The sequence below is a fragment of the Diceros bicornis genome, chromosome 23 (assembly GCF_020826845.1).
Source record: "Diceros bicornis minor isolate mBicDic1 chromosome 23, mDicBic1.mat.cur, whole genome shotgun sequence".
In the NCBI taxonomy this organism is placed as follows: Eukaryota; Metazoa; Chordata; class Mammalia; order Perissodactyla; family Rhinocerotidae; genus Diceros; species Diceros bicornis.
In genome coordinates, this window is record NC_080762.1 from 7,389,983 (window position 1) to 7,534,161 (window position 144,179).

Sequence of the window (144,179 nt, forward strand, 5' to 3'; positions counted from 1 at the left end):
ACTTGCCATCCAATCATATATGTTTAAAAAGAGTTTATCATATATGTGCATATTTGTTTCACATAGTTTTTTTCTGATTGAATATTTGCCCATTTTAGTATTGTGTATCTTAGAGATAAGCGACTAGGATATACAGAGAACATGTGTAGTCAGGTTTAAGGTCAGCACAGCAAACAGGGACCTAAAATTGTTTTAGATGAAGCTTGTTTTGACTAGAATTAAGATCAATGATATACACCTTCTTCCTGGGGTAGGTAAATTGCACAGAGGATTTTATCTACATCCAGGCTGAATTTAAAGACTCTAATTTCCTAAATAGTTCATAATTTGTCATTTGACAAATAGTCTGCATTATTGCTTAGAGTTTTTAAAGCTAATCCCCATATTTGTAAGTCTCAGTACATGCAAACCATCTGTTTTCTCTCCTATTCAAATAAATCTGAAAAAACAAAGTGGCTGTACCATGAAAATAAGACTTTTTTGTCCCACTAGATATATCAAACAGTAGAGTGAAATATATTTGTTTAGACAGTCAGTGATACAATGCCCATGGCAGCAGCTTTAAGGTCGTCTGACCTCAAGGTAACAGTTTGTGGTAAATGGTAACTTATTAAAGTAACTGCTTTTTAAATTGAAATATATATATACAATCCTCTAATTGTACAATTTACCTACCCCAAGAAGAAGTTGTATATCACTGATCATTGAGAAAGGATAATAAGTGAGAAATGAATGGAGTTGGTGTTGGGGCCAAATAGCAGGTACCACCCAAGGGCCAGCCTTCAATGCAAGGCTAACTCGGATGCTGTAGTTTGATAGGCATTGTGATGGTTAGTTTTTTTTTTAATTTTATTTATTTATTTATTTTTCCCTCAAAGCCCCAGTAGATAGTTGTATGTCGTAGTTGCACATCCTTCTAGTTGCTGTACGTGGGATGCGGCCTCAGCATGGCCGGACAAGCGGTGCGTCAGTGCACGCCCGGGATCCAAACCCAGGCCGCCAGCAGCGGAGCGCAAGCACTTAACCGCTAAGCCACGGGGCCAGCCCATGATGGTTAGTTTTATGTGTTAACTTGACTGGGCCACGGGGTGCCCAGATATCTGGTTAAACATTATTTTGGGGAGTGTCTGTGAGAGAGTTTCCGAAGAGATTAGCATTTGAATGGGAGGACTGAGTAAAGCAGATGTGGGTGGGCATCATCAAATTCTCTGAGGGCCTGAATAGAACAAAAATACTGAGGAAGGTCAAATTCACTCTCTACCTTACTAGTTGAGCTGGGACATCCATTTTCTCCTGCCCTTGGCTCTCTTGTCCTCAGACCTTCGGATTCAGAGCCTTCACCATTGGCTCTCTGATTCTTAGGCCTTTGAATTATACCACTGGAGTTCCTGGCTCTCCAGCTTGCAGAAAGAAGGTTGTGGAACTTCTCAACCTCATGATTGTGTGAGCCAATTCCTTGTAATAAATCTCACTCTATAGATCTATCTATCTCTGTTGGTTCTGTTTCTCTGGAGAACTCTGACTAATAGAGGTGGGCTGGACCCTAAGGTCCACCATGGGCTTAGGGCAAAGAGACTAAGTCCAGATCCACCTGCTGGTAGGAATAGAGCTGGCAGATGGAAGCTAGACAGGGCTGACTGTAGGTTAAGGGGGTTCTTCAATACCTGAATGAGATCAAGCAGAGGCTGACACCTGAAGGCATGCCAAGTCTGCCATGACATCTAGGACATCCCAATTTGGGAAACAGAGTACCAATGTCATCTGGAATACTCACAGGCTTTTCTGGCAGCCTGTCAGCCGACAGCATCATTTTTGGGTCAGCAAGTACTAGTTTGTCTAGCCTTTCTTCCTTGTGGAGAAAAAGGAAAGAAAAAGAACATTTATTGCATTTGCTATGGACCCCCTACAAGCACTTTGCTTGTATTTCTTCTTATTCCCACTTATTGTCCACATTTTCATAATAGGAAATCATGAAAGTGAAGCTCAGAAAAATTGTCACTGTAAAGCTTACACATTGTCATTAGAATTAAGAATTAAACTCAGATCTGTCTTCCCCCCAAATCAGTGTTCTTTCCACAACTTTGCAAGGCTAGGAGACCATTTTTGCCAGTACATCAAAAATTGATACGACCTTTATGGACAGATTTATACTAATCAAATTCACAGGATATGGATTCATTAAAAGAGTGCTAATGGATAAATATGCAATGAGAAATAAAACTGACAAGAAAGACTAGAGAGCTTGAATAAAAAGTTTAGTGCATTCTCTCACTAAATTGAAGAGTCACCTGGGAAGAAAAATTATATTCAAAATATTTCTTGGTCAGTATAAATCAGAAACAAAGGCCTGGAATGATCTTTAGTATAAGGTGCCTCCATTAACAAAGTCAGAGGCTGTCTTCCTCACTTGGTTAGAACTTGGGTTGCCATTGGTGGTGTCCCTGGGTCATTGCCCACTCTCCAGTAGGCAGTGCTGAGTCCAGACCGCCACTGCCATATAACATGTACATATCACATGCAAACGCTTCTGTTTCGGGATCATTTGCATCCATTCATTCAATATATATTGTACATCTCTAATGGCCAGACTGTTCTAGGCACCAGACATAATATATTAAATAAAAATAGTTAAAATCCCTGCTTTTGCTGGAGTGTTAAAAAAATTGTTAGAACCAAGGAAATTAAAACATTGACATAGATACAGCTTTAGATATGCAAATGGAGCTGTTTTTATAAATTAATTTTCTATAAAGCATTCTCCACAAATCACTATACTTCAAAAATCTGGGGATAGTTTGCTATCATCCCAGTGTGTACATAAGGTTAATGAATGGTTGAAAAATAAGAATACTTCGTGTAAAAGCCAGTAGTTCTCTGGCAAATTTTGTCTTGTAACATTCTCAAGTGTTCCTGTAGCTCCACTTAGCTCACAGGCTATTGACTTCTTCAAAGATTTACTAAATCTCAGAAGAAGGCCTGTAAGCAGGGAATCACAGTGGCATTTATTATCCTCATCCAACAAATGTCATCCATTTCGAGTGCTGTCTGTTCCTGGGAGACAGCTGGCCTGGTCCTCAACTACCTTTATACTTAGACCTTTCCAAGACACTGACTTCACAGTGGTTAACGTCAATGAAAAGGTTCCATAAATTCATACCGGGTGATCTGGGGATCGCGTGTGGCACTGTTGCCTTCTCGTCATTAAGAGGACTCTGTGACCTTGATTCTTCCTTGTTTACTTTTTATTCTAGGATTGGGTTGCATAAAATACCAAGAGAAATAAGTAGGTGATGGCTGAAAATTGAAACTCTTATGATTAAACAAGAATTTTGATCAAAACACCACTTGTAAAAGAATTTATCTTAAGTATGAAAGCAGCCTTTGCTCTCTGCTCTGCAACCCCTGCCAAAATAAAATTAAAAAAACCAATCTTTAATATAATAGAAAGTCCTTGCTTCTACTAGTGATTAGGTAGATTTCATACAGCAGCTTTAAATGAAACAGTATCTGCCTTAAAGCAGTTTTTATTCCAGGCTGTGTGGCATATCATTTATACACATACAAATCGATGCCTCAGTCTTGTCTTGGGAGGATGGCCCAAATTCTGCCTCTTGCATTAACTACCCGTGTGACAGCTCCATTACTGGAGAGGCAGGAGAGCCTAGGGTTTCGGTGTGCAGCTTCTACAGTCAGATAGCTAACTTTAAACCCCAGCAAGACATTTATTGGCTGAATAATCCTGAGCAAGTCACTTACCTTCTCTATGCCTCAGTTGTCTTATATGTATACAAAGAGGTGTCTTAGTTCGGTCAGGCTGTTGTAACAGAATATCGTAGGCTGAGTGGCTTAAACAACAAACATTTATTTCTCACAGTTCTGGAGGCTGGGAAGTCCAAGATCAAGGTGCTAGCCGACTTGGTGTCTGGTGAGAGCCCACTTCCTGGTTCCTAGAGGATGGCCGTCATCTTGCTTCCCTGGGATCACACTCCCTAATGAAACCTCAAAAGAGACACCATTGCCTGAGGCTTGCTTTCTGGAGGTTGGGCAGGATGACCTGTAAGATTCCTTAACACTAAAAAATCCCATGTTATAGTGCCAAGAGAGTGGATCTGCGGTCAGAAGACCTAGTTTTATGTCCTGGTTTTAACAATGATATCGGTGTGACCTTGGGCTAGCCACTTAACCTCCTCAGACGTTGCTTTTCTTGTTAGTAAATAAGGATCGAATGTAATGTACTTGATTCTATGAAAAGTGACTTTCTTCACAAAATGATTGAAGGATTGACTGGGATATTGATATAAAAACAGTTCGTAGCTGTAGATCTACACAAATCTCTATCTGTTGGAGGGCAGTCCTTATGCCTCCCACCTCACATTTCATAATTACTGTCCCTAGTTAGGGACTACCTAGTTAGGGACCACCTACAAAGAGTGAACACTTGGGAGACTTCTTTTGGCCTCATATTCCTCCCCCTCACAGGAAGCAGAATGGCCCAGGTTTCCAGTGGGTAGGACGCACGGTTCAGTGTGGCAGCCCTTTCACTCTTGGGCATCTCCATGGAACGAGATGAGGTGCATGCTCATTCATTCTAGCCCTCCTCTTCACTTCCTGCAGCCCTGTTACCATAAGCACCTCTATTGCCCCACATGTGTAGCCCTATTATTGGTCACTCTCCCTGTCCTGCCAGTGACTAGGTACATGAGGCCACCCTGCTAATCTTGCAGCAGGTTAGAATAGACAAGAGTACTTGGTGTCTGCCCTAGAGGTTTGGCTGTCTTGAGTCAGTCCATAAGACTCAGGCGGAAGAAGTTCTCATTAGTCTGAGCTACATGGCCACCATAGTTTACAGAAGCCTTGAGGTCTAGGGATGATTAGCAACAGTGAAGCTGATGGTTTGTGAGCCTCTTCTCTATTTGGTTGGAATCTAGAAAGGAAGAGAGATGTTTCCTCATGGCCCACTATATCCCTCAGGCTCTAGCAATATCTATAACGTGGGATCAACACTATCTTCAAGCATTCATCACTTTTATCTTTTTACGGATGCTAAATCTTCAAAAGGGAAAAGTGAATTTGGAAAGGTAAGTTTACAATCACTTTCCCTTTGAAGATAAAATAAGAGAGAAAAAATCTGTTTAGAGAGCTACATGTAAAACCCTTTAACGAGAAACAGATCCTATCTGCATTGAGTTATATTTAGAGGGAAAACTAGCTGGCCACAGGCCAATTGTTCCTCCATGCTCTTTTTAGAACTCAGCATGCTCTGTTCAGCAAGATACACCATGAGCAGTACTAATTGGTTATTTAATATGGGTTTTGACTGCTAGCAACAACAGTTCTAAAAATAATCAGGGTAACTAGTATACTTCACTGAATATCTGTAGGACAGAAAAAGTGCTTAAAACTCTATGACAGAAAAGAAACCAACATACTGCTGCTGTCTCAAACTGATCAGAAAGACTGCTGTCTCACTTAGTGGGGCCGGTTTCAGTTTACCATGTTAGCTACAAAGGCTACATATTCTGGTGAATTTGTATTGCTCCAACTTAACGAAGATGGAACTATATTTTCTAGAATCCCCTCCCCCGAATAGTTCCATGTAAGCATGGGTCGTAAGAGGTATTCTGATTGAGATTTGAAAGGCAGAAGTGAAGCAGCAGCTGGTATTCTGTTATGCTGGGAGATTTGGTGAGCCAAGCTCTTGCATATGACCACTTATCTGCCGGCTCACCTTGTCGGTGTGGGGCGGGCAGCCCTGGGCATGCAGCTACTGCAGCTCTGCCAGATCCTCCTTCAGCTTCTCTGACTTCTGGGCCAGGTACATGTTTAGCTCGAATAGGAAACTCATGTCACCAAAGTGGAGGCTTAGAGCCGGTGAGAGACCAACGCAATTTCTAGTCTATCTTTGTGGGGTCCAACTTTTCTTCTCTCTTCCTTTCTTCACATTCATTTTCCCTTCCCAGCAGCCCTCAAACTCCGGTACCAGATGTAAAGATAACGACCTTATATAGACTATTTAACAAGTTCCCACAAATATGTACGGTCAAATTCTTTTAATAAATCCCAATGCTGTTTCTCTGATTGAAATTAGACTGAGACAGATTTTGGTACTGGAAGTGTTTCCACAGGAACTGAACCTTAAGAGTAGGTTCTCTAAATCGGTTTTGCATTGTCTGGAATTGATTCTCTGATATGATTAGATTTAGAGTCATTAATGACCCAATTCCCAGGGATAACAGCTAATGAAGTACAGCAATGAGCTCAAGCTCACAGAATTTACTGGTATGATTATATTCTTCATCACTCTGAAACAGCTCACCTGAGAGAATGGTAGAATGGCTTTTTGAAGACTCGGTTATAGATGGCAACACCAGGGTTGGGGTAAAATTTCAGGATATGGTATATGCTCTAAATCAGCAACCGATAAGTAATACCATTTCTCCCATGTGAGGACTCAGGTCTAGGAATCAAGGGGTTGGAAATGGGGTAGCTCTTCTCACCACAGATCAACTAGTGGAATTTTTTCTTCCTGTACTCATGACTTGTGGCTCTGGTTAGGCATTTTAGTTTCCAAGTAAGGAATGCTTCCACGGGACAAAACAGCAATGGTTCCACCAAACTGAAAGTTAAGAGTGCCACCTACCTTGTTTGGCAACTTATGCCTGCAAATCACAGGCACAGAATGGAGTTACTGTGTTGGCTGAGATTATTGATCTTGATTATTAGGGGAAATTGGGCTGCTTCTACACAATGGGAGTAAGGAGGATGATGTCTGGAATGTGAGAGATCCCATAGGGCACCTGTTAGTACTCCCAGGTTCTGTGACTGAATCAATGAAAAAGTATATCAACTCAGTTCAGGCAGGACTGCTAATGGCCTGGATCCTTCAGGAATGAAGGTTTGGATTTCCCCACCAGGCAAGGAACCATGACCATGTGAAGTGCTTGCTGAGGTCAAAGGGCACTGGGTAGAGAAAGATGGTAATTTTAGTCACCAACTGTGACCACATGACCAGTTACAGAAACAAAGAATGTAATAGTTTGAGTATTTCTTCCTTATTTTGATATAAAAAATATATATTTGTCTTTCTCTGTCCCATCCTTCTAGCATCTAACATAAGATAGTAGTAGTAGCTAACTTTATATGTCAGTATTTAAGTTACAGAATATCAAGAGAGAATGAAACTCAGCTAGAATGACCATCACCTAAGATAGGTAAATAGACTTGATATCTTCTTTGGAGGAGAGGGTTACCATGTTTTCAGTTAAATGAGGGGATTGCTGCATTATGTTAAATAGAAACATGATCTTGTCTATATTTGTAAGGTAAGTGTGGTTAAAGGAGGTGGATATAGATGACAGGTTGACAGTGGGTGGAATGTAGAGGATTTATACTGTCAACTTAGCTAAGCTGAGACTACATTTCCCAGAATTCCTTTCCTTGCCTGGTACCATATTAGCATGAGTCACAAGAGACATTTCATGCAAGATTAGAAAGCAGAAGAGGCAATCATATTCCTTTAACGCTCAGAACGTAGATGCAGAGGCACCAGGTGCTGATGCAGCTTATACACACTGATGCTTATATGTTGGCTCATCTTATTAGCCTGGGGCAACAATGGGCATGTAGCTGCTCTAGCTCCCTCACCTTCTCTGACTCCTAGGCCAGGAGCTTTGTCATGAAAGAACATGTCACCCTCCATTTGGAGCCTTGAGGGTGGTGAGTAAACAATACCGGTTTCAGTTTATCATGAACTCCAGTTTGTGTTTCTGGGTTCCAGTTTGTCTTCTCTCTCCCCCTCACTTTGCATTTCTTTTCCCTTCCCAACTGCCTGCCCTATTGACTTCAAGCTTTAGCATGGATGCAAGAACAACAGTTTTACTTGGACTGTTTAGCCAGCTCTGATAATTGTGTAAGGTCAAATATACATATATGATCACTAGATGTATGTGTGTGTGTGTATATATGTTCATACATACATATATACACACACACACACAAATAAATGTAAATGTGGCACACACACACATAAATAAAACCACCAATATCTAGCATAACACTCGACAGGTAATAGGCACTCAAAACATGTTTGTTGAACTCAGACAGCAAATTGAATAGAATTAAAAAGACGGTCTGTGTGAACATACTTAACATTTTAAAACAATGCAAGTTTATGATCTCACAGTTCTGTGGGTGAGAAGTCTGATGGGCTTGGCTGGTTTCTCTGCTCCTGGTCTCCCGAGGCTGAAATCAAGGTGTAGCCAGCCTGGGCTGTCATCTGGAGGCCCTGGGGGAGACCTTGCTTCCAGGCTCGTTTGGGTTCAGTTCGCCCTGAGGCCCTTGTTTCCTTGATGACTGTTGGCCAGAGGTTGTTCTCAGCCTGCATTCCCTGGTTCGTGGCCCCCCTTCATCTTCACAGCCTGCACCGATATGTCGAGTCCTCCTCATGCTTCCAATCTTTCGGCCTCATCTCCCCTGCCTCTGGGGAGCAAGTTCTGTGCTTTAAAGGACTGATGTGGTTACATTGGATAATCCAAAAATAATCCACAGGATAATCCAAGATACTCTCCCTATTTTAAGGTCAGCTCATTAGTAACCTTAATTACATCTGCAGAGCCCTCAAAGGGCCTACTTTTTATTTATGGGAGAAATATAAATCAACATGTGAAGATTTTTTTCACATGGCTTTGGGGTAACAGTTTGGAAAGAACAAAGGAGCAGATTCATTGTAGCACTTAAAAACTATAGCTATCTGGAAATAAACAAACAAACAAAAAGCCAATACCTCTAAAATTAGTTTGTACAAATCTCATGGAAACTGTTGGCTGACTGTGACTGATAATGCTTAATCTGTCAGTGAGTTTCAGAGATTTTTGGATGCAAATTTCATCTGCTTATAATATTGAGCTCTGTTCAGATGTGTTCAGCTTTCTGATGTTCTCGGAGAACGTTTACCTGCTCACAACTTACGTACATAGGTAATGGAGGTTAAAGGAGAGAAAAGAAGTTACTCAGCAGATGAAGAAATGGGGCCACTCCCCTCTCTATACGACACAGCCTTCTCAGCTTCAGGACCCTCGTTTTTTCTTTCTCAGCATCCAGGTTACATACAAAGAAAAACAGGAACTCAGCAAGGAGACTTAGAGACAAGCTCCACGGCAGGAGCCACTGGCAGGGATATTAGAAAATTAAAAAGCAGCTGTACCATCCTGCTGCCATTACCCATCGGAGGTTTTCTTGGAAGTAAAATGCTCATGGCCGTGGTCAAATTCAACCTTTTCCAAACCAAAGACTATCGATGTTGATAATTGAGTCTATGAAGTGTGACGTGTTTAATATATTTTTAAGGATTAGAATAGAAAGTGAGAGTAACTTAATTAAAAACATAATTGCAATATGAATTAATCGTGTTGCAGGTACTGGACCTTCCTGCTGTGATAAGCATGGTCAGAAACTTAAATTTTCTTGCTTTGTGCATTTTGATAATTCGAAATCAATTGTGCTATTTCAACAAAGGGAAAATCTTGTAAGAATTATTTCTATATTTTTTTCAGAAAGTTAAATACAGTACAACTCTCTGTTATATATGGCACGCACAGTCACGCACACACACCATATAAAGCCTTTTGTGCCCACAGCATCCATTTAACCTTGGAATTCACATATGGCCCATTCTTTTAAGCCTCAGAGAAATAAACTAAAAATTTCTTTGTATTTTTCTAATTTGAATTCTTATTTTTTTTATTACTTGGAAAAATTTCAATTACTTTCATTAAAAGTCAGCAACAAGAGAGAACTTTACCCTGGACCGAAAATGGGAAGGGATCTGCTGAATTAAACATAAAATCGTGAGGTGATTGTGAGAACATTCTGTTTCATTCACCCATTAATTGAAGGGCTGATGATGTGCAGAGATCAGGGTCTTCAGCCACAGGTGGCCCTACTCTTTCCCAGTTCCTCATTGTCACTGCCACCACCCTAGCTCTGGCCCTTGTTATCTCTCACTGGGACAATGTAATAGCCTTCTAACTAGTTTCCTCCAAGTCAGTCTCCTCCTGAACCTGTGCCTTCAAAACATCCCTGCAAGGTTCCTTTTCCTTAAGTGCTGTGCTGACCATGTCACATCTCTGCTCAGAAGCTTTAATGGACCCCCACTACTTTATCAGATTAAACCCCAGCTCCTCAGTCTGCCGCTGTAGGCCCCTTCACAGCACTGTCCTACCTTCCTCTTCCAGAATCTTCTCTCACTGCTCCTTTACCTTTCCTCTAAATATCAGCTGGACTCTATCTTCTTACTGTTCATTGAGCCCGCATCCATTTCTTGTCTCTGTAATTGTGCTGTTTCTTCCACAGCAATTGACTTCCCTTCTTGACTTATGCCAATTTTTATGCTATTTTTGTCAAAAAAATGCCACCAACCATACAAAGCCTCTCTCAACTGACACCTCCTACATTAAGAATTTTTTCTGACCACTTCCTTCCCCAGATGAGACCTTCTGTCCAGGCATCTTTTGTGGTATTTATCTTCTTCTGCTTTATATTCTAGTTATTTGTTCCTCCAGCATAATCTCTCTTAATTTCTTTAATCCACGCTCTCTTTTAGCAAAAAAAAAAAAAAAAAAAAATCCAATACCCTCATTTTAATGTTTTTGGGATTTCAAAATAAATGAATTATAACGACTAATAAAGAAACCAAAGTAATTACAGTATCAATCTTGCTTTTTAAAATTATCATGGCCTCAACAGAATCTCTCCATCAGTTGATAATTATAAGTCAGTATAATCAGTGGATTATCCTGAACGTGTATATGAAAGCTTAGCTCAGTACCTATCACATGGTAATGCACAACAAATGTTAGCTATTTCTAGGATTACAATTAGCTCCTTGAGAGCAGAACTGCCAACTGCTGGTTATAACGTTCACAACTGGCTAGTCCATTAAATGATATGATTTTTACTTCATGGCAAATTTTAGACCATATCTTCTCAATAATCATAATCAATAGCAACAATCCTTTCCACGTTTTTTATGACACAGCTTATGGGCTTGAAGAATAAAGGAAACAGTGACTGAGAGGGGACAATGTAAGTTAGGGCTGTGTGGATAGCAAAGTACTGGTAATTTGGCTTTGGGCATTTCTGGGCATCACTGTGGGTTCAGAATTGAATTGTTTTCACATTGAAAAAGATGCTCTGATAGCCAGTTCAGCAAATCAGGCAAGTAGCCATTTCAGAACTTTAAATTGTTCAACCATAATCACCAATGTGTCATCTCAGGGCTTGGATAGGGAATATGTCATATGATTCAAATAACTGGTTGAATCCACACAAGAGAAAATATCTCCACGTTTCCAACTCAAGGATCTTAAATGGGGGTTATGTAACAAAAGGACAAATTAATGATGTCAAACACCTACTTTAGTAAAAAGTCATCTATGGTAAAATATTTATGAGGCTAGAATCACCCAAAACGGGATTTTCTGAAGTTTTCGGCTATAATTGTTGGGAAAGAAGGCTCAGCATTGAGCCAACATCAAGAGATAAAGTTGGAGACTAAACTCAATCACCTCTGTTTAAAAAAAGCTATGAGCATTTCTTCATCAGATGGTTTAGAAGGGTATAATCCAGAAATCATGGTCACACCAGAGTATGTCATTAAATGCTGATGAAAATATCATCAAACATTCCAGAAAACATTACATTGTCCCTTAAAATTAATTTTATTATTTGTTATTAAAGAAACAAACAAACTGCATTCTACAAGAAACAAGGCAAACCGTCCACGAGTACGCTTTAAATTAATGAGACAATGGTGTGGTTATGGAGCTAGATAAAGAACTAGGAGTTCAAAGCAACACATTAACTTGGTTTTGAATCTTATCAAAAAATCGAGCCCTCTACATCATTTTTTACTCCCTTATGTTTAAATTGCAAATAGTATAACAAATAATTTTCATTAACCTGATTAAGAATTAAGATTTTAAGCAAATACTCAAGCAGCCTCCCAGGAATTTTACAATGTGTTGTCTGCATTAATGCTCTGCCCACACAACTTCCAGTGGTCAGGGATGCCTTGGTGACAACAGGCTGAGTGTGTAAAAAGAGCCTCTATCCTGTGTGCTGCTAATAGAGGAGACAGTCTGAAGGTCTTTAGTTAGGAAGACCTAGTCTGGGGCCTGCAGGGTCAAGGGAGGCTTCCGATGAGAGGGGGGCTGTGAGCTGAGACCTCAGTGATGAGTAGGTGCTGGGGGAGAGGAGGCAGTGAATGAAGAATGTTCCCTCTGAGGAGAGAGAACAGGGAGCAGGAGAGCCTGAAAGGAGGCTGGTTGGGAGGCTGGGGAGTGACGAAGACTCTGCTCTTGACCAGACTTCAGTTAGGCTCCTCTGAGCCCTCTTCTTGACTAGGTCTTGACCTGCCCCTCTCCCCCTAGTCCTGTCTTTGGCCTGCCTAGGCCAGTTTTAGCAAGAATCTGCTGAGTCACTTTAGAAAGAATCCCCACCTTTGCTATCTGATCACCCTGGCCTGCCTTCAGCAGGAATCCTAAGTCAGTTTAGCAAGGACCCCCTACCCTTGGTGTCTCCTCTTAGTAATTTTCCATCACTGACCCCCTCACTCTGCTCGTTGGCTATAAACTCCCCCTGTCCTTTTATTCAGAGCAGAGCCAGATCTCTTTCCGCTATTGCGATAGCCTTGACACCTATTGCAATAGTCCTGAATACAGACTTCCTTACCATTTTAACAAGTCTCAGACCATCTTTTTCTTTAACAGAAGTGGAGAGCAAGGAGTCAGGGGAGAGGAGCGTGAGGAGGTGTTGAAATAAATTTCTAGGCCCAAGATGGAGCTGCTCCTGCCCGGGTACCACCTCTGCAAACAGAAACCTACATAACTTTCTGTAAATGCTCCTCTTGACCAGAAACACAGTGTTTCCAGTGAGCCAATCCCCAGATGTTAGGCCAACCCTGGACTCTGCGCTTATTTCCTTGTTCCTTATTATTTTCTGTTTTTCTCTTCCTTGTTCCTTATTCTTTATCCTATAAAAGCTTCCTGCCTTTGGGAAGGGAGACTGCCCACTTCATAAAGTGTTAAAGTTTATTTGTGTCACCTAAATTGTCTTCTCTAATCATTTTTAACAGGGGGAAGACGTAGAGGGAAAAGGAGTTAGGGGAGGGAGACAGGGCCAGGTCAGGAGGATGTCCGAGGCCCCTGTTAGGTATTTTGGTTTCTATTAAAAGAGAAAGAGAATGGAAAGGCATTGAAGAGTTTTAAGCCACACAGTGACATGATTAGATTTACATTTTTGAAAGACCATTCTGGCCTTTAAACAAGAGCAATACCAGTTTAAAAATCTTTTACAATATGCATAGGCACATGAAAGAAAAATGAGCTCATCTACACTTGTGCAAATCTATACCTCAAGAGGCCGCATCCCACAGGATTTGAAATCCTCCTCAGCTGACCGGTATTAGCCTCCTCAAGTCCATGTTCCCTGCCTCAGTCCGCCTGCAGCTAGAAGGTCTTAGCAGTGCTTGGCTGTGACCGTCCCCGCTACAAAGCCCTCCCACATGCTGGGGCACGTGCGGTGGTGTCACTCCCCCCGCCTGAGATGGGTGTGGGGCTCCAGGGGGACAGCGCTTGCTCACAGGACAGTTTATACCCTCAGGTTCTCTTTTAAGATATGGGGACATTAAGATATTATTTTGAGAAAGCACCTTTTTAAGTGCAAATTGGGTACCTAATGGTTGAGGGAATAGAGGGACTGGACGTGATGTGAAACCATTAAGGACCATTAACATTTTAGGCAAAATATCTTCGTTGAGATTAGCTAAATAAGAGCATTTGTTGATAAAAATAGAACAGAAGTAAGTTTCGCATGAAAAAAAGTAAGTTTTGGTTCTAATATGTTCCATATTGTGAAACCATGAACAGGTGGGAGATGGGACGAGAGCGCGCAGATATCCGACGTGCAAGCAGATAGCCCTAACGATGGACTCCAGACGGGAGAGGAAGCCGGAGCCCAAAAGAACCGGTGAAAAGTGCAACGTGCCGTCTGTCAACCATGTCTACAGAGTGGCATCTCCCCTGTGACTAATTCATCAGTGACTCTACGGGTCTTAGAGAAGCCTCTGAATTGTCTCACTCCATTCTGGAATATCACCTCACCATTGTTTGCAGGGACAGATAAACTCACTTGCGTGGCTTCCCTTCTGCTTTTCAGAAGAGCACTTTCAAGTAAATTTCTTCTGCTGTTTGGAATTTGCCTCAAAAAACACAAATATGCCATCTCATTACTAAACTTGACTCACTGACAACTTTGTTTTTCTCTGATTAAAAAAAAAAATGTGGCTCCTTACATTACGCTCTGTAAGATTTTCCCACCCTCTGTTGAATTGTGAGATGTTGCTTTTCCATTCTCGGTCAGGTAATTAGCAGAGAAGGTAAAATTTCTAGCATGAAAATTAGGTAAGCATCTGGAGGGAAGCATTTTGCTTTGTGATTTGGCTGCCAGCTCCTTTGAGATCTTAGTTTTTTATGATTTGGTTATGGTATGTTATCTTGCTCCCTAAGTGTTTGAAAATAGGATTGAAATTTGACAGGTGGGAAGGTGAATCATGTCTGACAATGCTCTTCCAATGAGCAGTGGAGGCATTTTAAGAAATGGAGCTGGATGCGCTTACGTGCTCTGTGTGTGACTAACCGTGATAATGACAACAAAAGGACTTGCTGTCCTTTAGGTACAATCCAATATTATACCATAACAGCTAAAAAGCACAGTCGCGTCTAATCCATTACACAAGAACGGGCTGCAATCAAGGCCTCCTGGTGTAGTCATCACACAGACACAGGTATTTTAAAAAGCTGGAAAACTAGGCAAGAGTAACGAACATCACATTAATTTTTTTCCCTCCCACCACTTTTCTGTGGGTGGCAATCAGGGGTGGATATTATGTGGCAATTGACCTTTGTAGAAATGAAGGAGCGTTAGACTAGAGCATCGATTGGTAAGAATTTTGCTTTCATTAAGCAGCAGGAATTGCAGCTTGCTATTTGGGTCAGAAAAGCTTGATGCAATTAAAGTTTTAATTAGAACCATGCTAGCCTTAATGACCTGTTTGTCACTCTTGTTTGATGTCAGCGGAAATGGTCCTACTTTTGATTCACAGTCCCTAGTTCCACCCCAACCTGCCTGCTATGGCCGGTTAAATCGGTTGGACTGAAACCTAGGACATTTAGTACTGGAAAATCACCTTCGTGGTGGAAGAGACCATCACAGGCTAAGAACACAGGTAATTATGTTACGGACTTCAGAAAACCAGCTCCTTTTGTTGGAGATGGTTACTTGAAGCATCTGAGATGTCCTTTTGCGGTCCCACAGCAGATGGGTGATAAAGTTGACTTGTACAAAACAGAGCCAGTTCCGTTCCTGCCATGTAGGCCCCAAATGCAAGAGGTTCCTCCCCAGTAGCCTCACTGCAGCCCAAATTATCATCCTCCCTCCACCTCCATCCCCGCTCTTACAAGTGCTCAACCCCACCCAGGGCACTGGATGATCTATGGAGGTGGGTAGGATGACTCCGGAGGAGGAAGCCCAGATGGCCTGTGACGCAGTGAATGCCTAGAGGGAAGAAACTCTCCTTACTCATCTGGGTACAAACTCCCAGCTATAAGATAAACAAGATTTGAGTATTTAATGCACAGCATGGTGATCATAATGAACAATACTGTGTTATATACTTGAAAGTTGTTGAGAGTGGATCTTAAATGTTATCACCACACACACTCAAATCGTAATCATGTGAGGGGGTAGAAGTGTTAACTAATCTTATTGTGGTGATCACTTTGCAATATATACCTGTATCTAATCATCACAATGTACACCTTAAACTTACGTATGTTATATATCAATAATATCTCAATAAAGCTGGAAAACAAAACTAAACAAAGCTCTACAAAGCTCTACATTAAATGTTTCTCAATCCAAAAAATAGAAAACAGTCTGAGGTTGGTCCTGGATGTAGCTTGGTGTTGCCAGCTTGGCTTGGTCAAGGTAGATTCTTCTGAGGTGAAAAAGTTCTGTTTTAGTTTTTTACCACTACTGTAAGAAATTCCCACAAATTTAGTGGTCTAAAACAACACAAATTTATCATCTTGTACTTCTGGAGGTCAGAAATCCTAAAATCAAGGTGTTGGCAGAGCTCTGTTTCTTCTGGGGTCTCTGGAATCCATTTGCTTGCCTTTTCTAGCTTCTTAAGGACACCTGTGTTCCTTGGCTTGTGGTCCCATCCTTCATCTTCAAAGCCAGCAGTGTAGCATCTTCCAATCTCTGTCTCTGCTTCCATATCACACGGCCTTTTTCTGACTCTGACCTTCTTGCCTCTCTCTTGTAAGGACTCTTGTGGCTACACTGGGCTCACTCAGATAATCTACCTGGGTGGTAATCCATCTGTCTGCATCTCAAGATCTTTAACTTAATTACACCTGCAGAGTTCCTTTTACCAAGTAAAGTAACGTGTTCTCAGGACCTGAGGATTAGGATGTGGACATCTTTGGGGTACCATTATTTAGTCTATCATAGTCAGTAAAAATCTGAGGTGCTATAAATCCAATTTCCTGTTTGACTGGCAAAAATTATAAAGATTGGAAATCATTTGTGTTGTTGATTGTGGAAAAATGAGAATTGTCCCACACGACACGAGTAGTGATGGAGACCGAGGAGTTACTACGATAAAAGTTTTAAAAACTTGTATTTGCTTTTAACCAACAATTTTAAAAGTACACATTCCTCCAACTGTTCTGCTGTTTTTAGTGCAGTCCGCAGGGAAGGGAAGGAAGAGAAGGGACTTACTCTCTCGCTTCTCCCAGGAGGAGCTTCATCATTGTTGCGCCCCACCTCTCTGCATGGCTTTACTACTTGTCCTTCTACGAAGCAGCAGCTTTCTCTCTGCGGTTCTGTATGGAACTGTTCTTGCTCTTATTATGTACACGTAAAATCTGTGGTTTTGAACAGTGGCATTAGGGCCTGGTGGTCTAAATGTATTTTTCCCCTTTTCCCACTTTAAGCTGAGTTACAGCCCCATTTTAACACTGCTCACAGAGTCCATGTGTATCAGCTAGACTGTGTTTGGCTACAAGCAATAGGACATTCAAAGCTTAAACTGAGCAGGACTTTGTCCTCCCCAGCAAGGAATCTGGAGTGTGTTAGCCTGGACAACAGCTCAGAGATGCCATCAGGGCCCGGGTTCCTACTGGCCGTTCTCCCTTCCTTAGCAAGTGGCCTTGACCTCATGGGGGCAGGACGGCTACCTCCTCATCTTTGAGTCCATGTCTCAGGTGGGAGGGAGGTGAACCAAAGACAGAGGAGAATGCCTCCTTCCTGCCTTTTCTACAACGTGTCCCAAAGCTCTTCTCAGTGACTTCTGCCTGAACATCATTGGCCAGAACTCAGTCATATTGTCAGTCCAGATACAAGAAAGCCTGGGGAGGTGAGTGTTGTAGTTTTCTGGATTCTCGTGGTCGAGGAAAAGAAGGAAAGGAGGAGTTGTGAACCCCTGTGTGAAGACAGGCCACAGCATCTGCATCAGCATGCTCCAGAAGTGCTTTAGAGGGAACTTTGGGTTCTTGAGCTGAAAAAATCTTTATTATCTGAGAAGGAGCTAAGTTTACCTTATACCAACAGCTGCTCTGATGGTGAAGTCTGCCTGCATCGCAGTTGCCCCCAAAAGTTAATTTTTTTTCTTTTTGGTGAGGAAGATTGGCCCTGAGCTAACACCTGTTGCCAATCTTCTTCTTTTTGCTTCAGGAAAGTTGTCCCTGACCTAACTTCTGTTCCCACTTTCCTCTATTTTGTATGTGGGATGATGCCACAGCATGGCTTGATGAGTGGTGTAAGTCCATGCTCAGGCTCCAAACCCAGGAACCACAGGCCGCTGAAGCAGAGCACACTGAACTTAACCATTATGCCACTGGACTGGCCCCCAAAAGTTAGTTTTTGATAATGTTCACCATAGTATCTAGAAATTGGTCAGAATTACAATTCTATGAATTGGGAAAAGTAGAGTACATCTATACCAGTACAATATCCTTAACAAAATTTCACCTCTACTGTTATATCTTGGCACTACAAAAAAATGGGATTTAAGAACAGAAAGATGCTTGAGAGATTACCCAGATTTACTCTCTTATTTTATGGATGAAGCAAACCAAAGCTGTGATGACATGATTTTCCCAGGGTTACACAGTTAGTGAGGAACACAATGGGGCTGGTATGCAGAGCACTTTTTCCCACCATGAGCTACCTGATGACCAGCCCGCCAACCAGCATGTAGGACGGCTGGACTCCACATCTTCCCCAGGGGTCCTGCCCAGGAGCTACATAAACAACGGTTTACACAATCCGTCTTTCTTTTCTTTCATATCCATAAAATAATTTCGTGCAACTACTGCTGTTTAAATCAACACATATTCTACTTATATTTTTACAGATGCAAATTTGATTTTCAGGGGGAAAATTTCTAAGCTGAAAGTAAGGAAATTCTAGTGTTTGTGTGTCTGTCTTGACAGCTAAAATATACTTCATAGACTACATATCCACTTGTTAAAAGTATAAATAGGAACATCTTGAGACTAATGTTTATTTTTAAATATTGAAGATGCTAATATCTTCAGTGAACCACAAAATTAATACGTAGAATTTTGCTAAATAATGTTGTCATAGTAACTTTAGATTCAGGATTGACTTTGAGATTCTCACATGCTCATAATTTTTTCATTCTAATAAAATTTATTATTGATCTTTCTTAAAGAAAGTGAAATTCAGTACCTGTGTGATATACTATCTAGCTTCTTGTCAGATATTAAAGAAAATAATCATAACAGTTCTCTATTTTCTAAAATAATGCTTAAGCAGTGTCAAAGTACTAATTATTGTTTTGACACATCCGTTTTTTTCTTTTTTAAGCAAACTGATTTAAAAAATCAGTAATATAAAATATGGCTGTAGTCTTGTTAAATAAAAATTTGAACGGTGCAAGTCAGTAAGCTGGGTCCTATTCCTGTGTGTGCCAGTGTAGCAGTGTGACCTCAATGATTATCTTGACTCAGTGTCTCTGGGTTTCCGTTTGCTCATCTGTAAATGAGATTGGTGGACTAGAGTACCTCCACGGTGCTCACAGCCAATGCTTCAAAGAAGGTGTCTGATTCGCATCGTCTTTTTAGCCCTGAACATTGTTCTCACTGTATCAATCTCGGAAGCCGAACCTCCAAGAATTATGAGACAATAGATTTATTATAGGAATTAGACCTTTCACAATTGTGGGGAGGGGAAGGGTGATGGGAATTAATGGTCTGATAGGGGAGTTGGAGAATCAACAGAGTGCTTGACCAGTCAGTGTGAGAAGTGAAACACATGCAGCCACAGAAGTGGGTGGCAAAGGAGGAGCTAGTGGAGAAGTCTACAGGAAAAGTCGATGGGTCCATAGCCAAGTGTGTGGAGATAGGCTTGGGGCCACTGTTGATCAGCAGGGTCAGAAGTCAGGATGAATGGCTGAAAGAGAAACAGGAAAGTAAGTTGTAACTGGAACCTGCTAGCACCTCTGACCATAAGGCCTTCAGAGAGGGAGGCTGCTGCTTAATTTGCCCCCCAAATCTTGCACAAGGCTCTCTTTTGGCTAATTCTAACCTGGAACCACTCAAAGATGAGCATTCTAGGAAATACGGTTCCAGCTTAATTAATTTGATAATAGAACAATTTAACGCAAACACAACCCAGCAACGTGGAGAGATCTTTGTTCTATTCCCTCTACTATTTATTCAGTCCTTCTATATTCTGTGCATCTTTGTAAATAGTCTCAAATCCTTGATGCAGAAGGTTAGGTAACAAAAACTTTTAAAGAAGTATGACTTTGAAAACATCTGAGAAGTTAGGGACCATGTGGACAGTCTTAAAGTGAAGATTTCATCCAGAATTAACCTGAGGAGTCATACCAGCCCCTCCCTCCTCACAGACGCCAGGGCTGTGGGAGGAAGAGTAGGAGGCTTTTCAGAAATGGGACACAGAGCCAGAAGGGAAGGAGAGGCAGTGGGAGAAGGTGACAGGTGGAGATACTGGATGGAGAAAGACAGAGAGAGGAGCTCAGGAGAAGGGAATAGGAAGTATTAGAGGAACAGGAGTTTGGAAGAAGCAGAGGAACCATGAAATTGGGAGAAACAACACTGAATGTACATCTGGCTAATCATAAGAATTACCTTGGGAACTTTTGTTTTTCTATCTTGATCTTAGAGCCCAGAAATATGAGGTTGCTTTTCAAAAGAATGCAAAGGAGAGTAAATGGTATACACAAAAGGAGAGTAGATTGAATTTCATTGAATAATTTTTCTTTCCCAAGAAAAACGTCGTGAATTTTCCAAGTACTCTGACCATAATCCAGCTTCTCTGGGCTGCAGAGGCCAGCTGGGCGGTCTCTGGGCACACTGATAAGGTCTGAGTGGGCTGGCAGGGGTCATTGTTCGTATTCTGACTCCAGTATGTTACACTTCATCTTTTGAATTTCTGTCCAAGAAAACTCGAGTCCTGTGGCTATTACACCTAAACTAGCAGAGTAACCTCATCTGCAAATGGGGGCTTCTTACAAATTAGAGGCATTAACTGAGATAGCTCTTCTCTCTAGAAATTCAGTGTTTAATAGTCCTATTGGAGGCTGTTACTTTGTAAATGATAAATTAGCAGAACCTTCCTGTAAAGAGGGATATTGTTCTGTTGCCTTTTCTAGGACTTCTAGATTGGTGTCTCTGGGTCCTTTTAGCCCTGTAGGTTCTAAGTAGTCAATAATAGAAGGAAGTCATAAGGCAGGGCTCTTTAGATGGGGGAGGGGGAGCACACAGCAGAGAGAAGAAAGGTGGAGGGAGCTGGTGCTGTGACTCCTTGAGGAAGGGACTGTCTGATCCAGTTTTAAATCCTTCGCTGTGTCTTACAGTTTGCCTGGCACAGAACCATTTGTTGAATTGTTGAGTTGCGATGAGACAGACATAATCGGTCAGCAAAGCCTCCACAGCTTTCTAGTTTAACCATGCTTTCCTATCATCTGCTCTGAGTCCAGCTCCACTGTTTGAGAACTGCAAGTGGAATTGAAATCCGCAGAGAAATCTCTCTTGCGTCAGCATGTCTGCCAAATGCGGTGGTGACTCAGGAGTGGCCACACAGCAGCCAATCGTCCTTCAGGCCTGTGAGGGTAATTGCCTCCAAAGGGTCAGAGATGAGTTAGCATTTTCCATTCTACATCTTTGTACCCAGGTTGTCAAAATGCTCTATACTGAACTCCTGAGACTGAGCCAGCCTGGGTTGGGATAAGTGGTGAGCAGGGACCGTGCACAGACTTGACTCTTGGAGAAACTGCGAACTAAAGGCAGAAGGTTCTGAGTTTTGGGCCCAGGTCTGACTATGTCAGTGTGGCTATAGGGCAGGTTTTCTCAATTTCAGCACCATCATCACTTGGAATCAGATGATTCATTGTTGTGGGGGGTGGTCCTGGGCATGGTACCATGTCTAGCAGCATCTTTCACCTCTGCCCACTAGATACCAGTAGGCAACTCCCTCCGCCCCCCAAGTTGTGACAGTCAAAAATACCTCCAGACATTGTCAAATGTTCCCTGGGGGCAGATTCACCCCCAATTAAGAACTACTGTTATAGAGAATGTGTCTATAGCAGTTTTCCTCAAAACATCATCCTAAACCACATGTATCAGAAACGCCTGGTGTGCTCAATGAAATACAGAGTCCTAGAGGCCATTCTAGAATCCCTGGGATGGTAGCATTCATATGTTTGATGAGCGTCCTAAGAAATTCTTATATATGAAGCTTGCAATCTATGGTCTTCACTGATATTTGAAATAGACATCTTTTTGATAATCCAATAATACATGGTCTGTAAGTAAAACTGTTTTAATGAATTTCCTTTAAATGCAGGATTTTGTTTAAGAGAGCATTTCCATGTCCTGAAGGACAGGACTTGTTGATCACAACCAACTCTTACATAGTCCTTTAACATAATATTTTCCAAAATAGAGTGTTGCCCTCTGCCTGGCACTACCATTTCTTACTACACTAATCAGTGGCCCTTCTACTCGAGTTGGCCAGCACAGCCTGCAAGTCCCGTCACTGGATGTTCCTGTAGGTTTGGGCAAAGAAACCCCTTGTTATTATTCAAACATATTACCTGGTAAAGGAAACCCTTTACAACGTAGTACCACTTCCTTTTAAACTTAGTTCTAGCATAGTGCATGGAGGAATGGGAAATAGACATTTAAATTTAGTTGATGGCTAAGATGTTTTCTGAGTTTTGAATACAAAGTAAGTTTCTGTTTTAACTAGACAACTTCCTACAATACTTCCATGGAGACAACTTCAGTCTTAATATTCTTTGATTCATGGGGGGCTGGGGCTACGTGCGTGCCTGGTTAATTGGGGGAAGGGGCCTAGATGTTATCAGAGTCCTGGTGAGGTGGTTCCAGGGAGTGTGGTACACAGACACTGGAGCTCTGGGCATCGGAGGATTGAAGCTGCCCAACAAGATGTGGAAGAATGGAAAGAAGAACAAAAAGTCTCTAAAAATGAACAGATCCTGCCTTAAAATTTTGCTTAATGCTGACTCTGCCAATAACAACAGCAACCATTTGTAATGCATTTTCTACGCGTTTAATGGGCTTTATCTCATTTAGTCTTCTCAGCAGTCCGAGGGGGAAGGCACTCAGTATTCTCCACTGCAGATGGGAAAACTCAAGTTTGGAGGCAGAACCTGACCCCAGTGCAGGCCTCTCTTCTCTAACCTGCACACTTACCGTTACATGACAGGCCACCTAGAGTCCAAGAACTCCACTGGGAAATGCCCTGCAGGGGACCAAGGCTCACAGACTTCTGCAGGTCTAGCAGTTAATCTACTATATGAGAACAGCTTTTGATTTGGTTCACGATTTGGGCTTCTCTTGTACCAGCATCTTATCTGGGTTGTGGGGTGAGGGGGCAGAGCCGTCCCAAGGGTGAAGTAGGGACTGGGAGGACTGCGGGTGGAGTCAACTGGACCATGTCCCAGGGGCCTGGCAGGAAGGAAAGACCCTAGCCCCCCAGGAAATGGTGTTCCCTCAGCTGCCGCAAATGGAGCCTGGAGCCTTTTGACAGTTCAGAGCCCCTCTGCTGCATGCGCCCTTTCATCTGCACCTTCTTTTCCTCTTGAAGACATTCTTTTTCATCTGAATGCATTCACTTTTAAAAACAAAAGGGAGGCAAGGAGGATGCCTTCCAAGGGAGGTGAGGAGGCAAGGATGATTTTTCCAGCTCTGCATCCCTGCAGGAAGGCCGAGGCTCTAGAGCTTGGCAGAGACCCCAGAGGAAGCCTCTAGAACTCCAGAGACCCCAGAGGAGTCTGCCACTCACCGTCGGAGAGACAGAAGGTCAGGTGGACAGGAAGGTGGCTTCAGAGCTGAGTGTCTGCAGAGAAGAGGTAGGAAGCTTGCTTTATTCAAAGTGGGAGAGAGAGAGAGAGAAACACGTGGTATTCTGATGGGACCACACCATCTTAATGTCCAATCAAGTGTATTAACAGCAGAACTTGTTTGTATCGCTCTGCTCTATGCTTCCGTGATTCTGTCGTCTTTGACGTCTTTTACTTCCTTTGATTTGCTATCCCTTCTCACCTGGTTTGAAAAACACGTTGCCTCTGGAGGCAGGACCTATGGCCGTGACAATGTGACTTTGGGGGTTGCCAGCACACTGTATTACCTGGTATCCTGCTTGCGGTCCCCCCAAATTCATGTTCCCCAAGTCACATAGAAAACATCACTTAGGACATAAAATTGAGCTATAGTGTGTCTTCAAAACACATCATTCCCCTACAACAGGATATGCACCCAAGAGGGCCCGCACAGGGCTTCAGGACTGGCCCCAGACAGAGCTACTGATACCGGCTCAAGACAAGGTTGACATGAGGGAAGCCATATTGTAGAAAAGAAGCCCTATTGTAACTCTGAATGACCTCTGACAAACTAACCCAGCTGGATATGCTCCCTCCAGGAGATCTAACTGCTCTGTAGATTTTACAACCCCTGCTTGTGCATGTACCTCCCAGCGGCAATAAGATGATAACTTTGTTCTTTTGAGTTCCTTAGGAATGTGATGACCCCCGAACAGAGAGTCTATGCTGATAGCCATCATCAAGGAAAACTGAAAGACCTGGTGTGGTGACTCCCAGTCTGAAACACCAGAAGGTCAACATTCCTAACCCCCTTTCCTATAACCCAATGGCCTATGTAACTGCTGTAAGATTTTGTGCCCCTTAAGATGGTTCTTTGAGACATTAGTCAGCCATCTTCCCTCTTGCTAGCAAGCTGTAATAAACCGCCTTTTCTTTTCCACCATCTTGCCTCTGGATGATTGGCTTATGTCTCCTGGTGAGCGGATGGTGCCCTTTGTGCGGTAACACTACCAGAGAGGGAGCCGCCCTGACCCGTGGCTCCTCCTTTCCTTTCGTTCTGTGCAAGGTCAGCCTGTAAGCCATCTGCAAATCCCAAATGCTGTGACTGAGGGCTTTTCTTGTACTTACTTCCTGTTAGTGTGGTGGTGTTCATCCTTGGGGGAGAATCTGGCTCTAAGTGAGCCCCTTCACACCTGCTTTCCCATGCAGGGGGCATGTCAGTGGGGAGGGCGAGGCTTGCATTCCAGGGTTGGGTCCTATACTTTGTAAGCACTCCACCACTCCAACACTGTTCAGTGTCTTTGTGCCCCGGTGTTTGGGACAGAGAAGTACCCATTACACAATAAGAAAAATGCTCAAAGTTGAAGGGAAATAAAGGAAGCAGAGCTTCCCTTTGTTTCCACCCAAAGGGACTCATTTTCCACACACACAAAAAAAGAGAAACAGAACTGGAAGAGCCATGTCAGGAAACCCACATGTCCCTTCACCCGGTTGAGAGCGGCCACTACCGGGAACCCAGACTCTGCAGCCTGCTTTCATACAATAATTTGGTTTTAAAGAATCCCATCAATCTTGCCTATTTTAAAGTCTTCCCTTGGGGAATGTCCACTCTCTGAACAGCCGCCTTAAAGATAAAGGGCTCCCTTTACGAGAACAGAGCTAATTACCTTCATGTCTAATTCAAATGATTCCTTTTATCACGATGACAGTGGACTTTGAAATCAGTCTGAGACTCTATGAGGATTTTCCTCAATAGGAGCATAAAAACATGACAGAGAAGAAGACCTAGTAACTGTGTCCCAAAGCAAGGAGTGTTTTTTTGTCTCCCCTCCCCCCTTTATATTGGAAGCATTGAAAGAAATAAATAGAGCAACTTAATAATAGCTGAGTTTAAAATTTTGGAGGAAGTAGCAGGGACTTGGGATGGGATTCTTTCTGTGTGATCATATTTTCATATTGGAGATATCCACTGTCTCTGAATTAAGGAATATAGTAGAAAAAGTTCAAAAGTTTGGATATGTGCAACATAAAAGATTGCTCTTTGTTTTAAACTGTGCCCTTTGGCTGGAAATATGGTTTTTCTTTCCATCTTCTTGCAGTGTACCCTCTGAGCACGTGGTGTGTCATGACCCCCTTCTGGATACCCAGCTTCCCTAAAGCTTGTCTCCTCTGCAACAACCAGGCCCCAGCTATGAATGCTTCTGAACTTAGCGGGGGCATCTCTCATTAGAGGACAGGATAGGGGTCCCAGGGCCCACAGCTGTGTGACCCTACAAAGTGGCCAGTCTGGCACTGGTGACTTTACTCTCTGTCCTCACACTTCCCCTCCCTGCCCCTGCCACAGCTTTCCCTGCCTCCTGTCCCAGAGATGATAACAGGTTTCTAAGAGTCCATTGTGCCATTCTATGGTACCATTTCAATCCCTGGCGAGAGAAAAAGATGGGGCCAATTTTGTGCACGGGTAGGATGGAAGATGCCTACATGGCATGATTTTTTAAAACACCTAGCAGAGCTATCATTTTACAGTTTATTAGTCTAATGGGTTAATTGGATATTTTAGAAGACACACAGGATGAAAAGAACTTGAAGAAACATGACAGGGACACGAACACTGTTGATTCAAGGGACCAAGCCGTGCAGAGAAGGCTTCCTTCTACCCTTGAATCCACCTAGGTATAAGGCAACCTGCTCCCTTCCATTGTTCCGGAGACTCTTTCTAGGAAAATCATGATATCTGGTACAATATTTATTACTTCTGAGGAAGACAGGAAAGATCAGAGACTTTTCCTCATTTAAAATTCACTCTTGAATTTTATTAATTTTAATGATATTCAGAAACTTTAATTCAATGTCAGTTGGGTTTGATTGATATCCCTGTTTGGAAGAATATATAAACTTAGACTTAATATTTATTTTCTTTTTCCTTGAGGAAGTTATATGTAGACCTCCTTGGTCGATTTCCATATAAATATAATAGTGATACATTTTGTATGTTTTAAGTTATTATGAAAATTTGATGCAAATACCAGGAGCTTCTTTAGTCAGCAAAAACTCTTTGGACCTTAGAGCCTGACAACCAGAACCAAAGGACAGGCTGGCTCAGGACACCTTTGTAATTCTATTGTCTGAATACAGATTAGTAATAGCACATGGACGTGGTGAACTGGTTTTCTAACACTAGCAATGAGAAATTCACGACTGAGCCATAGCACTTCAGGATCATTCTGCCCTCCCAACCATCGGAGACCAGCCAGTGCTGCAGCACAAAAATAAATATTACAGTTGCCACGGAAACTGAGATCACCTTGGAGATGATTAATACCAGCAGGGCTAACAATGGAGGTTGCAATCACATCATTTCTGGCCAAATTAATCATGATCAAACAAAGAGCAGCAAACACTTTTATAAAAGCATTTGAGCCAAAATTTTCTTTTCTAAATCATTTAAGAATGATCAAGTTTTGTTCTTTGTGAGTAAAGAAGTCTCCTAGTAAATAGTTACATTTTCATTTGCTGAACAACTTTTTACTGGCTCAATTGTAGGCGTGTTGAATGACTCTTTCAGGGTGCAGAAAGGAAGGTTTGATGATGAAACTCCACCTCATAAAGGAAAACTTTTGAGAATGTTTTTTTCTATTATTTTTTCCTTTTTCTATAAATCCTCATCTTTTGAGAATCTGGTGACTCTAGACTATTATAATCTTTGAAGTTTTAAATGCTTGTGGCATCTACAGAGATTGCCTTGCTTAAGAGAGCTTTGCCAAACCATCAAACGCATGATGATGTTATGAAGAAAGTCTATTATTGGACAGGAAGAAATTATTTTTGTTTAAACAAAAGACTTCTCACTGGAATGTCAAGACAATAGAAAAAAATCTTTGTTACCTGGCATGGTTGGTTGGAGATTAGGCTGTTGTGGTTTTAAAAGACAATAAACTCATTATCAACAAAAAGACTGTTCTAGTCACATATTTCTCTCAGAAATTTTAGTATCAGAGGGAGAAATAACAATAGAAATAGTTGTGCTTTTCAGGTAAAGAGTGTTACAATATGAAAATATTTTTAAAAATCAATCATGTCAAAGATGATTGTTTTGATGCCTGTAATTTATTTATAATACTTCCTCCTGGACACAGAGATGTTACCATAGATGTATTAATAATGATGAGTAACAGAAAACTCCAGAAATCTCAGAGGTTTAATTCAGTAAAGATTATTTCCCAATTTCAAAATAATCCAATTTTAACATCCCACTTAACAATCTTAACACCATAAAAAGAGACCACAGATCTCATATGCCTCCTATGGAGATCCAATAAGAAGTACATAATACCATCTATAAAATGCTCTTGCCAAAAATCATCACTGATCAGACAACCCATACACAGCACATATGGGCCAGAGAAACTTGTGAAATAACACCAGAAGGACTCAATCAGCTAAATCCAGAATGTGGATCTGGTTTCTTCAACAAAGAAATTGCAAGAAAAAAAAGCAAGAAGAACCTAAAGATTAAAAGAGACTTAAGAGACATATTAACCGATTGTAATGTGTGGACCTTATTTGTATTCTTATATGAAGAAACTAACAGAAAAAAAAAAATGAAACAATTGGGGGAAATTTTAATACCAAGTGAGTATTGGATAATATTAAGGAATTAATGTTATTTTTTTTGGTGTGATAATGGTGTTGTGATTAAATTAAGATGAAAAGAGATTCCTTTAGGGATAAATGTTGAAACATTTACAGATGAAATGGTATGTCTGGGATCTACTCCAAAATAATTCACTGTGTAATGGTAGTGCGGGTGAGACCTTCACCTTTGTGTTTTTTTAATCTCTCATCAACAGCAGAGACTTTGCTGACCAGAATAATGATATTAGAAATGAGTTTCCACTGTTAAAATTATTGGCTTTCTAAAAGCAAAATGGATGTGAGACATAGGCTTCCAACTGGGAAAATCCATGGACTTTAAGACGAGAGGACTGGCTAAAATGTGTTGGAGTTATCCCTGCACTTGTAAGAACAGGTTTAAAAGTCCTGGGATCCCTTTTATTTCCTTCTTCATCTTTCACCCTGAAGGATGGTGCCTGAGGTTTTATTCCTAAATTGTCCTCTATTCAGATATTGGTTCAGAGGATTCTAGTTGCATCTGCTCGTTTTTGAATAACTGCATCCCGACTCTAGACCAGTGATTCTGGAATTACGTTTCTGGGACCTCCAGGGGCCTCAAGACTTGAAAGAAGTCTATGAGTTCAAAATTATTTTCCTAATAATAAGGTTATATTTGCTCGTCTCACTCTCATTCTCGGAAAGGTACAGTGGAATTTTCCAGAGGCTACATGACATGTGAAAACATCATTGCTTTGACAGCTAGCGGGATGTGCGTTTATACATTAAAAAATTCTCAGTTTTATTTTCCAATACAATAAATGCCCACAGGCATAAAACACATAATGAAAATCTCTTTGGAGTCGTCAATAAATTTTAAGAGTATAAAGGGTCCCTGAGCCCAAAAAGTTTGAGAACCTCTACTTGAGATTGTTATCATGTCTGCCTTGACTGAAACTGTCATGCAAGATATCGATGGGGGTCAGAACATGCCACCCCTAAATATGGCACTTTGGCGTATTTAATAGCTGAAGCTGAAGGAGTTTGAGAAAATGGCAGAAGCGGGAGAGACATTCTGACCTCACCCTACTTGCCCTTCTTCCCTGAAAGGAGGAGATAAACCTCCCACGTGAAAGGTACCCCCTGTGCCAGGAGGAAGGGAGACATCCTCATCACCGGAGGAGGGAAATTAGGGCTGAGAAGGCTGTATAAACAAACCTTATTACTTCTTCACCACTTACTACCCCAAGCCCAAACTCCTCTGTCTTGTCAATTCTTCACAAATTTGTGATTTCTTTGTCTAAAAGGTATAAAAGCTTCCTGCTCTGGTTACCTCGAACTTCATTGTCTTGAATGAAGGCTCCCATGTACATGGAAGAATTTAATAAAACTTGTATGCTTTTCCCCTGTTAATCTGTCTTTGGTAGTTTAATTTTCAGACCCAGCCAAGGACTCTAAGAAGGTTGAGGAAAACTTCTTCCTCCCCTATAGGGTAAGAGGAGCATATAAATTTTGGAAGAATTAGAACCTTATCAAGCTTACAGAACAGTTTTTCTCCTACTTGTTAATAAGTGTCTACATTGCCACAGAACTTGGTAGGAGACTTCCCTTCATTAGAACCTGGCAGCAAGGTAAGAGACAAGCTACATCGATCTGTAACTATTGGTAAGTAACATAAACCAAAGTAACTATTGGTAAGTAACATAAATCAACCGAAAAGAACTTAATGATTATTTGTGTCCATGAAAACCATAAAGTATATGCTCAGAAGACTTGAAATAGAGTGTTAGGAAGTTGCAGGAGGAATAAGGCAAAGGGATGAGAAGATAGAATGAAATCCAAATTCAGGCAGAGAATAGAGGAAGAGGAGTTGGGGAGGGGCTGGCATGGAGGGAATGTAGAGGTTCTAGGTCCTAGAGCAAAGCAGGTGATATGGGACGTAGGCTCCTACATTCTCTGGAGTTCCTGAAAATAGTTCTCTGGCAGCTAAGCAAGCCCTGGTTTTCCCTTCTTGAGAAAGGAGTTTCCAGAAGAAGAGTAGGGCCTGCAGAAGTATAATTTCCCCTGCCCCACCCAAGACTGGAGGATTTACTGGAGAACAAAGATGTTCAACTCCACAGTTAGAGATAAAAGGCTTAAAATCAAAGTGTAATCAATTAATCAATTAACAAGTATGAATGATCATCTTAGAGCTTTTCCTCTTGGGAGCTCAGAGGACCGAGGAGGTTGCTTCCAAAGAGCCATATGTAGAGACAGGAAGAGGAGAGTACGAAGGCTGAACTGCAGACAGACATATAGTAAAATTTCCCCAGGGCCTCCTCTGGGCGGGTCAAGGATGTTCTCTCACCTGGGTGCTTTTTCAAGTGTAGCTCAGAATACATGCTGCTCTGCTTCTCAAGGTTTAGAAGACTCAGTTTTAGCCTAAGGGATTTTTTCTTTTTCTTTTTTTTTTAATAATGATTTTAGTTCTCAGAAGATCTGTAACTGAGAAAGCAAGAACTTAGAATATACTCAAATCCATTCAATTATAGGTGACATGACCATAATTTTCAAGTTTCTGGATCATGTCAGAAGTAGTCTTTTCAAAACTGTTTGCCTTTGGTCTTCCTGGCCTCATCCAGCCTCTTGATTCTGAGTCCATTGTTTCCACCTCCTCATCCCTCACGCTGTCAGCAGGGGGTTCTGTGCATCCGCAGGGCTAGAGCAGGCCATAGAGGCAGGAACGTGACCCAGGCCAGAGTGGATGGTTAGTGTCCAGAGCAAGGTGTGAGCTAAAGGTCATAGCCCAGTGGCTATGTCCATGCAGTAGAGGAGGATTTGGTTACCTGTGCTTTTTGTAAGCTCCTTGAAGGACAGGTAATGTCTTAATTGGCTTTGTTTTCCCAGTACCTAACCCAATGCCTGGTACACAATGGGCTCGCAAAAAGTGATTGCTACAGTGGCTATCTGAGGGTGGGATCATGGGGGACATTTCACTGTCTCAGTTATACAGCTCCATTTTGTTGGGATGTGGTTTTTTTTAATAGTGACCACACATTACTTCCATAACCAGTAATACCATGCAAATAATTTTAAATGTATGAATAATAGTTGAAGAAAGTCCTGAAAGCAAAGGTGAGTAGTAGCTTGGGGTGTCAAATCAAAAGGAAAAATCTAGATGTGGTTGAGAAACTAAATAGACAGAGAACAGTTAATGACAGGAGAGCAGGAGAGAGATATGTGAAAGACATAGCTCTGGTAAGAATCAGCATCCTTGTCCAAATGGGGCAGGACACAGATGTAGTTTCAAGTTATGCCATGGGGACCTGGGGGAGGGAGAATGTATGAGAAAAGAGTAAACCATAAATACTGTCTCAGCCTCTGAAATGAAGAAGGCACGCCACTTGATCCAGGGCGGGGTCAGATAGCTGGAGGAATAGCATTTCAGACAAAAAGGCCTACACTGGAGAAAGCCTTAAGGCAGGTAAATGCCTGTTGTGTTCAACGCATGGGAAGAAAAGCGAATGGTTGGAGGTGAGTGAGAGGGAGAGTAGTAGATAAGGTCAGAGGAATAAGGGAAAGACTATGTAGGGTCCTGCCAGGAAGACATCGTAGGGCTTGAGGAAACAAGTGACATGATTAGTCTGGCTGCCATGTTGAGAATAGACTATGCAGAAGCAAGGATGGAGGTAGGGAGACTAGTCAGATGGGTATTTCAGAATTCCAGGTGAGATGTGATGAAGGACTGAATTGGTGGAAGTGATAAGAAATGTTAGGCTTGTGGATGTATTTTGAAGGCAGAGTCAACAATAGTTGCTGAAATATTGGATGCGGAGTGTGAAATAAAGACTACAGTCAACGATGACACAAAGGTTTTCAGGCTGAGCAATTGGAATGATGGACATCAATGGAGAAGGGGAAGACTACAGATGGACCAGGTTTAGAGGGAAAGATTGGAGTTCAGTTGTTGATATGTTAAATTTCATTTGTCTATTAGACATCCAAGTAGAAAAGACAAGAGTCTGGAATAAAGGGGGGAGTTTGGGAGTCATGGGCATTATTAGATGGTTTTAAAAGCCATTAGATCACCAAGTGAGTGATGGTAGATACAGAAGGGAGGAGAACCAAGGACTGGGCCCTAGAGCACTCCAATATTCAGTGAAGAAAGGGAAAACCAGCCAGGGAGACTGAGAAAGGCATTAGTGAAGTAGGAAAAGAAACAGGAGAATGTGTTGCCCTAGAAGCCAAGGATGAGGGAGAGAGAGTACCACTGTGTTAATTCTTCCTTTACCTTCCTGCAGTGGTCTATAGGTCAGTTGATGCCCTATATCCCAGTAAAACTTGAAATTTTATAACCAGTCACATATGTTTTCTCTTTCTTATCATAGAGTCTTTTGCAAACTGACCCATAAGTATAGGACAATGAAATATAGCCTATATTTTTCACCACCAACTAAAAAGTAAATTAATTCTACCAATATCTATTGGGAGCCAATATATGCTAGCATTGTGCAAGATTCTGAGGCATCTTGATGAATAAGGTCTGAAGTCTAGAAAAATAGAAATATCTAGATGAGAGTCTACAAAGAATATGCTAATATCAATATCGGAATTCCCTGGACTTTCCAATATACAAATAACTCAGTGACATACCTGAATTGACAAGAACCTCCATTCCGACCAAGAGTCAACTGTTGGTTGACTGTGGCAACAAGAGTGAAAGAACAAAAATAACACATATAAAGTGTATGCTTAGAAATACCCTGCATCACACTTTCTCAGGTGTTCTTCCTTTTCTTCTGTTGTAAGTCCATGGCAGTGGCATCATTATGTTGCAGAATGGTCAATACTCAATTTTACCTCTCCTTTAACCTATCACCCAGAGAACACAGCCATAAAATTGTGTTTAAGAAGTAAATAATGAGGGCCAGCCCCGTGGCTTAGCTGTTAAGCGCGCACTCTGCTGCTGGTGGCCCGGGTTTGATCCCGGGCACGCACTGACGCACCGCTTCTCTGGCCATGCTGAGGCCGCGTCCCACATACAGCAACTAGAAGAATGTGCAGCTATGACCTACAACTATCTGCTGGGGCTTTGGGGGGAAATAAATAAATACAATTATAAAAAAAAAAGAAGTAAATAATGAAATATATAAATAAAAAAAGTTGAAAGAGAAGAGTCTGAATGATCCACAGATTAAACACAAAATATTTAAATATTTGAGAGCAGGCTATCCTTTTAGGACTAGACCCTTTTGGTGTAATTTTATAAACATATGATAATTTTGTATCAAAATTTCTTAGTGTATATATATCATTGCCAGAACTGTAGAGTAAGAAAACAATGGCTTATATTAAATTTACTTTGTAAATTGCTAAACATGTTGCTAGCCAATATAAAACACAATGCAGCGTTCACATGAAAAAGAGAATATATTCCACTTAGATTACTTCATAAGAGAATTTTGTCCTGTCTGTTAAATGACAATGGGCATGCTACACTCTTAGGGATAATTATAGCCTATGTTGAATGTAATCTAGGCTCTCAATGTCCTTCATATTTTTTGCTTATATATATTTTATTTGACTCTCTTAAGACCCTAAATCAGTAATAGACTATAAAAACAAGCTCATAAAATGCAAGAGCCTTTGAAAGATATTCACCTAACTCTTCAACTAACTGGCTGGAAAGTTAATTTGACTTCTCAGGTTCTAAACATTGTAAATGACAACACAAGGTAACACATTTGGAATTTGGAAATGCTTTGGGGAAAAATATACACCTAATGAACACAGAAAATATCTAAATGTAGAAAGAAAGAGTAATTTCACTTTTTAAAATAATGATTTCTGAACAGCTTTGAGCTATTGATGACTCATTAATTGACAACTTCAAATTAATGATTAATTCATTAACCCTTAGGGTGACTGACTCAAAGGAGTTGGATCATAAACACTATCAATGTCTACTAAAACATATTTTAAAATCAACTAAGAATATTTTCTCACCACTTCAGTGATCAAAAATTATGAGCTTGGTTTTATTCCAAATAAAGTATAAATGGAAGGCCTTTTGCTGTACATGGGTTCTCAATAAGCAGGAAAAACATATGGCGTTCTCTCCTCTCTCTGTTCCCCAAATCCCACACTGCTTCCTTCCCTCCTCCTTGTCTTTCTTCCTTCCTTCTAGTTCATGGGGTTTATTGAATATGGATGCAAATGACTCATTTTACTTCCATAGGTCTTGTTCAAAGACAACATAATGGCTCAGAAGGGCATAATGGCATAATTTTCACAGCAGAGCTACATAGTTAATATATCAAAGCACAGGAAATCAGTGTTAAAATAAATACTAAAAATTCCCATTCCAAACTCTGGAACTTCTCTGATGTCAGTTCCTAGTATGTCACCCCCCAACCCCTCTCACCCGACACACACTTCTAAGATATTATGAAATTTCAAACTATATTTTCTGCCTGAAATTTTACATACTTTCCTCTTTACCAGTCCTAATAAACCCCAAATCTATTCATCAGATTTTAAATATATGTTTTTAAAAACCTGGTTTGATTTTAATTGACGTCGATATTGGCAATCAACAGCCCGGATTCAGGTCCTGATTCCGAAACTAATTTGTGTGTTCCACTGAGTGTCAGCTCTAACGTCCTTATTGCTTCTGAATTCCAGGTTTTTATGTTTCTATTAGCAAGTATTTTATATTTTGTACCACAAATATTGTGGCCTTGTCTAGATTATAAACAATTGCACTGCAAACAAAATCTCTAAATTTAATTTGTAGAGTACACGTACTCCTGGAGACACAATCTGTACTATTTGATGATGAGAAAGAACCAGAGAATTATTAGAAACCTCAAACTATTAAATGGTGAATTAATAGGAGAGGAGACAAAAATAAAAGGAAGTTTCTCAACCATTTCTGTAATAAAATAACTATTGAACCAACTGGTAGTAAAGGAAAGCAATAAGACGAGAACACACTAAGTTTAAGATTATAGTGAAAAATGACTTGATGTGGTGAGAACGGTGAGATCCTATGTGTAGGTTTCTTGTATCCTCTTTATTACTTATTTTCTCTTTTTTTACACTGTTAGCAAAAGAAGAAATATAAATGTAAGTAAGTTTACTAACGATGTGTTTCAAGAACAGGAATTGATCTGCCAACACATAAAGGTTGAGTGACCAAATTCTGTGACTTTAATGAGCCATGTTCTTGGGCAGGCTTGATTTTTAAATTACTATCTCAAGATGACATCAATTATTGAGCAAAGGCACTTCGGTGGAGTGGGCCTCTTTTCTCTTGTGCCATCATCCTGGGAGAAGCAGCATATGGAGAGAAACCAACTGAATTATTTCAGTTTGAATTCAGATTGCAGAGGACTTAGTCGTCAAATGGGGATCTGATCCAACATCAAGTTTATATACCCTATTATTGATAGAAGTCCAAAAACAGGATGTTTTTAATTTTGATGATGTCCAATTTATCTATTTTTTCTTTGCTTGTGCTTTTGGTGTCATATCTAAGAAAAAATTGCTTAATGCAAGGTCATGAAGACTTATGTCTATGTTTTCTTCTAAGAGTTTTATAGTTTTAGTCTTACATTTAGGTCTTTGGTCCATTTTAAATTAATTTTAGTACATGCTGTGAGATAGTGAGTGGCAGCATATCTTCATCCCAGGGCACCAAGAACCCTGGGCCTTTGGAGTTAGAAAGGACATTACATTTTACATTCTTACTCATCTCACTTCACAGTTGAGGAACCTAAGGTATGAAATCAAGAACTTAACTGAAGTTGAATTAATTGAAATTGAGAGGTTAAGTGATTTACTCAAGGCTACAGAGCTGGGGTGGCAAAGCCATGGGGGCACACTGTGGTCACACCTACTCAGCTAAGAACACTCACTCGGCTTTCCCACTTCTCAAGGGTACACCCTATGATATGGGCTGAATTGTGTCCCCCCATTCATATGTTTAAATTCTAACCCCCTATAATCTCAGAATGTAACCATATTTGGAGATAGGGCCTTTAAAAAGGTGGTTAAGGTGAAATGAGACCTATAGGGTGGGGCCCTAATCCCATATGATGGTGTCCTTAGAAGAAGAGAAAGAGATACCAGAGATGCACAGGCACAGAGGAAAGGCCATGTGAGGACACAGCGAGAAGGTGGCCTTCTGCAAGCCAAGGAGACAGGCCTCAGGAGAAACCAAACACCTTCATCTTGGACTTCTAGCCTCCAGATCTGCGAGAAAATAAATTCCTATTAAGCCATTCAGTCTGCGGTATTTTGTTATGGCAGCCCCACCAAACTAATACTCAGGCCCCACGCCTTAGAAACTGTGGGCTGGAGGCAGCTAGGCCATGGTCCAGATTCCTGGGCCTTCCCAGAGGAAGAAATGGAGTTTCTAAATAATTTTCAATATTCATAAAGGCCCAAGGGAAGTGTACAAAATACAGTCTAACGAATTCCACATGTGAAACCTGCTTTTGGGTGGAATTATATCAAGTCGATATGGTAACATCAGCTCTTTTATGTTCATCTGAAGCTTTAATTAGCAACACGTGTCTGATTAATTTAAAGTGAGAAAGTTTTTTATCATTTGATAAAGTTGATTTGTTTGGTAAATAAAAACCTCAGGCTTTTTGATAGAGAGAAGCTTGAACAGGAATCACTGCTTTGAGCCCTCGATTCCCTTTTTGGATCCTTCCAGACCCATGCTGTTTAGTCCTCTTCAGATTGCTAGACCTCTTTCAGGGGTAAACTGAGCAAATTATACGGCTTGAGTCACTTGTCACATCAGAGGTGTTGAGAGCCATTGTTTTCAAATCTGGGAGCATCACTGACATTTGCCAGATGCTATCTACCTGGTTATTTTCCTAAGAGTCAATGAAATTTTAAGTGAAAATGATCCTAAGTGTATTAGTCAGGGTTCTCCAGAGAAACTGAACCAACAGGATATATATAGACATATAGAGAGAGATTTATTATGAGGGATTGGCTCAGTGATTGTGGAGGCCGAGAAGTCCTACAATCTCCCATCTGTCTGTAAGCTAGAGAGGCCCAGGAAAGCCGGTGGTGTGGATCCAGCACAAAGTCAAGTCGCAGTCCGAGTCTGAAGGCCCCAGAACCAGGAGCACTGATGTCCAAAGGCAGGAGAAGATGGATGTCTCAGCTAAAGCAGGGAGGAAATTTGCCTTTCCTCTGCCTTTTCATTCTATTCAGGCCCTCAGTGGATTAGATGATGTCCACCTGCATTGGTGAGGGCAATTTTCTCTACTCAGTCTACAGATTCAAGCTAATCTCTTCCGGAGAAACTCTAACAGACACATCAGGAAATGTGGGCACCCCTTAGCCCAGTCAAGTTGACACTTAAAATTAACCATCACGCCAAGATAACAGAATATGTAAATAGCCTAATTTAGTAGGTGGATGGACCTAGCTCTTTAACTTAATAGAACCAAAATAAAAACACTCCACAGCACCCAGGACCTATACCAGGGCATCAAGAACTTTCAGTAGAACGTATCTGAAAGTTTGAAAAACAGAACTTTAAGCAGAAATGTACATTTTATTTAAAAAATAACAGCAAATGTATGAAGAACGCAAACTTCTATTGTGAACAGAAGTTTATTAAATGCTTTGTAGTAAAATATCTAGCCCACTGTATTACAATACACAGGCCTGATGTTGTAACAAGTAACATTGTGCCCCAACTCAGGGAAGCTCATGATGCTAACACAAGGAGAAATGTGGGGAGCTACAAACACAAACATATCTTCCTTCTCTTCCACAATACCTGCCACACCGATGTTCAGAATGTTCAGACATTGGGAAAAAACCTGTAAAATTTCCTGAGTATTCCATGAAACGATTCTTAAAATTATGTTACTGTAACGGAAAACATGAAAATTTTCCGATGGAAAACCCATTTTAATATTTACCATTTTCTGTAACTGAGAACCACCATCCTAAATATTTATTACACCATAAGAAAGTCTATGGAGTTTATAAGGCCTTCCACCACAAGGTAAATTTCAAGGCAATTTATCAAGGACCAAATTCTCTTGAACCACCAAGTTAGCGATATGCAAAGATAAAAAGAAATGTCAAGGTTAGCTGATTATTTTCCAAATAACAGGATCTAAAAAATATTGGGGGAAAATAAGAATGTGGGAATGAGTGGATACTGGATAATAGACATGGGTTGGAAAAGGTACTGAGACTATTAGCATTAACTAGCATATATGTATTTTAATTCATTAGTCAACATTTTCTTCATGGATATAATTATTTCAAGATAGCACTTCTAAAAACTATATTGGTTCATTCATTTTTCAAGTCAGCTGCAAAGAAATTTTGATTCTGTTTATCTAAAATCTTAGCTAATAGCATTTTGATATTTACCCCTAAGAACATCTGGCATTCTCAGCCATGGCTCTTGAATACATGGTTTCTTGATAAAATATGACTCAAATAGAATTGATGTTGAAAAAATTACTACCTATCTAGAGCTCAGGGTAGGAGTCACAACCAACTTAATCAATTCATATCAATTAGTTTACAAAGAGCTAAACCAATTTAACCAACTCATTATGTAGCTCACACAAAAGCTAGATCTTTTTTCTTTTAAATAATTTAATCAATCCTATATAAAAGCAATTATTCAGAAAATCACATCAAGATTTGCACTTACACTCATTTATAAATACACATTGAATCTTAGGCCAGAATTTGGTACTTCTAGTCCACATCTGGTACCCTACCTTTTCCAAACTGGACATTTCATCCAATGAATATGACCATCAATGAAAGAACTTAAAAGTAGAGAAAAGGAACTTTAATTCAGAGTGAAGTATTTTGAATTCATATTAGTAAAAAATGTCATGAGTGGAAAGAGATCATGAGCTTTCAAATGAGTGGAAAAAATAAAATCGTATGTGATAATATAGAATACTGCAATCCTAAGTAACCGGAACATACAACCATCTCCATTAGAGAATTAAGCAGCCAGGTCTAATACACTACAAACCATTTGATTAAAAAGGCTTACAACCAATGTTTAACAAGGAAACACTGGTGAAAACAGTTTTAAAATATATAGCCTCGTAAAACGATATATTTTTCTAACATTAAAACTTTGTTTCAGAGGTTCCCCGCTTTAGGTTGTTACTCAAAAACTCATCATGTTCAAAACTCAAATTATTGTGAGATCTTGAAATCATAAGAAGCTTCTCCTTATTGGTAAAGTCTTTTTTGATTGCAGCTTGGGGCACAAGCAACCTCTCCATCGGGTCCTCTTTGTTCTCTAGTTTCGTATACCCTTTGCTGTTGCTTCGATCCAGCCGAGGCCAACTTGGATGTTTCCGTTGTTCTGCCTGAACAGTTAGGGTGGAGGGACCCCGGTCTAAGTCTAAGGATTTTGAATGTGACGAGAGCAAATGCAAGGATGTGTTGGACCCAAACTGTCTTCTAGCAGCCCCAGGAGATAAGAGCTGCCCAGCTCCAGGTCCAAGGGCCACAGAGGACTTGTACTGACTTGACAATGACTCCCCAACGGAATTATTCCGCGGGAGCATCGTGCTGACGGGCTGGAAGGACTCACTGGTGTTGGGCAAAGGGACCACAAGGGAATCCATCGACAAATTCCTTGACCTACTTTTGAGGTGCTCAGCATCCTCGGTGATGTTATCTATGCTGGGCTCATCAATAACACAGTTATTAAGTTTGATGACAGGCAATGTGAATGCACTGATGGATGATGACACAATTGACTTGGTTTCACATTTCTTAGGGCCGCTGGTCTTATCATCGGTTGTCTTGGAAGGAGGTGGATAGAGGCCAAAGACAGAGATGGAGCTGTCAGAGGGCAAAGGTGGCATAAGATGCCCCAAACTCTTACTTTCATTCAGCACAAGCTCATCCTCCTCGACAGAGCTGTCTATACGAAAACTGCTCCTAAAACCCGAGAAAGAGGCGATGGTATTTGCTGCCAGTCTTGAGGCACAGGAGCTCCCATTCTGTTTTACTTCTGTTTCTCCCATCAAACCAGTGTAGATGCCATTCATATGCTTTTGCTCCTTGATCCTTAGTGTGTGGATGTCAATGACCGTGGAATAGATATCCCTCATGTGTATGATTTTGGTTTCTTTGTCACGGTTCTCATGAAGAATGGCATTAGCACAAATGAAAATGAAGATGCCAATCCCCATTGTGAAAGGGCCGAGCATTTTCATCTTATCAGAATGTAAATGCTGCTCAAAGAAGTGAACCACTACACCGCCTTGGTTCCGAATGACCTGAGTTTCGTTTGTTGACAATGCTGTCTCAGCATCGATAAAATGTTCTTTTTGGGGCCAATATCCAAGGACTGCCATTGCAATTCCTACAATGGAGATAAGCACTCCTAAAATGAGGAAAAAACCAGATGGGGAATAAAGCCGGATTTTGCCTCGAACAACCACGACATCAGCCCGAGGCCGACGCCTGACTGGTTTCTTCTCTTGGGCAGCAGGCGATGGGCTGAGGTTGACATGATGCTGTGATCTGGCAGAGTCTTGCCTTTTCAAGGCAGCCAGGCCAGTTATTACTCCACCAGTTGCTATCATAGCTTGGTCTTTTATTCTGAAAAGAAGGGAAAAAGATAATGCAAGTATGTTCTGGGGTATGCTCAATTCAACAATTGTTTATATGTTTTTGTTTTTGTTATTGTTTCATATAATGAAATGGGACACACGAATATCTTTTTTTTTTTTTGGTTGAAGAAGATTGGCCCTGAGCTAATATCTGTTGCTAATCTTCATCTTTGTGCTTGAGGAAGAGTGGCCCTGAGCTAACATTTGTGCCAATCTTCCTCTATTTTGTATGAGGGATCCCACCACAACATGGCTTGATGAGCAGTGCCTAGGTCCATGCCCGGGATCCGAACCTGTGAACCCTGGGCCGCGAAAGTGGAGCGCATGGATATAACCACTATGCTACCGGGCCAGTCCCAAGAATATCTTTTTAATCGACACAGTTTGGGTAGAAGTTTTGTTAATTGACTAATGTAAAATTCTGGAGATTTCCTTTTTTGGCTGAATTAGTGTTTCTATTATTAATGAGACACGAGCTCAAGGTATATGTTACTTAAATAATTTTATCGCTTATTATATAAAACAGTCCCCTGGTCACAAGACACATTCTCTCTGTCACACACATATGCATGTGCACGCACACACACATATGCCATCCTTCATTATTTGTGTTATTTTAAAGAAATGGAAAAATCCAGAACACTTAATAGGCACAAAACAAACAAACCCTAGACTTACAAAGAGAATACATTCCAGCAACTCACGATTCTAAGACCACTCTTATGAAAGTCACCACTGAACTCTTAACCATCACACTTAATCTCTCCCTCTCAATTCTCATCTTCCTTACTTCACTGTTTCCATGGACATTACTGACCTCTCCTTTCTTGAAACTCTCTCTTGTCCAGTCTTTTATGATACTAAGTCTTCCGGGCTCTTCCCTGATCTTGCTATTTCAATTTTGGTTCATCTTCCCTCACCTCAAAGTAGACCACCTTCTCCTGCGAGTCCAGTCCTTGGCCATCTTCTCTTCATACTCCCTCTCGGCATTCATATCCACTCCTACACCTTCCACCATTTCCTGTGTGCTAAGTCCCAAGTCTATAGTTCAAATCACAGCCTGAGTTTCGATTTCACATTCCAACTCTCCATTGGGGAACATACGTGTATACATTTGTGCACCGCTAGCAAAGCTGAACTCTCCTTCCGCCAGCACTACTTGACTTGCCTGACTTTTCTAACGGCGTCAATTCTCAGGCTCGAGTCTTCACACTTATCTTTAAGTCCTCCCTTTCTTCTTCCTCTCGTCTTCCAATCAGGTTCTAAATCCTAGAAATTCTCACCACCCGTCAATTCCACCCCTCTGTTCCAGCCATCCTCTTCCCGGCCTAGTGCAGCTCTTATTAACTCTTACTAGACCATTATAATAACCTCTCAACCAGTCTTCCAAACTCCAATTTCTCTTCCTCCACAAGCAAACTTACATGCTGGCTGAAGGCAGATTATTATCCCAAAACACAACTCTGAAGTTGTTTAAAGAGTGGAATAATGGACGAAATAATCCCCACTACCTACCAAAGCTTAATCTGGGATTTCAGACCCATGGAATTTAGCTTTATCTCTACTGCTCCTTTTCATTTACATAAAACTAAAACCAACAATATTCCCTGTATTCCATACATACATCCATTCCTGTTTCTGAAACTTTGTTAATAATGTTTCACCTGTCTAGATCCCCCTCACCCCCTCCTCCTAAATTTCACATATCAACATCTGGCTAGTCATCAAAGCTCATACTCCACTTCCTTTGTGAAGCCTTCTCTGGCTGACTCAGCCAGTCCCACGGGAGTTCTCATTCCTCAGAGCATTTTAGCAACTTTTCTATGGCTGTCACCATATTATAACATCTTAGTTCTTTCACTTCTTGTGGTCAAACATCAAGTTTAATTCATATTTTTATTACCAGAAACACTCAATATAGTACCTTGCACATAGCCAGTGTTGCTGAGTAAGGAAGTAATTCTTGTCCTGAGATTTGCTGGATGACCATCATATTACTATATCAACTTCCTTAGTTAAAAATATGAACAAACAAAATTAATACCAAAACAAAAAGCAACATTTTGTGGTTGGTAAAATATTTGTCATTATTTGTCATGAATAGCTTTCAAGCTGCCCAATCTGCCTGGTAGGAAACGGAGGATATTTTAAGACTCACAAGGTCTCTGGCAAATTTCTGAGAAGGTTTCTTTATGGCATCAAATCTTGTCTTGCAAAATCAACCTCTCCTTTTGAATTGCTATTTATGATTTCTGAAGTGTGTTTAAAGAACAGGGTTGTGGCTGGCATCTACGGTTTTAGCTAGCTGAACAAGCTGGTGAGTAAACCCAGTCTCCAGTGGAATTATAACTAGGATTAAAATATTTAATGTTGGAAGAACAAATGATATCATAACCCATGGCTCCAGTCTACATGCTTCATCACAGTATACATACTACAGCTCGGGACTTCTCCCGAACCTTGGCTAAAACAAAGCTTAGTGTCAACCTATGGATTCTAGAACCCAAAACAGTTTCAAATGTTTGAATAAAATGCTTAGATTGGACAGCAGCCACCTAACTCAGTTACTTCCATATGGCAGGATAGGGATTTAGTCTGAAATCCTTCTGAATAGAATGAAAACAAGGGCAAAAAGCTTTCGTCTGGTTTAAAAGCAACCGCTGTGAATTATCATTCCATCCGGATTCCTAGTCCTCCCCCGCTTGTTAAAACATTTTCAGCTGGCACCGCCATTTTCCATTCCTGAGGCTGATAGAGCAAAGGAGGCTGGAAGAGAGACAATTATTCTGACAAAGATAGACGAGGACAGGAAGGTGGGAAAGAGCGATGAGTGACTGGACTCCTCCGTGAGCAGGCAAAGCAGGTTAGACCAGACAGGAAGAAAAAGCAAGGTCAATTCAAGAGCGTGAAAATGTACAGAAAATGAGAGGAGAAAAGCCTCCTGGAGGAGTTTAGAAATGAGGAAAAGAATGGGGGGCAATGGAAGGAACACACAGCTTCTTCGTCTGGGCCTGGCCAGGGCAGACGGCACACCAAGACTCCCAAGGATTGGCAAGCTCAGGTTGGGGGCCAGTGTCCTCCTTGAATGCGATGTAGGGCAATTCAACAACAAGTGAGCCTTTGTTCTGACTCAGAGACCCAAACTGACCCCGAGGGGAAAGCAAGAGGCGCAAACTCAGTCCTGGCTTCAGAGAGCTTGAAACCTTATGAAGGAGCTAATCTGTCTAAATACAATGGACTGAGAGAACCCCTAGAATGAGTCTCAACTAGGGAGGGCCTTTACAGCAGGCTTCATGCATTCTGATATTCATCTCAGTAAAAAACGTCAAGTGAATAGCATTTCAGGGAAGGTCAAGAGAAAGAAAGGCTGGAGGTCAGAGCTCTGGCCTGCCCTCAGCACACAGCTCAGCCCTGAGGGCGGAAACCAGGAAAGGCTGGAGAGGAAAGGGGCCAGGTCTCAAATGGTGCCAAGTGTCATCCCTAAACGCTTGAATTTTACACTCATACACAGTGGAGCTGGAGTGAGACACAAATACTGTTGTCCTCATCTTAGGAAAATTAATCTCAACTTGTAGATGAATGCAGTAAGGAGAGGCTCCTATTAGGAAATAGCGTGAGGATGCTAAAGGCAGTTTTGCAGTAAGAAGCCTAATGAGACTATAAAATCTAGAGAGCAAATTGACAGGCCTTTGCATCTTCAAACTGCAATGTCAACTTGGTCCAGTGTTCAGTATAAGCAAAAACAGCGTACATCTATTCTTTTCATTTGTGCTGCAAAGCCACATACCCTCCATCCTCACTTTTATCACTTTTTTTTTTTGGTGGCGGGGGGGCATGAGCAATAGAGACCCTGTTAACTACAGTCTCCTTATCGTAACAAATGACAGCATTTTCCTAAGTTTTAATAATAACAGTGATAGTATAAGAGCTAACACAGACTGCCTATGGTCAAGCACTGTTCTAAGTGCTTTAGGTATAAGAACATATGTATTCTCACAATTCTGGAAGTGGAGATAATACGATCTCGGTTTTGCAGATGAGAACACTGAGGCTCAGAGAATTTAGGTAACTTGCCTAAGGTCACACAGCTCGGGGGTGTGGTCTTACAGAATCTGAGAGGAGGATGGGCCTCCAAATTTGCTCTCACTTGAGGTTTTCTTTCCTTGTCAGTTTTTCTTATTTTGCTTCCTGTTTGCATCAGAAAACCAGACCCTCAAGAATGCTGCTTTGCCTTTAAAACTGTGACTACAAACCAACCGACTTCCATGTCTCAGATCACACTGACCCCCTGGGAAGAGCCATGGGGAGTGGATGAGGTTGAAAGCCTGTCCTTGGGCGAGCATCAGGCCCTCACACTGTCCGGATCTCCTCCAGAACAAGAAGGTGCACACTCGGAGCAGACCGCTCCCCACTCCTCCTCTTTGCTCTCTACCATCCCGGGACTTACGTCCTCAAAGATCCAAGAGAAGAATTTTACTACACTGAACTTCCTTTTGTTAACTTAGGCATAGAGTTTTTGCTTATCAATTTCTCTGGATCCAAAGCTTCACCCCAACTTTTGGAACTTAAAGAAAGTATAGAGCCTAGAGCCCTGTGGTATCTCACTAGAGACCTCCTCTTAGGTAGACATTGTTAATTTGTGTAGATATTCATTCATGTAATTAGTAAAAACTGATACCTGGCTTTGCAGTCGTATAGGGCTCAAAATAATGTTTCTTGGCCTGAAGAATACAATGATCAGCAACTATCTTTTTGTGTGTGTGTGTGTGTGAAGAAGATTAGCCCTGAGCTAACATCTGTGGCCAATTCTTCTCTGTTTTGCTGGGGAAGATTGGCTCTGGGCTAACATCTGTCCCCATCATCCTCTATTTTATATGGGACGCTGGCTCAGCATGGCTTGACAAGTGGTGCACAGGTCCACACCCAGGATCTGAACTAACAAATTCCGGGCTGCCGAAGCGGAGCAAGCGAACTTAACTGCTATGCCACAGGGCCAGCCCCAGCAACTATGTTTTTTTTGTGTGTGTGTGTGAGGAAGATTGGCCCTGAGCTAACATCTGCCAATTCTCCTCTTTTTGCCGAGGAAGACTGGCTCTGGGCTAACATCCATGCCCATCTTCCTCCACTTTATATGGGATGCTGCCACAGCATGGCTTGACAAGCGGTGCCTAGGTGCATGCCCGGGATCCGAACCAGCGAACCCCGGGCCGCCCGCCGCAGCGGAGCGCGCGCACTTAACTGCTTGCGCCACCAGGCCGGTCCCCCAGCAACTATCTTTTTGATGAGGCCATCCAACTAGTCATAAATAAACCTAACTAGAGGGTCAGTCACACTCAATATTTCCATATTCTCTAAAAAGATATCATGATTTTGTCAAATGCCAAGCTAAAAGACAGATAGACTTATACTCTTCGGTTGACAACCCAAAATAAAAATTAGTTTGGGTTAACTTTTGGCTACACATTGATCATCCTATTTTCTAACACATTGATCATCCTATTTTCTATTCCCAGTGTTTCTTGATCAGCCACAATTATGCCAGCAACACATATCAAGATTACCAGCTTAAAATTTGCACAACACACCTTCTTCACTGTGCAAACCACGATCCTGTTGGGCGCTCTCCAGGCCTCTGCCATCTTACCCAGTCGTCGCAGGACTTGGAAATCACCACTAGGAATTCAGTCTCATTTCTCCCTTTCTCACTGCAGATGTAGACTCCTGCCTCATTCAAACACTCCATTCCTGTCTGCTCACCTGCCTTGGGCTCATCTTCCCTCTGGACCATGTTTATTCTACGTCTTTCAGCAGAAAGCTCTTTCTCCTTGACTCAGAAGATTTCTCCTCTGTGTATCATGTTAACACGAGACCATCTCGTCTAATCTGCAGGCTTATCCTCTTCTATTCTTGCTCCGATAATAATTTTAAAAGCCTTACTGTTGTTGTCTTTTACCCTTTTTACAAGCTTAAACATGTTCTGGAATTTGCCTTTCATAGCACTAGTCCATACCAGTTTTTAGTATTTAAACTTTCAAGGAAGTTTATTCCTGTACCCTTAGGTCCTCTTCTGATCGCACTGACCTACTTTTCTGACCACATTCCGAGCCCACTATACATCAGACATGGTCTAGATGCATTCACACACTTATAGGATATAATGATAAGTAAACGTGCCTGCAGAATTGAGAGACTTTAGAAGTCTTTTAATCCAGACATTCCTTTTAGCCAACAAAGGACCAGGAATGTTGTCTGAGATCCAACAATGAATTGGCAGAAAGAATAAGATTGGAATTCAGGTTTTCAGACTCCCTGTCCAATGTTCATTCTTGGTTAGATGTTCCTCTTTCTATTGTTTTTCATGTTATCCCAATGCTTTGCAGAGTGCCTGGAATGTAATGAATACTTAAGTCTATCTGTTGTCAGTGAACCGACTTGATAAATGCTTGAATAGGACTGCAAGGTGCTAGGCATTAGGGACACAGAATTAATACCACCCAGTTCCTGCTTGCATGGAATATGGAGTTCAGCGGGAGAGCAGTCAAAGTACACGTTTAAAATGAACCAATTGAAATGAACTAATTGCTGTGATGGAGTTATACTGGACAATGCTCTTGCACACTATCTGGAGGAATCAGGGGAGGCTTCCAGGAAGCGGCAGCAGCTCACGGAGGCTTGGCGCATCAGCAGGAGTTGGCCCTGCAGACAGATTCTAACTCATCCTGTTCCTCACTGTTTCACAAGGGTCCTGGCCCTACGGTTTTTCTTCATCTTCTCTGCTGAAGTGTGCCTATTATGTTAAATATATTTGATATTGTCTTACATGTTTGAATTTTTATTCTTATCTTGAGGTTTAAAAAATTCACCAGAATGCGAGGCTATCTGCCAAAAGGAAGTGAAAATTAATCTATGCCTTCAGGACCAAACAAAAACATTATACAAAAACCCCATGTGGTATCCACAAATGCGACAGATGGAAACGTTTTCTGTTCAAGCTAGAAGAGTTTTAGAACTTTCTTCCCAGTAGAGACATTTTAAACTTTGAGAACAGGATTTTTAATCTACATCTTCCCCAGAGTTGAAAGAGAAAATGCATATGGGTGACTAACAGTTCAACTATATTAACCTTTGAAAAATAAGAACAGACTAGAAATCATTTTTTAAGGTGTAGCATTATGGTTTTGCACGTGAACATTGGAATCAGAGAGACTTGTTAGAAGGCAAGCTTTGACAAGTTGTTTTAAGCTCTTCTCATCTCAGTTCCTCCATCTGTAAGACAGCAAAAACCTCCTTTAATACACAGTATACAATGCTCTGGAGGCAGAAGCCCTGGGCGGGGGCTTGAATCCCTACACACCAATTAATAGCCACACTTGAACAACTGACTCAACCTCTTGGACCCTCAGTTTCCTCATCTGTAAAATGGGGATAGTAACAGTACCTGCAAGGTTGTTGTAAAGCAAAGGACATAATGAATGCAAAGCCCAGCTCAGTGTCTGGGAACTAAGGTCTACATTAGTGACGTCAGCTGTGTCCAATTATAAGGTCATTTTAAGGATAAAATGAAGTAATATAGATAAAATGTTTACTACAGTGTTGATTGTAGTAAGTTCTCAATAAATAATAGCTATTATTATTAACTCTTCATTGCTCAGTAATATGAACTCTCATTGCTCAGCTAGGCCAACGAAAATATATTTTAATATATTAAGTTAAATAATTAATGATAGCTCACTGCATATGGAGACAAAATTATGACTGTGAATTGCTACTGGGACTTAGAGTAAAAAACTGTCTGAATGGAGACTGTGTATTTTAGTGGCAGAAGCATTACTAATTCGGTAGTTGCCAAGAGTGGAGTTTATATAAGAGAGAGGCAGTTGGGAGATGACAGAAAGAATAAAGTATGCCTTTCTTTATAATTCATCTTATTTCTTCAGATTTGGAGACCTGTCTTGTGACAAAAAGTAACAGCAATAATAAAAACAAGGTTGAAAACCCAAACCAGTTCATCTGATGTTTTCACCTATCTTAATGATGCAATTGAATCAAATGCATGAGTAGTCTGACCAATTCTACGAGCACCATTCTGTTTCCATTGGGACACTTGGGCATAAAGCAGTCTGAAAACGAAGAGGAACATGGGGCTTGGGGACATGGGGACTAGAGAAGATGCCATAAGGGTGAAAAAAAGTGAAAAATCTCCACAATGCTAATTTTGTGACAAGAAGTTTAAGCTCTGGTTTTATGTACATTGTGAAGATCTTTGCTGGTCTGCCTTGAGAGAATGGTTTCTTAATATTCAGTATAGTTCTATATTCACATGAGTGCTGGAACTAAAGGCAAATACAGAATTTTTTTATAATTGTCAGAATGATACTCAAGTCATTAAATATAAAATATCACCTTTTGGTCAAGCACATTCTAAGCATGCAGAAAAATGCTAGGAATAAAGAATGCACTTGGAAATCTACACATGTTGTTTTTTACTGATGCCTTCAAAATCTGCCAGCCTAAAAACCTGTAAAATACTGGCCCAAACCAATTCCGAGCTGTGTAACAATGAAACGGAACAACTGCTCACCAAGGACGAAAAGCCACGAAGCCCAGAGAACACAAAAGTCTCCAGGAGGCCAAATAACAGATCCATAATGAGCTGTTAGAAAAAACCCTGCTGAGACCCTGTGGGAGACATTTTCCGCAGGAACAGAAGAAATTAGAAACCTATTTACCCCAAAGTAGAAATATGCTTCCCGCCCTGTACCCCAATTCTTCAGATCTGAACAAGCTCTTACCATGAGGGTCACACTCCCTGTTCTCCGCATTTCCTGGCAGGAAGTCGACTTGAAATTGGTATAAAGAAGCTATTGGTAAAGAACTCACAAATTTACTATAATGCAGGAAATTAGCTGAGATATTCCTGAATCAAGAGGTGAAATATTTAAAATCACAAATTAGATTTTTTATACAGATCCCTCCTCTGCAGAAGAACATATATGGTAGTGTATAGATATGGTGACCATGTTTTTGGAGACAACATTGGAAAATAAGACTCTAATAAGTATTAATATCTTTTCCAGTCATTTTAAGTGCCTGGAGAATCCTGAACACACTGTTGACATTCCTATAGGATAAGGGGAAAAGCTAGACCACAGTAGAAAGTGTCAATTCTAGTTGTTTCACTCTCTATCAAACACCTCAGATAAGTCTACCAGCTTTGTATGTAACACAGCTGTGCCAATACTGTTGAAAGATGCAAGAGGTCTTACTTTCCTTTCTACTGCAAATAAGGAGCCATCTCTCATCAGAGCAAAAACACTATCTAAATTAGCAGTGAGCTGCGTCTTCTTTCAATTCACAGTAACATACTGTACATCAAATTCCTTACTAAGTTTTCCAACTGATGGTAGCTCAAACCTACATTAGCATTTTTAAAACCTTAGAAAAGCATTAGAAAATAGTTCAAACTATACCATTTCTACTGGAGAATTTTACCTTTTTTTTTTTATTGTTCCATAACTAAAATCTGAGGAGGACCGCCCTAAAAGAAAGGCAGAAAGAGGTGAAGGGAGGCCTCAGGAAGAATGGCAAGACCAAACTCCTCACCACTCACAAAAAGAAGGAATCTATTCAGCTTAGAAATACAAAAGTCCTTTAGCATTTAAGGGATGTATTCTACAGGTCCTTTAGAGAAACCCCACTAATGGTAAACGTATTGAAAAAAAAATAATAAAAATAAAGGAGGCAGGGGCCAGCCCGGTGGCGTAGCGGTTAAGTGCGCACGCTCCGCTGCGGCGGCCCGGGGTTCGCTGGTTCGGATCCCAGGTGCGCACCGATGCACTGCTTGTCAAGCCCTGCTGTGGCGGCGTCCCATATAAAGTAGAGGAAGATGGGCATGGATGTTAGCCCAGGGCCAGTCTTCCTCACAAAAAGTAAATAAATAAATAAATAAAGGGAGGCAGTGGGGATGCATGTGACCTCTTCTATTTTCATTGTCTTCTTCCCTCTCTTCTCCTGCTTGTACACGTAGTGGCAGCAAGGGGAAACTGAGGAAAACACAGATTTTTAGACTTCCAATTAGAGAAAGTATCTGTTGGTCAGCCTGTTTCTCTCATCTCTATCTATTTGGAAACTACTTGCGCTCAAGGTAAAAACCCAACAGTACAAAGTGAAGACTAAGTCCCTCCTGTCCACGGTTTCCTGGCTCCCCCTCCCAGAGGGAAGCAAAGTGTTGCATTTCTCATAGCTATTTCTGGAGAAGGGAGGAGAATGTTTTCTCATTTGGTTTTTAGGATTGATTTATACAAGCTCTTTATATAGTGAAGAAATCAGCTCTCCAGTTGTGATATGCCTGGCAAACATTTATATTTTTACTTTTTTTGATTGTATCTCTTTTTAAGCAGAAAATTTCACTCGTATGTGGTTAACCTTATCTGTATATTGATTGACGGTTTCATGTAATCATCAGAAAGACCTTCTACAATACAAGATTATATAAAAAAATTTCCATGTTTTCTTTCAATCATTTTATGGTCTAATTCTCTTACATTTTAATTTTTTGATGTATCTGGAATGTCTTTTTGTGTAAGATTCGAGATAGGGATCTAACTTGTTTATAGGTCATCAATCTCTCCTCCCTTGGTTTGAAATGCCACCTTCATTATGTATTAATTTCATGTATTTGTACTATATACCAAATCTCATAAGCATTTGGGTCAATATTAAGACTTCTCATTCTGTTCTATTAATCTGTGTATTAATTTCCCAGAACCAAACTGATTTAGTTACTATTAGTATTATAATATATATTTGAATATCTGATTAGACTAGCCTATTCTAATTATTCTTCTTTGTTAAAAGTCTCTTATCTATTCTTACACATTTTTTCTTGCCTATGAGCTTTAGAATTTGATTTTTTAAATTCTGGTTAGTATTGTTATTGGGATCATGCTAAATGTCAACATAAATATGGGGAGAACTGATATTGTTTTACCACTGTGACCTTTTATCTAAAATGTTTTCTTTTTGTCATAGTTTTTTTAAACACAGATCTTTCTCATTTCTTGTTACTTTTTGTTTCCTGGGTATTTTCTACAGGGTTTCTATTGTATATTAGTAATGTTTTCTTTCACGATCATTTCTATCTTCAAGTGGTTGTTGTTTGGCTGGAGGAAGGCTATTGATCTTTGTGTACTAATTTGGTACTAAGCTACTTTACTGAACTCACTCGCTGTTTTAAAAAACAGTTTTCAGCTCATTCTCTTAGGTGTTCTAGAAATACAATTATGTCATCCAGATATACTATTTTGGCCTCCCCTTTCCTGATTTGAAACGTACAATTGCTATTTTCTAACGGTGTCACCTACTATCTGGAGAGTGAATGGAAAGAAGTAAACTAAGATGACAAGTTAACAATGTGGACACCCCTGTCCCGCTCCTGAATTTGATGGGTGCACCTGCTGTTTCACCACCGAAGAAGTACCAGTCAATGCCTGTTTTATTTAGAGTTTTTACCTAGAATGCCAGGAGACAAAATTAATTGATTCAGAGCTGCTGCTGGAGGGGAAGACGGAGGACAATGGAGAGGAAGGGCAAAGGGCAGAGAAGAAGGAAGAGGGAGAGGTAAAGGATAAGGTTGAGGAAGAGAAGAAGGAGAAACATGCTGGGGAGAAAATTATGGATGAATGCAAACGTTAACTATCTGAGCCCATTAATGACTCCCATGTGTTTTCTTAACAGCCCTTACTTCTTTCCATCTCTTTTTTTTTTTTTTGAGGAAGATTAGCCCTGAGCTAACATTCGTTGCCAATCCTCCTCTTATTTTTGCTGAGGAAGATTGGCCCTGGGCTAACATCTGTGCCCATCTTCCTCTACTTTATGTGGGACGACGCCACAGCACGGCTTGAGAAGCAGTGCATCAGTCTGAGTCCAGGATCTGAACCTGCGAAGCGGAGCATGTGTACTTAACCGCTATGCCACTGGGCCGGCCCCTTTCCATCTCTTCTTTTAAAAAACATTTATCTAAGGACAGGAATTGTCCTCCTGGCATTGCTGGGATTACTGAACCATCTACCATATCCTGAATCTAAACATATTAACTGAAAAGGAAAAACTGAGAAGAATGATAAATGACATAAGCTATCAGGAATATGAAAAAGATTGGAAAGAATGCCCAGCAGTAAAAATGATTTCAAGGGACGCCTAACGTAACAACAACAGAAGATAAAACCGGGTTTCCATAAACACCATTCATGCACATTGTCACTTTCTACAAGGGTAGAGTATTTTTGGATCATGCCCGAGTTATTTTTAACTTCCAATATCTATTATATTTTATAATGGTTTGCTTCACTGGTAATTTCCTGTGAGAGATAGCAATCCAAGAGAAAAATGGACAAAAGACTTTAGTACCCAATTCATAGAAGAAAAAATACAAATGTCCAGTTAAGAATGAAAAGAGCAATTCAACAGTAAGCAAAGAAAGGTAAACTAAAGCAATTTCAAAAGTAAAGATGTAACTTCACTTGCTAGTTGACAAAAACAAAAAAGGGGATTGATTATGCCCATTATTGGTGAGGTGTAAGAAAATAAACTCCAATTGGCTGTCAATGAGATGACAAATTGGTACTTTTTTGAGGTTAATTTGGGAATGACTTTCCAAAGTTTAAATGGCCATCCCCTCTGGCGCACCCCCCTTCACTGCTATGAATACATCCTCTAGAAAGACTGGCAGAAGTATTTGAAAACGTATGCATGCAGCGCTGTAGTAATGGCCCCAGCTTGGAAACCACTTAGATGTTCACCAGCAGAAGACTGGCTAAGTCACTTATGCTGCACCTATATAATAGAATATTATACAGATACTTAAAATGATTAATATATACCAATAAGGAAAATTTTTCACATTGTATTTTTGAGATTTTAGAACAGAAATAAAGAGTAAGACCCTGTTTAGGTCTAACATACATACGGAACATGTGTTTGGATCCACCGAAGTGATGGGGAAGGCAACATCGCTGTTAACGGTGATTATGATTAAAGAGTGGGATTGTGGGTGACACCTAACAGAACCCTCCCTTGTATATAACCAGATTATTCACCTTTCTGCAAGAAGCATGCACTGCTTTTATGTCATTTCCACTTTGGAACTCTAATTAATACAGAGCAAAAAAAGGATGCTAAAGCTTAGAAAATAACAGTAAAAAAGCCGACCAGCCTGATATACATTCCGGTAATTCGGTGGGCTTGCTAATTTAAAAACAGGTGTAACGTAGCCTTTGAGGCAAAAACACAGAACTAGAGAAAGTAGAAAACGACCAAAATCACTAACCAAGTGAATCAGAAATTCAGGAACGAAAGATTTACTCATGATACAAATAATCTTGAGACACAGAAAACAGTTCTATCCACCTGGGCAACACCTGCATTGATTGGGCGCAAGGTAACGTAAAAGGATGCATTAAAAATTGGTATCTGCCTTTAAGAAACTTATAATCTAGCATATGCTTGAGGCTAATGCCGTGCACTGTACAGGAAATCCTTCATCAGGATTGATGAGCTTTATCTGTGCCCGGCTCATCCAGACTTATCCACACAGCAGCCTTCACAGGGGGCACGGCTTTCTCTCTTTCCCCAAAGCTCAGTCCTCACTGGTGATCTTCCGTTACTCTAACCTTACAACTTGGACTCACTTAACAGAAATGGGCTTCTTTTTGAGAATACCCTGCAACTTCAGAATTATTACTGTCATCCAGCATGCAGCCACAGAGGCCTTCAGCTTCATCATAAGAGGGCAACGGAGCCGGCCCCGTGGCGCAGTGGTTAAGTGCGCGCGCTCCGCTTTGGCGGCCCAGGCTTCAAAGGTTCGGATCCCGGGTGCGCACCGACGCACCGCTTGTCAAGCCATGCTGTGGCAGCGTCCCATATAGAGTAGAGGAAGATGGGCACGGATGTTAGCCCAGGGCCAGTCTTCCTCAGCAAAAAGAGGAGGATTGCATTGGATGTTAGCTCAGGGCTGATCTTCCTCACACACACACACAAAAAACTAAGAGGGCAACTGAGTGGGGCTCCAGAAAAGGTTCTTCCACTTAATCTGATTGACATGCATCTCCTCATAAAGATGACAGAGCAAGACTGAATTTTATTTAATTTTCATGCCCTGAAATTAAATCTCTGTTCTGCCCCCTCCATTTACCCTGTTTCATCCTTGTGTGAAGCACAGCTCTATGTCTACAGAGACCCAAGAGTCACCCAGTGGCTAAGGGTCTGTCTTGGCAGGGCCTTATGGCAGAAGAGGTGGGGTGGTGGGAAGGAGACTGTTCCTTGCACTCAAGGGTTACCCCACGTGTGCCTTTTCCCCGCTTAACTGGAACCTAAAGAAGGCATATTTACACTGAAATTTCTTCAAGGCATTAACAACCCTGGGGCTTATTTAAGATGAGTTTATGCCAAGGTTGAGCTGTCCTGTAAATTCACATGACTTCAATCTGAGTTTTAAAAACAGCTTCCATCTTGATATTTTTTCACCAAGTCATATACTAGTAGGGTTATAATGATGAGTTTTTGATATGTGACGCTTTTTAAACAAGTACTTAGCATTTGTTTACATTTTTGATGCTCAATGATATCAGACCCACAGAAAAACATAACTTATTATAATGCTCTAAGTATTTTTTAGATTTGCTGTAGTTACACACTAAACCACAGATTTTATTTGTAGCCTTTTGGAGATTAATCAAACGTTTGTCGGCTTATTCACATACTGGCTCATTAAATCCTCACAACAACTCTGAAAAGTAGTTATCAACACCCTCCTTATAGCGATGAGCTAAGAGTTCAAGAAGATGTGTAATTCGTATGTAAGTAACTCTCTTACAGGCCTCCATCACAAGCTCTGACTATACAACTTCTGCAGCCATTACGTTACTTCTGAACTGGCTGTATCTTCAAAATGAAAAAGACATAAAGAATTCAAGTAATGTTGAGCTTGTTCAGGCTGCAATGTCCTTTGCTTTAAATCATATATTTATAGGGTGTCTTGATTATTTTTGTATTTCCTTTCGAATGATGAAGAGAACTCTTCTTTCTTCCTAAATCCACATAAGATAATGAAATCAAGTAATTAAATAAATCAAATAACATTCCCAATTCTTCCCGAACCATGTTGATAATTGATTCAAATTTCTAGTTCACTTTGGAAAGCAGAGTCTCACTCATCTCTGTTTAGCTCTGCTTGGGCTGCTATTCATCCGGATCCCCACTTATAATCATTTCAGCCTCCTACGCTCCTTTATCTGAGGGATCCAGGCCTGTGATGGTTAACATTTATTTCCACATCCAACAGATATTTTTGTTGAACCCCAGCTAAGTGCCAGAGCCCCGTAAGTGACTCTGACACCCTCTGTGCTCTTATCAGGCTGAGAGCAAGAAGCAGGAAGACAAGCAAGTACTAAGAAGCATTCTAGGCACAATGATGGAAGAATTCACGGGGGTTTCAGAGAAGGCCAAAAGGAGACAGTGACCTTGGTGGGGGGAGAGAATGAGCACGAGAGGTTTCATAAAGAAGGTGATCCTCGAGTTGCCTTCAAAGACAGGAGGAGAGAAAGCAAAGAGGCAGAGAGGAATTCCCAGCAGAGTAAGCAGAGGGAAGGGGGGCCACAAGTACAGCACAAATGGACTTGCATGAATTCAGACTGGCTGGCGGTTTACACCTAAGAAACATAACTTTCTATCAGGAATGCCCAAGCAGAAGACAGAACTCAGTGGTAGAATCTCTAAGTCTTACCTGATGGAGACACCAGGTCACCATCAGATCCTCCCACCTAGCCCTGCCTGCTCACCTGATGATCTCTGGATAGAAATTCCTTCTCATAAAATAGTTGAGGACTATGTACTGCTTAAAAGGTCATTTTAGGAATCATTCAGATTTAAATGGATAAAGTCAACTAAACTAAGGTCTACAGCCTTACTGAGATCAAAGTAAATATTAGTTGAATGGTGACTTTTTTAATAACGATGAACTCCAGAAAGAAAGAAAAAAGTATTATTCTAAATCTTTCCCAAAAGAACTGCCAAGAAGTTAAAATTATTTGTCTAGAGACTTTGGGGGAAAGTATGAAAATTGAGAAGGAAGAATGAAAAATTAGAAATTAGTTCCTATTTGTTAGGAACTTAATATATATTATCGTATTTAGTTTTCAGAAAAATTCTGTGAGGGAGGAAAAACTGTACCATTTCATCAAGGCTCAGAGAGGGTAAGTAATTGGCTCAACACCACACTGCCAGGAAATAGAAGAGCAAGGTTTCAAATCCAGATCTGTTTAGCTTAAAGAACGTGTGGTTTCTCCTTCAATCACACTGCACATTAACAGAAATAGGATTAAGGGAGAATTATCAAGTTCCTCAAAAAACAAAAAAACAAAAAAAACAGCATCACTCAATGCACACATAAAATAAAGATCAAATACTCCAAAAAGCAAGTAACGATGGCAACACTCAATCCATTTAGTTTCCTATCCCTCTTATTACTTTGAGGCATATTTTTTGGTATTTTCTCTCTTTATTGCTACAGATTTGACCATCTTCTCCAAAACTTAGAGAGGGGTATTAAAAAATGACTCCTCACCCTAAACTGACTGATAATATTTTTAAACTCAAGCAGTTTAAAGATTTCATTTTTCCCTACAGTATCATTTGAGAAGTATAAAATAAGGAAATATCCGCATTTGTTAGCAATGTTTATATAAGTTTTTCTCTCTTTCCAGAGGGTAATTTGGCAATATGTACTTTTTCATTCTTTCAATTATATTAACACAATGATTTGACCAGTTAATTATGGTGCATCCCCAATAGAAGATACTTATAATCTGGACTTTCTTCAGGATCATGTGCGTCTTTATTCTCAAAAGTCAATTACTTTGCTGTTCCATCAAGATCACATTAAGAGCTACAACTATGAATTTATAGCTTGAATCAGTCAACTAAATAATAAAATTCCTTGTGCAAAATTGCAGGCACATTAATTTTATCTCCCACCAATATAGCTGAAGCAACTCTTTTTCATCTTTTTTAATGATTTTAATGATACCAGAAGTATTATATAAACACTCATATAAATTTCTTGAATGGTTGGTTAAAGGGCCCAACCTCGTCTTAGCTACAAGGAAACCATCCCTTTACTATTCTGACCAAATACAGCCCTCATAAGTGTGGGGCAGGCACTCCCTCGGCTTTCGCTCTCTCCATCGTCTTCTGGGACAAGACAATTCCCATGGGTAGGAATTCATAATCCATCACAATCAAAACATCATTTGAGCAGACACATGAAAGAGAACACTAGTATTACGATATCAGAAGGAGAAATAATTAGGATCATTCCAACAGTTTAAAAGGAACATGAAAAACGAGGAAAACCAGTACCTGAAAAGAAACAAGCACCAGGAAGTCCTGGGACACAGGGAGAAAGGAGACCCAGAGGAGTTCGGAAAGAGTGGAGCTGCTCAGTGTGGTCCTCGGTCCGGGAACTTTGGTATAACCTGTGAGCTTGTTAGAAATCCAAGTTCATGGGCCCACTCCCACTACTGAATCAGAACCCTGGGGCTGGCCCAGCAATCTGTTTTAACAAGTCCTCCAGGTAATTCCTATGCTTGCTGAAGTTTGAGAGCCACTGAGATGGAGGAATTTCTTCAGTAGACCCAGCCTCTTCTCAGAAGAAACAGGGGGGAGGGAACTGCTGACTGTATTTCTTCTAAAACAGGATTCTTTTTCGGGGTGGAAAGGGGTGGGGAAGGGAATGCTATTATTAGAGCAAAATGGCTCGAGGCGACAGTGTACAGCGGCGCTGTGGGATCAGGGAGACTCCTCCTTGCTTCCCCAGTGGTCACGGCCTGGCCACGAAGGATGGAAGAAGAAATGAGTGGGAAGGAAAAAAAAATAAGCACAGGATTTCAGGGGCCCCTGCACTGAGGAACTGTCCCCTTGTGCTGTCTCTATGCCTAAAATTCCTTTAAACAGGGACAGTATATTTTGTTGCACATTCTTTCTGTCCTTCATTCACAGTGAAGACCAGCTAAGTTCCAGATGCTGCTAGGCATTGGGACCCAAGGCTAAAGGATGAAGGATCTTCACTCTAAAGGAGCTCACAGGCCAGAATAAATTTAAGACGAAAAGTGCCGACTGAAAGAACACATTCAAAGTCCTTCACGGCAAAATGTCATCAATCAACCATCAATCACAGTGACTGATTTCTGTCCTGTTTAGAAGGAAAGAGTGAAGAAATAAGGCATGAGAATGGTTTCCTCCCAAGGAAAAAAGGGGGAAGAGAGAGGACTCTAAAAACCAAGAGGACCTATTTGTTCCTGAATTGCTTTGACTAGGATCTGACCTGCTATCAACCTGGAAGAATCCATGAGCCACAGGAAGGGGGGTGTGTTTTGCAGCTTAACACAGTGGAAAAGAGAGTGCACAAACAGGGGTGGACACCCAAAAATAATGAACTTGGCTCCATGAGAGGAAATGTGTCATTCCAATCCACTTTGTTCTTGAGCAGTTTATAAATCACAAATTTCCCATCTGGATAGAAAAGAACAACAGGCCACCATTACACTGCAGTCATCCGAGTCCCTCAACGGTTTTGTTATGCTATGTCTGTGTAGTACACCAAGGCATTTCCACCACGCAAGGTTATGAAGTCAGGCAGCCTATTCTTTTTCTAGACACAGGCTTTATTTTAGAAGTGTTATTTTCTGAAGGGACACTACATGCAATAAGCTGAAATAAGCTTCAAGTTATCATTATGAATCATGTTTGTAACCAATAGAAGTCATAACAATCCCTAACATTTACTGAGTTCTTGTAAGGTGCTAGGCACTGTGTTTACTGTTTTACATTCACTAACTTAATCCTCCTGATGATCCCAATAGGGCCAGGAGGTGGTCATTAGGGCTGTTACCAATATTCCATGCTCCTTCAAGGCCCACTGGCCTATTGTTGGATTGCATTTTCCCAACCCCATGAAGTTAGAGGTGGCCTGCTGTGGTGAGTGAAATGTGAATGAAAAGATCTGTGTCCCTTCCTGGCAAAAACCTTTTTTTTTTGCTTGAGGAAGATTAGCCCTGAGCTAACATCTGTGCCAATCTTCCTCTACTTTATTTGTGGGTCCTCACCACAGCATGGCTGATGAGTGGTGTAGGTCTGTGCTTGGGATCCGAATGCATGACCCTGGGCCGCTGAAGTGGAACACACCAAACTTAACCACTACAACATGGGACAGGCTCCAAAAGACCTTTTTAAGAGCCAATGTGTGATTGGCCATGGTCCCTTCCCCTTGCCATGGTGACCAAAGACATTCCATCTTTGGTGGAATTACCATCCGGCACATTCCAGATGGTAAAAAGTCAATCATCCCAGGTCCTCACGTAAGGATGACATAGAAGAGCTATTGGTGAACCCACAATGGACATGAGTGAGTAAGAAACACATTTTTGTTATTTCAAGTCACTGAAATGTAGGGGTTGTTTGTTACTGCATATAACCTATTCTGACTGATACAGGTCATACTATTATTTCAATGTTATACATAAAGAAACTGAGAGTCAGATAGGCTAAAAAATAACCTACTAAACCACAGAGGGATGGTATCACTGGGTAAATATCTTTTTGTTTAATGCCCCATTCTCTGGCTTCAGGAGCCAAAGGAAATTCATTAGCTGATTCCTCAAAGATTCCCTCTCACGGCTCTCATGATTTCGCCAAATTGATATGTGATGATATCCCAAGCCTAACAATTGCTCAGAGATTGGCCTTATCTAAAGAGAGCAAGCCTATTGCCCACTGTGACTCAGTTGATATGGGACCAAAGGAAAGATCCAACCCTAATTCTTTCTGACACTAAAGCTTATGATTTATCACAATGCCACGTTGCTTTTATGGCTAAAGGTATCCTGAAAAGGCCAAAGGTTCTAGTCCTTAATAGCTGCAATCTTGAGGTAATAATTTAAACTATGGCTTCAGGTTATTATTTGTAAAGTGAGAATACTTACCCTCCTTTCCTCATAGGTGCTATGAGTTAGCCTGAGTTTAAAGGATGTGCAAACTACACATCAATCGAATTAGAACTAGTAAATAGTAAAATTTCAGCTCTGGGACACTCTCTGGTTGACGGGTGGCTCTAAAAAATGAAAGTAATAACTTTGTATCCACCTCTTTTAGAAGAAAACCTTTTTACTTTCATTATTAGAGATGAAAATATTTCTAAAATATAATACTTCACTCCAGGCTCCTCAAACCATATTAAACATAATTTTCTCTGGATGACTCAGAGTTGTTTTGCTTCGTTTTGATTATGAATATCAACTATGACATGGTTTTGTGTGATACTCTGAAAGTCTTATGAAAAGCCAAGATCTTTCCTTATGAAGTTTAAGATCAAGAATGGGAAAAGACTTTTAAAAAGCATAACTATGCCATAAGGCGAATGTGGTTAGTGCTGTCAAACAAGCGAAGTTCTACAGAAGTCTAGAAGAGGATGAGATGACCCTGGGGTTGGCAACACTGCACTGGGACTAGTGGGTTACTTCAACTGTCTTTCCCTGTCCAGTTCTTGTTTGGGGTTTTGACCTTAGAAAGGAGATAACCAAGTAAGTAACTTGATTGATACTATTTGCAAATTAACAGCAAGCAAAGTTGGAGAGAAGACTTTGGATATACATATGCTTTGGGCTTTATGACATCTATTTAACGTGTTTTTTGACTTTTTGGATGTGTGCCTACTTCCTGGTTTTGCTGTGTTCTTAAAAAGTCTGCAAATTTTCAGTGAGTGTAAAGTTATGACGTTGCATCACCTTTAAATGCTGGAGAGCTGTTTAGATACGTTGTAGCATGAGTACAAGAAAACAAATCTCTTCTACATTCCATACACATTCTCATAAAGAATCCTTTCCACTTGTTCAGGGATAAGCAATATATCTAAATTTCTTCACTTGAAAGATTCTGTCTTTATGCAGCCATACATTGCCAAGTCAATTTGAACCTGAGTAGATGAGACTGTTGATGATACTTTAAGACAAATTTTTTAAAAACCACCTAATTCTGCTCAAATTTTTATTATTTTGTTTTTTTTGAACTCAAACTGTCAGAATAATTCAACACCAAAAGTAAGTACTTGAGTGATATTCATATCAGTTTTTCATTCATTCACTCACTCATTTCATTTATTCATTTTCATTCACCCAACAAGTATTTACTGAGCATTCACTATGTGTTAACCATTCTGCTGGAGGCCAGGGATAAAATGATGAACAACTCAGACTTGATCCTCACCTCTTTGGAGCTAACTGTCAAGGGGGGAAGACAGACATTGAATAAACAATTACAAGTGTGATATGTATTAAGATGGGAAAATGTAGAATGACATGGAAGTGAATATCAAGATGCCCTACCTTAGTCTGAGCAGTTTGAGGAAGTGACTTTAAACTGAGATAGCGTGGAGCAGGGAGGGAAGAAGAGCTATGTGAAGACTCTGAAATGGGAGAGTAGCCAGTCTCAAAAATGAACAAAATGCAATGTGGCTTGGGCAAGAGGGTGAGTGAAAAGGTCACAACCACATGTGATTTCATAGATCATGTGAAGGGCTTTGAACTTTATCTCAGGAGATGTAGGGAGTGGGCTTTAAGCAGAGATAGAACAGGATCAGATTTGCATTATTATACGATTCCTGCTGCTACATGGAAAGGGGCAAAAATAGATGCAGCAAGACCAATTAAGAAGCCCTAGAGCAATCCAGGAGAGAGATGATGGAAGCCTGACCCAGGCTGGTGGCCACGGGGGTGAACAGAGTGGACAGAACTGAGAAGGCACTTTAGAAGGCAGAATAAAAAGATCTGTGGGAGGTAAGGGAGAGGAAACTGTCAAGATGATGCCCAGCTATGGGCTTAAGTAATTGGATGGATGATGGCACCTTAAAGAGAAATAAGGCACAAATGAAAAGAAGCTGTTTGGGGGAAGAGTTTAGTTTTGAATATGTTATTGGTTCTCATATTCCTCGAGTCTTACTATTAATCGACTATACACACACACACAGCGATCCTGTAATCAAAAGCTGAAAATTTAATCCACTGATAAAACAAACATGAGGCTTAATGACTATGATCATAATAATGTTGTTTTTCTTAGTGAAATAGACTCTTTGAATCTTCACACTAGAGTCAAATGCTAAATGATGAATGTGATTTAGGAACTAATTTTGGTTCTTTTACAGTATTATTTATTTTATAACTTGAAGGAGAATTTCAGCAGCAATTAGTATTGATTGTGAAATTAATTTATTAGTAATTAATTAATTTTTAGACTTAATTTACTAAGACAGTAACAACCAAAAAAAACCTGCTTCCAAAATAAGTCTCAATAAAAATCAATATAATTATGACATTTATTTAATTTTTTTTTTTGGTGAGGAAGATTAGCCCTGAGCTAACATCTGTTGTCAATCCTCCTCTTTTGGCTGAGGAAGACTGGCCCTGGGCTAACATTCATGCCTATCTTCCTCTACTTTATATGGGACGCCTGCCACAGCATGGCTTGACAAGCCGTGTGTTGGTCCATGCCCAGAATACGAACCTGTGAACCCTGAGCTGCCAAAGCAGAGTGCACAAACTTAACCGCTATGCCACCGGGCCAGCCCCTACATTTAAAATGTAAAAAAATGAAAAATAAAAAGCCAGAGTGTCTATAAAATATTCAGTATATGAAACACTTTGAAACCTTGGAAGAAAAGGGAATTCAAAGCACTATTGTTAACGAAATTACTTCTAGTTTAATTTTCAAATGACTCGTTTCAATAAAGATGATGAATTTTCACTAATGATGCTTATAAATACTATATTACTTCCCTACACATACATGGCACAGTAACTCGCTTACACATGAGACTGCAGTTCTCTTCTAGATAAGGACACAACCTCAGACACCCCCTAAGAATTGTCTTGTGAGCATCAGGAAAGGAGGTCACAAGACACTTAAGTAGAGGAAAGGAGAGCTCATGAGCAGGGCAGTGGAGGTTGGGGGGCAGATTTATTGTAATTTAGTAAACTATGAAAGTGGCCCTCAATGGAGTCCCAGTGTCCTTTCAAAATTGAAGGATCGATCATGTTACGGAGACTTTAGTTCTCTTTTTTCCAACTACTGACATGTAGTTCTGTTTAAATTATAAAGCGCTGAGTTCTTCCCCAAGGAATTATGCAATTCATTAATAATGAAGTTTGTCATTGGCAAGTCAAGCACATAGAACTGAGGAGAACATACGAATGGTTCATCCCTTCAGGTTCCAATTTTATCTTTTAGTTTCTACAGGGTGCACGGGGAATTGGGGGTGGGTTAGGTTCTCTTACTCTCTTCTGTTTATCCTCCCAGCTTGGCACCTTATCATGCCCTCAGTAGCAGAACAAAAACACTCCCCTTTGGGCCCAACCTCTCTTCTTTCCATTCTGCATGGTCCCTAACTCCCTGACTCTCTTCCCCTAGAATAACACCTTTCCTCCCGCTTCCTCAGAGGCTAAATTTGCAAGTCCTCCCATCACACTGAATTCTATTCTGGATGGGGTGGTAGGGACAGGCTTTCAGTTCTCATAGATAGATTACCCACAAAACAATAAAATCTCGTATACTGTTCCAAATAATTTACCTCCTATGAGTTAATACACCAGAAGAGTCCCTGACTCTTCCTTTCTTTTGTATTTCATATCTAAACATTAGTTTAGAAATCCAGTAAGTTCCTGGCTCCAGAAAAACAGTGTATATGAGCAAGAAAAAATATCCCTCCAACCACATACTTGTATTTGCTGCCTTACTTGTTTATTATGTGTCTCTTCCATTAGATCACGAGCTCTAAGAGAACATTTTTGTTCACAAATTGCTAGCATAGTGTGTGATGCACAGTACCCTCTCAGATAATATTTATTGAATGAAGGTGGAGGCTAGAGAACTGGCCGTGGCCAAGTGCCGTGACTTACACAAGTACCTTCTCTATGCTCATGAGATTGGAAATTTACGAGAGACAATGCATGCACGCATTTTCATACACTGGACTATGCTATGTACATGTAAGGAATTATCATAATATTTATAAACACCATTTATAAAAATTCATCATCTTTACTGAAACGAGGCATGTGAAAATTAAACTGGTAATAATCTAATAACAATAATACTTTGAATTCCCTTTTCTTCCAGAGTTCCAAAGTATTTCATATACTGAATAGTTATAGACACCGTGGCTTTTTTCTTCCTTTTTACATTTTAAATGTCATAATTACATTGATTTTTATTAAGACTTATTTTGGAAGCAGTTGTAGCAGGCTCTTTCTTGTTGTTGTTTTCTTAACAGTAAATTAAGTTTAACAATTATTCCATACTAATTGCCACTGAGATTCTCCAAGAACAAAATAAATAATGCTGTAAGAGAACAGAAATTAGTCCCCAAATCACACTCACCAGTTAGCATTTGACTCCAGTGTGAAGACTGCAAAGTTCTATTTGGAATAGGGAAGATAATGATATTCTAGGCAGACGATGTTCAAAGGCTCTAAAGTAGTAAAAAGTTTGATATGTTCCAGGAACGGAAAAGGACCAAGTGCTGGGGGCACAGAGAGCGACGGGTGACAGCACACGATGAGACTGGAGAGATGGACCCTGGGCGAGTCATGCCGCTGTACAGAAGAAGTACGGGGTTTGACAGGTGTGTTTAAGCAGGTTGGGGGCATGACCTGATAGGCAGACATCACTGGCAGCTGTAAGGATAATGGATCTGAAGGTGCAAGAACAGAAGTAAGAAGTAGGTCAGGTGAGAGACATTGGTAGGTTGGACTAGGGTTGGGGCAGGAGGTACTGAAAAGAACAGAACAGACACAGAATGCACTGGTGTATTCTACATAAGGGATAAAGGGAAGAAGCAAAGACATTTCCAGATTTCTGGCTGGGGCAACTGTTGTGCCATTTATTGGGATAGAGAAAACTGGGAAGACGAAGATTTGCAATGGGGAGGGCTGTATTGGGAATCAAGAGTTGAGGTGTGGGCATGCCGAGTTTGAGAGGCCTGTGAGACATCAAAATGGCGATGTCTCAAAGCTGGTGTCACAAAGGCACCAACTACAGGAGCATGAATCCCAGGGGATGCCCACTTGAGATTTCCATTTTGGTATCTCACAGACATCTCAATGACAGTTTTCACACAACTGAGACAAAAGGGTAGCCCAAAGTGGAGAGCTTTTAAGGCAGTTCCAACACCAAGATCTGGGCTGGAAACATAAATTCAGGGTCATCAGTATACATCCCATGTGTAGAATGGGAAGTACTTTTTTTTTTTGTCTGATTTGAAAGACCACAGCTCTGATGGAATGTAAATGAGGAACTGCTAGTACTCAATTCTGAAGTTTCTGTCATGGATTACATTGCACACAAAATCCTCTCAAGTCAACTTCCTCCTAAAGTAACTAAGGCACATGTCTATTTTGGGGAAGATACACTATAAATATGTGTTCATTTCTCACTAAATGCAGAATCAATCAAACATCAAAGATTTGCCTTATTAAAATATGTATCTTCACATTAAAAAATAAATATTAAAAAAATAAATTGACACGAGGAGACTTAAGAAATCATTTCTCTTCAGTTACATGTGCCAGAATCTTGGTTAAAAAATGTGACCACAGATATTTCGAGTTTGACAAATTATTAGGTAACTTATAAGTCAACATTTAAAAACGGCATTGAGGCCCATTCTCCTTCACGAGCAATTCATTCCTAAAGCCACCTGTGGGGCTGAGCAAAGTAGAAATCCACACAGGAGTAGGGGAGCCATGGTGACTGAGAGGGGGTGTCAGAGCCTGGCTGGCTTGAGGAGGATGTTCACTCTGAGGGGTGGTAGCCCCAACTGGGTGTCAAAATCTGAGTGGAGTGAAGAGGGCATCCCCACAGGGAGGGGGTGGGGGTGCCCAGGCACAGAATTTCAGAGCCCCAGAGGAACAGGGGGCATTTCCACATGGGGCTGTGGCCCAGCACAGGCGTCAGAGTCTCAGCGAGGTGAGACAGGATTCCCTGTGGGAGGCGGCAAGGTGGCCTGACGTAGGTGTTGAGATCTGAGCAGCATGAGGAAGGAACGCTATTGCACAGCAACCCAGCACAGGGAATCACGCACTAAAGGTGAGGAGGGAGGCCCCATGTGGTGGGGTGGGGGCAGTAGTGATGAGAGACTGTTTACCTACTGAGAGGGCCTGTGAGCAGCAGCAACACCCTCAGAGCAATGAGCACATCTGTCATCCAGGTCTTGGTTTTTAAATACCATTCTCCACTAAAAGGAATCAGGGCTTCTGGGAGAAATGGCTATTTCAGAGCTAGGGCAGGAAAAGATGACCTCAGAACAATGTGTGCCAAAAAGAACAAAAAACAAAAAACAAGAAAAGACTCAAAGAATGATGGGGGTATGTCAAAAGGACATAGAAGCCAGCTTGAATGAGCACCCATTGGCCAAATATGGGACAACTGAGTATCAAAACAAATAATAATAGCAACAGATTATAACTCATTAAACCATGAGACCATAATAATATAAATTAACAAGTGTATAAATTGAGTTTAAGAAGGAACAAGATATTTGCCTAAATTCAAAGTAACCCTCACAAAATACTTACTAATTAAAAGTGGAAAACAATGTGAAACTTTACGGTGGTGGACATCCTTAACCTAGTGATCAAAGTGAATGTCATTATCATGAGATGAACTGAAATCACGCACTAACTGACACAATGAGAATACAGCACTATGAAGGATCCAGAAGAAGCCACTGTGACATAAAAATCATTTTAAGCTAGATGCATTTGAGTTCCTGAAATCCTTTATCTGCCTAAAAACAGAGCCTCCTAAAAGAATTCAAAACAATTCAATTGTCATAAATCCCATCCCTGGGAACAACTTCAATCTTCCCTTTCAGAGTGAGAAGTTGGCACCACATCCAAACAGATACTGCCACAAAACTATCCTTTCTCCCATCTATTCTCCTAAAGGCCCATTTATCTTTCTAAAAAGTCATTTGTTTTTCCATAAGTGTGCTTTCTCCCCACTTTCCTTCTAAAAAGTCATTTGTTCTCCCAGAAGTGTCTCTCTGGCCCTGCCTATTCCCTATTAAGATGGTATATAAGCCCCAAATCCTAACTGCCTCTTTGAGTCACACTTCTTTGAGAACTCCTGCGCAAATGTAATTAAATCTATTTTTTTTTCCTCTTGCTAATTTGTCTTTTGTCAGTTTAATTCACAGGCCTCCAAACACTGAAATAAAGAGGTTAGAGGAAAAGTTATTTTCCTCCCCAACAACCACTTCTGTGATACTCTTGCCAAACCTGAATCTAACATAGAAGCATCCGACAAACCCACATTGAGCGACTTCCTACAATAACTGGCCTTTTAAGATCATGAAAGTCTAGGGAAGATTAAGGAAACATTCCAGATTGAAGGAGACTAAAGAGACATGATCACTGAATCCTTCTGTTATAAAAGACATTATTGGGACAACTGGCAAAAGTTGAGTGGGGTCTGAGGATTAGATGGTAGCAACATACCAATGTTAACGTTTTGAATTTGGTGGTTATATGGTAGTTATGTAGAGAATGTCTTTGTTTGTAAGAAATGTACACTAAAGTACTTGGAGGTGAGGGCATCATGCCAGCAAGTTATTTTCAAGTGGTTTAGGAAAAAACATTCCCTGTACTGTACTTGCAAAATTTCTGCAAGCATGAGATTAAAAAAAATAAACACTTTAAAAAATGGCATTGATTTGCCCTAGCACCCCATCCAGTAACCCCAACATAGTCAATTACTGGTTTGAAACAAATCTCAAGAGTCAATGTGAGACAGGGACATCAGCATCATGGTGGAGTGAGTTATTCGCTTTGTCTCTCCCCTCTACGTTACAACGAAACTGACATTCATTAACCCACAGAGGATTCCCTACACAGCACAACGGGACACCTGAGAGATCCATGCAGCCATACAGCTGAAGGTGGGTGGGCTGCATCCCTGGGAAACAGTGGAACTGGGTGAGGAGACCACTCCCCCTCCACGGCATCAGTGATCCAGGTCACGGGTCCTCACACAGCAGCCGGCGCAACTGTAAGAGAAGGCAGGGGCAGCCTGGCCAGCATGCGAACACTTACGGAGTGGTGGCCTGGCCCATGGAAGTGCCCACCATGTGACGGTGCCACCTGTGGGAACACTCCCTATTGAGTGGTGCTGGCTCAGCCCCTGCGAGCGAGCACCACTTACCAAGGGCAGCAGCTCAGCTGAGCGGCCCGCGAGCTCAGAGCTGGCCCATGTTGGAAAGAAAGTGCCTCTCCTCTCCCACCTAGTACAGCAGCTTGGCTAGTCCCCTGCGGGACTAGCTAGTCCTCTGCGGGCAGGACTGCCCGCAGAAAGCAACCTGTTGGCAGAGCACAGACGCCCTGCCTGCGTGTGTGCACATGCATGACCCGCCAAGTGGCTGAGGCCAGCCCGCACAAATGCTGAGCAGCCCTAACAGCACAACTTCCAACAGAGAGGGCGGGATCAGAAAACACAGCTCGTGCCCTCTACAGTGGTAGTAGTTGGAATCTGTGACCCAATACTACCACAAATGTAACGGCAAAGGATCAAGTCATCAAACACCATGAAGAACTACAGTAACACTTCAGAGCAGAAGGAAAATGACAAGTTTCCAGAAACCAATCCTGAAATCACAGAAATTTACAATCTAAATGACATAGAATTCAAAATAGTTGTCATAAAGAAACTCAACAAGTTACAAGAAAACTCAGAAAGACACTTCAATGAGCTCAGGAATAAAATTAATGAACAAAAGGAATTCTTTGCCAAAGAGACTGAAGCTCTAAAAAAAACCAGACAGAAATTCTGGATATGAAGAACACAATTAATGAGATAAATAATATAGAAACCATAAAAAATAGAGCTGACATTATGGAGGACAGAATTAGTGATTTTGAGGATAGAAATATAGAAATGCTTCAGGTGGAAGAGGAGAGAGAACTAAGATTTTTAAAAAATGAAAAAATTCTGCATGAAATATCCGACTCAGTTAGGAAAAGCAACATAAGAATTACAGGTATTCCAGAGGGAGAAGAGGGGGAGAAAGGAGCAGAGAGATTCTACAAAGAAATAATAGCTGAGAACTTCCCAAACCTGGGGAAAAAAATTAGACTTACAAGTACATGAAGCCAATAGAACTCCTAATTACATCAATGCAAAAAGACCTTTTCCAAGGTATATAACAGTAAAACTGGCAAAAGTCAATGACAAAGAAAAAATATTAAAGGCAGCAAGTCAAAAGAAAATAACCTACAAAGGAACCTCTATCAGGCTTTCATTAGATTTCTCAGCAGGAACCCTACAGGCTAGGAGAGAATGGAATGATATATTCAAAATACTGAAAGACAAAAACTTTCAGCCAAGAATACTCCATCCAGCAAAACTATCCTACAGATACGATGGAGAAATAAAAACACTCCCAGATAAACAAAAGCTGAGGGATTTCACCACTACTAGGCCTGCCTTACAAGAAACACTGACACGAGCCCTCCCATCTGAAACTAAAAAGCAAATGTTTATAAAACCTTGAGCAAGGAGACAGACAAAATCAGAAAATTGCAGCTCTATATCAAAATAGGTTAGTAAACACTTAATTACAACATAAAACATAAAGGGAAGGAAAGCATCAAAAATAAATATAAACACTTCAGTTTAGTCACAAACTCACAACACAAAAAAGAATAATTTGTGACAACAATAACACAGAAGAGGAAGAGGAAAGGGATGCAACCTGCGTAGTCTAATGGAGATAAGAGGCTATGAGAAAATGGACTATCTCATCTATGACATCTTTTACACAAGCCTTGTGGTAACCACTAAACAAAAAATCAGAGCAGAGCCACAATTCATAAATAAAGATAAAACTGAGAAAACCATCACAGAAAACCACCAAACTGAAATGGCAGTCAGAAATACAAGGGAAAAGAAACAATGGAAATACAGAACGACTGGAAAACAAAAGATAAAATGGCAGTATTAAGCCCTCATAGATCAATAATCACTCTAAATGTAAATGGATTGAATTCTCCAATTAAAAGACACAGAATGGCTGGATGGGTTAAAAAACAAGACCCAAGAATATGCTGCCTTTAGGAAACACACTTCAGCTCTAAAGATAAACATAAGTTCAGAGCAAAACGATAGAAGACAATACTCCAAGTGAAAGGCAAGCAAAAGAAAGCAGGTGTCGCCATACTTAGACAAAGCAGACTTCAAGATAAAAAAGACAATGAGAGACAAAGAGGGGCAATATATAATGATAAAAGGGAGACTCCACCAAGAGGACATAACACTTATAAATATATATGCACCTAACACAGGAGCGCCAAAGTACATAAAGCAACTGTTAACTGACCTAAAAAGGAGACATTAACAGCAACATAATAATAGTAGGGGACCTTAATACCTCACTGTCATCAATGGATAGATCAAGCAGACAGAAAGTCAACAAGTAAATAGTGGAACAAAATGAAAAACTAGACCAGACAGACTTAATAGATATACATAGAACACGCCATCCAAAATCAGCAGAATATACATTCTTCTCAAGTGCACATGGAACATTCTCAAAGATAGACCATATGTTGGGAAACAAGGCAAGTCTCAATACATTTAAGAAGACTGAAATCATCTCAAGAATCTTTTCCAACCGCTATGCTATGAAACTAGAAATCAACTATAAGAAAAAGGCTGGGAAAGTCATAAATATGTGGAAACTAAACAACATGCTACTGAACAACCATTGGATCAATGAAGAAATCAAAGGAGAAACCAAAAAATACCTGGAGACAAGTGAAAATAAAAACACAACATACCAACTCTTACAGGATGCAGCAAAGGTGGTAATAAAAGAGAAATTTATAGCTATACAGGCCTACCTCAGCAAACAAGAAATATTTCAAATAAGTAATCTTAAACCAGACCTAACAGAACTAGAAAAAGAAGAACAAACAAAGCCCAAAGTCAGCAGGAGAAGGGAAATAATAAAAATTAGAGCAGAATAAATGAAATAGGGACTAAAAAACCAATAGAAAGAATCAAAGAAACCAAGAGCTGGTTCTTTGAGAAGATAAATAAAATTGACAAACCCGTAGCCAGACTCACTAAGAAAAAAAGAGAGAAGGCTCAAATCAATAAAATTAGAAATGAAAGAGGAGAAATTACAATGGATACTGCAGAAATACAAAGGATTATAAGAGAATACTATGAAAAACTACATGCCAACAAATTGGATAACCTAGAAGAAAGGGATAAATTCTTAGACTCATACAACCTCCAAAAACTGAATCAAGAAGAAATAGAGAATCTGAATAGACCAATCACAAGAGATATAAATAGTAATCAAAAACCTCCAAAAAACAAAAGTCCAGGATCAGATGGGTCTCTAGAGAATTCCACCAAACATTCAAAAATTTAATACCTATCCTTCTCAAATTATTCCAAAAAATTGACGATGAAATGCTTCCTAACTCATTCTATGAGGCCAACATTACCCTGATACCAAAACCAGGCAAGGACAACACAAAGAAGGAAAATTACAGGCCAATATCACTGATGAACATAGATGCAAAAATCCTCAACAAAATATTGGCAAATCGAATACAGCAATATATTAAGAGGATCCTACACCATGATCAAATGGGATTTATACCAGGGACACAGGGATGGTTCAATAGTCGCAAATTAGTCAATGTGATACACCACATTAACAAAATGAGGAATAAAAATCACATGATCATCTCAATAGATGCAGAGAAAGCACTTGACAAGATCCAACATCAATTTATGATAAAAACTCTCAATAAAATGAGTATAGAAGGAAAGTACTTCAGCATAATAGGGCCATGTATGACAAACCCATAGCCAACATCATACTTAACAGTGAAAAACTGCAAGCCATCCCTCTGAGAACAGGAACAAGACAAGGGTGCCCACTCTCGACACTCCTATTCAACATAGTACTGGAGGTTTCAGCCAGAGCAATTAGGCAAGAAAAAGAAATAAAAGGTATCCAAATTGGAAAGGAAGAATTAAAACTCGCACTGTTGGCGGACGACATGATTCTATGTATGGAAAACCCTAAAGAATCCACCACAAAGCTATTAGAACTAATCAATAACTACAGCAAAGTTGCAGGGCACAAAATCAGCTTACAAAAATAAGTTGCATTTCTATAGACTAATAACAAACTAGAAGAAAGAGAAGTCAAGAATACAATCCCATTTATAATTGCAACAAGAAGAATAAAATATATAGGAATAAACTTAACTAACAAGGTGAAAGACTATACACTGAAGACTATAAGACATTATTGAAAGAAATGGAAGAAGATATAAAGAAATGGAAAGATATTCCATGCTCATGGATTGGAAGAATAAATATAGTTAAAATGTACATATTGCCTAAAGCAATCTACAGATTCAGTGCAACCCCAATTAGAATCCCAATGACATTCTTCACGGAAATAGAACAAAAAATCCTAAAATTTATATGGAACAACAAAAGACCCCGAATAGCCAAAGCAATCCTAAGAAAAAAAAAAAAAAAGCTGGAGGCATCACAATCCCTGACTTCAAAATATACTGCAAAGCTATAAGTAATCAAAATAGCATGGTATTGGCACAAAAACAGACACACAGATCAATGGAACAGAATTGAAAGCCCAGAAATAAAACCACACATCTATGGACAGCAAATCTTCGACAAAGGAGCCAAGAACATACAATGGAGAAAGGAAAGTCTCTTCAACAAATGGTGTTGGGAAAACTGGACAGCCACATGCAAAAGAATGAAAGCAGACCATTAGCTTACACCATACACAAAAATTAACTCAAAATGAATTAAAGACTTGAATGTAAGACCTGAAGCCATAAAACTCCTAGAAGAAATATAGGCAGTATACTCTTTGACATCAGTCTTAGCAGCATCTTTTTGAACACCATGTCTTCTCAGGCAAGGGAAACAAAAGAAAAAATAAACAAATGGGACTACATCGGACTAAAGAGCTTCTGCAAGGCAAAGGAAACCAGGAACAAAACGAAAAGACAACCCACCAACTGGGAGAAAATATTTGCAAATCACATGTCTGTGAAAGGGTTAATTTCTAAAATGTATAAAGAACTTAGACAACTCAACAACAAAGAAAAATGGTCAAAAAATGGGCAGAGGATATGAACAGACATTTCTCCAAAGAAGATATACAGATGGCCAACAAGCACATGAAAAGATGTTCAACATCACTAATTATTAGGGAAATACATATCAAAACTACAATGATATCACCTTACACCTGTCAGAATGGCTATAATTAACAAGACAAAAAATAACAAATGTTGGAGAGGATGTGGAGAAAAGGGGAACCCTCATACACTTCTGGTGGGAATGCAAACTGGTGCAGCCACTATGGAAAACAGTATAGAGATTTCTCAAAATATTAAAAATGGAACTACCATATGGTCCAGCTATTCCACTGCTGAGTATTCATCCAAAGAACATGAAATTGACAATACAAAGAGATTTATGCACTCTTATGTTCATTGCATCATTATTCACTATAGCCAAGAGGTGGAAGCAAACCAAGTGCCCATCAACTGATGAATGGATAAAGAAGATGTGGTATATATATACAATGGAATACTACTCAACCATAAAAAAAGACAAAATCGTCCCATTTGCAACAACATGGATGGACATGAGAGTATTCTGTTAAGCTAAATAAGCCAGAGAAAGACAAACACTGTATGATTTCATTCATATGTGGAAGATAAACTAACACACGGACCAAGAGAACAAATTAGTGGTTACCAGAGGGGAAGGGAGTGGGGAGTGGGCAAAAGGGGTAAAGGGTCTCGTATGTATGCTGACAGATGAAAACTCGTCTATTAGTGGTGAGCACGAGGCAGTCTACACAGAAACTGATAAATAATAACATACATCTGAAATATCACAATATTCTAAACCATTATGACCTCAGTAAAAGCAACAAAAAAAGTCAATGTGAGATGTCATATTGATTTTCCAAAACTTCCACTTGCCATAGGCAGCCTCCCTATAGCAGCCAAGTCCACAATTGACTGTGGTTTCCCTAGAGCTAAGACAACACTGATAACTTATTTTTAATTAAATAAGAAGGTCATGCCCTCCAAATTCAATCTTATCAGAATTAAGACATAAGTTCATTAATATTTCACTTAGGCTTTTGAAGTAATCACTCTTGTCATGTTTGCTGATTATCATTTAGCTTTGTTTAAACAAGGGACCTGCCACACTGAACAGGAGCCACATCTCATTTGTGCCTGGGTTCTAAATACCACCAAGTTATGATATCATACGAAATCCTTTCACCACATAGACTTCTAGCACTAGTAGACAGTTTCACAGAAATATGAGATTTTTCTTTATGTGGTTCTTTTCACATTTAAGCAACTACTCTGTATTCTCTTTAAATGAAGACTTAATAGAAAATGCCCACGATTGCAATTAGATCATTTGGACTTGAAAGATATTTTTTTTTAAATGGAAAAGTTAATGTTAAAAGCATTTAACATATTACCACTCCACAGATTTTGAATTTGTTGGCCTTTTAGTTGTTGTTACTGAAGAGATTCTAATGCGTAAGATGTGAGCAAAGCAGCACAGCCAAAACCATGAGGTTGGTCCTCAGTCCCTCCCTAAATCCTGGACCACACAGGGAATTCCCGTTCACAGAGAACTCACAAAGGGGATCTGATCATAGGGACATCACAAAGTCTGCCCAGGAGATTGGAGGCTCAATTCCACAACTTAACTCAAACACATTCATGCTAGCTTCAAAAAACATGATATTCAACCTAGCATTTTATTTTCAATAAATGTAGTGTACAATTTTGCTGTTAGCCATATTATATAAATTGCAATAAATACAACAGACTTTCTAGAAACTAAAAATTAACTTTCTTACTTTTCTGATGTTTGAAGATTACAACTCACTTCAAGGACATGGTTCACTGTTTTTACTCAAACAGTGAATTTTATTAAAAAGAGAGAGAGGAAGTGCCTTTCATACATCAGGCACAATATTCCATAGAGAAAAACTGCCTCCAAAATCACACAGTGGTTTGCTATAATTAATCCAGTCCTCTCAAATGCTAGGTCACAGGCTTTTAAGAGGCTGAATTATCTTTCTCTTTTATCTAACCACCTGCTGGTCATGAGATATCAAAATACTTGATATTATAAAAGTGACAGTCAGTGAAAAAATCCTATCTGTCTGAAGTATTTCCTGTCCATCAACCCTTTGAACCCGAGCCAATCCTGCCATGATGGGGTGTGGAAATATATTACGAAGCAGAACTAAGCAAGGCTGGCAGTTCTGCACTAGTCCTCCAGAAGCCTGTCTGATCCCTGGTAGTTGTAAATGATGAACTTGTGCAGTGAAGCCTGGCATGCCCAGGGGTCCAATCTGTCCTGAGATAATGTATTTAAGGGTACCTCTCACTTCATAAAACAGTTTATTTCCTATAAAGGAAAACACGCCAGTTCAGAGGGTAAAACACATAAATAACCACTTACAGATATATACTAAAATTTAAAAATAGACTTTGAGGCGTCATGTGTCAGTTCATGTCCTATGCGAAGCAGATGTGAAGACAGAATTAGAAATATAAGAGATTACTGGGAGAAACACCTGTGACAGACAAAGGTGGGAGGGTTTGTTCAGGAAGAGGCAGAGGAAGCCGCAGACCACCATAAATCCTTGGCATCTGTGAAAGGAAAGAGACAAAGAGGGATTGAGTAGCAGGAGCGTCAGATGCATGCGGTTCTGGGGAATCTCGGCCAGCCCAACCTCAAGCAAACTCTGCCCACTAGAATAGTGCTGGGTTGGGCAGAACCGGCCCGGCTAGTACCCCGCCATGCTCAGTCATGGCCTGGAGCAGCCCAGGGAGAGTGTGGTGCTGTGAGATGCTGTGGGGATCAGAAGATGGGGCCCCTGAAGGCTGTTGGCCAACTGCTCCTACAGCACGTTCTGTCCTGGAGGGAGACTGGAGCAGCGCACGTCAGCAATGGCTTCCACACAGAAACAGTAGAACTAGCTACACAGTACGTGTCCAAACCCTTCAGCAAAACACATATGTTCTTTCGTGATCTGGAGCCCAATTTTCTGGTCCACTCTATTTCCCGCCTCTTCTCCATAAACACCCTACTATGTCAAGCCATGCACATTTACTCATGCTCCCCACACGCCTCAGGCTGTTTTTGCTCCCCTGACTTTTCACATGCTCTTTGCTTTCCTGTCTGTGTCTGACTCTCCAACCCACTCTAAGCTGCAACACCTGCCAAATCCATTCTGGGCTCTGGGGCCATCCAGAGCCTGGAAACAGAAACCACGGAAAGTAGATAAGAAGTAGAAGGTCTGGGGGCCAGCCCCAAGGTGTAGTGGTTAAGTGCGCATGCTCCGCTGCTGGCGCCCGGTTGGAATCCTGGGGCGTGCACCCACGGACTGCTTGTCAAGCCATGCTGTGGCGGCGTCCCATATAAAGTGGAGGAAGATGGGCACAGATGTTAGCCCAGGGCCAGTCTTCCTCAGCAAAAAGAGGAAGATTGGCATGGATGTTAGCTCAGGGCTGATCTTCCTCACAAAAAGAAAAAAACGTGAGACTAAACAAAAGATTTTTAAGAGCTACATACACATGTGATTAACTATAAAGAAAAGCAAAGGAGAAAATAATATAAAATTCAGGATATTGTTTGAGGGGAGGGAGGGAGGAGGGATCAGAGCACACAAGAGCTTCAGATGTGTTGGAAAGGGTCTGGTTTTAAGCTGGGTAGTGTTTGTTACACTATTATTCTTTAAACTGCTCATGTATTTTATATTTCTCCTTTATATGTGTGGTATGTTGTATATAGTTTTAAAAATTGAATATAAAGACAGAAAAGACTCTGCTATATTATATGTTAATGGAAAGGAGCCAAGGCAAAAAGTTAGAAACGGAAGATATGAAGAGACAACGATAACTGATGGAGGCAGATCCTGGAAGAGAAATGACTTAGGGGTTCCTGAGGTGGATGAATTAACCTTGGAGAAGAGGGTCCTCTATTCCTAGAAGTCAAAGAATGATAAACGGATGAAGATAAGCATGCATTAGCTTGAAGTGGATGCAACTGCTGATTTTGCAAGTCAAAACCAGTGAAACATTGGCAGTTGCACATGGGTCCATCCAACATGTGGGGAGGTGACAGTCCAGGGAGGTGTGAACCATCGCAAATCTGTCATCTGGACGAGGCAGCAGAAGGTGAGGAGACCTGGGGAGGGCCGTGAGAGCCAGCACAGGGAGAGGACAAGAGGCGCAGAGGGGACTGCTGAGCAGTGCAGAAAGCACACCCGGGCTGGAAACCACAGCTGTGGAATGGTACCAGTCCACAAAGTCACGGCATTTTCTCCAGCAGCACCGAGCAATCCAGGTGTCAGAGGTGAGCGATTGTCACATGGATGTGGAGGCACATACCTTCTCATTCTTAGAATGACTCTCTTACTGTGACACAAAGTCAACTAGCAGAAAGTGAATTGTAAGAAGAAATCAGAACAAACTGCGTAGTAGTGGATTTAAGTGAGAAGAGCAATTCTGAAAAGTTTCTGAAATAAGAAGGATTCACTCAAAAGCCATAGAACAATCCATGCCTTTCACTTAAAAATACAAGTTGTCAAAGATGATACATTTCTTATTCAAAATTCCGTAATTTCAAACATACAATTTGCTTCTTCCAATAATGCTCTGACTATATAATTGATAGCCAATGTAAAATCACAGGAAAAAACTTCCTTGAAGTTAAAAAAAAGAATGATTTCTGGACATCATTTATCAAAATAATAACAACAATAAAGAAGAATTCATCGTTACAGTATCTAGAATTTACTGAGTATGAAAGTGCTATCTTCTTGGGTCACACATTCTGTCTGAACAACTGGAAAGGAAATCTGTGATCTGCTGTCATTAAAAATTAATCATACGGGGCTGGCCGGTGGCGTAGTGGTTAAGTGCGCGCATACCACTTCGGTGGCCCGGGGTTCGCAGGTTCAGATCCTGGGCGCGCACTGATGCGCTGCTTGTCAAGTCATGCTGTGGCGGCGTCCCATATAAAGTAGAGGAAGATGGGCACGGATGTTAGCCCAGGGCCAATCTTCCTCAGCAAAAGGAGGAAGATTGGCATCGGATGTTAGCTCAGGGCTAATCTTCCTCACACACACACACAAAATCATAAAACACTCTTGGGGATGTTTTGTTACGTTTATCAACTGAGTTCCAATGAGCAGTTAGTGATCACTAATGCAGTCACGTGTCAGACACCTCTCAGAATAGAGGGGACTGTAGAAGTGAGGAATCCAAGACAGAACTGTCCACCCATGTTCTCTTCCCAAGTGTTTCTACCTGATGCAGCTACACCTCAAGACAGCAGGAGAGAAGCAGGGCTGCGAGGGACAGCAATTATATGAAATCAAGCCGCTGCAGATTTGGAGGACGGAGGGAGGTAAACAGGATTGACACGCAAAAATTACAGTGAAAGTGACACGGGAGAGAGAGAAAAGAGATAAACAAAGGCTCTTATACACAAGTAGATAATTTAAACAGGCAATATTCTTACAGTAACTTAAGAGGATATTATATAAATAAAGTTTTAAATAGAAAACAGGGTATTTTACTTCATCTACCCTATGTACTTTCAATAAACTTTGCATATCAACTTTCTGTGAAATTAAGTAAACTGTAAACCTAGAACTTATAGAAAGTCCTTGAGTTTATGAGTTGTTTTAAATGCAAACACCATACCTTTCTCTTTTGCTTCTGCAGTAAATTTCACAAGAAAATGTATACATTTTGAAAGATCTTGGCCATGTTATAGGCTGAAGGACAGGAGCCAAAGGGAAAGGGGAAATATCTAAGCTATAGAAAGACAGGATAACTGATAGAGTCAGATGCCAGAAGAGAAAGGGAATTATGGAATCTTGAGATGGACAAATGAGCGTTGGCTCCTCCTAGCAGCTGGGAGTGGAGGAGAAAGGAGGCAAGAGGAGAGAAGGATGAAGCTAAGTCGGCATTAGGTTGAACCAGATGAAATTGCTGATGTTGCAGGAAAAAAGGTCAAACATCGGCAATTTCATATAGATCAATCTAATAAGCCAAAATTATCACCCACAAATTATTTTCTGGAACACAGCAGTTAGTCGATACATGTTTACTGAATTATAAACACAAAAATTAAGTTTCTTTAAAGTTAAATAGACGTGCAAGTAATTCTCATAAGCATAATAAAAAGTTCCTTTGTAGAACCTATTCCTAATAATAAATCCCTAGTAATAAGTAAACAAGTAAGTTTATTGTGGGTTTTATATTTCTTTCCTTTAGATCTACTGAGTCTCTTAACCTTTTTTCCATTTTTTACTCAACTGATTCCCATTTTCCGTGAATGGTGTTGTAGTCTCTCCACCAGATGCATAGTGTCTCAATTTTCATTCCTTGCAAATTGTTTGTTGTATTTCACTTTAAAGTTTCATTATTTTAATTATTTTAAGTGTATAAATATAAGTTTTTTCCCTATTTATTCTGGGAAACATTATTTTTACATTACGCTCCATTTGCTTATTATATGAATTACTCTGATGGCAAGTTAGAATTTTTTTCTCATAAAAGCACTTCACAAATTCCTTCTTTTGAATATTTTAGTCATAGTAATAAACCCCAAAACCATGAAGTTTAAAAAAAACCCAGGAAGCTATGAATATATAAAATTCAAAACTCTTGTAAAGTAAAGCCACTGTAGTCAGATTTAGAAGAGAAACTGCAAATAGAGAAAAATCGCAACATATATGACAGGCAAAAGAATACAGTCCCTATTATATAAAGAGTTCTTAAAAATCAATATTTTTTAAAAAACAACACCACCACCCCAATGGAAAAACAGAACTTAGGCAATTTACAAAAAATTTAAAAAAGTTAAAAAAAAATGCTCAACCTTATTAATAAAGAAATGCCAAGTAAAGCAATTACATATCCTTTTTTACCTACCAAATTTACACAGTTAAAACAATTGAAAAGACCTAGTGATGCCAAAGTGTGGAGTAAGTGTGGAGCTGGGAGTATAACTGGTATAACCTTTCAGGTATAACCTTTCAGCATAACAATCTTATAAGACATCTTTTTTTTTTTTGGCATTTAATACACATGTACAGTTTAATGAATAGTTATAAAGTAAACTCTCATGTAACCATTCAAGTTCAGATAAGGAACATTATGAGCTGCTCTAAGCCCTCCAGATGTTCTTTCCCACTCATAACCATGTCTCTCTTCTACATGTAACCACTATCCTGGATATATATACACACACATATATGTACACACATACGTACATATATATCCCTAAACAATATATCCAATTTTTAAAAATGTGTATACTCTTAGACCTAACAATTCCCTTTCTAGGCATTTATTCTACAAAGTTGGATATGTGGGGTAGGAAAACATTTATGTAAGTTTTAAAATATGCAAGACAATGCTTTAAATAATCATAGATACAAACATATACACTAAAAGTGTAAAAACAGGGAAGTGAAGGCTGTCCGAGGTACTAGTTACATCCAAGGAAGGAGGGTGGAGAGTGGGATGTGGGTGGAGGGGGTTCCCAATGGTACCTGGAGCACTGTATTTCTTAAAAAGTAATTTTTAAGTGGCAAAATGTTAAAATAAATTAAGTCTGGGTGATGGGTACACAGGTGCCGTCTAGTCTCTGTATATTTTTGTACATTGGAAGTATTCCACTATTAAACACAAAACGTTAGCAGATTTAAAAATAGGTATATGGTGATTCTATTTTTGTTAAACATATTAAGTATATAAATGTGTATGTGTATGTATATATCTAATATATATTTTTTTAATGTATTTTTTTAAAGTCAGGAAGGCTACGCCCAAAATATGGATAGTCAATTTCTCAGCTTATTGCTGACTTTTATTTACTTCTCTATACTTTTCTAAATTTTCTGATTTTTTTTTTAAAAGAAAAGCAGGTAAGTATTATTTTTAAAAAATCGACAACAACAACATAGAAACTAACTCTCTCGTTTCCTCTTGAGAAATTTGATTCTTTACAAATTTTATCTCACCAATTTGGAATATTCTTAGTTTAAAAGCAACTGGTCAAAATCCAAAATAAGTCTGAAGAGTTTCTCAAGATTCCAGTAAAACTATAAACAAACAAAAATACGTAAATAAAAAATTGGTGCAATTTTCCTTAAATTTTTAAATCTCCTATACTATTACCTGCAATATTTGCAGAGCACCCACTATGCATAAGAAACTGCTGGCCCCATGTCCATAAATGTCAGAAACACTAATGTAATAAATAAAAAGACTGAAAGTAGAGAAATTTTTTAAAAGCTTTAGTTGATATTTTTTAGCCCCCCCAAAAAAAATTAAACCACACTGATTTTGCACAAAAGTTCATAACTAAAGTATATCTGATACTTTTCTTTGAAAATGATTCCAACACCAACATCCCTTCTCACTATTTCCATATTTACTCCAGGGAGGAGATGGAGATGTTAAAGTGTTAAGTTTTAGCCACTAAGGGCACCATCACAAGCTTGATATCCCTGCTCTTTTTAGAACTGCCATAAAAAAATGAGTATTGTCTTAAATGACCACACTAGTACGGTCTCCGTATTTTAATGACCATTACATGTAGCATTTGCTTTAAATTCAACTGGACTTTGATCCAGCTTGAGTTACCTTCTTGGCTACATAACACCATCCAGTCAAGGCAGTGTGTAGCGAGCCTGTTCTATCATCATTACCAGCAAAAACTCCATCTGACCAATGAATTGAAAAGTACTTGTTATGAACAGAAATTTAGTTCATTAACCTTTTATTTAAAAAAAAGACCACTTCCTAACAGCAGGTTTAATAGGAGCTTTTAAAAAAATTACTTAATTGAGCACTTAAGATTCTCAACCAGAACCTAAAATATTTTCTGAGCTACTTTCACTGAAATTAGTTGTTTATACCATCATTTTCTCTGAAGAAACAATTTGTGGGATCTGCTCTTCCTGAGCATGCCTTCACAAATCTGCTATTAATGTTTCAGATAGTATAACAGAACAGACTGTCCGGGGCAGGCAACTGGAACTGCTTTTCCACAGCCTCCAACATCACAGATTGATTTTGACATGTTTCAGCGGGCTGGCATTTCAACTATGGGTTCCAGCCACTAGGGAGACGGGAAACCACTGAAGTGACCCCTTTCCAGGCAACTCAATCTAGCTGCAGGAAGTATAGCCAATCCATCCAGTACGGCTAGGTAGCTACTCAGAATTTTGTTGGAGGGACTAGGGGGAAATGTTCTTTTTTTTCCCCATCCTATATGCAGAAAGAACAATGAAGACAGATATTCAATATGCCTAACACAATTTACTGAGTGCCTATGACTTTCAAAACATGGCAATATAGAGAAAATAATACAGGACAAAGAGACAAAACCAGAATTCTGGCAGAGGCTTTAGCGCTGGCCAGCTGAGCGGCCTTGGGCAAGTTAGGATTCCATGATTCACTGTTCGCTAAAGAGTCTTGAGACTTTTTCAAGAAGGCAAGTAAATCACACCCATTATCCTCGATTTACCCAGGACTGTAACCTCTATTCCAGAGAAGGAAATTCTAACATCTCCTACCCACTGGAAGCTCCAGAATGTAAACTCAGCCTTCACTCCAATGCTTTGAAGGTACCTTTTAACATCTTAACAAATGCATAAAGGATGCCAAAAAATAAATTAGCAAGGGTGCTGTCAGCCAGACATGAAGAAAAGAGGATAATCCGTGCCAAAAAATGTCCTCCCATGCGCGAAGAAACCGGTAATTGGAAGTCAGAGGAATCCCCCACCTCCCGGAGCAGGCTGTGCAGAGGCGGGGCGCCCCTGCCAATACCCAAAACTTTGCCAGAAGCAGAAGCGTCGTGGGGAGAGAAGAAAGCTCTTCCGCCCCTGCTATTCTCCGTATTTACAGGGATTCATTCCAGCTCTTGGCAGGAACCTGCTGGCAGAAGTAAGTATTCCTCTCCGCAGGAACGGAAGAGACTTTCAACATGACAGTTGTTAAACAGCAAAATCATATCAAGCCTTGATAAAGTTTCTTTCTTGCATACCAGTTCAGCATTGCCCTTGAAGCAGTCTCAGGCTTACAGACTCTAGGCTGGGTTTAGCCGAAGGATGTTGGCTCCTTCCATACAGAACAGTCAAGCCAAATCTTCTGAGGCTGGTATAAGGTTTTTGAGAAATGGACAAATATTGACTTCAAACCCTAACAACTGACTCACATGCATAGTTTATCGAATCACTAAATACAACCAGGGATGTGATTCATTGTTAATTCACCTCAACAACAAAGCAGTGTACAAATAATGGGAATGGAAACTCATTCATTACTATAATTGAAGAGCAATATGCGATACTTAATCTGTCAGATGAAGAAAGTCCTTTCTCAGAGGGTGAGATGAGATTCCAAAAGATACAACGTGGTTAGAGATTTTTCTAATGTAATTTATAAAAGCACATATTTGGCCAAAGTAGAAACATGTTGCTAGGACCAACCAGAACAACACGGTTCCTTTGAAGAAGCCACAGGTTAAAATGGTTGGAGATGTTACTAAATGATGTTTTGATCATCTCCTTAGTGCTGAGAAAATGGTATACCATGTTTCCCTGTTTCACATGACAGGCCTGAAAAATAATCTTCCTGAAAAAAGGACTCTTGAGACTATTGCTTTTAGCAGCAAACTAGTCTAAAAATGCTTAGGTAGAAAATGTCAAAATACTGGCACCTTTTGAGGCTGAGGCCATGTGATCCCAAGGCAGCCTGGCCCGCTGAACGTGATCTTTGATCAGGCTCTTTACGTAAAGCTGTTATTGACACTGGAGGCTTGAAATTGATGTCAAACATCTGCCCTGGCACATCTGCCTCTGATGTTTCAGTCAGTCATTTCTGGCCCCACAGGCAATGACGTGACTCCATTTGTTGAAGAATTACTTCGTCTCTATTGCCATAACACCAGGTACAAACCTTGTCAAATAGTACTCTATTGTAAGAATTGATTCATTTTTTTCTTCTGGTGTTTTTCCCTCATGAGATTGAGTTCCTTGAAGTCAGGGACAATACAGGAGGCGCACGCCTTAACCCGGACCCCTTGGTATTCCTCCCTCTGCTACCCAACACAGATTATCTTACTCAGCCAGGACCTCTAACTTGATCCCAGCTTTAAGATTCTGTTTTAGATTCTCTATCTACTGATCTCCTGGTTCTATCCGATAGAGATGTCAGCATGGTTTCTTCATTCCTAATTTTGCTGGTTAATTCCAACAGCTTATTCTGATTCAATTTTGTTCCTACAATTTTTAAGTTTATACTTCCTGACTCAATCTCATGGAATCCTAGCTTTATTCAAGTATGAACAGTTATTATTAAACACCTACTACGAGTCAAGAAATGAGCTAGTCACCATATAAACCAAAATGAATGAAACTAAAATGAATGCGATGTCAAAAATTCACAGTTTAGTGGGCACAATCAAGAAACATAAGTTATGCATGGTCAGTGCTAGAAGGTGCATATGCACAGAGTGTTAGTGTAGTAAGTGGAGAAGCATATAGTGGAGCAACGACCTCAGTGAAGGGTGGCCAAGTATTGCTTCTAAGATGAAGAGATGATGGAGTTTTGTCTTAAAGATGAGACATTAGCTCAACAAAGAAGAGAGAAGAAAACAAGAAAGAGGGAATGGCCAGCACAAACAAGCATGGAAGCACGAGGGGACCTGGCAGGTTGGGATTTGATTACTACAGCATGTCGGGATGCTGTCCATGGTGAGACTGAAAAGTGAGCAGGAGGCAGGTCACAAAGGGCCGTCTACATCATGCTTGAGAGGCTGGCCTTCATTATAAAGGCAATGGGAGACACTGGGAATTTCTCTGCCTGGGGAACCAGACAATGGACAAATCAGCTGAAGCAAGACGATGGACAGATAGGCTGAGGGTGAAACTGGAGGTAGAAAGGCTCGTTAACAGGCTACTGTGATAATCTGGGCAAGAAGAATCAGGGCTGGCACTGAAGCCACTGCGCTTGAAATGGGTAAGGATGGACCACATTGAATTTAAATGGGAGGTAGGATTAACAAAATGTAGGGACATTTTGGACAGGAAGAGGGAAATGGTGAGGGAAGGAGTAAGAGATGGCCCCCAGGTATCTGATTAAAGCACATTTTTAGATAATAACAGCATCCGTCATTTATGAAGTAGACCAGGCATTGCTTTCTAAGTGATCTACACGAGTTACTTATTTTGATCCTCACAATAACTCTGAAAGATCAGTATTCATTTGATAGGTGAGGCAAATGAGGCAATGGAAGGAGAAATAATCCGCACAAGGTCGCTGAGTTCTCAAGTGGCAAAGATTCTGACTCAGAGTCCACACCATTCCCTGGGATAAAGAATCCTACAGGAAGTTTAAAAGGAGCAGCAACTAAGATGAGGAGTTCAGTTTGATTCTCACTGGGTTTCTGTTTCTGGAGCTTGTGAAATACAAAAGAGATCACTAGTGGGGCTAGAAAACATTATTCTGGAATTAATGGGGAATTCTAAGCTAGAGATACGTATTCGGGGCTCTTCAGATATAAGTGGTAGTTGGGTCCTGGGTATGGACGGTGTTACAGAGTTTGAGAGGGAGAGAGAGATGCCTTTAATCTCTGCCTGGACCTTGAGGCCTAAAGTCTCAAGTATCCTACCCCAAATTATCCTCTACTTTGAGTGAACTCATTGGATAATTCTGTCAATGATGGGAGCGTGCGAGAGAGAAAGATCTGAGAAGAAGGTGGTGACATTCACGGTTTCAGGAAAGAAACCTGAGGTTCTGGCGAGTCCATGCTCCTTTGGTCCAGAAGAAAACAAAAATCCACTACATCTAATGGACCAGCACAATTACTATAGCGGATTAGTTCTTTAAGTGCCTTTTCCTTATCCTCTTTCCGTATTTATTACTCATCTACCACGTGTTGGAGTGTGGCTCAGAGAAAGACACAGCGCTGCCCTCTAGGGGCTGGCAGCCTGGCGGGGGAAGGGGCACAGACACACCGGTTATTACGTCCCAAAGCAGGAAATGCTGTCTGACTGCTGTAGATAGCAGTTCTGAACTGGGGGCAATTTTGTCCCCAGAGGACAAGAGGCAGTGTCTGGAGACATTTTTTATTGTTACAACTTGGGTGGGGCATTACTGGCATCTAGGAAGTAGAGGCTACAGATGTGGCTAACCATCCTACAACGCACAGGATGATCCCCCGTGACAAAGAATTATCCAGTCCTAACTGTCACTGGTGTGGAGGTTGAGAAATCCTGCTGCAATGAAGGAGAGGGACAAAGACCAGAGGAGACCAAACACTCAAGCCTACCTTGGAAGATCAGAGCAACCTCACCAACACTGGAGCTGACTCCAGAAGAAGGAATTTGCCAGGCGATGAGCCATTATCTGATCTTAGTGGACATCTGCTCCTACTGGGCAGTATTTATTTTCACAGTCCCAATCAATCATCAGCATTTATTAAGCATCTACTATATGCAATGCATTCTCCCCATCTAAGGGGGAGAAATATTCATGAGAAAGACAGGGTTTGCACCTGTAAGTGTACAAAGGATACTAACTCTTGTCAAGCTTTGCCACCTACTTCATCATTTAGACCTCACAGCAATCCTATGAAGCAGGTAGGACTAGTAGGCTTTGTAATGCAGAAATGGCTCACTGAGATGAAATGAAGTACTTCAGACCACAGAGCGAGTGGGAGAGCTGCTCTGAACGCAAGTCACTCTCATGCTCCTCCTGCTCTCTGCATAACAGCGCCCTATATAATGCGTGCCACACGCACACGATATGGTAAAACACATCAGTCATTTCGCCAAAATGCGACACATTCAAATTTGCTGCACAGCTACAGCTAAGAACTTCAGAACGCTTCTTGGTTAAAACCGGATGACTGAGAGGTATAAGACCTCGTTTCTCCAGGATCCAAACAACTGAGATAAATTAAACAAAATTTGTATGATTTATAATCACGTCTATCAGGCTCTGAGATTGTGTAATCAAAGAAAGATTAAATAATAGTCAAAAATAGTTTGGGGTCTGTTGCACATTTCATTTTTTACACTTTTTTGAAAATTGATAAAACATTTATAGTAATTCTTAGTGAACCAGAACATCCAAGAAACCAAAACACTTATTTCTGGCAATTTTTGACAAGTGCTTAATGCCCTTGGAAGCAGAATAACTTTTATTAGTAACTCTTAAGTGTTAATGAGCAATTTTTATGTGGATAAACCTTCTTCAGTAAAGCATATTAACAAAGAATTGGGTGGAGACTCTACAGCTGTATTATAACAAATGGGATCCACATAATAAAATGAGCCCATGGAACTTTGAACTTACATCCCTTACTTAGCACAACTGTCCTGGAAATTTTACTGAGAAATATTGACATTTCTGAGAAAATCTGAAATTCAGCAAATCATCAGAATCAGCTGATGGTGTTAAACTCTGGCTGTGTCTTCTGTATCTAAAATTAATGGTTTCTCAAAATTCTCAAAAATATCACTGCTTTCCTCCTATCATATTCAAAAATTTTTGGTGGAGGGCCCTAGGATCCATATTAACACTAGGTATCACTTTCAAGTTTATAACACTTTTTCTCGCTCACATTTTTTTCTTATAATATGGTGATAGAGTTGTGAGTTGAAGGAGGCAACACAGTGTCCAAAGACCAGAGATCTGGTGACAGACTCCTTACTTGGTAAGCAACCAAGGGCAAGTTCCTTCACTTTTCTAGAATATTCTTCGGTGGAGAATTGTCACCTCACATAGTGTAGTGAAAATCAAATGAGAAGGCATGAGCAAAGTACCTGGCAAAGTACACAGAGTATACACTAACAAATGTTAGGCACTTTCCTTTGCAGAAAGAGGAAATTCAAATTCTAAAGTAAAATTTACTTCACACAGACGTTTATATTTGAAAAGGCCACCTTTCACAGTGACCACTCTGAGTTGGCTTGTTGAACTAAAGTTCCTGGTCCTAGCTTCCTTAATACTTTTCCACAGGCTCATGCCTCGCTCTTCCCCTAATGGTACAAACACTGGAATATTCACACTCCTTGTCATTATTCCCAGCATTTGCCTTCACATCCTTCTAAAAATCTACACTTGGCATTCTGGACAGGGCACTACAGTGGGACATTCCCTGGGCAGGAATCAGGAGATTCCCTCCCCACCCCAATCTGATTTCTGTTCCACTAACATAATGGTGTATTACTGGGTCCCAATTCTAAATCTTCATTTCCTCATATGCAAAATCAGAGGATTATATTAGATCTTCTATAGTCTATCCAGATCCAACAATCTATAGTTCTAATCTAAAACCATATTCTAAGGTTCTAATTGTTGAGTGACAATGAAAATGTCATTGACATCTAATTATCTAAAGACAATGGACATGGAATGTAGCAGTACTTTCACCTTATGTTGTTTTATATAAAATATACTTTATTTGATATTTATATTCAATATGTCTATATTAGATGAATGATGAAGAGTTGTTTTTTTAAAAAATAAGTTTTCTTGTCTTCTCCTTAAACATAACGTTGGTGTTAAAATTAGTGCCATTTAGTGAGGTGCTGAATGCCAAGAGTTAAACAGTTTTATTAGCACACAGACCTGCAGTGGTTGATGTAATTCACATAAACAGCAATAATTATACTTTCTATACAGATATTCAAATGCTTTCTTTTTTCAGTCTTGGTAATTTTAGTGTTTATAATTGAGTGATGCATGTATTTTTTAAGTACTGGAATTATTTTAAAAATCAAATATATACTTATAAATACAAAAAGTAACAGCCTTTTTTTCTGGTGACAAGATTGAGAAAGCCTGATTGTCTAATTATGCCACTCACTGAAAGAATCCACCACCTTATCAGAAATAGGAAAACATAGGGATATATGATTTTAGATTATGAAATACTATACATGAATGAAAACATACCTGAGCAAGAAAGCACATATAACATCAACAGAAACAGAATTTATCTAAGCAATGACTTGTCAGCCCCTCAGGATAGGTCCAATTTTCTCTAACTAGGGACAGATATAATACCTTCCTTGATAATTCATTCTGGGGGCTATCAACTTAGTTAGGAAGCATCTATATAGCTAATTTCCTAATGCTATAATTTAAGCACATTTCCTTTCTAATTGGTTTTTCCCTAAAGGGGGAGATATCTGATTCTTACATTTGACAGCTATTAATATAAGCCTCCTCTTCTCCAGAATAATCCTAGTTCCTTTCACATTTTCCAACTACTTAATCAAGCCTTATTGCTCACCTCAACGTCAACTCCTTCACTTCCCTCTTCATTTGCAGATTACTGAAGTAGACGTGATAATATCCAGAGGGTCTCCATCAAGGATAATAAAAGGTATCGTCCAAGGATAATGAGAAGTTTCTGAATTTTAACACTTGACTCTCCTCTCTCCTGAGCAGTCCCTGCCATTCTCCCTTCCATTCCCACACCAAGCATTAAGAAAACTTCCGCCTGTGAAAGGAGAATTATTTTGAGAAACAAAACTGTAAATTTCCAATTCTTTAAGATAATGGAATACCTACGTCTCACATATTTGTGTATTCTTTCTTACCTTCACGGGGGCAAATGGGATTTTGAAAACTTCCCAAGAGAAAAACTCCCCAAAACTGCCAAGGCTCCAGACCACTCTAGTCAGAAAGTTTAAATCTAAATATTCCCAAGTCCAGTTGCCAAAGAGCCTCATGTCCGACTGTTCTAGGGAAACATACTCTAGGAATTATGGGAGTCCTTGCAAAGGACTTGAACGTTGTTAAGTTATTTTTAAACCAAAGAGGGTTGGGAGACAGTTACAGACACTGACCCCTCACTTTTTTCTTTCCAAGCATTTTAGTATCTTGCACCACCCCCTTCATATAAGAAAGACAAATGTCACAAAATGATGGAGCTAGAAAAGATCTTAACGGTTAAATCCTCTTAGAATTGATAATTAAAGAAAAGGCCCTCTTCTACCCACTCACTTTAATAGAATTAAAAGATTACTGATGAATGAGCTGTGTTGTGCGATTGCCTTCACCATACCTGCAAGGTTTCAGGTTTAGAAATAGGTTCTCCTTGAGGGAGCGCCTGGGAGTCCCTCAGGGTCATCTTTATAAAAGGACCTGGCTTTCAAATGCTGCTGATGAAGAAAACGGAATACTGCCCTTTGAGCGGTTTTAAAATAACAGCATTGTAATGGAAAGCGAATTTGTTTTATTAGAAACTGTTCCAAGGTTGTATCTGTTGAGATAACATTTTTACTAGTTTCTTTTTTTTTTTTTTGATGAAAAAATATTTCAGGGCTAATCACCTAGTAGCTTTTGAAGACTCACGGTTTCCTTTCTGCACTAGAAGGTTGATGTTTGGAGCAGGTAGAGATTGGGGGCACCGTTGGCGTGCGTGCGTGTGTGTGTGTGTATTGGGGGGTGGTGGGCACTGACATCTAAGATGAATGAATCATCTTAGATGAGGACAAAAGGCTTCTCTCAGCCCTTCCCCAGACGCTCTCTACTGCTCTGAAAAGATAATCGGTTCCCATGTGCCAGTCCTGACCGTTGACAATAACACGGTTTCCTTTAGTAACTCTACGAGTCAACCGTAAGAGGTGCACTCTTAGGGCAACCACAGCTTGCTCTGACAGACACAGTCTCAGTCCAGAGCAGCTTTCAGCTCTGCCCCCAGCAAATTCAGCCACTACCCTTTCAGCAGAGAAGATGTCGAAGCACTCAAGTGCTGCCCCACGGACATCGCTCACCCTTCCTCTGCGCTCCCGTGAGGAGGGCAGTTCCCTTGTGAGCTCCTGCTTCACTTCGTTAGAGATCATCGACCTCTCAGGGACGGGGCTGGGGTCACCTCAGAGAACGCAAGCCCAAAAGCTTTCAATGCTTCAGATATTTTTCCCAACAACGGCATGTAGTTGTATAAACCCAGATACATACACACAAGGGAAATAAAGAATATGGGAAAATTCTAGATAATTCAAGTTTAAGAGCCCTCCCCTCACAAATATATAAACAATTCCCCCTAGAATAGCAATATGGCTTCAGAAAAAGGGGAGTTTCTTCCTCCACTGAAGGATAATTTTCTCAACTGTCCATTTCGCATTTCAGAGCACGGCCAAAGGGCAAAAGGTTGCCCCTAAAACCTCAGCTGGAAATTCTTCTTGTAGTTTATTTATAATAATGTGAAATTACACAGCATTATGAGTTGGTTGATGCTCAGACTCTTAGAAAACGTTTTCAAAATGGAAAACGCCATGAAAGATGACTGGTTACGAGGTTATAAACCTCCTCTTATTCTAAACAGTACACGATGTAATTACAAAATTAAAGTGCAAAGAAATTAATTTTTTCTTTAGACAATGAGCTTCTAATTAAGGACATTTTCTTTCGGGAATGGGGAACAATCTTGTTAACAGCCTCCTCCACAGAATGATCTATAAACTTATTTTTACAGTGAGTGTTTTACCCGAGTAGCGACCTATCTTATTATGCATTAAAAGTGTTTATTGGAGGGACTTTGATTTGGTAAAACAAGACAACTGCTTTATGTAATAAGGTTAACGAAAGAAATGGCCTGACAAATCCCTGACAATGAACTGTTTAGGATTTAAAGGAACTCTGTCAGATCTCTGGAAGAATAAACAGATTATAAAAACGGATCATAAAAAGCCATTTTCCAGGTGACAATCAGTCCTCCAGGGCCCTGAGGTCATCCCTCACTGCTGCTCACTCACCTCCAGGGCACAGGGTCCCAGTAGGAAGCCCCAGCCCTTCGCAGTCCTTGCACTGGCTCCATTCCTAAGAATGAAAAGTTTTATAATATGATCTCCATAACTGATAATGCCCCAAAAGTGCATGCATGGAACATAATGTTAACAAAGCAAAGCCCCTTTCCAGATAAAGACTGCTTTTTTTCTGACGACTTTCTTTCATATTTATATCCAAAAGATTGTATTAGACATGACTGAAGGGTCTTCCCGTGTTTCTCTCAGCCATTAGATGAGATGCTGGGATAGAGACAAATCCTTTTGCAAGAAGATAATAAATAAATGTACTCCAAATGTAAACTTCTGTAATATTAAAAGAAAAGCAAAAATAATCCCAAACTGTCTGACACTCTCAAGCTTCCAGAAAGAGGAAAAGAAAAAGTTCTGTCAGAAAACTTGAGAGGAGAGTTACCTGCCCATTGGCAAATTACTTTCAGTGTGATTTGATCATCACTTCAAATGTTAAGCTTTATGGAAAACGCCACAATATCCAATGATAGATCTGGGAAACATGCTTTTCTTCCCTGAATCAAGGAAATTGCAAAGGAAAGTTCTAAATGTCACGAGAATCGATATTTCCTTTTTTATTAATTAAAAATTATAATTTAAAAACACAGGCAACAAACATTACACAGTCTTTAGAAAGTCATGTTTACCAAAACTTCAGTACCATGACAAGTGTTTATAATAAACTAGAAAAAGCCACATTCATAAAGGGTAAATTTATTTTATATAAAACACTGATAAATACAACTTACAATGTTGAGAAAGTACTTAAGCAATTTCTTCTTTTTTCATATTATTTAAATAAATTATTCCTATAGACTTCTTTGGTTCCATTGGCCCTCAAAGTTTTAATACTCGTCAGAATTATTCAGAAAGTTTAAAAAGGGATAAATAATCCTTTGTACTCACAATAAGACAGAATTCACTTTTTGATATTCGTTTTTATGTCTATGCCAACCAAATGTGATTTACTAAAACACTAAAAATTAAAAGAAAGCTGGAGACATTTATTGGAGTTTGAGCATGACAGCTCATAATTTATTGATTAGTATTTTCAGAGAGACCCAGAAAACAACATCTAGATACACGGCTGAGTTATGAGCTTTGGGAATCAGATTGTTTGCCACAGCCAGGCATTCAAGCATTCAAGTTTTATTAAGAGGGCCTCATGGATGTTTCAAAACATTAACATGAGTAAGGCCAAGCAAAGGACTGGATTATCTATTGTCATTTAATACTCGCCATCTGGCTACGTTTTAGAATGCCAGTGCGCCCAGGCTTGCTGCCTCACGGTGTTTCCTTCTCTTCAGGACGGCTTTGCTGACTTCATAGCACTCATGAAGAAGGAAATTTATAAGTCTAGGGTGGCTCCTCCTCTGAACTAGTTAGTTCCCTTGGCTTGATAAGACCTGCCCCTCCATTAAGGTGACATCCCACCCGATGCACAGGCATCTAATGAACCCGTTAGAGCTGCTGTCTTAATTCAATTTAATTCGACAATTCAGTCACCTTGGAGAGGAGTCATCAACACAACACACCACCACACGTGGCCTTAAGGAGCTCACACAATCCCTCAGGTGAGTGGGTTTCTTCCTGTCTGGAGTCACTAGGGAGCCAGAGCAGGTGCCCTGATTTGCCTGGCCACAAACAGTGACTCAACAACAGCAGAAATGTTCCTGCTCAGTGCAGCTGCCTCACCCTGGCCCCAAGAAGATGGAGGGAGAAGCTTCCTGGGGGCGGGGAGGGGGTACTTGTGGGGCTACAGCCTTTCTTCAGACACCTGTGCACTGGTCTCCAAAAGGCAAGTGCTCAACTCCACATCAACAGAGCTGAAGTAGGCTCTATTTTTTGGTAACATTGCTAGTGGTAACAACACTAACGGAAAAAAATAATTCCCCTTCCACTCTCCTTTCAACTCTTTTTGTTGTCCTGATGGAGACGTGAGGTCCATTTTTACTACCTATACCCCTGGGTCTGGAAGGTAGATAAGTCAGTCTCAGTGCACCAGGCTTAATTGCTGGTATGAGCAAAGCACCTCGAAGGTGCAGCCAACTCTCCCAGGAGAGGCAGGGAAGACTCTACAGAAGACGTGCATTCAAAGTGGATCTAGAAGAATGAAAAGTGCTTCCCCCAGCAAGGATTTCCCATCCAGGCAGAGATAACAGCTCTTTCACATGGAACATGTGTGCAAAGCAAGGGCATCTGGTAAGAGTGAAGGTAGAGAAGGGACCAGCACTGGGTAGTGTCCCCTTCATGTCATACACTGTGCCAGATCCTTTACTGACATGACCTTTATAACCCCCAACAACCTTTCTCAGGAGGTCATGTCCCATGCTACAGATGAGCAAACTGGGGCTCAACAAGGGTAAGTAATTTGACCAAGGTCACATGGATCTTAGGTGGTAAAGCCCAAATTCTCCAATGATTTTCAAATTATCCCTGGCAATGGGACTCTTTTTCTAAACAAAATCTCACTTAAATCATAAATAGCCAAGATAATGAAAAGTTGTCTATAGATTTTAAAAAATATCTTTGAAGGAGAGCCACTTCAGCTAGGCAGCCAGTTGGTAGTGGGTTCTGAAATGAATGAAAGAGAGAGCACAGATCAGAGATGGGATCCTATTCAGAGAAGCTCCAGGCAAGTAGGTTAACCAGCCTCTCAAAGGTTAAGCTTTAGTTAGCAATTCCTCAAATCCTATTAGATAAACTGTAGAACTAAAGGATAACAAACAAACAAACCTTTCTGGTCTCTACACTTAAATTTTAAAACGATACTCTGACTCTTTACACAAACTGCTTTTTATACGTGCACCTCAACAGAAAAAAATACGGCTGCCTCCCATTATCCAGGGATAATAGGCTATGATGTTTGTCTGACGCAGGCCAAGGCAGCTTTGCGACTGTCACTCAAAGCACCACAGCTGCCACAGAAAGATGGCTGACGTTCTAAGAGCACTGTCCTTGGAGAAAAGTTAGTGGAGTCCCCAGCACTGGACCCCAGGGCTGGTAGTTATTTTTCACTCAATTTCTGCGCCAGACATAGTTATCCAAAGAGAAGTCAACTTCCACAAATACTTATCAAGTCCTCTCTGACTGGAAAACAGCCCCACTCCCCTCCTCAAGGCTTATCTTTAGAGATGGTTCACCCAAACGTACAGATTTGAAAAAAAAAATTCTCCTTTTTTTCATTTGGGCCAAGCAAGAAGATGGATCATGAAATATAGCAACAGTCTCTGATAGTGATCTTGGGATACATTGTTGACGAAGGTCTTACATAACCAACGGACAATTACGCCAGGACAGATAATATCATCAGTAAGTTCCCCTTCAAAGCACTCAAGTAAGAAGAAACAGGTGCCAAAGCAGTGCCTGGAGGCTTCTCATTGATACGGGAGACCCTGAGAGGCACGGTGCTAACTCCCAAAGGACTCCGAGTCCAAGAGAGTTTTGATTTTGTACTTTCCAATCATAACTTGAGAAAGTACTATGGACATACTAAGCACTATTAAGTGCTTTGATAACTTCATTTTATAAATAAGGTTATTCCTGAACCTTAAATAATCTTTTAATGTGATGAATAATATAAAAAATAAAAAGACTATATTAGAAGATGAGAGAAAATGTAAAGTAAATGCAGTTAATCACTTCTAATTTCATAATGTTCACACAAGGATGATTTTCCATTTTTGCACATTAGTTGCATGTACGACTGCAGCTCTTCACTGTGTCTTTCCCTGCAGGAACATAAGAACGAGGATGTGACGCTCCCTCCGGGTCCACCATCACATACAGAATGGGCTAAGCTAAGCTCCCAAATGGAGAGGCTAAAGGCAACCTCCAATAACAGATGTCTTTTCTCTTCCATTTTAATGAGCTAAAATGCATTTGTAATGAGAGCCAGGGTACTCCTCTGAGTCCTGCTAGCTGCTCGAGCAACTCTCTTTTAAATTATATACTTTCCTTATCGTGTCCTGGAAAAGAAAATAGCTTAAACCTCTACTTGTGGTTTTAAAAACACTATCACAAAGATACTATATGAACTACTAATGTGTTAAAATAAAGTTATGGAATAAATAAGTCCTGGGGATATAATGTGCAGCATAATAAATATAGTTAACAATACTGGACTGTATATTTGAAAATTGCTAAGCGAGTAGATCTTAAAAGTTCTCATCACAATAATAAAAATTTGTAACTATGTGTGGTGATGGATGTTAACCAGACTTATTGTGGTGACCACTTCACAATATATACATAAATTATTATGTTTTACATCTGAAACTAATATGATGTTATATGTCAATTATATCTCAATTTTAAAAAGTATATGCAAATGCTTTAAAAAGTATGACGATCTATTAAATTAGAAGGCAGCAGAGGAGTTGATGGGAGGAACAGATCAATAATGAGCATGATAATGAAACTGACCTTCGGATGTATTATTTCATCATTATTTTATTGTGAAGGAATGACTTGTGTGTCTGCTCTGTTCTAATTCAGTATCAATAACTATATGAAATTCTAAAAAAGATTTTCAGTCATTTCTAATCCCATTTCACCCAAAAGTTTGAAGGCTACTTCTACATCGGGGTTGTGCTGGTAGACTCAATTGGAGAAAGAAATTGAACCTAAATCTTTAGACAGGGCTAAAGGAGCACATAAGAAGCATGTGCAAACAAAGCCTTACTGCTCGTCTCATGTACCCTCCACCAATAACGTCACACGCCTGCTTCTCTCCCACCTCCAGGGCTGCTCCTTCTTCCTATGCTTCTCCAACTACCCTTAAATGTGGAAATCCCCAAGGCAGGCTCCTAAGTCACCTTCTTTGCTCAGTCTCTATTCTTTCCATGGCTTTATGACCAACTACGCACTGATGAATCTCAAATTTGTGTCTCCAGTCCAAATTTCTCATCTGAGCTCCAGACCCATCTGTCCAAATGTCTACCTGCTTTCTCCCCTGCAATATCTCACAGGCATCTCAAATATAACGTGTCCAAAACTGAATTCATGAACTGAACATAAGAAAAGTCTTCCTCATCTATGCAAATGCTACCACCATCCATCTACTTGCGCATGCTAAAATCTTGGCATACCCTGGACCACAATTCCCCACATGCTATCAGTTACCGAAGTCTGTTGATGCTGCCTTCAAAACCTCTTTACTCTGTCCACTTCTCTCCAGCCACACTGCCGTCACCCACTCTAAGGCCCTGTCATCTCTTCCCTCATGCAGTCTTGCCTCCTCCAACCCCTTCACCACAAAACGGCCAGAGTGGTGTCTAACTGTAAATTGGTTCATGCCACTCCTCATTTGTTCAGAGCCTGCTCCTTGAATCATGTGTCCAACCCTTACCATTTCCCTCCGGGCACTGCCTTGCCCAGCCTATAATCTCTCCTTCCACCCTCTCTCCCCTGCTCACTATCATCCAACAACATGCCATTCTTTCTGTTCCTCAAAAACACCAAACTCCTTCCTTCTACAACCCTTCTGCATGGGTTTTTCTATCTGGCGTGGACCTTCTCCAGATGAGCTCCTCTGATCTCCGGTCCCATCTTACAGAACACTTTCAGGAAAGCATTCACTAACCCTCTGACTCACGACCCTCTCTCCTAGCAACCTGCACGTCTTCGGGGAACTAATCACACATTATTTATGATGTAATTTTTTTGCCCCCACTACCAGAGGATAAGCTCCCTGTCCACTCCGTCCACAGCCTTCCCCAGCATCACACACATCCCCAGTTCAGTGCCTAGAACACAGTAGGTGCTCCATGAGTGTCTGTTAACCAAATGAATGCTGATATTGAAGGAGGTTTTCTGGACCTCCAGAAATGGAGGCATCAGTGACTGGATGCTCCAAGTCACTGACCTGACAGCCCTGGTTCTTACTAGGTGGCTAATTTCGGTCCAAATTTCACAGCTTTTCTTTTTGTTAACACACGTTTCACCCCCATTACTCAAGGGCCAACGTTAGCAGGAGAAATCTTGTATTTGCACCTAGTATTTAGTAAGTGGACTTGAGAAAAAGTGAACTGTCTCTCCGGACCTCAGATTTCTCACTGTTGTATGAAAACGTCTCCTCAGGCTCTTCTACTCTGCATCTGAGAAGGCACAGTTTTCAATTCATGACAAAATTTTGTTCACACCCAAAGTAAAAACATCTCCCATTGGCTTTGAAATTCTCTGGGCTAGTCTTACTTCAAGGTCTTTAGCAATGTCACTTTCATTTGATCACATGACTTCTGAGAACCCTGAATTGGAATTAAGCCCATCAGGCAGGTGACAGTGGGTGTAGGCGATTCATTGCCTACGGTGAGGAATGCAGATACCTAGGCCTCTACTCACTGCCTATTTCCATCTGAGACTAGTAATGACCTTGAGGATGGGGCCCAGCAAAGCTCCCACTGTAGGCTAGGATCCCGGCACATGCTTCCTATGTTGCTCAGAGTAAAGTCCAAAGTTCCCCGTGGCCCCAGGGCCTGTCTGAGCTCCTGCTTTGATTTAATCACACTGGCCCCTTTGCCACTTAAACCTTCCAAGCCAACTCCCACCTCACGTGCCCCCTCCATACAGCCTCTGCGCTTCCTGTACCCCTGCCTGGCACCCTCCTCCCCTCCCGGAGACATCCTAAGGATTCCTTCCCTCATTCATTTGGGTCTCTGCTCAAATGTCAGACCCAATCAGAAGGGCTGTCTGGGACTGTGCTACTCTACTCCCCATCCCAGTGCTCTCCGTCCCCAAGCTCTGTTTCATTTTTCTTTTGCTTATTTGTCACAACAAATTATATGTGTAATGTCTGTTTCTCGAACTGGAATGTAAGAGTCACAAGGAGAGGAACTGTGTTTTGTTTCCTGTTATATATACAGTGCCCAAAATAGCACATAGTAGGTACCCAGAAAATATTTATTGAATGAATGAAGGAATGAATGAGTGATGCTCTGCTAGAAATCAAGAAGGCAGCAAGACTGAGAATCTGCCAGTCTAAAGCAGCAGGAGTATGTGAAGGTCAGGGAGGAGTGGTGTCCATGACAACTTGGAGGAGGAGCTTAGGTGGCTGGACTCCACGGCAGGAGAGCCTACCCCCCCAGTTTCTACCCCCGCCCCATGCAGGAGGCTGTAGAAGGGAGGGCTGGGTTCAGGGGGCGGTGGGTGGGGCTGAGTCCTGGGGGCCTGCCAGTCAGCAGGTCTCCTGCCAAATGAGCAACGAGCCTCTGGCCTTGGAGAGGAGAACAAGGAGTCCCCAGGGTAACAGCTGCAGAAACGAGAGTCACGACGCAGGTGGCCTTGTTACCTGGAGATGGATGGCATGTGCTACCTTTTTCATCTTTGTCTTCTTTTTGTAGTCTGTCTTTTAAAAATCACTTAACCAAATTCCGAATTTAAGGCTTCTGTGAATTAATCTACAGTTTCACTCATTACCACCTCATGTCCCCAAACTTAGACTCAAGGAGACCTAAATACCATCTTATTTCAAACTCTCACCCTCACTCTGACGATGTACGGTCTTACCCAGCGGCCCTCTAGACTGTGAGTTCTTGAAAAGGAGAAGCCTCTGACGCCCCCAGCACTGACCACAGTGGCCGGCACTTAGCATGCTCTCCAGAAACGTCTGATGACTCAATAAGCATATTGTGAACTAGATCTCCTGGAAGACACTGAACTAAATAGCCACTAACAAACATCACGAATGATCATCTTATATCCAACTATGCAGGTGGCGGCAGAAGAGTTCTGAATAGAGGTTAGTTCAAAGACTGGGAGACTCACAAAATAAATAAGGAATTTCCACCAGTGTCAAGATAGGTCTGATAAGATCACCTGATGCTAATGAAACCTTCATCTAACATGTGGACTTTCCAGAGATTTCTACCTATACTGGGGCGGGATGGGGAATTATGTAAAGAATATAATTATAGCTGTGTATTATATTTTTTATTTTCAATATTTCAATTTTTAACACTTTGAATATAATTTTTAAATATTATTAATATTCAGAGTACAGTTAACATTTTGTTTAAATTTTTTCAAAGAAATGATTTGGTCTGTTCATAAAAATACTGTGTCTTAAATGTGATTTTATATCCTAGGGTGATTTCTTTCTCTGACATTATAGAAGATTCAATATAATTAATTCAGCAAACGTTTACTGAATGCATACAATATACAAGTCACCTATGCTAGGCACAGTTAAAACACATAAGCTTCACATAACAAAAAACTTTGCAGTGGATGGACTAAACTGTTTATATTCTACTGAGAGGACAATATTTATATCAATATTTAATATTTGTATTTGAAGGTAGATATACTGTATATGGAATGTCTTCAGCCACATAATGATGCACGGCACATCCTGAGCATAACCACACAGAGAGTTTCTAACGTGAATGTTGCTTTTGTTCCCAATCCCAATACCCTCATCACAGTGAAGTACTACTTTGCATTCTTAACCTTAACTCCTATTTTTGATAAATGACCTCAAACCTCATGCTCCAAAAGAAAAACCTTCTAATGGCTTCCCAGTACACTGAGAATAAAGCCATCATATATGCAAGGCTGGGTCCTGAGTGTCTTGCCGGTCTCAGCTCAGAGGCCTCAAACTCAGGGAAGATCAGAGGTCTTCCTTGACCATCTGATCTACAAAAGCCTAGGCACTCTATTACATCAGCATCCTTTACTTTCCACACAACCTTATACACTCTCTGAAACTGCCTTGTTTGTCACCCCCATCTAGAATGTACTCTCCCCCACACCCTTTGTTTTACTCCCTACCCTATCCCCGGCTGCCAGCACATAATATATATTGAATAAATTATTAATGAATGAACTTTCTACAGGGCTTTAGTTGACTATTTCAGGCGTGTTATGAGAATTTTTCCATGTCTTATCAGAAAGCAAATAACAAATGTATAGGTCATGCTTTCCTGCATGGTTTTCTACATTTCATTGTGTAACCTGTGCCTCACATTTGACAAAATGGGTCATAAGGATAATTTAATAACAACCACTGAATGAATCTCACTAAATAATGATTTGGTGAACAAATGAATGAAAATAATTTTGCTCAAAATTATTGACTGAGATCCATAAAAGAAAATGGAATTGCAATGCTATAATAATATTTTCCTTCAACTTTTTGAAGAAAACCAAAATTATTTTTATTTTAGTTGTGAAATATTTTTGTGAAAAAATAGCAATTGTGGAAAAATTGAAACCAGCATTCAAAACCCACCTCAAATTGAGAGCTGCAGTAGGTTTAATAGTTCCCTTGCAGTATCAAACAATGTTTTTGGACCCCAAAAAACCCTACAGAGGTTTAAGCAAGATCCAACTTCCTTCTTCTTGTGGAGCAAGTCAAAACTCATCATTATGAAAACCAGATACTATGATGTGGTTGACTTTTCTTTGGAAAAGGGAGCAAAATCAAAGGTTCAAAATTCAAGATATTTGTTTGGCATGTTTTTGGGGAATCAGTGACTAACAAAGGGGGGAATCATTAAGGAGCAATCTCAAGGGTTTTCTCATCCTACTTTAGAGCAAACGCTACCTCACACAGCCCAACCTGGTCCTGGGTCACCTGCTAGGACATAGCTGTGAACAAAACAGACACGGTCCTGCCTTCACTGGGGTTACAGCCATTCGAACAGCAGGGGACCATGAGCACAACAATTAGAACATTCCGTGACTGCAAGTACCTGGCCACCAAGCTACAGAGGTGGAGCTGGAGAGGGTTGCTCTGCAGAGTGGGGCTCTTGTTCTGCATTACCTCCCCTCACACATTCTCAATGCTATGGTCTAAAGAGTGCCCTCACAGGATGTGCATATCATTGCCTTTAAAAAATCACTCATAAGCTAAAGTTCTCTCTGTCATGGGCCTCTATCTGTATATTCAGAAATACTTGTAAATAAACTTTTAAAAATTAAGTAATTTATCACAATATGTTAATAGCCTACATTTAAAAAGAGAGTTTTTGGTAACAAACAAAATCAGGAGTTAGCATCAACTGTTACTCATTTTGAAATGGTAGCATTTCTTATCTAAAAAATAAATAGACAAACCCCTGGTGCAGCCCTGGTGAGGGGGTACTTCCATGCACTGTCACTCATAAGTTCACTTCTTCTAAAAATCAGTTTTGCATTAAGTATCAAGAGTCTTAAAACATTCACACTCTTTGACCCAGGAATTACCCTTCCATGGATCTTCCTTAAAGATGTAATCTGAAATTTGAACAAAGATTTCATTAGAATGCCATTTATAATACCAGATATTTGGAAACAGCTAAAGGTCCAATTTTAAGGGAACCATTAATAAATCATGGTGTATCCACACAATCAACTATTACACAGACATTAATAAAGCTTGCCTACAAGTTGGAAAATATTTAGGACATATGGTTAAGCAAACAGAGCAGGTTGTAATATTATTAACTATAGAAAAAATTCATTAAAACTAAAGAGGAAGAAAATGCCAAATTGTTATGGGTGCCTTTGGGTCAACGGATTATGGGCAAATTTTCTCCCTAATTTTTTTATACTTAATGTATTTTCCAAAGTTTTTATTGGCAGCATGTATTGCTTTTATGATTAGAAATAATAATATCTCTTCAGAAATGCTAAGTAACTCTACTGTATTAAAATTTCTTGCACAAGTATGTTCACTGAGCTGGTCCGATACGTGGTTTGCCAAAAGAGCCAAAATCTGTCCTCTCCTGTGCCAAAATCAGCTTAGAGAGAATCCTGAGATTCTCTGGATTCGCCCTGCATTTCAGCCCAAAGATGCTGAATCTCAAAAAGGAAAATATTCCTTAGCAGCTGCCAACCTTTCAGCACCTCTGTGATGAACTCACTTTTTGCAAAGGAGTCTGCTCATTCCGCATTACTTTTATCGAGGAGCCTCTAATGTTCTTTACCTATTCTAATCTCTCTACGAGCTTTATTTCAATGCATTGTGATCACTGGTTTATATCTGGTTCCCTCATTAGATTATGAAATTCTTGAGATCCTTGTTACCCTGACATCCCCAGAATCTAACCAAGTACCTGGTAAACAGTGGGCACTTAATAAATGCTGTTAAATAAATTATTACAATATAGGAAGGAAATCACCTCAATAACCCCCAAGAGAAACATTTGCTAACAGGATCCCATTGTAGTGGGAATCTTGGTTTGTGCACAGAATCAGGTATCCTTTGGAATATAATTTCCAGTCTGTGAGACAGCAGAGAGAGCAGAGCAGCCCCTGACAGCGGGAGCTGGTCTGGTGCTCATAGCTTGGCCCCAGTGTTCTCCTGCTGGATGGAAACGGTTTCACATCAGTGAAACATCAGTACCAGATAAGGCAGTTCTGTGACCCCGATGGCTCAAGACAGAAACAAGACCAGTACATCATCATATCTGAACACAAACAACACGAACATCGTCACACCCCAAATGACCGATACCCACCCCATGTGGCTAATGAATGACTGCTGCTTCTTGGCCAATTACAGCATTAGCCTCTCCAGTCTTGCCTCCTTCTAGAGAAGATTTATTAAGATACAAAATCACAGGATTATCCCCGCTTCAAACCCGAGCAAAGCCCTGCTTCTTTAAGCCTCTCCCACATCACTTGACACAAGTCCAAATCCCATAATAACTAATTTCTCACACCCTCCTCCCAAGACGCCCCATGTTTCCCTACAGTGTACATCTTCCCTCGCTGTAACGAGTAGCAAACCCCACCTGTTCAACCACAGGTAATTTCCTGGTGGTCTCCGGCTGGAGGGCATTGATACGTCCTTAGTCCTATCTGGAATGCCCTCCTCTCGTCTCTCTGCCATACATATTCAACGGAACTCACCTCCTTCTGGAAGCCTCCCCTCATTGACCACAGGTTTCAGATGGTCCCATTCCTTTTAGTCTCCATAACACTTACATTCAAGTGCTGCTGTTAAGTTTGTATTGCATAATACTAGCTAGCACTGTGATTCTGACTATTCTCTGAAAGGTCCTTCCAACTCTAAAATCATATTATTCTATTGTGTTGCTTTAGAAGTTTTATGCATGGTTGTTTTACCTCCCCAAATAGGTTGAGTTCTCACAAATATGCCTCAAATACATATTTTCATATACCTTCTCATCCCCTTTCCTCTTATCTTATATACATATACACAGTCCACTGCACACAGCGAAATCTATGTTCAGTCACACGTCTAAGCAGGTAAGAATTTGATCTTGCTTTTGTTGGGGAATGATCTGATGTCACTCACATTCCATCGGTCAATAGTTTCATCTAGAGTATCTTCAAGGCTAGACCTAGCTGGCATGTGTCCCACGTTCCTACCACATTCAGTATGCACTAGTGCTCACTTGCGCTCTCTCACTCTCTCTCTGTATGTATTTATTTATCATATTTTAGGGCAAAGTACCTGTATATATAAAGGTAAATTCAGGCCATGGTAGCTGGCAGAGGTCCCTTCTCTTCAACTGAAATCAGTGACTAAAATTAAGCCTTCCAAACATCTGACTTGCTGACGTAGCTATCCTGCATAATGATAGAGATCCCGCACTGAGGGGAAAAAACCTACTAGATTAAGTTTTTCTGCCAAAGCTGCATATAATCCTGCTGGACAACACTCTTCAGATGACCTGCTCTCTTCTCACATTCTCATGTCTAAAAGTTAACTCCCGGTCTCCCTTCATATGCCCCTGCTGACTTTCCCATTTCTATCGCCCAGACTTGACATTGACCTTGCCCTGCCAGGACCAGGCTGACTCCCTGAAGATCCAGGATGAGGTCTAGATGCAGACAGATCTGGGTTTCCATGACAGCGCCTTCATCTTCCAGTCTGGCTCCAGGAGCTCGGGCAAGTAATTTAACCTCTCTAAGACTCCATTTCCTGGCTCAAAAAAAAGCCACACTATTTACCCTTCCAGGGCTGTACCGAAGATTTGGCGAGATTATGTATCTAAGGCACACGGCAAGCACTCTACAAACGTTAGCTCTTTTTTCTCCAATAATGCCTGACAGCGAATAGAACCCTGTCTCCCTCCGAGGAGCCGCCCCTTTCGTATTCTCATCGACTTACACGAGGAAGGGCGCTTCAAGCAGGGCAGATGGTGGAGTTCTTGTCCTCAGATCGACAATGAAGCTCTAGCTGTTCTGTTGATTTGCCCACCTGTTCAACTTCCTGATACTGCTCGCACCCTCTTCCCTTGCCGTACCCCAACCCCCAAACCAAGAATCGATGCTTGTTATAGTCTTGCCTTGGCATTCCTGTCCAGTACGCTGCTGAGCGTGGATGCTCCACACCTTCCCTCTGATGACCTCATTCCATCCCCTCTGGACTTCTGTCACTCTGCTTGCCTGTAAGAAGGCCCAATCTTGGGCCCATCCTTCAATTTGGCCCGACATCCTGGATTCTGACCTCAGGCTTGAGGGGCAGTGTTGCACAGTTATTAAAGCACAGCTTTTGTTTCATACTGCCAGGGTTTGATTCCCAGGGCTACCACTTCATGCCCACATAACCTTAAGCAAGTTATTTACCTCTCTAACTTTCCACTTTCTCCCCTTAGGCGGCTTCTATGAGATTTAAATAATATAATGAATTTAAGGCATGTAACGCAGTACCTGGCATACTAGGTGGGTCCTCAATAAATGTCAGTGCTACACACAGAAAGGTTTGGCCTCTTAAACTTGTGGTGACCACAGGGCTCCCTTCTATACAACCAGTTGCTGTGAACCTGCCCACAACACACAACCATTCCACCTACTGGCCCAGCCTGTCTCCCTGGTCTGGTCCCTCCTGATCCATTTCATCCCATCAACGCTTCTGTCAACACCGATGCTCCTTCTTCCTGACGTGCAACCTCACCAGACTTTCACAGTGTTGCTTACACATGCCAATATTCTAATGTGGGACTGTGACCTTATGCCTCCTAAGTGAAAATGAACTCTAATCTGTGCCTGCTGCCTCCCCTCCCGTGCCTGCCCATCTCCCAAGAACCCAATGAATCTGCATAATAGTTCTGTGTTCAACACTTCACTTCCTTGCTCAAACTTTCACTGGATCTATCATGTCCAAAGTAGGGGTCTCTGATCTCATGATCTCTAGATGACCAGGGCTTCTGGAAATGAAATCCCTAGGCTGGAAATAAAGCACAGGGGTATTTGCTAAAAGTATACAGACATGAATAAATGGTGGGCTTCTCATTCAATAATATTCTGGGAACCACACTCCTTTTAGCAAAGTCTAGACATACAGGCATTATTTCATCACTAGACTTTGCCTTGGCTGGGAGGAGAGTCCCACTTCTGGAATTTGCATGGCCTCTGGCACCTGAGTTGCCTCCATGTGCAAACTTCACATTATTGTGCAAGGGGCTGTCCCAAAAAAGGAAGGGGCAATTCTCCTCAGTAGAAGACATGCTGTTTTTGATTGGCAGCATTGTTAGCTTGGGAGAACCACACCTCTATGTGATCTTCACAGAACTGTCCATCACGATGCTCCTACCAGCCTCCTCCTCCCCACTTCACCACCAGCACCACATACACACAGCACTGGGCACGTGATCCACTCTCTGATAGATGCAGAGACTGATTTAATGACCACCGAAGCAGGGTCAGAGCCCTTCCAGGAGATTTCTGCAAACAGGATCTGGAAGAGACAAGATCTCTCTTTCTTACTGCTCAAAAGCCCAAGAACGCAGGCTTGGAAGTACTGACAGTTGCCTTTCTCAGCACATGGAAAGGGGCTTCAGAATGAAGCTGACCCAAAGAGAAAAGGAGCTGAGAAATGGGGACAGAGAGAAAGAACCCTGACAAAGTCGTGTGAGTCTCTGGGTTCCAGCCACAACCGAAGCAAGGTCAATCTTTGGACTTTCCAGTCACATGAGCCAATAAGTCCTTTTGTGGGGGGAGGGGGAGGAGCGGGACTTGTCCACCCTTGGTGTATTTAAGGCTCTGGGCGGAGTGACAGGGTGTTGCAGGAGGGAATGTATAGATCCACATCTTTACACCTTGCTCAGCTCACATTCCAATGAGTCATGTGTCATTTCACCTCTGGGAACAAAGTTTCCAAAGCACAACTCGCTACTGGGACATACCCCATTAATTAACAGTGCAATGGCCCAAGAATCCTCACCTTTATATGGGAATTTCCTTTCTCCAGCTGCACTCAGAGCTCTTGGAAGAGTCTTATCAATGATTCTGTAATAGTCAAATCCCCAGAATTCCTGCTGAGGAAGGGGAGGGAGGTGAGGCAAGAGGAAGCACAGAATAGAGTAATCAGACTAAACATCAACGAGCAGAATTCAAGACATTTCAGGAGGTCTCCATCTCAAAATTGGAGACTCTCATCTTTCAGAATGTAACCCAAATTTTTACCCAGATTTGAACCTCCACTAAAATCTGACGCCAATCTTATCTCTCTCCCCCACTTACACAGGGTTTCCAGAGTGTGGTGCAGCTTCTCCTGTGTCCACAAATCCTGCAGAGAGGCAATGGAGCACAGTAGGGCAAACGTGCTCTGCAGTATTAGTCCTGGCTTCATCACCTTCCTGCTCTAATTACCTCTTAAAGTGGTTATGAAAAATCAATTGCCATTATTTATGAAAATTTATCAAAAACCATCAAGTACTAAGTGACAGTTGGTATGTATTCTCTTATGATGTATTGTGAACTCAGATAATCCATGATGGGCCACACGCCCCATGTCAGATCTCCTTTACCTCCTATTAGCATCATATGATCCTTCCCTACATCCGGCACAGCCTCCAGCCTGTCTGCCCCAACCCAAACTCTACTAACCACACCCCCCACACTACATTCTGATTTCTCCCTCTCCTTAATTCCACCAGAACGCATCATGCAGCATTTTAAAAAGAGGATGGGAAGATTAGTCCAAAGCCCTAGATCTGTCGATGAGGGCACAGAGGCCCAGAAAGGCCAAGGAACGTATCCAGGGCCATGTAATCAGTGGCTCAGTCAGACTGACAAGTCCGGTTTCCCAACTCTTCACCCAGTGCCCTTTGCAACCCCCCATACTGCTCCCCAGTGTACACCAGTCCCCTGATGCTCAACGACCGCCCCAGGTGCTCAGTGAGCTGCGGCACACTGTTCAGTCCCCTCCCCACCAGCCTATAAGCGCCCACAGGAGAGGCTACCTTGCCGTCCATTGGCTAGCACGTCACCACAAGTGTTCATCCATGTCCTCCGAGTGCTTGGGCACATGTTAGACCTTAGTAGACAAGCATATCTTAAGTCCTGATGGGTACTCTTGATAAAACTGCAAATCATATATTCCTAATAAAATGAAGACTCCACGCACTGCAGATTTGTTTTTTCCATCATTACACAAGTTCTTATTCCAGATGTGTTTTGCTTGACGAATCTCCCCATGCTGTCATCTATTTAGGGAGAGTAACACTAAAGGAAATTTATTTTAAAACTGCCTCCTCTTTCAGACTCTACATTCTACTTGATAAGTAATATGCATTACCATGAGGACTTGTTATTTTACCTTCTACTAATTTTGCTTAAGAAACCTAAAAAGTGACATCTGCTTTTATCTTTGTTCTCATCTATTTTCCCAAGCTAAATATGAATTTCTTTTCCTGTAAGCTGAGAATCATCGTGGGAATGAGAGAATTTAAACAATCAGCTCAGATTCACTCCCGCTATATGTCAGAAGTTATCTTTCTCGCCCAATGAGCTGTTGTCAAAATTCTGAAACCACACAAGTCTAACGATGGCAGTCTAACTCTTGGAGCTTCACTAAAAATTCCTCCAAGTTAAAAGGACAAGTGCAGCCATCCCTCTTCACAATGATGTTTCCTGAAGAATCCCTTCTGATAACCGGTGCCTTTGGGACCCGACTCAGAAGCAACAGGTAAAACCTTTCTGTGCCAACTGCCTGGAAACTGCACACAGAGATTTCCCATGCAACCACTCTCTCTCCTCCGCTGAAGGCTTCCCCAGCCTAGGATACAAAGCTAATTATAACCAGAGTTACAAATTGCAGCTAAATCATCTCATAATTATGAGCTCTCTAGTAGGACTTCGTTAGAGAAAATCATTCCTAACACTTCAGTATATGCGTGTGTGTATATATATATATATATACACACACACACATATATTTTTTGTTTTTGTGAGGAAGATCAGCCCTGAGCTAACATCCATGCCAATCTTCCTCTTTTTGCTGAGGAAGACCGGCCCTGGGCTAACATCCCTGCCCATCTTCCTCCACTTTATGTGTGATGCCACCACAGCATGGCTTGACAAGCGGCGCTTCGGTGCACACCCGGGATCTGAACCCAGGCCGCCAGCAGCAGAGCGCAAGCACTTAACTGCTACACCATGGGGCTGGCCCCTCAGTATATATTTTTAAGAGTAAAAAAAAAAAAAATCTCATAACATTAAATTACAAAAGCATTTAACTATAGTTTCCCCTTAATGGAAAATTTATTTTGTTTAGAAGGACTCCTGCTCTTCACTGAAGCTGATTGAAAAGCATGAAACCACACGCAGATGCCTCTGTATGGGCAAACGGTGGTGGGAAAATAAAGTAAGGCTTAAGAAGTTTCAGATTTAGCCTACTTTTCACAAAATGGTAATACAGTCTAGTATTAGTAGCCAAATAACAAATGAAGGTCATTTTATAATAAGTATTTCCATAATGCAAGACACCACAAGCCATCAAAGTAAAGAGCTTTTAATAGGCACTGGTAATATTTATGCATAAAGCACTAGAGAAAGGGTACCTCAGAACTTGGTTTGACTGCAAAACCAAAAGAGTTCAACATTCCTACTGACAAATAAAAACAGTTGTCGATTCTTGAAATGTTTTCTATATGTACAGTTGTCTACAACTAATTCTGAAGGTCTTCAGAAGGAAAAACAAGGTAAGAGACACTTTAGTCCAACATATTTGGTCGAAATACATCAGCCAAAGGTTTACCGGGACTGACTCCAATTAGTAAATTACATATATGTGAAATATCTGACTTTCTCGCATTACCAATGCCTGGTACTGAACAACGAATTGTTTTTATTACAAATATCACGCTCACACACGCACACACACACACACTTCTCAATCTAAATCTAAGGGTAGTAAATACACACAGAGAGCTTGCACCCACACAATGTGAAATGCTGGCTTGGACAATTAATTATAGCAAAAGAATGATTAATGAAGCAAATCTTACAGACCCTCAGCCCTTTTTCTTAAGGACGGACTATACAGGGAGAACAGTGCTGAATTTGGCAGATAATTGCTTCGCCTCTCCATTTTGCCTATGCAGACACTACCACATATAGACACCGCTTTAGGGAATCCTGAGCACTTTGCTCCTGCCGAGGACTACTGTGAACGAACGCTGTGGACCTCTTCACAGAGAATGCTGACTCTGGAACGGAGACAAAGGAGGGTGTAGCTTGGAGAAACCCAGCCCGGCGCTCCAGGGCTCCGGGTCCTCGGAGGCTGCCCCGCACGGCTTCTCTTGCGCTCCGGGGGCTGGGGAGTCCGGAACTGAGGGCGGACTTGGTTTATTTCCCAAAGTTCGGGAGACAGTGTCTGCCCTAACTCTGGAGGCTGAAGCAAGGGGAAGGGGGGGGTGCAGCTTCGGCTGCAGGGGTTGCCCACCCACCTCCCCGGCCCGGGCAGCACCCTTCCTTCGCCCTCACCTGTCCTGAGCGCGGGGCCTCGGGGGTCCAGTCGCCTCTCCGGGCTGTCCCTCCAGACCCCGTGGGACGTCGGGCGCCTCTGGAGACGAGGAAGGAGGCGGCGGGGTCGGGCGTCAACAGGAACCTGGGCAGCCGCGGGCAGCCGCGATCTCCCTCCCCATCCCGGCGGGCTCGGGCCGCGGACGCGGCGCGGCCACGGCGGGCGATGAGTCAGGCGAGGGGGCGGGCGTCCCTTCCCGCGCGCCGGGGGGCGGCGGCGGCCTCGGGGCGGGGGGCGCGGCGCTGCCGGTGCCGGGTGCGGGTTGCGGGGCCGCCGGCCGCCGCCACCGGGCGCGCAGAGTCCGAGCGCTCCTGCCCTCGGGGGTCAGCGGGCGCGGCGCGCCGGGCAGGGGACAGGGACTCGCAGCTCAGCCGCCGCCGCCGCCGCCGCCGCGAAAGACAAAAGGGACCCGGGCGCTGGGAGGGGAAAAGTTTTTTGCTCGGCTCCAGACGGATCCCAAGCAAACCTCAGCCACAAGCGCCGAAGCGGGGGGCTGGGGGCTGGGGGGTGGGGGCCGGGGGCGGGGGCGCAGCGGGCTTCCCCGAGCGTCGCCGCCGGATCTGGACCCCGGTCCGCGCCAGTCTCGCCGCCGCCCCCCACCCGTGGGAACTCCCCCCGCCTGCTGCCCGCACGCTCGCGGGCCGCCGCCTCCTCCTCCAGGATCCAGACAAGATCTGCTCCTCCCCCTCCGGGACCCCAATCCCCCGACCGTGCTCCAGCCGCAAAGAGCCGGGATCACCGCAGACAGAATCTATCTTTGGGAACAAAATACCCACTTTCAGGAGCTCTTCTCCGGACTGGAGGGCCAGAGGGTGGAAATGGACACGCCCACCCGCGGAGCACGCCTCGCGCTGCGGTGATATCCCGGGCACCAGAGCTGGGGGTCCGGGCCTCGCCAGTCCCCCGGAGCAGTGGGGAAGCCCCGGCCGATTCCCGGGTTTCTTTGAGCAGGCGCCTTGGCTCCACGCCCCTTGGACTCTTTCTTATCAGACGCCGCCTGGACGGGTCGGGGTCCCCCTGGCGGGCTGCGCCGGCGCTGCGCGTGCGGAGCCAAACCAGGCCCGCAGCGGACACTGAGAACGCCGGCTCTGTCTACACTGTCCCGGAGCGCCCAACCGGTTAGCCGCGGGTCTGCCCTGGAAACGGGCTCCAGAAGAGCGGCTTGAGGGCGAGGGTCATGGGCAGACGGGACAAGGGCGAACTGGATCGTGGAGGGCTTCGATGAGCAGTGCTAAGTGTCCACTCCAAACAGCAAAGCCAGAGAGACATGCAGGTTACTCCTCCCTGCCCCCAATATCCAGGGAGTAGAGACTGTGCCTTATTCATAGAGTAAAACGATATGCTAGTTCCCTCCAATTCGGCGGAGACAGAAGTGACGATTGTGTATATGCAGGTCAATCCAGTAAATAAAGTTTCCCGTAAAACTCTGGATTACCAGATATTCCAGCCACAGCTCTGGCACGTGAAGAGTACGTCAGCCCCCTGCGCTAGGAGTGGGGTGTACCCGTGTGTCTCCTGAATGTATTTCAGGTGATGGGCTAGAAGGCAAGTATGGCATTCTGGTGCGGTGTATTTGTGTATTCCAATGTGTGATCTGCTGATCTCATTTTCAAGAAGAGTTTGTTTCTGGAGATGAAAAAAGTATTTGTCAGAGAGGGAGAGAGAGAATTCCCTGCAAAACTTTCCACATTTAAAAAAAATCTTGGAAAACAAATATGGCAATGAGGAGAGACAGTAGGAATGGATTTCTTATGGTACAATCTTCCTGTCTTGACTAAGAATTTGAAAATTTGGTACTTTTAGTAAAAATTTCAGTCAAAATGTTAAAAAAAAAAAAAACAAAAAAACTAAAGAGGTTGGGGGGGTGGAGAGATGAGTCACCCACGGTCTCAACCATCTGTAGTTTTATTTTTACCACACCTGCACCTAGTCCTCTGTAGCCCACAGCCACCTGCTACACTCTCTCAGGTTTTCTTACACGTTTGTCCAGGCACCCCCATCAAAGGAGTTTGATTCCACTGGGCCTTCTTTCTCGTCGTAGCCTCTATATTTTGTAAGGAAATACCCTGAAGCCACATTTCTCTATAAAGCTCCTGAGAGTGGAGACCTCCTGGTTATGTTCACTGGCTTCCGAATGAGTAACAGGCTCATGGTGTCCTTCAAGGCTATTAAACATGACATCCTGTCTAAGACAAGCGGTTATCTAACCATTTTACATGTTGAATGACTGAGGCTTCCTCAAGGAGGGACTGATGAGGGCCATGAAAGATGGAATAAGTACATTCTTACGGTCACAGACACTGATAATTTCTCATTTCTGAACTTAAATTTCAGTGACTCAACCAAAAAAGAAGAAACAGCAGAAAGATGGACTACATGAGACCACCAAAAGGGAATTATTTACGTTTCTCTTGAAAGTAATTACTATTAATCTCAGAAAAACTGAGGTATAAAACGTCCTATAAATAGAGGATTATCTGCAATTCAGTAGACCAAGCAACTCTCAAGACATTAGTTACAAATTCTTCCTTGGCACTGAGTGCTCAAGGCCAGCTCAGGTAAATTATTTAATCTCTGCTAATGGCCAGTATCTGTCCATCTGCAAAAAGCCCAGGGACTATACCATGCCAGTAATGGATTTTGAATTTAGCTCCGTATCTGCTTTTGAAGTAATGGAAGGGACCTCTCACCATCAAGCTGCACTGCACCTCACACATAATATTTTTTGCTGTGTCCTTCTGAGATGTGTAAATTTCCACTGGAACAAGCCCATCTTATAAGAGTGCATAGTGGAGAGAGAGCATTCCTCTCTGTGATTCAAGCTTAACTACTTTCTAACTCGTTTTTCCTATCCCTTAAGTAGGAACAAAGTACCTATTTCAAAGTACTTTTGTATGGATTGAAAGAAATAATACATATAAGACTCTTTTTACCTGTGACAGATCCTCAACACATATTTAGATCCTCAACACATAGTTAGTTAAATACACACACACCAAACTTGTTTTAATGCTACTAACATAGTAAAAAAAGAAGACTCTTCCTCTGGAATCAAGAATTAACTTGAAAAATTGTTGAAATATGAAGATCAACATTTTTATTCTTGGTATGCTATAAATGTAAGCCGAACGGATGCCAATAAATTTTTAATGAATTAATTTTGAAAACATACATTGGAATGAAAAAGAATAAGTATTCTTAAGTAGATCATGTAACAAGGCTAAGGGAAGGCCCATTAGAAATTTTATGTGGAATTATACACATTTTCTTTTGCCATACATGTAGCCCATAGCATCTCCAGACCTGAGAAGTTCTCCTCAAGCAGAAAATAAAAATATCTTCAATGGAAAACAAATGGAGTTGTTTGCAAGACTCTTATCTGAATTACTTTGCTCCAGCTGTGAAATAGATGGATAGTCTTAAAGCCCCTAAGGTTTCTCTGCTGGCAGCCATAGTTGCTGTTTCAATGTAGGGGATAAAGAAGGACAAAGTCAATCAAAGAAAACAATCTATCTGATTTTGTCCTTAAAATATGGAAGTAGGTGGAAGGAATACAGGAGAAAGAAAAAGGTAGCAGAAATACATTTTAAAATAAAATTTTAAGGCCATTTTTATTTCACTGTGATTTTGGCTAGCATTTTGCCATATTTTAATTTTTTATTTCTCTTTATGTACAATTGACTAATACTTCAGTAGATTTAGCAGCAGAAAGATGTTGCTAATTTCTGTTCATCAAATGTACAAGTAACAGTGCTAACCCCTCTCGAATCGAGGTTTTATAATGTTAAGGCTGTTACGATTACTTAAATATTTTATAAGTTCTGTATTAACCTCCTTATTTGATAATAAACCTGATTAGATTATTTTTACCTGAGGAGAACTGGCAGCATACCTTTTAAAAATGCAAAAGGGGGCACTCTGTCCCTTCTAAATCCCAGTTCCTTCCTCTGGACCGATTTGAACCTATATGGAAGGAAAAATCATCTCATAGCTGATGGCAATTCAAGAAATACTTTTTAAAAAAGATTCTCACTGTGTGTTTTGTTACAAAAATCTGCTGACAGAAGATATTAGAGATTTGACGGATATCGTGGAGAACGTGAGAGTGTTAACCCACCTGTGCCACTGTCCATGGTACTGAATCAGTCATTGGGCCTTCACGCCTGGTTGGTCGCTCAGAGTGTGGTCTGAGGATGGGCAACATGGGCATCTGGGGAGTTGTTAGAATTGCATTTCAGGCCCAAGCCCAAACCTACTGAATCATACTCTGAAATTAACAACATGCTCAAATGATTTGTCTGCTCTTTAAAATTTGAGAAGTGCTACACCAGGACACAGTTCGAATTGCCTTGTGACTTCCCTGATGCTCTGCTTATACCACCCCTCATTTCAGTCTCCTCCAGAGGCACAGCCCAAATGCTGCCTTTTTAGCTGCATTTAATTTGGTGATAACAGTGTGTTGCTATGCAGAGAGCATAGCCTTTGAATCAAACAACTGGATTAAAATCTCAACTTGTACTAACCATTCTGGGCATCATTGTCCTCATCCATAAAATGTCAATAATAATGGTATGTCCTTGTAATGCTGTTTTAAGGATTCAATGGAAATAAAATAGCATTTGTAAAGCCCTTAGTCTGGCACATAGCAGATGTTCAACAAATCTCTCATCTACCGTGTGAGTGCTACATCCTTTACCAAGGAGGGGTGCCCTCTCAGCATCACACTCTCAGGCATGGTGAAAATTTACTGTAAAACAATTTAATCTCCAATTTATGATTTATCAAATCAATAGTACATCCACATTAAATTAGTTAATAAAATAAAATTTTAAAACTCACAAAATCTTTAGTGTTTCTCCACCCCTAATTATGATCTAGAGCAAAGAAAGATAAGTTCTTTCCTGATAATAATATTAGATTTGTTTTTATTAAATTAGAACAAGATGACTTGGCATTTTGAATTATAGAATGTTATAAATATCTGGATGCCTTAATTCTACTGCCCACAGAAATCTGTACACATGTACAGCTGACTTTGTAAACAGTAATCATTTACACTATGTGTAGACCCTAATTAAGCCACAATGCTAGTAAAATAGAATGCAGTTTAAATTGTGCTATTTAGGAGCCCTGGGAATACTCTTTCACACATTTATTTTAGAACATGAGGAAATGTTGACACGTTCATTCTTCAAAAGAAATATCAAACTTGATAATCTCTGCTATTACAATAGTCATTTAAGGAGTTTTGACACTTGGTATCATTGCTCATTGTACCACTGCTGATCTGGAAACATCTGTTTCTATAAGGGAATGAGCTATAATGAAAGTGAGCACATCAAATCTTCTTTTAAGCACTATGTTCAGTTTTTAAAGTTTCTGAAAAATAACCATTAAAATACCTTAGATATCATTCTTTTGAGCTCTCTCATTTTTGAGTCTATAAACACAAGTTAAGTGCCTGTCTCAGGATTATATAACTGGAAAGTGGTAGGAATAAGCCTAGAACCCAGGTTTTCCTATTCACAGTTCAGTGCTTATTCAACACTCATAAAACATGACCCATGTTAGACTCCTTTACAGTCTTCAGGTGATTGTTTGAGAGATTTTAGCATATCCCTGACAGTGCATGCATTTCCCCAGCCTCACCACACCTCCACACCTAAGGAAGCAGCCTTCTGATAAAATGAGTAGAGCTTCAGTTTTAAATTGTTCATTCATTAACTTGGAAAGCATTCGCATAAGGTATTAGACATTATATTGTGTTAGGGCCATATAAAAATGAGAGAGTCAGAGCCCTTTCCCTCATATTTATTGTGGTCTGGTGCGTTTGGAACTTCCATAAGCATATAATTGCAGTATGAAAAGTGCCCTAATAGGGGTACAAAATGGTGATATAAGGCTGGGGTCATCAGAAATACTTTGGGGAGCTATAGTTCAAAGGAGATTTGAAAGACATGGAGATACAAAATCTTGGCCTTAGAAGACGAGGAGTCTTCAAAAGGTGGACAAAGGGAGAACAGAATTCAAAGAGAGAGAACTGTGTGTGCAATTTCCAGAGGAGAAAACAGTGTGGTACATTCAGAGGAGTGTAGGTAAAGCCAGTATGGCTGGAGTGTGGAAGTAGACTGGACTATAAAAAGGAGTTTTGAGAGATAGGCAGGGACCAGCTCATAGAGGGCCTTGCATTCCAGGCTAAGGAGTTTAGGTTTTATCCTGGAGAAATTAGGGAACCATTGCAATGTCCTTTTGGCAGCTGTTGTAGAGATGGATGGAAGGGGTGGGAAACTCAGAAGCAGGCAAAAAGTTTAGAAGACTTCTGTAATAGCCAGGTAAGGGAAGATGATGGACTGAATAAGGACATTGGGAATAGGGATGAATTGGAGAAATTCAGAAAATAAGTATTTTTATTTACGGTTTCTAGTACTGATATTCAGTGATTAAAGTCATGCACTGCCTTTTCTATTCATACTATTTCTGCTAAATGAGAAATAAAGACTAAGAGTTCATTGGCTATTTTCATCACAGCCTAATTTTGTGTCCTCAAAAACATCTGACCCATTCAAGAGTTAAATTCAGATAGTTATGAAAGCAATAGATTGCAATTTTGTCCATAGTAACAAAAATGTCATAGCAAACCTTTATATACATACTGTGAGGTAGGCACTATTCTAAGCAATTTATATCTATTAACTCTTCACAACAATCCTCTAGAGTAAGTACTATTTCTTTTCCCATTTTGCAGTTGAAATAACTGAGAACTAGGGAGATTAAGTAATTTACACAAGTTAATAAGTGGAGGACTGGGCTTATGAGCCCATGCAGTCTGATGCCAGAGTCTGGGGTCTCAAGAACTATGTTGTCTGCCTCTCAGTGAAAACTGGGAATCACTGTGCTCATCAATAGGAGACTAATTAAATTATGATATATTCACACAATAGAATACCATGCAGCGTTAAACAGAACAGATCTATATGCAGTGGTCTGGGCAGATGACAAAGAGACATTGTTAAGTGAGAAAAGAAGTTATAGAACATCTTGTATTGTGTGATCCCATCTTTGTTAAAAAGTATGTCTGTGTGTATCTGTGTGTGTGTGTGTGTGTGTGTGTGTGTGTAAGGCATGGAAGGATATATACCAAAATATTAACAGAGGCTACCAGTGGGGAATGAAATTAAAGGGTAAGGAGATTCTTCTAATTTTTATTTTATATAATTTTATTCTTTTTAATTTTTTATAGCAGTACTGTATTACTTCTATAATGAACATTTAAAAAATAACAATAACAACCATTAATACCTTTCTCTTCTCTGTAACTGTGGACTTAGCAACAGGGTGGATCTTACTGATAAATGACAGATTTAGGAAGTTCACCTTCATATTTCCATAGCTTTGCTCCAAACCTGACATATATATACAACAAGAAATTTAAAAACCAGATTTCATCTTATAATTCATCTGCTAAAATACAAAATTTCTGGAATCCTTACTGAGATCTGCAATCTGAATTGGAAGCCTGAACTTTCATTATACCTACAAGCAAGTTCTAAGGAATCTTCTGACAAATACAATCAATCTGCAGCTTCATTGTATTTCTTCCTTTTAGGTATGTGAAAGAATAATTTACTTCCAAGTGTGGAAGTAGGCACAGTGATGGTTGTTCGACTTTTTGATATCTTGCTTGCAAGAGCATTATCTACTTATACTCTTCTGCCTCTAGGGAGGAACTCAACTTTTTGCCATAGTATATTTAACTAGCAACCTTCAAATGATAGAAAGAGATACATTATTGCTATTAGAGAAATTAACCCTATTGACTAGGCTTATACCTAATTTAGCATTCTTTGTCCTACTGACAAGATAAATCCCCATTCCTCAAGTGGGTGTCAATCAGCTCTTCATTTTCCTGTCAGTTTCCTCATTAATTACTTAAACAAAAGCTGACATGTGCCTACAAAAAATTTGATAGCAGTGCTTTCATGAAATTTACCCAAATATGCTTAAGAACAATGCTCTTTTACAGTGTTTTATAAAGTGTATAGTGTACCAGCAGGTTTTTCCTTCACAGATTTATCAACTACCCAATAGAGGATTTGAGATGACTTTTTTACATTGAGAGACAAGATACACATTGGAATGTTGGAGATCAGAGAGTTTAACTTGCCCAGGATCTGACACCTAATAAATGTTAGGGCTAGGACAAGAACACAGATCTCCTTTCTTGGTGCTCAATACTATCCAATGCAAAAATACTCTCTTCTGGAAAATGATTACAGTGAGAATACAGGTGGTTTGCCAGGAGCTACTGCAAATCAAGAGATTAACAAAGGACAGCCTACCGGGTCAGCAATTTTGCTGGATGATTGAAGGAACATTTTTTAAATTAAAATGAAAAGATGATTTATGAGACAATTTTAAAAATCACATGTGATTTTTGACACAATATGTCACAGAAATTCTGCATTCCCATCTAATGATTTGATCTATGCTCCCAGTTCATGGCACAGCAGACATAAAGGTAAACACATCCACTTTCCTTAGCAGATGGAATGTTTTGATAAGAGTATTTGTCAGGCCGGCCCTGTGGCTTAGCGGTTAAGTGCGCACGCTCCACTACTGGCGCCCCAGGTTCGGATCCCGGGCGCGCACAGATGCACCGCTTCTCCGGCCATGCTGAGACCGCATCCCACATATAGCAACTAGAAGGATGTGCAACTGTGACATACAATTATCTACTGGGGCTTTGGGGAAAAAAAAAGGAGGATTGGCAATAGATGTTAGCTCAGAGCTGGTCTTCCTCAACAAAAAAGAGGAGGATTAGCATGGATGTTAGCTCAGGGCTGATCTTCCTCAAAAAAAAAAAAAATAGTATTTGTGAATCACTTGCAAAATGAGAAGCTAAGCAACGTTGAAATGAGTCACTCAAGTCTGAGAGTATACGAAATATGAGTTCATCACTGCCAGCAGGTAAGTATCTGATTGTCCTCATTTCTTCCCTACAGTTGCAACAGGTGAGCGACTCCTCCACAAGAAAGAGAACCTACTAGATCCAGAAAAGGGCAAAGGGTTAAGGGCAGAGCACATTTTGATGAACTCCATACTCAGGGAAAAAAAAGAAGAAAACCAGGAAGGCTGTCGGGGCCTCTGGTACCATCTAGGGGAAAGTCGGAAACTATAAACTTGTGATAGCAACTATTCATTCCTTTATTCGATACATTTTTCATGAGTTCCTACTACCATGTGCGGGCCCTGTTCTGGGCCAACCATCTCCACCCTAATGACTTGGATCCCAGAGGGGCAGAAAATCATTACACACACAATATAGCATCGGGAAGTGCTAAGTGCTATGAAGAACACAAAGCAGGGAAAGAGGCTAGAGGGCGATGCTGGGGTGGGAGTGCGGTTTATATAGAGGCGGCAGGGAAGTCCTCTCTAGGAGCGGATGTTTGAGTGGATGTCTGAATGAGGGGGGGCAGGGCCTTGCAAATATCTGCAGCAGGGGCAGATCAGGCTGAGGGAGCAGCAAATGCAGACAGACTCTGAGGTAGAATGTTCTGGGCTTGTTTAGGGACCAACCAGAAGGCCAGTATGGCTACACGGATGAGGGAGAGGATGAATGGTAAGAGATGGGAGAGGAGGAGGAGACAGGGGCCTTCATCCAGGGCCTTGTAGGACTCAAGCTTCAATTCTAGCTCTGGCAGGAAACCAGTGACGAGTTTAAAACAGGCGAGTGATTTATATTTTACACAATCTTATTTGCATCATCACGATTCTGAGAATTTAGGAAGATTTTTGAACAATAATAGCAACTTAAAAAAAAAAACGGAAGGAAAAAAATAGGCTGCATTTCTGGAAGCCTGTCCTAAGAAAATGGAATGGAGGGCGGAGCGCCTCAAAATGGAGAAGACATGCAGACTTCTCATTGGCGTAAACCTTTGTGCTTTCTCTGACTGTGCAGCACCCCGTGCTGCTCCACACCTGGTGTGAGGGGTTTTTCGGGCCGCCACCAGGCTTAAGTCGTCCTGCTTCTCCTCGTGGTGTTCCTGCTGATGCCCTCTTGCTTCCGACCCCTCTGGCTCAGACTACTCCTTGTCCTGTATCTGTCATATCATCCTTCCCACCAAGGAGGGGTCCCTGGGCTGCCCCACTTAAGCACAGTCTCCTTTCATTGCCTGGTGGGTTCAGCATTTTTCTTTTCAAAAATGCAATTCCTTGAGAGTAACAGCATTGAGTGACCATGAGCTTTCTCCCCTTCTAGAGAAGAGGTTATATCTTCTCACAGCTTTTCAGTGCCCTCGAAACTAGCTGGACAAACAAGGAGAACTGGGGTTGGGAGGAGCTGTGCGCATCATCCAAGCTGAGAAACACAGCTTACTCCAACGTGGGTTGCGTGCCCTTTGCAGACATGAGCCCGTGTGAGAGCTGCGGCTGATGGCATGTAGGGTGCAAAGTTCTGCAGTGCAATGCTTCTGGGAATCTACACCTGACTGATTGTTGAGGAGGCCAGAGGCTTTAAAGGTAGACTTCTGGGGTTTTAATAAGCTGGTTAATCGTCTATGCCCTAGGGAGGAGTGGTTCTGGAACATCAAACTCTGAGAGGGAATTGGTGTCCGAGAGAACCGACAGCTTGTGGACACATATGTGTTAGCTGATTGTATCTTCCTCCATGAGTCTCGGGTTTTTAGGATAGTTATTCCAATCTCTTTTCTGACCGCATTTCCTTCTCTTTCTTTACCTCTTTTTTACCTAAAATGGTGTGTGTGATAGGGCTGACATAAGTAGTCGAAGGTCACTTTGGGTAGCTGCTTTTATTTTGTAATAAATTGGAGGGTTCTAAAACCGAAACAGAGGGTTCTAAAACAGAAAGGACAGGAAATCCCAGCTGACGCTCTAACTTATTGCTGGAAGATGATTGCAGATCTTATCATTTTAAGTTGTACTCTTATTACCTATAACAAGTTCAATAATAGAAACTGGGATTTTATTTCTGGAAACCCATTTCAAACTATAAAAATACCAAAATTAATAACCAAAATCAATAAAACAAAAACATATATGTAGGTGCTTAGGTTCTAGAAAGCTCTTCTCCTTCACTCTAGGTTTGACCAATTACACTTACACAGAAAGTACTGGTAGCCAGGCAGAGACCAGAGCCCTAGCTTTATTAATGGCTTTGCAAATGCATGAAGCGCCCTCCAAAATGAAGAGCTATCAAATGAAGCTGAATTGGAAACACTGCTATGACCCAAACATTACCCCCCCTCTCTCTCCATCACTGCACCCTCTGTCTCAGGCAGTTAAGCTAGAGCAGAACACTGGCCTCTTTAACTGAGAGGGAGGTGAGTGTTTCAAAGGTAAAGGGATGTGGACCAGAGGCACCTTTAGCACAGAGACCCCAAAGGGAGTCGAGAGAAGCAAGAAGTATGTACCCCGACACTTTCCTCTTTGCTTTTTGCCCATAGAAACATGAGGAATGGAGAACAAATGTTTCACTTCCTCCAATAGTATAGTTTTTAAACAACTGTAAAGCAGAAATATGTAAGCTATGTCATAATTGATCATTTTGGTGAGGTTCATTAACAAAAAAAGCTCTAAGAATCTCAGAGTAAAGATGTGTCTGTTACAGGTAAATCTCCTTAGGGCAGGGTGTGCTTTCTTTGCTGCTGACAGAAACCATGACTTCCATTCAAAATAAAGATCTACTCTTCAGAGTGTTTACTTTATAATTTAATGTTTAATTTCTAATTTCAGTGAGCATGAAGACCCCAGACACACTGAAATGATAAGTTCTAAGAAAGAGAAACGTTCATATTCTTCAATTATCTTCACTCTGAACGCCGCATCCTTGACTTTGCATTAGCATCAGTGTTGATGACAGGATGGGTATCTGGGGCCCTTTTGATGGGAGGTCATTTGTCATCATAAATATGAGAATCGGTGGTTATTAGTGGCAGAGGTAAGGTTTTATTTATAGTAAGAAAAGTCATAAAGTGAAGAGGTTTCAATTCAAAATGCCTTAAGTTGTGAGTCACACTTGGGTTTTAAAATATGATAAGGAAAACTGTCTGCTGAAATAATTTTAATGGGCTTCGACTCATAAAGCCTTAATACCTTTATTCATTAACATAGCTCCTTGACTGGAGTTGATCCTCCTCTCTATCATAAAACCACCATATTAATTTTTAATCAAGTCATTTTCTGGCCTAAAAACTTCTCTGGCTGCCTACCACAACAAAGTGAAGTGCAAAATATTCAGCTTGTCATAACAACTTATTGTGTTTTTGACCTTTCTAGAATTACCTATATCCCCTTTCGTGGCATTAATAGAACAGCCTCACCTGGATGTCCCAACATTCAGCTTGGGAATAGGGCACAACCCATGACCTAAGACAGGTGCTGAGAATTTTCTAGTCCAAGTTAGGAGAGTCTGTTCTTTTGAGGATAGCTAACAAATTCTCACCTCCCTGCTATAAGGAGGGGCTTAGAAGTTCAGTTTCTGTGTTCACTCACTCGATAAATGTGCACCAAGGGCTTGTCTTGTGCCCAGATTGAAGGATTCAAAAGTGTCCCTGATGCCGCTGTCTCTGAGGGGGTTTCTGGAGCATCTCTTTGGATGCTCTCCCTGTCCCCACCCCCCGCAAATCAGCCTCGTTCATAACTTCGCCTAAGGCTTGTCTTAGCCTAAGGGATTCTTACTCATCAACACAAATACGCTTCTATCCAGACTGACACAGCTCTTCCTGCTCTACCAAAGCACTCCCTCCAGGGCGAGGAACACCCTCCCAGGCGGCAGAAGCTGCGGAGTGCATGGTGGCGTCTGCTCGTGTTTTGCTTAATTGAAGAAAAGAGATTGTGAGTTTTTGAACGTTGTCTTTTTCCTCCCTAGGCTCTTTTTTCTAACACCTCTCTCCCTTCAGTGGGGGCCCCTGGTCCACCACCCTCGCCTCCATGCAGACACCTAACGCCTTCTTGTTTATTCAGGCTTCCTCCCTCCTCCCCGCCCCCAGCATAAAATTCAACTCAATTCAGCACTCATTTATTAAGTGCTTACTAACTATTGGACCACTTGATCATTGCCTCACCTTTAGAGATTTAGAGCAAGTTGACTAATTACTTTGACAGAAATTTATTCACAGCCCAGTTTTAGGTCAATGAGCATCCCTTTTTCCCCCATTTGTGTACTATTTTGTGTTTGGGGCATAAACAAGTTGTGCAGAAATTTTGGTAGAAGAGTGAGAGGGGGCGAGTTGAGCGTAGTGGGGGCTGGTGTTCTGCAATGGCAGAAGGAAAAATTCCTAGGCCAAAATGAAACTAACACTTCCTTCCTCCCTCCCTCCCTTCCTTCCCGCCTTCCTTCTTTCCTTCCTTCTCTCCTTCCGTCTTTCTTTCTCAGAATGTATATATATATGTGGGAGAAGGGAGGCATCAACAGGGAGGGATTGCACATCAGGGCCAGAAGAAGCCAGAAGCGAGTATCTCTGGAAAATGTTTAAGCATAATACATTAAGAAAGTAAAATTGGAGGGCCGGCCCCGTGGCTTAGCGGTTAAGTGCGCGTGCTCTGCTGCTGACGGGCCGGTTTCGGATCCCGGGCGCGCACCGATGCACCGCTTCTCCCGCCATGCTGAGGCTGCGTCCCACATACAGCAACTAGAAGGATGTGCAACTATGACATACAACTATCTACTGGGGCTTTGGGAAGAAAAATAAATAAATAAAGTTTAAAAAAAAAAAAGAGAAGAAAATTGGATTACCAATTAGATTCCAGGATTTTTCAATGTGCAAACATATAGATGGATAGAGATATACATGTAGGAAAAACACTGGGAGGAAAAATAACAAAATATCAGTAGTTGTTCGTACTGGTTGGGGTCGTTAGGGGTGAGTTTTCTTTTTTATGTATGATCAAATTTTTTACAATGAACATTTGTTACTCTATAATAAGAAAAATAAATTGTTAATAAGACAAAGAAAACAAAAATCAAAATATTTCCCCCCTGATCGTTGCATGCTGCCTTGGGGGGTCCAGCAGGCCCCTCTCTCAGGGGTCCTATTGGAGTAGAAGAGGTGCCCATGTCTCTTTGTCAGTGATTTCTTCTCGGACCTGCACTTTCTCTCCTGCATTTCCCTCCCCTTCACAGCCACTTCTCAGTATTCCCAGCCTGTAACCCACCCTTACTGTGCCACCTGCCCTTTGCCCCTGGGACTGAGCGCCCCACACAGTGAATCAGCATTCATCATCTGACCCCGAGGAGAGGAACATGTGGACAACGTTAGACTCAGGACAGTACCAGAGAACTGGGGCTATAGGATACATTTAGCTTTGCTACAATACAACAGAGACATGCCTTTTATTATTTAATCATTTCTTCACACATACATCAGTGTGTTATTTTTGTGCTGGCCAGAAGTTTCTGACAAAGTCCTGTGTGGCTAGAAAGCATCCTTTTCACTCTCTTGGTCATGACTTATGATATAGGTAGTTCACTTAAGATCCCGAGCTGTGGAGATTTCGGGCTGACTTGAGGGAGCTCAGGGAGAAGGTCTGAGCTTTCAGTGAAATAAAACTTTTTCTAGGCTAAAAATTCTATTCAAAAAAAATTCTGAGAGCTATTGACAAGCATCCTGAAATTGCCTTTTATACCAGATTCAATATAAAATTATACACAAAAAACCCAAAAGTACATAAAAATCAATAGCAATAATCCCAAAAGTAATTAAATTCCATAAAGTTAAGTCTCCTTCCAGAAGTTTTGTAAAATTACTTACTTGACTCCATTCTAGAAAAGTCAAGTTTTGTTCCCAGTACATTTGAATCAAGGATCTTCCAATATGGTCCAAATTTTCTAGGTTCACTTTCTATGCTGCTTACCAAATCATGGTCAACATTTCTTTTTCTTTCACACGCTATAGAAAAACTTCTGATAATTTTATAAAATATTAATAGTTTTTGTTACTGCTGCCTTTCAAGAAAGCTCTTTAGCTTCTTATTGCAGGTCAAGAATAGTTAAAATCAAGTAAAATGTGGTGTTGGGTATGAAACTTGCTATATAATTATTGGGTTAAATAATTTTCTTTTTTTGTTGTTGTTTAAACAATAGAGGCTCACTTTTCAAACCATCATTAGAGAAAAAGATGTGTACATTTCCAGTATTATGGAACTCTGTCGAGATGATGTGATGTTTCGTATTCTTAAAAGGAGAGAAGTCCTTTGAAAAACAAAAACATACTGTAGTTTACAGAGCCTCTAAAGTGAGTGTTAAAATGATTAACTTTAATTATAAATGTGATTGTAAGATATTAAAATTAATAGCCCAATTCTTAGCTAAAATTAATTGAAAGTGATGCTTAATGCACAGGTTGCTTAGCAATTACATTTTTATATTTTCACATTAATTTTCGAATTCTGCTCCTCAGTTTATGCATGATAGCCAAAAACAGCTCATTATGATTCCAAAACAATTTTTTCTGAGGTTTGTAAGTAACATCTTGTTTTAAAAAAAAAAGGTTCTAAATCTCTGGTCCTTAACCATTTTATTTTCTTTGTTATTTATTTATTAGACACAGGGTCATTTGAGAATCTGGTAAAAGCTATGGCTCCTCATTCCAGAAAACAACACACGCAGTCATATCCACAGTTTTTTTCCTATGCCTACAGAGATTAGCTGTTGGCTTGATATCCTTCCAGACCACCCAGTTATCCACAAACCCGAGGTTAAGAACCCCGTCCAAAGGTCAGCTCAATGTTTTATGTTAAGGCCGAGAGCCAGGTCTGTGTTTTTGCTTTGTAGGAACTCGTTATTTCCCTGCCAAGTTGAATCCATTGATAGAGTAACAGGAGCAGTTTATGAATATTTGAAATTTATTGAGCTGAATTTATGAAGGTGTTCGGGTGTGGAAAGCACATAATGACGCATTTTAATATGTCAGCCAGTCAGCAGGGTTAGAGAAAGCAGAGAAGACATAGTGAAATAGCATCCTTTCACCTTTTATTTCCGGAAAGGCTCCCAAAGAGCATGTTTCAATGTGTTTGACAACCTGCTACAATAACAACAGATTCCCACTCACAAGTGCCGCCATCGACACAACTTCTACACCAATTCCAAGATGCTGTCCGGTCTTCGCTCACAGACAGATGAAGGTCACTCAGCACCGACACAAAGTTCTCACTACAAACACACCCCTATCGCATGCGCCACGGAATCCGCCGCCCCAGAATATCCTCATTCCTGTGTATAATTTTAATGTTATTGGAATTTTTAAGCCAGAGCGGGCTTCAACTAACTGGCTTCATTTAATCTGGAGGCAAGTGAACTTTGATTTTTTTCCATTTCTTATTCAACCAATCTCAATAGGTTCTTAAATAAGAGAAAACAACAAACAAAATTAAAACCTGAATTAAAAACAAAAAATAAGAACTGGGCATTCTTACCGCATCTTTATTCCAAAAGTCATTAATGTTTGACCATTTTGCATTGTCCATAGAATAGCCTAAATTGGCAATCAGCTGAAGAATGCTGATGTTGTGTGTTTTGTTAAAGCATGGTAAAGTGATAGACCACATTAGTTATCATCGCTTAGCTTTTTTTTCTTTCTTTCTTTCTTGACTGCAAACTGTAAACCATATACAAACATGAACACTGAGAGTTTGTGGAATCTGATGTCAATAAGGATCAATCATTAGAGGCACCTAAAACTTGATGTGGTCCAAATGTGTCAGAAACCTTTTAAGGTTTCTGGCGTCATTTGTTGCCTCCAGACAGATTTCACTCAAAGATGGCACACCTTGTCTGGAGGCCTGACTGCATCAGGGAAATTAAATATCATCAAGAAAAAAAAAATATTCAAGAAGAGACTGAAGCACAATTTGAAGCAACATAACCTTGAACTTTCTCATAGTGGATGCCAGATGGCTGACTACAATAGCAGGGAGAAAAAAGTCTCAAAATGATATAAGTATGATCAGAATATCAAATTGGATCAGATCTAGTATTTTCTTCCTTTTAGAGTTTTCAAGGAATTTTTCTAGATTTAAAAGATGAGACTATGAGAATCCATCCTAACTTCATGTTAATACTTTTTATTTTTACTTAATTGATTAATATTTGTGGTAGGCAGAGTAATTGCTTTCCAAAGATATCCACACCCTAAGCCCCTGGAAACTGTGAATATGTTATGTTACTTGGCATTGGGGAATTAAGGTTGTAGATGGAATTAATGTTGCTAATCAGCTGGCCTTGAGATGGGGAGGTTAGTCTGGATTATCCAGGTGGGCCCAATGTAATCACCAAAGTCCTTATAAGTGAAAGGAGGTGGGAGAGTCAGAGCCAGAAAGAAGTTTGAAGATGCTGTGCTGCTGGCTTTGAAGAAAGAGGAAGGAGCTACAGGCCAAGAAATGCTGGAAAAGGCAAGGAAATGGATTCTCCTCCAGAGCCTTCAGAAGGAACTAGACCTATTACACCTTGACTTTAGCCCAGTGAGACTCATTTTGGACTTCTAACCTCCAGAATCATAAGATAATAAGTTTGTGTTGTTTAAACCACTAGGTGTGTGGTAATTTGCTACAGTAGCAATAGAAAACTAGTACAGTATGGTTGAACACATATTGTGTGGCCATCTCTGCATTATAGATTGGGTACGTATTGAGGTATAAGTCATGGTCCCTACCCTCAATAAGTTTAGTGGAGGATAAGATTATATTTACAAAATATCTGCTCTGCATATTATGTAGTGAGCCCTATGGGAGAACTTAGGGTCCCCTGCCTTGAAGGGCTATACTAGGAGGATAAACTTGAGCATATAAACTGAGAGAAATACACCTAGAAATTTATGTAGAATATTCAAGTTGGAAAGGCCAACATCTCACATTGACTCGGGACTGGTACCCTGATATCCAGACTACTGATCTTTCTTCTACACCCAACCACCAACTGCAGAAGGTAACAGTGTAAATTAATTCTTACAAGTTCTGTTTCCTTTTCCTGTTTTTTTTTTTTTTTTGCTGAGGAAGGTTAGCCCTGAGCCAATCTTCCTCTATTTTGTATGTGGGCTGCTGCCACACAATGGCCACTGACGAGTGGTGTAGGTTCACACCCAGAAACGAAACCTGGGCCACCGAAGCGGAGCATGCCGTACTTAACTACTAGGCCACCAGGGCTGGCCCTGCAAGTCCTATTTTCTGAAAGAGAGGTTTGGAAAGGAGAAGGAGAGAGGAAGAAAGGAGAAGCATAATTGTGGATTTAAGTGCCCAAGTGAACACAGTGCAATTGACAGGCCATGAATGCTGGGGGCACTGGAAGTCAACATCCCCACCTTGTGGTCTGTTTCCGGCTGGTCTTACAATCTGGTCGTGTTAAACATCTGATGGTCTAGTTAAGGGTTGATTATAACTTACATTCAAGACTTTATAGATGAGTCATAACATTTATATAAACCCTTCATGAGTATAAACATTGCCTCAAATGCAAGGTGGCTGGAAACCAATCCTGTGCAAAGACCATCACAGAATTATCTAGAAAGGTGCAAATTCCACATCTTGCATAAAGGGGTTGAGATTTGAAAAAGAGTGTATTACACATCCGGATTCTGATGTAAGTGCTGTCCTCCCCCTCAAAGAGTAGCAATTTACAGCAATTACCTTTCCATTCTTGCATAGAGACCCAAAGAATCATCAAAGAGCTTTCTATCAGACATTTGGACACAATATACAGATGTGAAGAACAATGATGACAAGTGCTCCCTCATTATTTATTTAATTTTTTTGGTGAGGAAGATTGACCCTGAGCTAACATCTGCTGCCAATCTTCCTCTTTTTTGCTTGAGGAAGATTGGCCCTGAGCTAACATCTGTGCCAATCTTTCCTCTATTTTGTATGTGGGTCACTGCCACAGCATGGCTTGAAGAGTGGTGTAGGTCTGTGCCCAGGATCCAAACCTGTGAACCCAGGCCGCTGAAGTGGAGCACATGGAACTTAACCACTATGCACCACCCGGCTGGCCCCGCTCCCCCATTATTAATGTGAACAGCTGAATTTTTAGGTGCTATACTACCTTGACAATGACCAGCATTTTAGAGAATGAGTTTTCCAGCTTAGGAGTCAATACATTTGCATTTAAGAACACTTATAGAACGCTACCTACTATAGCAAGATAACTACTGCATATTTAGGCAGGAAATAACTACATTATAATAGGCGCTCCCATAAGACTACTGCTTCGCAGTGTGTAGGAAAATACAGTGAATTTTACCCTCTGAATATTTCTGAATAGAAATCACTATGAGATGCCCATTTTACTTACGGGAAATACACAAATACGGAATCAGTTATCAAAACCTTGACTTCCATTCACTCAGTATATCCTCTACAACAGTAATTAGTATTCCTCCTGCCTTTCTTAGAATGAAATTTCCCAGAGAGAATCCCATGCATTGGGCTGGAGCCTTTGAAGGTAGTATTAAGCAGTGATTAAACACAGATAAATCAGGATTCAAATCTTGGCTTACCACTGTGTGGCTCTACCACTGTGTGTGATCGTAGCAGTCTGAACCTCATTTTCCTCATTTGTAAAGCAGGGATACTAGAAAATATCTGCTGTGTGTTTTTGTTTTTTGTTTTTTTGTTTTTTTTGAGGAAGGCTGGCCCTGAGCTAACATCCATTACCAATTCTCCTCTTTTTGCTGAGGAAGATTAGCCCTGAGCTAACGTCTGTATCCATCTTCCTCCATTTTGCACGTGGAATGCTGCCACAGCATGGCCTGATGAGTGGTGCGTATGTCCATGCCTGGGATCCGAACCTGCGAACCCTGGGCTGCTGAAGCAGAGTGCACGAACTCCACCACCCCACCGGGCCAGCCCCTCCTGGGTGTTTTCTGATAATTAAAAAGATAACTCATGTAAAGTGCTTAATACATTGTATTAATAAATGTTAGCTTTCATTTTAATAGCTGAAGCATAGAAATCTACTGACACTGGGCATGCATTTGATGGTGTTGGTTTACACAACCCCAGGTTTGCTCATGTTGGTTGAGTGAATAAGTGAATTAATGAACGTGTATCTGATTTGCTTACATCTATAACATGTAGTAAGAATGAGTAGGGAGTGATGTCAGCATCATGGCGGAGTGAGCTTTCCCGTGAATTCTTCCCCCACAAAATACAACAAAAGTAACAGCCACAGACCAACAACGGAATCCCAGACAGTCAAAAGCTGGAGCGGAGGGATCCACACTGCCGCACATCTGAGAGCAGAACGTGCTGGGCCCCCGGAGGAAGTGGGGAGAGGTAAGGAGAACTCCGCTCCCTCCCCATCAGATCAGCGATCCGGTCCGCGCGGCTCCCAGAGAGGGGGGAGGGGCGGCCCTCGGCGGGAAACTGTAGCTCTTCGGGCTCTCTCAGCCAGTGGGAAACTCCCGCACAGAGGGCTCAGAGGAGCCACAGGGCTACCATCAACATCTGAGCAACCCAGAGAGCGGATAAAGAGGGGCAAACGAGAAGCCTCCCACGTCAGGGACCCAGAGGGTAAAAGAGAGAGCTCCCCCCTCCCCGCAACCCGGAGTCTGCAGCTCGACCAGATCTAGCGGTCCGAGGCAGACCTGAATAAACTGGACTGGACCCGTGGATCGCAGTGGGGAAAAGAAACAAAACAAAACAAAACAAAACTGCGGATCGCAGCAGAAAAACTGGGGCAGAGCGCAGGGGGCTTAGACTACACAGCCCTTTACCACCAGACAGTGGCGGCAGGTGGAAATTGCAACCAGAGACTTCCAGGATGAGGAAAATCAAAACCAACACAGGAACCACAATGCAAAAATATATGAAATCACCAGACCAGAAACAAAATGACAAGCACCCAGAAATCAACCCCGAAGACACAGAAATCCATAAACTAAATGACAGAGATTTCAAAATAGCTATCATAAAAACACTCAACGAAATACGAGACAACACAGACAAACAATTCAATGAGATTAGGAGTTTCTTCACAAAAGAGATTGAAATCATAAAGAAAAACCTATCAGGGCTGATGGAGATGAAGAACACAATGGAGGAGATAAAGGAGAATCTGGAATCTTTAAAGAACAGAGCTGACAATATGGAGGAAAGAATTAGTACTTTAGAGGATAGGAATACAGATATACTCCAGATGGAAGAAGAGAGAGAACTAAGACTAAAAAGAAATGAAGAAAGACTCCGAGAAATATCGGACTCTATTAGAAAATGTAACATAAGAATTATAGGTATTCCTGAGGGAGAGGAGAGGGAAAGAGGAACAGAGAGCCTATTCAAGGAAATAATAGCTGAAAATTTCCCAAATCTGGGGAAGGAGCAGGAAATACCAGTAAGCGAAGCCAACAGGACTCCTATATATATTAACAGACAAAGGCCTTCACCACGACACCTAGTGGTAAGGCTAGCCAGGGTCAACGACAAAGAAACAATATTAAGGGCAGCTAGACAAAAACAAAAAATAACGTACAAAGGAACTCCCATCAGGCTCTCAGCGGATTTCTCAACAGAAACTTTTCAGGCTAGAAGAGACTGGAATGATATATTCAAAATACTAAAAGACAAAAACTTTCAGCCAAGAATACTCTATCCAGCAAAAATATCCTTCAAATATGATGGAGAAATAGTAACTCTCCCAGATAAACAAAAGCTAAGGGAGTTCATGGCCACGAGACCGCCACTACAAGAAATACTCAAGAAGGCCCTCAGGCCTGAAAACAAGAAGAGAAAGGGAACACAAAGCTTGGAGTAAGGAGAAAAGTAGGTAGACAAAATCAGAGAAATAGTAGATCTTTACCGGAATAGGTTAGCAACCACTTAAATACTAAACTCAAAGATCAAAGGAAGAAATTCACCAAAAATAAATTTAACCTCATCACTGTAAACACACAGCCACAACACAAGATAGAATAAGGTATAACAAGAGCAACTTAGAAGGGGAAGAGGAAAGTGACTGAATTGACTTAGTATAAGGAAATAGGAGGCTATCAGATAATGGACTATCTCATACAGAAGATTTTTCGCCCAAACCTCAAGGTAACCACTAAACAAATAATCAAATTAAAACCACATATGATAAACAAAGAGAAAACTAGAAGAATCATAAGACAGAACAACCAAACTGAATTGGCAGTCCAAAACAAATGGGACAAGAAACAAAGGAAATGCAAAAGAACCAGAAAATAAGTGACAAAACAGCAACATTCAACCCTCATATTTCAATAATTACCCTAAATGTAAATGGATTGAACTCTCCAATCAAAAGATACAGAGTGGCAGGATGGATTAAAAAGCAAGACCCAACAATATGCTGCCTTCAGGAAACACATCTTAGCACTAAAGACAAGCACAGGCTCAGAGTGAAAGGATGGAAGACAATACTCCAAGCTAATGGCAAACAAAAGAAAGCAGGTGTTGCCATACTCATATCAGACAAAGTAGACTTCAAGATAAAACAGGTTAAGAAAGACAAAGAAGGGAAATATATAATGATAAAAGGGACACTCCATCAAGAAGACATATCACTTATAAATATATATGCACCCAACATAGGAGCACCAATGTACATAAAACAACTATTAACAAACCTAAAAGGAGAAATCAACAACAACACAATAATAGTAGGGGATCTTAACACCCCACTTACAGCAATGGATAGATCATCCAGACAAAAAGTTAATAAAGAAATATTAGACTTACATGAAAAACTGGACGAGATGGACCTAGTAGACATATACAGAGCACTCCACCCAAAAACAGCTGACTACACATTCTTCTCAAGCGCGCATGGAACGTTCTCTAGGATAGACCATATGTTGGGAAACAAAGCAAGCCTCAATAAATTTAAGAAGATTGAAATCATAACAAGCATCTTTTCAGACCATAAGGCTATGAAACTGGAAATGAACCATGAAAAAAAAACTGGGAAAGTGACAAAAATGTGGAGATTAAACAACATGCTACTGAACAACCAATGGATCATTGATGAAATTAAAGGAGAAATCAAAAACTATCTGGAAACAAACGAAAATGATAACATGCCATATCAAACCATATGGGATGCAGCAAAAGCGGTCCTGAGAGGGAAACTCATAGCGATACAAGCCCACCTTAACAAACAAGAAAAAGCCCTAATAGGCAACCTTAAATTACACCTAACAGAACTAGAAAAAGAAGAACAAACAAAGCCCAAAGCCAGCAGAAGGAGAGAAATAATAAAAATCAGAGCAGAAATAAATGATATTGCGACCAAAAAAACAGTAGAAAGGATTAATGAAACAAAGAGTTGGTTCTTCGAGAAGATAAACAAAATAGACAAACCCTTAGCCAGGCTAACTAAGAAAAAAAGAGAAAAGGCTCAAGTAAATAAAATTAGAAATGAAAGAGGAGAAATTACAACGGATACCATGGAAATACAGAGGATTATAAGAGAATACTATGAGAAATTATATGCCAACAAATTGGACAATCTAGAAGAAATGGATAAATTCTTAGACTTATACAACCTCCCAAAATTGAACCAAGAAGAAATGGAGAATCTGAATAGACCAATCACAAGTAAAGAGATTGAAATAGTAATCAAAAACCTCCCAAAAAATAAAAGTCCAGGACCAGATGGCTTCTCCAGTGAATTTTACCAAACATTCAAAGAAGATTTAATACCCATCCTCCTCAAACTATTCCAAAAAATAGAGGAAGATGGAACACTTCCTGAATCATTCTATGAGGCCAACATCACCCTGATACCGAAACCAGACAAAGACAATGCAAAGAAAGAAAATTACAGGCCAATATCATTGATGAACATTGATGCAAAAATCCTCAACAAAATATTGGCAAACCGAATACAACAATATATTAAAAAGATCATACACCATGATCAAGTGGGATTTATACCAGAGACGCAGGGATGGTTCAACATCCGCAAATCAATCAACGTGATACATCACATCAACAAAACAAAGAATAAAAACCACATGATCATCTCAATAGACGCAGAGAAGGCATTTGACAAGATACAACATCCATTTATGATAAAAACTCTCAATAAAATGGGAGTAGAAGGAAAGTACCTCAACATAATAAAGGCCATATATGACAAACCCACAGCTAACATCATACTCAACGGGGAAAGACTGAAAGCCATTCCTCTGAGAACAGGAACGAGGCAGGGCTGCCCACTCTCACCACTCCTGTTCAACATAGTACTGGAGGTTTTGGCCAGAGCAATTAGGCAAGAAAAAGGAATAAAAGGAATCCAAATAGGTAACGAAGAAGTGAAACTCTCACTATTTGCAGATGACATGATTGTATATATAGAAAACCCTAAAGAATCTGTTGGAAAACTGTTAGAAACAATCAACAACTACAGCAAAGTTGCAGGGTACAAAATCAATCTACAAAAATCAGTTGCATTTCTATATGCTAATAATGAACTAACAGAAAGAGAGCTCAAAAAGATAATACCATTTACAATTGCATCAAAAAGAATAAAATACCTAGGAATAAATCTTACCAAGGAGGTGAAGGACCTATACTATGAGAACTACAAGACATTATTGAGGGAAATCTACGATGACATAAAGAAATGGAAAGATATCCCATGCACGTGGATTGGAAGAATAAACATAGTTAAAATGTCTATATTACCTAAAGCAATCTACAGATTCAATGCAATCCCAATCAGAATCCCAATGACATTCTTCACAGAAATAGAAAAAAGAATACTAAAATTTATATGGGGCAACAAAAGACCCCGAATAGCTAAAGAAATCCTAAAGAAAAAGAACAAAGCAGGAGGCATCACAATTCCTGACTTCAAAACATACTACAAAGCAATAGTAATCAAAACAGCATGGTACTGGTACAAAAACAGACACACAGATCAATGGAACAGAATTGAAAGCCCAGAAATAAAACCACACATATACGGACAGCTAATTTTCGACAAAGGTGCTAAGGACATGCAATGGAGAAAGGAAAGTCTCTTCAATAAATGGTGTTGGGAAAACTGGACAGCCACATGCAAAAGAATGAAAGTGGACCATGTGCTATCGCCATTCACAAAAATTAACTCAAAATGGATCAAAGACCTGAAGGTGAGACCTGAAACTATAAAACTCATAGAAGAAAATATAGGCAACACACTATTTGACATTGGGTTTAAAGGAATCTTTTCGGATGACATGCCTACCCAGACTAGGGAAACTAAAGAAAAAATAAACAAGTGGGACTTTATCAGACTAAAGAGCTTTTATAAGACAAATGAAATCAGAATCAAGATGAACAGACAACCCACCAGCTGGGAGAGAATATTTGCAAAACAGACATCTGACAAGGGGTTGATCTCCATAATATATAAAGAACTCACACAATTGAACAACAAAAAAACAAACAACCCGATCAAAAAATGGGCAGAGGAAATGAACAGACACTTCTCCAAGGAAGATATACAGATGGCCAATAGGCACATGAAAAGATGCTCAACATCACTAATCATCAGGGAAATGCAAATCAAAACAACACTAAGATACCACCTCACGCCCGTTAGAATGGCTATAATCACCAAGACAAAAAACAACAAATGTTGGAGAGGATGTGGAGAAACAGGAACCCTCATACACAGCTGGTGGGAATGCAAATTGGTGCAGCCTCTATGGAAAACGGTATGGAGATTCCTCAAAGAATTAAAAATAGAGATGCCCTATGATCCAGCCATCCCACTACTGGGAATCTATCCAACGCACCTGAAATCAACAATCCAAAGAGGCTTATGCACCCCTATGTTCATTGCAGCATTATTCACCATAGCCAAGAAGTGGAAGCAACCTAAGTGTCCCTCGACTGACGATTGGATTAAGAAAATGTGGTATATATATACAATGGAATACTACTCAGCCATAAAAAAAGACAAAATCGTCCCATTTGCAACAACATGGATGGGCCTGGAGCGTATTATGTTAAGTGAAATAAGCCAGAAAGAGAAAGACAAACACTGTATGATCTCACTCATATGTGGAATATAAACCAACACATGGACAGAGAAAACTGGACTGTGGTTACCCGGGAAGTGGGGGTGGGGGGTGGGCACAAGGGGTGAAGGGAGTCATATATGGGGTGATGGACAAACAAAAATGTACAACCCAAAATTTCACAATGTTAGAAACCATTAAAATATCAATAAAAATCAAAAAAAAAAGAATGAGTACACTCTTCTCTACTTAGGAGGATATAGGTGGCCCTCTATCAGGGATTCACTAATGGAATTGTCTCCTTGGTGGTGACTGGCTTGGACAGAGCCATCACATTCCCTGGTGACAGGTCACACACATTGGAGAGTTGCTTGGTCAGGATGGGGGCTGGACTCATCAGTCTTGGCACACTGTTTTCCCTTTTTGGAGTATGCCTACCCATAGGGGGAACGAACTCACAACCTTGGCCTCATGTCCATTCACCCTGGAGCACGACAAATGCTGCTAATCGCCTGCCTGCTGACCACTTGGCTCGCCTTTGAGAACAGGAAAGCCAACTTGAGAAAAACAGCAGCTGGGAGCCTGACCCTTTGCAACTGTCAGGCCTTGTGAGTGAGGCCTGACAGTTGTCAGGCCAGGCTGAGTGAGACAGCTCAGAGACAAAGGTGATTGATGTTGCCAGGTGGTTTTGCAAACATCATAAATCTTTTAAATGAAAAGGATTGATTGATAAGCAATCTGTTGTCCTTTTCACACTGAGCATGCACACTGCCTGTCTGCCTGTAACAGATTTGTCTACTGTTAGTGTGCCTGGTTGTCCATATTTCCCTGCCTTTCTTGGATGACCACACTGATGGTGCAATGAGAAAAGAACTGCACTGGAAGCAGGGGGACCGGGGCTTTCATTCTGGTTCTCCCACACGTCACACACATGGCTTCAATCTGAGGGGTAAACCTGCATTTGTTTTCAAATGTCGCGTCTCAGGGTAAGATACCATATGTGCATGTCAGCTCTTTTAAATCCCCCAACAACCCTCTAAGGTTAAGTACAATGATCTCCATTTTACAGGTGATGAAGTTGAATCTCAGAGAGACTGTATAACTTGCCTAAGATCATTGCACTAATAAATGACAGAGTTGGGAAGCTCACTTAGTTCTGCTCATTGCAAAGTCTTTTCTGTTTCTACTATCCCATGTCAGCTCTGGAACTCAGCTGTCTTATCCACAAGATGAAGGAGGTGAACTAGACGGAACATCCACATTTTCTCAGGAGAGAATCACATAAGATCAAAATCCAGTGCCATGTAGATCACAGTCTTTCTATCTTTTCTTTTTAAAACATTTTCTTTAACAACATGCCCATGCATTATGTAGAAGGGTTGCAGGATTATTCACTGAGGTAGCAATCTGTTTAAATGTGTTTCCCGCCTCCCGTCTCCTCCTGCTGCCAATTTCAAGCAGTGGGCAGAGCTGTGCTCCTTTGACTTAGAGGATATTTGTGGCAGGATGGAAAGCAGAAGCCACTTGAAATCAGAGAATCTTCCTAGTTTTTGTAAACACCTAAACTCCTTGATGTTATTATAAGTGCTCCAGGGGGAGAGGAGAGAGCAAGCAGTGCCTTTGAGGTCAGCAGAGAGAGGTGGAAAGATTTCAACAGAGAAGGAAAAGAATGAAGTTCTGGTGCAGAAACCCGAGCAGAGCTCCTTGACAGTCCCAGGGAAGTGACAGCTCTACAGAGGGGTCTGGCTGTCCTCTGGTCCCATCAAGGCTGGGTCTTAAGCACAGGCTTTGCACCTTCCATGTGGCATGAAGGCAAAGAGCACATGGACTAAAAGCATGAGGGTAGACGACTTGATGAACTAGAGATGCAACAGTCTTCCCTCCATTTGTCAGTACCACATACACTTCCTTGATTGTTATGCAGTCTTAACGACTAAGACTGACTTTCTCACCTGTCTGACAATATAGGAGCTTACAGCAGATTTTATATGGATTTAAAATAATAAATAAATGTGATATTTCCGCCACCAGCGTTTATAGACTGAATCACACCTGCTCTACAATATTGGATGTGACTCAAACATGAGTCAAGTGCATATGGAAGCTTTATTCAAGCCTATCTTCCTTTTGTTTATAATCTCTCAGAAGGCTACTTTTTCTTGGTGCAATTTTAAAGGAATTAAATATGAGCTACTCAAAGTTCCGTATTAAATTATGCTGAGCTTCCATTAGAATTGCTAATTGATCCAAGTCTATTTGACAATGTCATTGCTAGCAGTCACTCATGAAACAACCATACAGGAAGGGGTTAAGGTGCATGGGACCACTGGTTCATACTTGGGTTACAACACACCTTTCAGCATCTTGGTTACTTCTGGGAAAGGGGAAGAGCGACGGGATCAGGGTGGAGTACACTGTGAGCAGTTGTGGTCAAGTTCAAAAGTCTAGATCTTAAGTGGGTGGTAGCAGCACAAGGCTTTTCTTTATTAGGTATACTTTATAACTTACACTTGCACAACAAATACTCTTTTCCGTGTATCAGATACACGTTAAAATATTTTTTAATGCTGAAAACCTCTAGCAAGACCTAGGTCATAATCCTAATACCTATCCCCAGCAGATTTGCCTTCCTAGCTTATCAGAAGGCTGTTTCACACCTTCTTATCACTTCTCAAACCTGCCACCCCCTTAACACACACACACACACACTAAACTGCGGCCGTCTTGGACTTTATTGAGGAGATAAGCACAGTGATAACGTTCTAATCACTACATCTACCAGCTGCTTGCATTTGACCTTTACTTTCTTCTCTCTCTTCTGATGCAATGGAAAAACGGTAGCGGTCCCTCCACGTGTCTGAATCCTGTCCCCTCAAGCACACCAAGATATTGCCCCCGTATCATTATGCAATGATGCTCTAGCATCTCTCCCTGACTACAACAACCACAAACAGCCTCCCATGACCTCAGGCCCCCTCGGCTAAGTCTCCTTCCCCTTCTCAGCAAAACTTCTTCCTAAAAACCTGTCCATTCTCACAGCCTACATTTTCTTATCTCCCGGTTTCTCTTCGGCCCACTTGGCTCCGTATCTCCACTCAGACCTCTCATGTTAAGATCACAAATGTCCCCCATGTTGTCAAATCCAATACCCACTTTTCTGCTCACTACCTTGTTTCTCTTCTAACCACTTCAACTGGCATCTTCTTCAGTCCCCTTTCCTGATAACTTCTCTGTCTAATTCTAAACGTTGGGCTTCCCAGGTGTCTTCCTGAGCCCCATTTTTTCTCTGTAGTCCTTTCCTAAACGATCGCCTCCTACCTCGTAAACTTGTTAGTACATGTTTCTCATGACGCCCAAACGTATGACTCTACCCTGACCTCTTGCTTTTGCTCCAGACTCGTACATACACACGCCTTCTTGACATCTCCATTTGAATATGTAATATACCTCTCAAACTTAACACTTCTAAAACATAACTCCTACTTACACCCCAAGACTGCTCCTTATCCAGTCTTTCCCTTCTCAGTAAGTAACACCACCTTCTACAACCTTAGTGGCTCAAAACATAAAGCTAGGAACCATACGTCATTCTTCTCTTCCTTCCCCTTCCACATTCAAATTCTCAAGTTCTGTCAATTCTACCTGCTAAAATATACCCCAAGCCTGTCAGCTCTGCTCCATTTCTGCCACTACCATCCTAACCCAGTCGTCATCATATTTTATCTTGGCTACAGCAAGTATCCTCCTAATTGGTCTGCTGCTTCCACTTTTACATCCCTGTAGACCATCCTCCTCATAACAGTCAGAGACAATTTTAAGCATAAATCAGATCCCGTCATTTCCGTTACGAGCAAGCCCTCTGATCTGTTCCTGACAATCTCTGCAACTTCATCCCCAACTGCTCTTCCCTGCTGTTTTGTTTTGTTTCGTTTTTCTATTTCTTAAACATACTAAGCTTTTCCTACCTGTAGGTCTTTGCGCTTGCTGTTTTCTCCACCTGGCATGATTGGCACCGAATCATTGCAGGGCCTACTTCACCTTGATATCTAAGTCTCGTCTCAAATGTCATCTTCTAAGAGATGGCATACTTTGCCACACCATGTAAAGTTGTAAACACATATGCACACACAAACACATATAAACGCATATAACCATCACCACCTGTCTAAAACCTGAGCTCTATGATATCAAGAGCCTTCTTTGACTTGTTCCCCTCTCTATTCCCAGGGCCTAGAACAGTGTCTAATGAATTGCAGGCACTCGATAAAGATTTGTTGAATAAGGGAATAGCAGATATTCAAAAACTATATGGTTATAAGGTCTCACATTTCTGCTTAAATTATTCTAGTCATTTCATGGTTTGTTTTTACTATTATAAATGGATCTTTAATTTTACCATTTTATTTTTTAGCTAGTTAATGTTGGTACCTAGTAAAAGCTAATGAACTTTGTATAATTATTTTGTAACCAGTCACTATTATGATTTCTCTCATCAAGTCTAAGATTTTTTTTAAAGTTCTCTTGAATTTTCTATTAAACAATCTTATTTTCTGGATATAATGTTAATATTGTCTTCTCCTTTATAATTGTTGTACGTCTTATTTGCCTTTCTTATATTATTGCATTGGACAGAAAATCCAAAGCAATGTTGAATGTTAAGGATGATCGTAAACAGCTGTCTTGTGGTTCTGATTTTAATAGAAATAGCTGATGAGGTCTTTATTTGGGGTCTCCATTCAAACCCTATTTTTTCTGCTCATCGATTTAATATGCTAATACTCTTGATTGAATTACAAATATCTTTCATATTCAGTCATGGCTTAATTTAATTTCTATTCCATTTTACTCCAGCTCATATTCTAAGAAATATCCTATCCTTTAAAATGACCTCTGCAGATAGCTAAACTCATCTATACTCTGTTAATTTTTCCAGTATCAATGTCAGCAAAAAATCTTGTTTTCAGATTCTTAAGAGGGAGAAAGAGTGCAGAGGAATAATTCTGGTACCCAGCTATCTCGAGGATATATAAGTGACAGAGATTGTGATGTTGGTATTCCAGAACAATTTCTTTTCCCAGTTCTTCCAAGCCTGATCAAGAGAGCAGGCAGCACCCTTACAGCCAACACCTGTCTAACTCATCAGGAGGAAATCCTAAGATTACATCTTAAATCCGCCCTTTCCACCAATGAAGTTTGATACCCTAAAATCCCCTTCCTCCATCATCTCAGTTGTCAGTACCAATTCCTGGTTTTCAGTTCTTCTAGCTCAGGAGTATCTATTACAGAATCCTCCTCCTTTGACTACACTTGCTCAATAAAATATTTTTATGTTCCTCCAACTCGATGGTCATGGATGCTGTCTTAGTCCACTTCCGCTGCTATAACAAAATTCCACAGACTGGGTAGCTTATAAAAAATAGGAATTTATTGCTCATAGTTCTGGAGGCTAGAAGTCCATGATCATGGTGCCAGCGTGGTTGGGTGAGGGGCCTCTTTCTGGTCCATAGCCAGAGCCTTTCACTGTGTCCTCCCATGGTGGAAGAAGCAAGGGATCTCTCTGGAACTTCTTTTAAAAGAGCACTAATCTCATTCACAAGGGCTCCACTGTCATGATTTAAGCAACTCCCAAAGGCCCCACCTCTAATACCATCACATAGGGCATTAGGATTTCAACGTAAGAATTTGGGGGAGATACAAACATTCAGACTATAACAGATGCACCTGAGCGCTTTATTCACATAATATAACTATTCTCCTTTCCCTCTTCTGAGCTGTAAACTATCCTCAGAAACATAGCTACGGCACTGAATCTCACTGTTTGGCACCCATTCAGGTCCTGATATTGCTTACTTTTTGATCATTTATGTAGATTAAAACTTTGTTAGCAACATAAACTCATAAACGCTATTTAAGTGCAAAGTTTTTAACATAAAACGTAGCCGTTTTAACCGCATTCCAGGTCTCCCATACCAATACCCCAACACGTCCTTGCATTCTTATATTATGCCCCCATATCTTACGAGTCCCCTTCTTGTATCCACCTCAATCCTAGTAATTAATATCCTCCCATCCTCTGGGCCTACCTAACTTTCAGGTAACTATCCTTACTTCACTACACATGAGATGTGTGATCCTGCAATTATTCCTCATTCCCACACTTCACAGAGTCACCAGACTGATGAGCGTCATTCTATACCTTTTAGGTCCTCATTTTGGGTGCTCTTTGCCTGAAAGTTGATGATAAAGATGTCAGGCAGATGTTATTGGTTCCCAAATTAATGTAGTTCGGTAATAGAAGTGAGTCTGATAAATCCTACCAGACATTTTTTTGAGATTTGTTGATGGTGCTAATCTCTATATTTAGCTACTATAAACAAGACAGTGATAATGATGGCAGCCACCATATTGAAGATAATTAGTAAAAATATAGTCTACCTAATTCAAAACAGAAAGCAGAAGTGGATGAACAGTGACCAACACATATACATGTAATATAATATATCCTCACTTACTTGTGCCCACCTCAAATCAATCTCTTACGTTCTGATTTCCCTCTGATACTCTCAACCTCCTCTTGGCAAATCTGCTATCTTTCCTTTATACTTTTAAACTTTGCATTTATTTTCTTTCCACTTAGATTTCTCCATATTACATCCGTCTATTTGGTATCTCAAATGATTTTTCATATTTTATCTTGAATATTCTTTAAAGTTGACAACAGACGGATGCTATGAATAGAGAATTCTAG

General features: G+C 40.8%; 1 protein-coding gene across 3 annotated transcripts; it reads right to left on the reverse strand.

The window, feature by feature from the left end:
* Positions 1 to 37,632: 37,632 nt before the first annotated feature.
* TMEM200A (transmembrane protein 200A) lies at positions 37,633 to 112,370 on the reverse strand. 3 transcript variants are annotated; one of them, XM_058566298.1, is made up of 3 exons: positions 112,232 to 112,370; positions 111,416 to 111,494; positions 37,633 to 40,684 (listed from the first exon to the last, which is right to left on the reverse strand). In XM_058566298.1, the coding sequence occupies exon 3, from the start codon at positions 40,666 to 40,668 to the stop codon at positions 39,193 to 39,195; it is 1,476 nt and encodes a 491-aa protein (XP_058422281.1). In that variant the 5' UTR covers positions 40,669 to 40,684; positions 111,416 to 111,494; positions 112,232 to 112,370; the 3' UTR covers positions 37,633 to 39,192. The 3 variants fall into 3 exon arrangements, with proteins under 3 accessions (XP_058422281.1, XP_058422282.1, XP_058422283.1); XM_058566299.1 differs by lacking the exon at positions 111,416 to 111,494; XM_058566300.1 differs by lacking the exons at positions 111,416 to 111,494; positions 112,232 to 112,370 and adding an exon at positions 48,946 to 49,020.
* Between the last annotated feature and the right edge of the window lie 31,809 nt (positions 112,371 to 144,179).

Excerpts from the sequence above, each read along its gene's own strand:
- TMEM200A (XM_058566299.1), bottom strand. The coding sequence starts at position 40,668 with ATGATAGCAACTGGTGGAGTAATAACTGGCCTGGCTGCCTTGAAAAGG.